This window comes from Pseudopodoces humilis, chromosome 14 (assembly GCF_049639895.1).
Source record: "Pseudopodoces humilis isolate 2021_Gansu_Grassland_sample_001 chromosome 14, ASM4963989v1, whole genome shotgun sequence".
NCBI classification, from domain to species: domain Eukaryota; kingdom Metazoa; phylum Chordata; class Aves; order Passeriformes; family Paridae; genus Pseudopodoces; species Pseudopodoces humilis.
In genome coordinates this window covers 2,246,186-2,381,210 of record NC_142213.1, presented here as the reverse complement: position 1 = coordinate 2,381,210, position 135,025 = coordinate 2,246,186, and the positions used below count along the sequence as shown (strand labels likewise).

At 59.6% G+C, this 135,025-nt stretch overlaps 3 protein-coding genes and 1 long non-coding RNA gene across 6 annotated transcripts; 3 read left to right on the top strand and 1 right to left on the bottom strand.

The window, feature by feature from the left end:
• The first annotated feature begins 986 nt into the window (after positions 1–986).
• EMC8 (ER membrane protein complex subunit 8) lies at positions 987–7,935 on the top strand. Its single transcript, XM_005528157.3, has 5 exons — positions 987–1,268; positions 5,014–5,090; positions 6,505–6,574; positions 7,041–7,135; positions 7,257–7,935. The coding sequence occupies exons 1-5, from the start codon at positions 1,071–1,073 to the stop codon at positions 7,414–7,416; spliced, it is 600 nt and encodes a 199-aa protein (XP_005528214.1). The 5' UTR covers positions 987–1,070; the 3' UTR covers positions 7,417–7,935.
• Positions 7,936–14,463: 6,528 nt separating this feature from the next.
• Positions 14,464–17,906, top strand: LOC148183120 (uncharacterized). 2 transcript variants are annotated; one of them, XR_015773782.1, is made up of 3 exons: positions 14,464–14,752; positions 16,124–16,212; positions 17,532–17,906. It is a non-coding gene; the product is annotated as an uncharacterized LOC148183120 (long non-coding RNA). The 2 variants fall into 2 exon arrangements; XR_015773781.1 differs by lacking the exon at positions 14,464–14,752 and having other exon boundaries at positions 15,858–16,212.
• Positions 17,907–20,252: 2,346 nt separating this feature from the next.
• GINS2 (GINS complex subunit 2) lies at positions 20,253–24,294 on the top strand. Its single transcript, XM_005528156.3, has 5 exons — positions 20,253–20,474; positions 21,220–21,334; positions 22,006–22,105; positions 23,173–23,299; positions 23,728–24,294. The coding sequence occupies exons 1-5, from the start codon at positions 20,385–20,387 to the stop codon at positions 23,851–23,853; spliced, it is 558 nt and encodes a 185-aa protein (XP_005528213.1). The 5' UTR covers positions 20,253–20,384; the 3' UTR covers positions 23,854–24,294.
• A 2,712-nt stretch (positions 24,295–27,006) lies between these two features.
• Positions 27,007–125,427, bottom strand: GSE1 (Gse1 coiled-coil protein). 2 transcript variants are annotated; one of them, XM_014257157.2, is made up of 17 exons: positions 123,478–125,427; positions 90,349–90,511; positions 41,431–41,649; positions 38,049–38,248; positions 36,539–36,720; positions 36,206–36,403; positions 35,825–36,016; positions 35,242–35,552; positions 34,572–34,896; positions 32,393–32,973; positions 31,744–31,856; positions 30,994–31,264; positions 30,768–30,890; positions 30,293–30,661; positions 29,082–29,357; positions 28,606–28,709; positions 27,007–27,987 (listed from the first exon to the last, which is right to left on the bottom strand). In XM_014257157.2, the coding sequence occupies exons 1-17, from the start codon at positions 125,425–125,427 to the stop codon at positions 27,853–27,855; spliced, it is 5,712 nt and encodes a 1,903-aa protein (XP_014112632.2). In that variant the 3' UTR covers positions 27,007–27,852. The 2 variants fall into 2 exon arrangements, with proteins under 2 accessions (XP_014112632.2, XP_014112634.1); XM_014257159.2 differs by having other exon boundaries at positions 30,768–30,875; positions 123,478–124,579.
• Positions 125,428–135,025: the final 9,598 nt, after the last annotated feature.

Here is a 135,025-nt window from a genome sequence, read left to right as displayed (position 1 = left end):
TCCTTTTCTCCAGGCTGAGCCCCTTTTCCAGCTCCCTCAGGAATTCTCCAGCCCCTTCCCAGCTCCCTCAGGAATTCTCCAGCCCCTTCCCAGCTCCATTCCCTTCCCTGGACGTGCTCCAGCCTCCCAAGGTGTTGTTGTGAGGAGCCCAGACACAGGGTTCAAGGCTTGGAGCCCAGGACCAGCCAAAAACCAGGATGGAAAAAGCATCAAGAGCTTCCAGGTGTTTGGACAGGGCAGGGATCGGTGTGACAGCTGGGGCCAAATGTGCCTGAGGCATCACTGAAGTAATTCGGGCTGTTACCTTTTATATCGAAACCCTCTTTCCTTTATTATTTGGGATGGAGCATCCCTGGAAGTGCCCAAGGCCTGGCTGGACGGGGCTTGGAGCAACCTGGGAGAGGGGAAGATGTCAGGGTTGGAAATGAATGATCTTTAAAACCATTCCATCGCAAACCATCCTGCGATTCACCACGACATGGAGGCGATCGGTCACAGGCCGGATGATCCCAGAGGTTTTTCCCAGCCCGATGATCCCAGAGGTTTTTCCCAACCCGAGGATCCCAGAGGTTTTTCCCAACCCGATGATCCCAGAGGTTTTTCCCAGCCCGATGATCCCAGAGGTTTTTCCCAGCCCGATGATCCCAGAGGTTTTTCCCAGCCCGATGATCCCAGAGGTTTTTCCCAACCCGATGATCCCAGAGGTTTTTCGCAACCCGAGGATCCCAGAGGTTTTTCCCAACCCGATGATCCCAGAGCTTTTTCCCCACCTCACCCACCCTGCCGTTCCGTGATTCCACAGCACCGCCATCACCTCAGGCACCCACCCCGCCCCGCTCGGTGCTCACCCTCACACCCCTGACCCTTCACCCTCCATCCCAGGGATTTTTGGGATCCTCCCCTCCCTCCCCTCACCCCAAACCCACCCCAAACCGCTGTCGCAAAGCCGGCCGCGCTTGGCGGCGCTTGCCGACGGGCGGCGGCGTTTGGCGGCGGGCGGGGAGCGGCGTGAGGCGGCGCTGGGGCCGCAGCGGGCCGGGCCGGGCCGAAGCGGGCCGGGGCACGGCACCATGAAGCTGACCACCCAGGCTTACTGCAAGATGGTCCTGCACGGCGCCAAGTACCCGCACTGCGCCGTTAACGGGCTGCTGGTGGCCGAGCGCCCGCCGGCCCCGCGGCCGCCGCAGCCCGCGCTGTTCGTGGATTGCATCCCGCTCTTCCACGGGACGCTGGCGCTCGCTCCCATGCTGGAGGTGGCCCTGAGCCTGGTGAGGTGTTCCCGCAGGGATGCGGGACCTGGGGAAGGGTCGTGGCACAGATTGGGGGGTGGAGGGAGGTGCTGGAGCTCCCGTGGAGCTGCTCCAGAGGCTGGGAGAACTCGGCTGGGAGAGCTGGGTGTGCTCACCTGGAGAAGAGAAGGATCCAGGGAGAGCTCAGAGCCCCTTCCAGGGCCTAAAGGGGCTCCAGGAGAGCTGGAGAGGGACTGAGAGGAGAGACAGGACACAGGGAACGGCTCCCACTGCCAGGGAGTGGATTTAGATGGGATATAGGAATATATGAATATTTCCCTGTGAGGATGGGGAGCTCCTGGCACAGGTGCCCAGTGCAGCTCTGGCTGCCCCTGGATCCCTGGAAATGCCCAAGGCCAGGTTGGACAGGGCTTGGAGCAGCCTGGGATGATGGAAGGTGGAATGGGATGGGCTTTAAGGTTCCCTTCCAACCCAAACCACTCCGTGATTCCATGATTATATGATTGTGAGCAAAAGAAGATCCATCGCTTTTTGACACCATTAAAAATTACGGTTTTCTGGTTCCTCCAGACTCAGCTTTAATGTTTCTCCCAGTCTTTTTCATCCCAATAAAGATTTTATTTGGAAACAGATTCCAGTTACTTGTAAATAAATTCCAGTTTTCTTCAGCTGAGATGATGCCATGAGAATGTTGACATCTTTGTGAAGCCTGGAAATGATGAAATGCAGCCAGAGGCACGGGACAGGAACTGAGCCTGAGCCCTGAGCAGTTAGTTTTACCACAAAACACACAAAATTTATCATTTTAAATGTATTTACAGCAGTGTAGGAGTAGCAGAGCGCTGTGTGTTTTCATTAAATCAGAATTAAATGTCTTTCCACAGGGTTTGTGGCAGTGAATTTTGGTAAACTTTAGGCTTTCAGTTTAGCTTTTCAGTGTAGATCTTGCAGCAGGATCCGATTATTAAGAGATAAATCCCATTTCTTGCAACATCTACAGGAAAAAAATTATCCCAGAGCCAAAGCAATAGCAGTATTTTACTAATTTACTCTCAGTTTTTGGTGCAAAAAGGTAAAGGTTGGAAACTCTTGGTGTTTCCCACAATAATTAGGATTTGCTATAGCTCTGTGTGGTTCACAGCCATTCTAAACCACAGAATTTTACAAGAGCCCGGGGCCTTTTGCTGCTGTTCTGGGTTTAAACAAAGGCAAAGGTGTCAGTAAATCCTGTCAGAGCAGCTGTGAAAATTGGATTTGTTCATGGAAAAGGTGGAAAGGAGGTGATTCCACATGTTCTGTACAACCTGGCGTGTGGATCCAGAATAAATCAGGGAGATCAGGGCACTTAAATTCATTTCTTTTAACAAAGCAGCTTCAATTCTGAAGGATTTCACAGCTGTGGCAGGATTTAATGGGATCTGGTTCTTTCCAAGTTCGGTTCTTGCTGATTCGTGGTTGAGGGTGGCCCTGTGGGAGGGTTTTTAGAACCAGCCCCACAAGTTTCACCTCCTCTTCCCTGCCCTGAGTCATCCCCGAATGGAATGGGAGCAAAAATCTCCAGATTTAATCTGGAAATAGAGGAGGCACTTCCAAACTTGAAGGCTTTGCCTCCTAAAACTTTCAGGGGGTACAAGGAATGAAAAAACCCCAAACAAACACCTCCAGAGGGTGGTGGGGCACTGAATTCCCCAGGGAGTGTTCACATTCCCAGGGTTTCCAGAGCTCCAGGAGCGTTTGGACAGCACTTCCAGGCACAGGGAGGGATTTGGGGGTGTCTGTGCAGGGCCAGGAGCTGGATTGATGATCCTTGAGGATCCCTCCCAGCTTAGGATATTCCAGGATTCTCTGATTTCCCAAGATTCGTAGCTCCGGAGGGCAGAGCAGAAGCTCCCGTGTTTAATTTGCACTTTGCAATCAATCCTTTTCCATGCCAGAGTCATTAAGAAAAAGTGAATTAAGTTGCACTCGAGCCTCTGAATTTCTCAGCTAATTGACGTGGTTTTACAACCACAGCTCCAAAAAGGAGAAGCCAAGGAGCACTTCCCTCTCCTGGAACAGCGCTCAGCTCCTCCTCCTCCTCCTCCTTTTCCTCCTCCTCCTCCTCCTCCTCATCCTCCTCCTCCTTCCAGGGTTTTCCAGCCCTGGTGGCTGCAGCAAAGCAAAGCCACTTCGGATTTTTACTTGGCAGGGCTGGACATGACTAAAAATATTTCTAATATTAAAAATATTTCTGATAGGAGCTAATTGCTGTAGGATACCTGAGGGGACAGTGCTGGGCTTGGAAATTGCAGCTGGAAAAAGCTGTCATTCAAAAATGAGATTTTTTTTCACTCCTTTGTTTTATGCAGAAGCAATTTTTAATTACCAGTTAGGAAAGTGAGAACTCAAAATCATTCTTTTCTTTATTTTCAAGACAATTTTTGGTAGGGAACAAAAACGGATTTAGGACTGCAGTTTTTAATTTTTTAAATGGATAGAGTTGGGTTTTTTTTAATTATTATTATTGTTATTATTATTATTATTATTATTAATTTTACTGTCGTAATGCCAAGCTTTCAAACCACTAACAATTAAAACCAGAGTCCTAAGCCCTCAAAATGGGTTTGGAATTGAAACAGCAGCTCTTGCAGGGCTGCACAGCTTTTTTATTGTATCACTTAAATCCGTGTCATCCCTTGGATTATTCACATGGCTGTTTTGTTTGGTTGGTTCTGCAGTCTAATACAATAATTATTGCTGAAAATGAGATTGATTTGACTCCCAGGATGCGACAGGTCAGCACCAGATGTATTTTTGGAGTCCTTTTTAATAGAGCTGGGGAGGGTTTTTTGAGGCCATGCTCTCTAGGGACTGCAAAGGAAAATTTGAGCTGCTTCCTCCTCTTCTGTCTTTGTATTTTGCTGACTTGATACCCTCAATTCTAATGAAAAACATCATACATATATATAGATATCATATATATAGATAGACAGATATTTTCAAAGCCAGACTCAGCAGGAGGAATTCAGCTCCAGTTTAAAGCAGCAAGAACAGCAGCGTTTAAACTCATTTAATTAAAAAGCAACAACCAACAAAACTACCTCGGTTTTGTACTTGTGTAAATCAAAACTTGTGTAAATTATATGAAAAAATAACATCTGTTGAAGCATTTACATAGAGATGTTAAATAAGGAAGAACTCTCAAAGGAAAAGAATTTTATCTCAGTTGAAAAGCTGCTAAATGGGACACACTTGCCTTTCACCTCAAGCTTTTATTTTCTAATGAGGGCCCCAAATGGTTGCATTTTCCCCTAGAAATGGGACATTAGAAATAAAACCTTTCTGCAAGGACAGGGCAGCATTCTCTAAAGTCTCTTGGCAGGTGAGCACTGACAGAAAATTCTCCCAGCCATTGGTGGGTGAGACCCAAACCCTCTCCAGGCAGAGTTTAATTGTCCTGTCACTTGGATTTAGGCCAGGCTTTGACTGAGACAACTCCTTGCTCTTTTGCTCCATTTGGTTAATGCTTCCCATCATTCTCCAAATGCTCTGTTGGGTTTCTCCATCCCAGCTCAATCAACCCAACTGTGAGCACACCCAGAACCAGACAGAAATATGGATTTATTTCAAGAACCCCGTGGCAGAGATGGAGCAACACTGCTTTATTTACAGGACAGCCATGAGATTTCCTTCATCCTGGGTTGTTTGTTGGTTTGGGTTTTTTTTTTTTTAATTCTTTTTGGGGTTTTTTTCCTAGGATTTATCGTTCCCATTGCTTTTCCAGATTGATTCCTGGTGCAAGGAGAACAGCTACGTGATAGCTGGATATTACCAGGCGAACGAACGCGTGAAAGATGCCAGGTGTGTTGGGCCAATATTTCCTTCTGTTTGCTCTTTTAGCTCGTACCTTGGACTCTGCCAGCAGCAATCATCCCCATAAATCAGGCGTGTGTGATTCACTCTGACAACTGTCAGCTGCTTCCACATTGTCTCTGTGGGGCTGCGGGATGTGGCCTTTGGTCAGGTGCAGAAAGTCCAGGCTTTGCAGAATCCCTGCTCTCCTCCCGTGGCTGCTATAAAAGGCCACTCTTTGAACCAGTGCCAGCTTCTTCAATTGCAGTTGTCAGGGAAAAAGCCAAAATCTGCAGAGTGTTTGCTCGTGCAGTATGGATCTTGGAAAGTCTGACAACTCCCAGGATCTTATGGAGAGTCAGGAGTGACCTGATTCTTTCTAAATTTCTTAATCACCGCTGAGTTTTTTTTCAAAGCAGTTTTTTTATGTGGTAGAGAGGTGGAGGATGATGCCAGCCAGGCAGTGATAGCTCTTATTTATCACTTCTTTTCCTCAGGATTAGTCATTTTTCTCCCTGCAGGCTGACTCAGATTACTCACTAAACAATAAGGGACCTTCCTGTGGAGCCACAGCTTAATTTTAGATCTGTGTATTCCGTGTTTTCCCCTCTTATCTATTGGACAAATCCAGGATTAGGACTAATTAGAATAAGAGCAACTTGTTTGAAGTATTGTGCTCCATCCCTGGAAGTGTCCATGGCTGGATGGGGCTTGGAGCAACCTGGGATAGTAAAAGGTGTCCCACCCATGGCAGAGGATGGAATCAGAGGATCTTGAAGGTCTCTCCCATCCCAAACCATTCCATCATGATCAGATTCCAGTTATTTGTTAATGTATATTTAGAGCCAATTATGTTATTTAAGGAACACTTGTGACTTCTAAGGTATCTAACAGGGATAAAAGCATGATTTGTCTTTTCCTTATAAATCTGCTGGACAGGTTTTTAAGGAGAAGTTACAGTTTGTTCTCTTTGAGGTTTGAAAGAATATCACAGGCTTGATGGTTTTTTAAAACTTCAGTTTGATTTCTGGAGATAACTGGCACCACACAGAGATTGTCACCTTTGAAATGTGGTAAAGGTTTTCAAAGGTTATCTGATTTTGGACAAGTTTTCAGTGCAGACTGGGGAGAAAACTCAGTTTCTTTTTTAAATGCCTGCCAGGGCAAAGTCTTTGGTCTGAGGGAAGAAGATAGAAGGCCACAAAATGTTGGTTCCCTGTCATTCCAAAGCCATTCCTAAACCCAGCTGAGCTCCAGTTCGGGTGCTGCAGGGCCTTCTATCAGCTGTGGCATCAGCTCCTTCATCTTGTTCCTGTTTGCAAGCACCCAGAGCCACCCTCACATCTCTCTGAGCTCATTTCCTGCTGCTTTCAGCTGAAACTCCTGGCTCCCATCACTCAGTTCCTTTTCCCTTCTGCTCCAGCCCAAACCAGGTTGCAGAGAAGGTGGCCTCCCGGATTGCTGAGGGATTCACGGACACTGCGCTCATCATGGTAAAGAACTTCCTTCCCCTCGCCCCCCTGTGTGTTCTGGCCCTCCTGCTGGACCAGGGGAATGCTGTTCTCTGGCTCATTTTGCAAGGAATTCAGTTTCTCTTCCCCTCCAAAATGCTCTGGGGAGGAGATGAAACGAGCAGTGAAGTACAAAGTAAATCCAGAGAGACTGTGGTGAGCTCTCTGCCACCTCAGAGGAACTGGAGGCTTTCTCTGTATGTTCAGGCAGCAATTTCTGGCTCCAGCCCTCCTCATGCAACTTAAATTTTTATATTTAATGTCACCAACAGGTCTTTGCCTCCTCACTGCTGTGACAAAGGACATTGACAGCTTAAATTTGGCAGTTTGAGGATAAAACAGTGGATGGGTGTACAATGTCCTGTTTTTACAAACTGATTTCGGGTTTATTTCATCTCCTGGGATGCCGAGGAGGAGACTGAGGTGGTGTTTCCATGTCCCACCCCAGGTTGACAACACCAAGTTCACCATGGAGTGTGTGGAGCCTGCCATCCACGTGTACGAGCTGCACGAGAACAAGTGGAGGTGCAAGGACCCACACGTGTGAGTGAGCTGGGACTTTCCTGGCCTGTGGGGCTGTGGGGAGGGCGCTGCAGCGTGCCTTCATTCCCCAGAGGTTTTTTTGTGGTGATTCCTGTTGATGCCTGGTTCTTTTCCATCCTAGTGACTTCTGTGAAGATTGGACCGAAGCCCAGCGAATCGCTGCATCCCTCCTGGACAGCAAATCCTACGAGACGCTGGTGGATTTTGATAATCACCTGGATGACATCCGCAACGACTGGACAAACCCGGAGATCAACAAAGCTGTGCTGCACCTGTGCTAGGAGGGATCCTCCTGACTAACCCATGGGCATTCCCACTCTGTACTGAAGAGAGAAAAACGCTATTTTTGAATGTAAATAGAATTAATATTCAGTACCTTGTGTGGAAAGCTGACTGATTAAAGAGGAGTGGCCTATCCCGTGGCGCGGTGCTGTGTCCATAAAGCCACGGAATGTTGGTGGTGACATTCCCTGGAAGAGCTGCCAGCTGTCACTTGCAGCTGTCCTCGTGGACACCATCCCACTTGTAGTGAATGTTGCTATTCCTTGGAAACCAGAACTGCTTCTGCTTGGCTCCCACTGTTCCTATTCCAAGGTTTTGACTTCAGCTTTTCTAATCTTTAGAGAGGTTACTTTTTAACGATTTCTGGAAATACCTTTCCAAAAAAAAAAAAAAAATCAATCCTGTCCTCAGATGAGAGATTGTAAGGGCAAATAGATCAAATGGGAGGTGAATGGTTTCTTCTGGCCTGGGTTGGAATTGTAACTCTCTTGGCACAGTAAAATGCAAACTGCTGAGGATGTTCCATGCTCACGTGTCACCTGTTCTGCAGTGCTTTAGCATGACAGAGAGTTTTAAAGCAGTATTCCCAAATAGTCTGGTGATTCCTGCTCTCCCTGGGCTTGGCAAGCACAGTTCCTGCTTGAATGTGTTAAACCCAAAGTAAATGATTTACAAAAAGGACTGGAAGCACACTGCTGAGTTTGAATCTGCAGTTGGAGTGTACAGTAGTGAAATACTTTATTAATTTTGTGCATTTGCTGGGGGTGGTTAATCAGCAAGTCTCATTTTCCACATGATCCAAGTAGATGGAATCAGGGAGCCTGGATACAGCCTAGTCCAGCTTGCCTTGTCTTTCCCATTAATATTTATTTCCAAGGAGAAGTTTCCTGGACAATGCAGCTTTATACCAGCCTAGAAGAGCTCTTTGTTGCCTCACTCCTCGTGGTTGTTTGCCCAACTGTAGTTAAGCACAACCTCAATCTGCAACAATTCCTCCAGATTTCCTTCTCTTCCTGCCCAGAAATGTTGTTACAAGGAAAATCCAAATATCTGCAAAATGTCTGCCTGTCTCCAGTCTTAGTATTAAAATCACAGCAGAGTTTGGGTTGGAAGGGCCTTAAAGATTATCTCAGGGACACCTTCCCCATGACCAGGTTGCTCCAAGCCCCATCCAGCCTGGGCTTATTTCAAAATGGAACTGTCAGAACCTCTTGATTTTGAGTCAATAAGCCAAAGTTTTACTCCTGGTCTTGCTGAGGGATGGGACAAGGCTAAAACCCCATTTGCAGCAGGGAATAGACCTTGGATGCCCCCAGGCTGTGCAGTTCCCTGCAGGTGAGGTTCCACAGGGCCCGTGAGGTGAGGTGGAGGGAGGAGAGGAAGCTTTGGACACTTTGATTTTTATCTCCCTGCTGTGCATGGGTGAGCTGTGATTACCAACGAGATTGGCACCCAGTCAAGAACCTTCCCGAGGCTGAGTCAGGCTTGCAGGAGAGGGAAATGTTTTCACTTGTTGACTGAAAACTTGTATTTAGCTCCCAAAACCAGTGATTTAGCACATTCCAGTGGCTGCTCCACTCCTCACCTGTAGGAAAAGAGATCCTGGGAGCAGAGTGCAAAGCACCCATGCTGCAGGAAGAGGACTTGGTGCAAACTCCCAGTGAAATCCAAGGCATTGTCCCAGAGGCAGAGCTTTATCTTAGCCAGATTCCTCATCTGGGGTTGTCAGAACGAGCTGTTGTGTCTCCTGAGCCGCGGGAAATGTGTTTCTCATTCTTTGTAACAGCATCTCCTAATCAAGCTTTGATCATAAATATGCAAATTCAGGCTAATCCTGCTCTCCCTGTTAGGCAGTTTGTCTCCTCGGTGTGTAATCTGCTGGAATATTCCCTGTGTCTAACCTGGGACACGGTGCTGGCAGAGGAGCAGCTTTCAGTGCTTTGTCTTCCCCTTTTTTTAATCTTCCCTTTGCTTTCAAATGAGGATTTTTTGCCACCAGCAGAAGCCCAGGCTGGCTTTAAGCAAAGAGGACAAGCCTGCAGATCTTATCTCCCCTGGCCTATTTGCATTGAAGGCTGGACAAAAGCAGCAATTCCATAAATCCAGGGAGCCACCGTGGCTCTCCTGAAAGAATGAGGAAGCTGCAGGGCTCAGGGAAGGCTCTGTTCCCCTTTCCTGCTGATGTGCCCTGAGCAAATGCTGCTTTCCTGGCTGCTTGATCCGCTGGATTCAGTGCAGAAATTCAAGGTAATTCCTTTTAAAACTTCAGGGGGAGGAAACCTTGGGGAAGTCATCTCTTGCTGGGAAGGCAGCACTGGGAATGTGTGTCCAACTCCTTTTTGGTTTGTTAGCGGTTAATGACATTAAGAATTGACTCATTTTTTTTTTCTCCCTATCCACCAGGCATTTGCCTGCCCAGATGTTTTAACTCCCAACTTTTTACCTCATCCACACGACCTGAAGCACTTGGAAAAAAGAATCCCTGAATGGTTTGGGTGGGAAGGGATCTTAAAATCATCCCATTCCACCCCCTGCCATGGGCAGGGACACCTTCCCCTATCCCAGGCTGCTCCAAGCCCTGTCCAGCCTGGCCTTGGGCACTTCCAGGGATCCAGGGACAGCCAGAGCTGCTCTGGGCACCTGTGCCAGGGCCTGCCCACCCTCACAGGGAACAACTCCCTCCCAATAGCCCATCTGCCCCTGTCCTCTGGCAGTGGGAGCCATTCCCTGTGTCCTGTCCCTCCTCCCAGTCCCTCTCCAGCTCTCCTGGAGCCCCTTTAGGCCCTGGAAGGGGCTCTGAGCTCTCCCTGGATCCTTCTCTTCCCCAGGTGAGCACACCCAGCTCTCCCAGCCTGTGGGATTCTCCTTTCCCCACTCAATCCAATTTTTCAGAACAGTGACAAAACATCCCCACAAGCAGATGGGTGACAGGAGCCACGGAATCCCTGATCAGCTGTTCCTGGGACACTCACAAGTGAGGTCCCTGTTCCCAGGGAGTGCCAGGTCCCACATTCTCCCTGAGCACATCACTCTGTGTGTGCATATGATTTTTGGGAAAGTTTTTTTTTCCCCATCCAGCAAGTGGAGCAGCCTGCTGCTGGCATTTTCCCTCTTCCCATCTGCTCCTGGGATGTTCCTTCCCCGAGGAAAGCGAGCAGAGTTGTAACAGCTCCAGCTCCGGGAGCTGATGTGGATGCGGGAGCAGGTGAGCGGTTCAGAGATCACCTGGCACAGCTGGAGCCAGCAGCAGACAGATGTGCAGAGCCCATCCCAGCCGTGAGGGGCGGCCTCCTGCCCCCAAGAATTCCTTCTGCGAGAAGGAGAGGTGACAGTGACAGATGCGGGAAGCGATGCCGGGTCCCTCTGCTCCCTGGCTGCGGGCCTAATCGCTGCACTCCGCGATCTGGGAAGCGTCTGGAGATGCCGGGGGAGGAGGGCAGTGCCAGGGAGAGCCGGGATAATGCTAATGGAGGAGGCTGGTAGTGGGGTGGGCTTGCGGCTGAGTGCAGCCTGGGAAATGGCCTCGAGGGGAAATGTGCTCGGTTTGTGAGCTCTGCTTCTCCTTTGGGTGGAATTCATCTACTGCAGCCCAGCCGGGGCACCCACACGAGCTGGTCCCTGTTGGGCTGCTCCCCTCCCATCCTGCCCAGCCTCTGCCATTCCCAGCTGGATTTAAACACCTCCACTCATCCCAGTCTTGTACCATAACCCCCACCTTGCTTCCCCCAGCGCCCTGACCCAGCCCTCCTGCAGCCGGCAGCGCTGTGTGCCCAAGGATCCGCTGAGGACTTTATCGATTTCCCTTGGTTTTTTTTCCCACTGTCGCTTTTAGACCACATTTTCACCCAGCCTTCTCCTCTGAAAGTACACCCCAGCTGCATCCCTTCCTTTTGCTTTCCCGTGGAAGGCGGCAGAGGCAGATTCGGAGAGGACGGAGACGGGGGGCTGGCAGGGGGGACAGCGCTCCTGCGTGTGGCACTTCCATCCTGCCAGAGCTGGGATGAGGGAAGCAGGGAATTCTGCTCTTAAAAATACCCGGTAGGTGGGCTGGGGGTGAGGGGTCACTCTGTGAGTGCTCCAGGCAGCGCCGCTCCGGCTGCAGCACTTTAGCGGGATGCGGGCAGGATCCGTGCCAGGCACGGCCCGCTCTGCGCACAGCCGAGCCCCAGGGAAACGCCGCAGCCCTTCCTAGAAATGCACCCTGGAGCTTAAAAGATGGACCTAATTGAAAAACTCTATCGAGGTTTTAGCAGCAGGGGATAAAAGGGAAAGCTGGGCCCAGATTAAGCCGGAGCTGTGCGAGCCGGGAAGCGCGGCGGCCGTGGCCAGGTCCCTAAGCCAATTCCCGGCCGTGGCCTCCCGGCTGAATCCATGCCTGGAGAGAGGAGCTTTGTTCTGGATGCAGGAGGTCTGTGCCTCAGGTACGTGCTCGCTCCCCGCTTCGCTCCCGACCCCCTTCAGCAGCTCCCGTCTCATCCCTGGATTTTCTCCCGGGGTGCTTCCAGCCCACGCGGTTCCTGCCGGTTGCTCACTCTGCCGGTCCTGCCAAGAGCCCGTGCCTGGGGAATGCTGGAGCTGCTCCAGTTTCCCCGGAGCCTGCATCTTCAGCTGCCTCCTCGTGACATCCTCCTCCCTCCCCACGCCTGGCATCCCCTCCGGGTACGGCTCGCCAGCCCTGGATGACTCTGGATCTCCGGGAGGGAGTTTCTTCTCCGCTCCCAGTTGCTCCCGGTTGCCACTTCCAGCTCTGGCAGAGCAGAACCCTGCAGCCCCTTTCTGGGGCAGCTCCCGAGCCAGGCTGGGAGCAGCCCTTTTCCCCCTTTTCCCCCTCCCGGGCCAGAAGGGACGGGGGCAGGAGGGGACAGGTGGCCCGGTTGCTCCGTTAGCACGGAGCCAGGGTGACGTGTCACCTGCGTTAGCAGACCCTGGCACTCTGTGACCCAGAAAGCTGCTTCCTCCCCCTCCCTGCTGAAAGGGGAGCCCAGCTGGTGTTTGCAGGAGCAGCTCCTGAAGGGAGCCAGCAGAGCCGCTCCGGGCTCTCCAGCCAAAGCTTTTCTTGTGGCCAGTGTTTGCACAACACGTCCCTTGTCCCTGCGGTTCCTCTGGCGCCTGGGAAGAATCAGCTCTCCCTGCCCTTCCCCCAGAGGGAATTTGGGAGGCTGTCCTCCATCCTCACCCCCCACCAGGGCTTCAGTGCCGGGGCAGGATGGAGCAGGAGGGTTGGGAAGCATCGGGAGAGGAGCAGCCCTGCTACCAAAGGGACACAGCCAGGCCTGGAAAGCAGCCAGTGACCACCTCAGGGGACAGCCAGTGCTGGCCAGCTCTGGAAGGACAATCTTCCCCCAGGGAGAGAAGGTGGCTCCATACCCCCCCACCCCCTGAGCCCATCCTCTTCCTCCCCTGGCCAGCTCTTGGTGAGTTTTGGCCACTTGCCCTGACGTGATGCTTAGCAAGGCACAGCTCAGAGCCTTGTGACAGGAATCAGGAACTCCTGGAAGGGATGTGACCCTGGAAAGGGGGTGCTGAGCCCACTGGGCTGCTCCTGTTCCTGGCACTCCCTAACCCTGCTCACCCAGCAGTGACCAGAGGGGCTCCAGGACATTCCCAGTCACCTCAAGATGGGCAAGCCCGCCTTTCTAAATCTTAACAAAGGTTTTTCTTCGCTTGCCAGCCCTGGGGAGGACAGGAAGGGGTGTTTGACGCTGTGTTTGTGCCTATCAGGTGTCAGCAGAGCAGCTGGAGCAGTGCTGCACCCGCAGAACTAACCACAGGTATTTTAGCAGCCTGGTGTTTATGTTTCCCACCCCTTGCTGCAGCAAGACAATCACTTTCTGTCACTGTTGTAGCAACAACTGCTGCTCCAGGCCAGGCCAATTCCAGCCCTAGTGGGTTTGGGGCTGTTTGTTCTCACCCAGCAGCAGCACACAGGTAGTTTTGAAGACAGGCAGTAAAATAGCTCAAGGTGGAGGCAGGATTTGTGCTGCTCTGACTGGATTTGTGCTGCCAGGGAGCAATCCTTGGCTCCGTGGGATGCTGCGAGCTCTGGGTTTGGGATGGGATCTTGAAAGATCAAGTTTGCCAGGCTCTGTTTCAGGGCTCGTCTCTAACTCTTAGACTTTACAGCTGAACAGGGAAAAAAGTCCACATAAACCAATTAATTTGTCTGTTTTCCGGGGGGGAAAAAGGAGCTGTGGGTTGCAGCCTCTGCCCTGGACTGTGCCTGCAGCTGGAGCTGCAGCCTTGCCCCTGTGCCCCCCTCCCTGCTCCTGGAGCTCCGCAATAACTCAGTTGTTTGACAAATCGGAGGAGTCAGATCGGGAAGGAAATCAGCTCTCCCCAGATTTCTGATTTTCATCAGACATGGCAGGACCAAACCAGCAGAAAGCGGAGCACAACCACCCGTTTCCTCTCCCTGCCGCCCCTCGTGCCCAGCCCAGCCAGGCTTGGTGGGGCTCTGATCCCATCGGAGACCTCCCAAACTCCTGGGATCGCTTCTCTCCCGATGCCTGGCTGAAGTTCCAAGTTTTCCTCCCCTCCCCTGCCTCCCGCAGCCCGGGGGTGTTTAATGTGCGGCCGGCGTTCCCCGCGGGCCGGCGCCCTGCATTGGAACCGCCTGAAAAGGAGCCTCTTAATTGCGGAGGAGGGGGAACATGGAAAAGCCTCTGGCTGCTGCTAATGCAGGCGAAGGCGGCTGCTCCGGAGGCTCAGCCTTCTCTCGGGCATCCTCCCAGCGGGGTGGGACCCGACCCGGAGCGCTCATCCTGGGAATGGTGAGGAACCCGCTGCCTCCTGCTGCTCTTCCCGCTGCCAGGCTGGGTTTGGGGCTGGGAAGGGGAAAAGATCCTCCCTGGAAGCTGCCCAAGGTGGAGCTGCTCCCAGAGGTTGATGTCTCTTGACATCAGGACCTCAGGGATGCCGATGGGTATTGCCAGAGCTGGGTGTGCACACTCGCTGGCCCTCGCAGGGCACTTGGTAGCCCTCAGGCTGCTTGTAGGGATGTTGGATGCCCGAGGGCTTTGCCTCCAGCTCAGGGCACTCCTTCCTCTCTCTCTGTCGGCTCTGGACTGGCTTGTGCAGCGGGGTGAGAGGAAAGCAGCGTTTCCTCATCACCCAAGAGCTCTGCCGGGCACGGCTGGGCTCGGAGGTTGGCTGGGAGGAGCCGGGGCTCCGCTAACCTCATTAGCCAGGTTCCCAGCCGAGCTCGCCAAACCCAAAGCCGGCCGGCTGGCACCTCCTGCAGCCCTGCTGCTGAGGGCATCCCCGCTGCCAGCCTCCGGCATCCAGGAGCGCTGCGAGGTGGGATGCGACCGCGGGCATCGCCCCTCCGCGCACCGGGTAAGTGCCACCCCTCGGAGCCCCGGCTTGGTCCCTTTTTCCTCTTCCCAGCGCACCCTGTGAGTGTCCCCCGTGCCCCGGCGGCTCGGTCCCCGCTCCAGTGACGCCTGCCATGAGCGTCTGGGGGTTTTTGGAGCGTGAACTCGTCGGGATGCAAACATTTCTTTGGCCTGGTGCTGGCACACGGCAGCGAAGTTGGAGCAGCGAGCACCGGGAATCCCGCTGGAATGCTCACAGGGGGGAATTCTCTGCCCAAATTCTGGAGCTGGAATCTGGCCCTCAGCCGTGAGGAGGGGGCTGCTGTGTCCTGCAAGGGTTTGGCTACAGGGGGTGATCCCAGAGGATCAGATCCCAGAGGATCAGACCCCCCGTGCACGGAGCTGGGTGTCCCTAGAGTGACTCTCCTCTCTCCCTGAGTGGTGTGAGCCACCAGCAGGTGCCAAAACCCACAGGATTTCCCTCAAAACAGATTTCTTTATATTTGGGCAGCCTCCAGGAGAGCTGCAAAGAGAGTGCCTGGGGAGGACTCCACTCTCCAGCCCTGAGGAGGTGGTCACAGCTCAGGCTGCCCCTGGAGAACTGATAAAAATACAGAATTAAAAGCAGAGAGAGCAAATTTTCACTTCCCCTTGCTGGCTGCTGCCGAGCCGCCTCAGGGCTTCTTGGAAATGCAGAGGTCAGGCAGGGGGAGCAGAGGCTTTCCTTGGCTCTTTGTGTGGCCCAGAGCTTGGAAGAGCCAAAATGAGTCACTGACCCTCATCCCAATAAGCTTTTCCCAGCAGCTGTGGGAGGAGGAGTGAAGATTTCCCAATAAAGGAACTTCTTTCGCAGAAAAAAATTCCAGCATCTTGAAAAAACGATGTCCCACAGTGGGAATCATCCATCCAAAAGCTCTCGAGACATCAGGGATGTCCAAGAGGAGCAGGGTGATGTGAATTCCAGCAGTGCATCCCGTCTCAGCCCGAGGGAGGCAGTGCTGGGAACATCCCTCTGTTTCCCTTGTGTGGACTAGGGATTTTCTCTGCAAGAACCAACCTAAAACCAACCCAATTCCTCCTGCTCACAACCTTCTCATCCCAAAATATTTTCAGCCTGGACTCCAGGAGTGGAGAAGCTGGGATGGGACCCCCTCAGCCAGCACCAGGCTCCTTCTCCACCCCCCCTAAAAAGTTCTTCCTGAACCTCATCGGAGCAGATTGAGTCACTGGAGTGCCGTGACATCACTCGTGGTTTTGCGAGCGAGCAGCTGCGTTTCCTGTGGTGCCCGGGCTCCTGTAGACACAGACATGCATGGAGAGATGTGAGCTTTTAGCTCCTGCTCCTTCCTCCCTCCCAGCATCGCTTCCCTCAACCCTCACCTCTCTTTCCCAGCGCCAGCGGCGAGGGCCGGCGGCGGAGCTGGAGAGCTGGATCCCGCTGAGAGGATGAAAACATGGGGCTCAAGTTATCCTGCCTGAAAGGTGAGTTTGGGGTGGGGGTTTGGGGTGCAGCTGCTCTCTGAAGGCATCTGAGGGATGGTTGTACCTGGAGCAGATTTAGGTGTGGGCGGGATCGGTGGAGTTTGGGAATGCGGTGGAATTTCTGAAGGCCCACGGGTGACCTGTTGCACCTGGATCATCCCAAAGAGGATTTTCCCAGCCTTATTTTCCCAGTCCTGTGCTTGTCCTACACCCTTTCCACTGGAGAATCCATGGGCAGCCCTCATGAAATCAGGTGGGTTTCCCTGGAGGCAGGAAGGCGCTGCTCAGGGACAGGTGGATGGGATGGAGGGGTCAGCTCAGAGCTCAGCTCCCGGCCTCCAGGCTGACCCCAAGCATCCCTCACTGCTCCACTCTCCCCAGGGATGCTCCAACCAGGAGCTTCTTCCCCAACTTTAATTTTCTTAATGGATTTAGGCTGGGAATGGCGTCAGGGATGTCTGCACAGAGGCAAAGTGGGAGCTTTTAATGCTGCTGGGCTCGCAGGGCGAAGGCTGGATATCGCATCTCCCATTAGCTCTGCATCCCTCTGACTCCTGGTAATCGCCCTTGGGGTCGTTAGGGATGGGGCTTAATGAGGATCCCTCTCTAGGGTGCAGGGCTGCCTCTTCCCTGGCTTTTCCCAAGCCCAGATTCTGTGGGATTCTGGTTGTGATGGGCACAGATGCATCACCCAAAAATGAGCTTTGCCTCCTCTCCGCATCAGGGATGTTGGGAGGGAGTGGTCGGGTGGGTTTGGGGTCTCACAATCCCCCCCATCCAACAGGGGATAACTGAAGAGGGGAAGCAAGCAGCCAGGGCATCCCAATCCTGCCCCAAATCCAGGACAGAGCCCCAAAATATTCCTCCATGCTTCCAGACCCCTCTGACGATCTTGGAGTCTGGAATAAAAGAAAAGACCCTCCCCCTTTTCCAGCTCCCTTACATAAGGCAGGGCTTTATCCTTAATTAAAAAGAGATTAAAAATATCAGTGTCTGTCCCCTCCGGGCATTTTCCTGCTTGGGAAGAGCTGAAACCTCCCTGGATGCTGCCTGTGCTGCACGGGGCTTTTCTCCTGATTAAAAAAGCAGATTAAAGCGATCTGCTCCCCTCAGGGGGGCTGGGCAGGGCAGGTGGGAGTGAGAGGGAGGGATCCACCTGTGAACCCCCCCAAAATCCAAGGTGGATCTAAGGGAGGGGATGTGAGGACGCTGTGGATTCTCCGGTGGCTCGTAAAGAGCCGATGCCAAGGAGGGCGGGGAGCTGGGCGATGCTGTAGCCCGGTGCCTGAATCTCCTTTCATCCCCCCAAATTTCCCCAGGCTTGAAGATGTGTGTGAGCAGCGGGAACGGCAGCGACGGCGCCCCGAGAGCATCCTCGGGACAGAAGCACCTACACGTGCCCTCCATCATCGTCACACCTCCCACGCCCACGGGCACGGCGCTGTCCCGCGAGGGGCGGCGCGGGGAGGGCCCGGCACCCTTCAGCCAGTGCTGAGAGGGGACACGGGGGGACAGCCAGGCCGCCAGGACCTGGCCCCGCTCCGTCGGGATGGAGCCACAGCCTCCAGGGTGCGGCTGCCGCTCCCAGGGACACACGGGGGGTTTGGACGCCAGGGACTGGGGTTTGTCGCTTTTCCTAACAGCGCCGGGGAGGGGGATCCCCCCACGATGAATAAAACCCCTTCGGCTCCGCACCCCCCGTTCGGCTGTGTCAGCGCATGGGGTGTGGGTTGTGCCCCACAAAACACCCCAGCACACCCCCCCGGAGCCGCTCTCCGGCCCGTGGGTGGCCGAAAGTGCGGCCCCCACCTCCCCAGCAGGGATTGAAGAATCCATTTCAGCAAACAGCACCGGGAAAATGAACTCGGCGGCGTCACCTGCATCCCGCCGGATCGGCCGCATCCCGGGAGGGAGCCGGGGGCGACGCTTCCCGGAGAGCGGCGGCACCCGGAGCCGGCGGGAGAGGCGGGAGTGTGAAAGCAGATGGAAATTTAATTTTTTAATGACAGCAGCAGATGGCAAAAGACACGCGAGGGGAGGCGTAGCGTGAGGGAGACGCTCCTGGAGCACCCAGCACGTGCCGGCGGCACCGGGGACTGCTCCGGGAACGGGGGCTTGAGGACCCTCCTCGTGGTGGGGGTGGGTTGGGGGTCCCCAAGGCTTGGCTCCCACCCCAGGCTGGGGGAAACGCTCATCCCAAGGGTCGAGGTTGCTCCGTGAGTGGTCCCAGGGCTGAGCCCGAGGTGGTTTGGAAGAGGGACTGGGGAGAGGTGGATTTGTCTGGCGGGGGGGGGGGGGGGAGGGGGTGTGTGGAAATCCATGGGGACTTGTAAATGGGATGCAGCCCCCCCAAATCATCCAGAAACCACTTGGCTGAGCGGGGTGTGGGGAGGGGGACGGATGGATGGATGGATGATGGATGGATGGATGATGTAACCATGGATGGATGGATGATGGATGGATGATGGATGATGGATGGATGGATGGATGGATGATGGATGGATGGATGGATGGATGGATGGATGGATGGATGGATGATGGATGGATGATGGATGGATGATGGATGGATGGATGGATGATGGATGGATGGATGATGGATGGATGATGGATGGATGATGGATGGATGATGGATGGATGATGGATGGATGATGGATGGATGGATGATGGATGGATGGATGATGGATGATGGATGGATGATGGATGGATGATGGATGGATGGATGATGGATGGATGGATGATGGATGATGGATGGATGATGGATGGATGGATGGATGATGGATGGATGGATGATGGATGGATGATGGATGGATGGATGGATGGATGGATGATGGATGGATGATGGATGGATGATGGATGGATGATGGATGATGGATGGATGGATGGATGGATGGATGGATGGATGGATGGATGGATGGATGGATGGATGGATGGATGGATGATGGATGGATGGATGGATGGATGGATGATGGATGGATGATGGATGGATGGATGGATGGATGATGGATGGATGGATGGATGGATGGATGGATGGATGGATGGATGATGGATGGATGGATGGATGATGGATGGATGATGGATGGATGGATGATGGATGGATGGATGGATGGATGATGGATGATGGATGATGGATGGATGGATGGATGATGGATGGATGGATGGATGGATGATGGATGGATGATGGATGGATGGATGGATGGATGGATGGATGGATGGATGGATGGATGGATGGATGGATGGATGGATGGATGGATGATGGATGGATGGATGGATGGATGGATGGAAGGGACAGGTGGGTGTGTCAGGTGTCTGAGCATGAGTGCCTGCACAGGGGCCACTGAACAGACAGAGAGATGGATGCTGCTGCTAGTCCGTGCACAGGATGGCGGCTTCTGGGGCCTGGGCACAGCCCAGGGTCACCGTCCCACATCCCGTGTCCCCCAGCACAGCCCCGGCGGTCGCGGGGACCCGCGGGGCGCTGCCGCTCCCGGCCGCCAGGGGACGGCAGCGCGGGCTCCGCCACTCCCGCGGCGCCCCGGCAACAAGTGCCGAGCGCTGATTGGCCGAGCGCTCGCGGGGAGCGCCGCGATTGGTCCCCGTGCTCCATCCGGGCCTGCCCCCGCGGGGCCGGGGCCGGAGCGCGCCGCGCGCAGAACAGCCAATCAGAGAGGCATGCGCCACGGCAGCAGTAGGGGAAAGCCAATCAGCGCGCGCCGCGCCGAGACAGGCCCCGCCTCCTCACGGAGACCGCGAAAACGCGGCGGGAGCGGGGAGAGGCGGGCGGGAGCGGGGAGAGGCGGGCGGGGCCTGGGGGCTGCTCAGCCAATAGGGAGCGAGGGCGCGCGGCGTGCTCGGCCCCGCCCGGTCCCGGTGCGATCCCGGTCCGGTCCCGGTCTGATCCCGGTCCGATCCCGGTACGATCCCGGTGCAGTCCCGGTGCGATCCTGGTCCGGTCCCGGTCTGATCCCGGTGCGATCCCGGTCCGGTCCCGGTCTGATCCCGGTCCGGTCCCGGTCCGATCCCGGTCCGATCCCGGTGCGATCCCGGTGCAATCCTGGTGCGATCCTGGTCCGGTCCCGGTCTGATCTCAGTCCGATCCCGGTCTGATCCCGGTCCGGTCCCGGTCTGATCCCGGTGCGATCCCGGTGCGATCCCGGTTCGGCTCCCGCGGGCCCATGGAACCGGCCGAGGTGGAGTTCCTGGCCGAGAAGGAGCTGGTGACGATCGTGCCCAACTTCAGCCTCGACCGGATTCACCTGATCGGGGTCGGCGGGCCCGGCCTGGGCTGGGGGCTCCGGAGGGCTGGGCAGGGACAGGGACTGGAACCCCAAAGCACCGCTTGGGGTGACCGAGAACCATCTGGGGGGGCTTATGGGACAGGGGAGGGGCTGGGTGGGTCTTGGGGGCAGGAACGGGGGATTAGGTCTGGGAATTGGGTTTAAGGGATTGGGATTGAGGTGCGGGAGTTGGGGGGGATCAGGGAAAGGAGCTGGGGAAGGGTCGGGATGGATTTGGGATGGAGGGATGAAGGGAATGGGGAACGACAGGCACGGGGGGGAACCGGGTTGGGAGAAGAGGCAGTGCAGCCCCCCAGGAGGATTGGGAGGGGGCTGTGCTGTCCCCCACGTTTTTTGGGGTTTGTGCAGCCCCTGAGTCCTGGCTGGGAGTGTCCGGCAGTCCTGGTGCTGGCCAGAACCCGGGGAGCCCTCAGGGTGACCCCAGAGACTGCGTGTCCAGGGAGATGGAATGTGTGGCTGTAACTCCTGTGAAACACCTTGAAATAGCAAATGCACTGGAAACTGGAAAAAGGAATTGGTTATTCCTTCTCGAGGGAGATAAGGGAAAGTCTGAAAGCAAGAATTCTGGGATGTGAGAGGAGGAAATGCAGGATCAAGTGTTTGAGTCAGGCTTTTCCAAATCCTCTGGAAACTCTCACCACATTAGCTGACAAGTTCTGTGCAGTCCAAGCTCTGGTTGTTGCCTGCCTCTCATCCTTAATTTGTTTTCCAGGGAGATCTGGGCCCCTTCAATCCTGGTTTGCCAGTGGAGGTGCCTGTGTGGTTGGCCATTAATCTGAAGCAGAGGCAGAAGTGTCGGCTCATTCCCCCAGAATGGATGGATGTTGGTGAGGATGGAGGCTCTGACTTCAGCTCTGGCCTTCAGTGGGTGCAGTGGAAACATGAAATTCAAAATAATCAGTTTTTCACCATTGGTGGGGAGCTTAATTCAAAAACACAAAAGAACTGAGAGAGAAGGATCTCACCTTCCACCACAGGAATCCTTTATTTACTCTGAGGGTGGTGAGGCTTGGTCAGAAAAAGCTTTAGGGACTTTGGATCACAGAATGCCAGAATTTTTAGGTTGGAAAAGACCTCCAACCTTATCAAGTCCAACTTGTGCCCAGAGCACTGAGTGCCACATCCAGCCATTGCTTGGGCACCTCCAGGGATGGGGAGCCCAAACCTCCCTGGGCTGCCCCTTCCAGTGTTTAATCACCCTTCCAGTCCAGGAATTCCTTCTGATGTCCAAGCTGAACCTCCCCTGGCAAAACTCAAGGCTGTTTCCTCTCATCCTGTCACAAATTCCCTGGGAAAATCTCTGTGAGGAGGGAGACTTTGGAGGTGTCCGTGTCCCCTGTGCCTCCTCACAGGAGCCTTTTCATGCCCTCACATCTTTGGAGGCTTGGACACTGAGCTGATCCTACAGAAACAACGTGGCTTTTCCTGGGGAGGGGGAAAACCACGGCTGGAGCACTGGAGGCCAGGCAAAACCTGAGCATCCCTGGTTGTATTTTAGGGAAACTGGAGGAAATCCGGGATCAGGAGCGGAAAGAGGACACCTTCACTCCGATGCCCAGTCCCTACTACATGGAACTCACCAAGCTGCTGCTGAACTAGTGAGTAGGAGCTGAGCCGGGCCATTTTCCACCCCACTTCGTGCGAGCACGGACGATTTTTCAAGCTTTGCTTGGCAGCAGCCCCGGAGGGCGGTGGGGAAAGGGAGAGTTGAGGGAGCTTTATCCCTCAGCCTGCCAAGATTTCGCGGCAGCGCTTCCCTCATGGTAACTCTGCCTCTCAGGAACTTGGGGATCGTTTGTTCCGTGGCCTCGTAATTGGGGCTGTGCCGCTTTATTGAGCAGCAGCTCAGCGTGGAGGCCTGGAGGATCCGCAACACGTTCCACGGCTGCAATCTGTTCAGCAGCCTCAAGCCTCCAGGCTTCTTCCTTGGCTCTCCTTCAGGAGGAAAGCTCCTCTCCCCTCAGCCTGGGAAGCAGGAGGCCGGGGATATTCCGAGCCTGAGCTCCTGCCTGCTGAGGCATTTCACTTGTAAAATGTGCTGGCTGGTATTTGTCTCAGCGAGGGCTCTGCTGACTTTTTAAGCCCTCGATTAAGCAGGGTGGGCATTCCAGCTCTGGCTTTTCCTCTGGAGAGGAGGCTCCTGGCGTGCTGCTCCTTCCCAGCACGCTCCAGCAGCCCCGACAGCTCTGTCTGTGCGCATCCATCGCGTCTCCCAGCTCCTTCTGGCAGCTCTGAATGGCCTTAATGGGGTGATGTGGCACATCCCATCCAGCCTTTCCAGCTTAATTCTCCCTGATGGAGCCCCAAGCCGGGGATTTCATCGTGCCTGAGCCCTTGGATTCCCCGGCTGGCCGTGACTTTGGCCAGATTTGGAGCCCTCTGTGCACCTCGTACCAGCTGGGCAATTAAAGAGCAGAAGGATTCTAGTGACAACCAGCTGCTGCATTGAAGCCAGGCATTCCTGGAGAAAGAAACCATCCCAGAAATCCCAGCAGGACGAGGAGCAGAGAGGATTTTCATATGAAGTCACAGGTTTTTAGCAAACCGCCCTGCAAGCACCTCGGGGAGGGGTGAGATGGTGACAGCAGCAGTCAGTGACATAAACCACTCGATGGTGACATAACCACACACCCCTCTGAGCCTGCCTTTCCTTCCCCTGTCCCAGTGCCTCTGACAACATCCCCAGAGCGGACGAGATCCGGACGCTGGTGAAGGACACGTGGGACACGCGCATGGCCAAGCTGCGCCTGTCCGCCGACAGCTTCGTGCGGCAGCAGGAGGCTCATGCCAAGGTGTGCCAGGACCTCATCCCAGCAGGGATCCAGCTGCCCCGGGGTGCTGAGGGATGAGGGATGAGCTGCTGGGAAAAGGCTGGCTTGGGGCATGCTCGTCCTGGGTTGTGGGAGCTGGAGCTGTGTGTGTGTTGAACCTCGTGGGGCAGGGACAGCTCCTTGCGGGAAGCAGTCGTGGAATGGTTTGGGTTGGCTCCTAAAGGTCTCATTCCACACCTTCTACTAGAGCAGGCAGCTCCAGGCCTCATCCAGCCTGTCCTTGAACACTTCCAGGAATGGGGAATGCTCTTGAGGAGGTGCTGGGGTGCTTCTCTTGACCAGGGCTGGCAGCTGGGTCAGTCCCTTGGGGTGTCACCAAAGGGAGCTGTGGGCTGTGAGCTGCTTCCCGACTACCTTGTCTTCCCAGATCCTGTTCTCTCCCCTTTTAGCTGGATAACTTAACCCTGATGGAGATCAACAGCACCGGGACTTTCCTTACCCAAGCCTTGGATCACATGTACAAGCTCCGGACTAACCTCCAGCCTGGCGAGAGCTCCCACTCCCAGGATTTCTGACAGGGAGCTGGGAAAGAGCTGCTTCATCTGGCCAGCTCCCACCTCCCTGCAGGGACCTCCCGGCCCCACATTCCCCTCGGGGCCGGCTGGGAATCGCTCCGGAGCTGCCGGAGCATCCCTTGGTGCGGGCGGTGACTCGCTGGGCGGATCTCTCGGGTTGTACTTCAGCGAGGGAACTTCTGAGGGCAGCACAGGCCACACGCTGCCTTGAAAGCCATAAATTTCGAGGCGGTGCTTCCGTGGATTTTCTTAGAGCCTTGGGGGAAAAAAAAAAAAAAAAAAGGAAAAAAAAAAAAGGGAAGATGTGCTGGCAATGAGGTGTCTGCTGGGGAGATCAGCTGGGAAGCAGATCCATCTGCTCTTTGGAGAAGGACAAAAGAAAATGGTTTTCCCTCTCAGATACCAGGCTGTGGGGAAATAGCAGAATGTCATCCATCTTTGTTTTTGTAATATTTGGGGTTTTAATCTGAAACTGTCTGTAAAAAAAAAAAAAATAAAGATAATAAAAAAAAAAAATAATTGCAGCTGAAGAACGGCATCAAATTAATCCTGGGCTGTGTCACAAACAATGCTTGGAAAATCCTGCAGCTCCCTCCTTTGGCTCTGGCCCTGTTTCCCTGCGGCAGAGCGACAGGAAAGGGCGGGAGCCAGGCTGGATCAAGGCAGAATCCAGGCAGGATTGAGGTGGGATCAAGGCAGGATCTAGGCAGGATCCAGGCTGAATCCAGGGCAGGATCAAGGCTGGATCTAGCTGGGATCAAGGCAGGATCCAGGCTGAATCCGGGGCAGGATCAAGGCTGGATCTAGCTGGGATCAAGGCAGGATCCAGGCATGATTCAGGCTGGATCTAGGCAGGATCTAGGGCAGAATTTGGACAGGATCCAGGCATGATCCAGGGCAGGATCCAGCCAGGATCAAGGCAGGATCCAGGACAGGATCAAGGCTGGATCTAGGCAGGATCCAGGCTGAATCCAGGGCAGGATCAAGGCTGGATCTAGCTGGGATCAAGGCAGGATCTAGGGCAGAATTTGGACAGGATCCAGGCAGGATCCAGCTGGGATCCAGGCAGGATCCAGGCATGAATCAGGCAGGATCCAGGACAGGATCCAGCTGGGATCAAGGCAGGATCCAGGACAGGATCCAGGCATGAATCAGGCTGGATCCAGGGCAGGATCAAGGCAGGATCCAAGGCAGGATCAAGGCAGGATCTAGATGGGATCAAGGCAAGATCCAGGACAGGATCCAGGCATGATTCAGGCTGGATCCAGAGCAGGATCAAGGCAGGATCTAGATGGGATCAAGGCAGGATCCAGGCTGGATCCAGGCACGATCCAGGGCTGGATCCAGCCGGAGCAGGGCTGTGCTGATGGCAGCTGTAATTATTCCCGGTGCCCGAGGGTGCCAGGCTGGCAGTGCTGCCCTTCCCTGAGCATCTGGGCCGGGCTCCCGCTGCCATCTGTGCCCTGCCAGCCTGGGCTGTGCCCCAAGGGATGGCACAGCGGGAAGGATGGCAGGAATGACGGCAGGAGCTGCCGGGAATGCTCGGAGCAGGGCTGGGGATGCGCTCCCCACGGAGAAAGGATTCCTTGCTGTCGTTGTGGAAGAGTTTATTTTGGGTTTTTTTTTTGGGAATGTTTTGAGGATTTACAGCAATATATTCATAAATACCTAATTACTACATTCAACAAATAATATATTACATTACAATTAATTCCAACATAGTACACTTTGAACATGTTTAGGGTTGGGTTTTTCTCCTTTTTTGGGGTTTTTTTTTGTTTTCTTTCACAGCATCCAGCCTGCCCCCAGCAGGTTTTGCTTTCCTCTCCTTCCTCCCAGCCCTCCCAGGCTCTGGCACAGCTGTCCAGCAATTCTGCACAGACACAAATGCTCGCCACAACCCTGGGGCAGGGGGAAAATTAGCCCAAAACCCCTGAATCCAGGCTGGTGAGGAGGGAAAGTCAGCACAGGAGCTGCTACAAAGCCAGGCTGCATCCCAGCCAGGCTCCTCAGCACGGCGAGGGATAAATTGCCAATGGTTTTCCATCCCTGCCTTCTTCCCCCTCCCTCTGCCAGGGCACACAGGAAGGGAAAGGAGCAGAGCAAGGAGCGAATTTTGCCGTGTTAAAATTCCCTTCGAAGCCTGGAGTTGGCAGCGGCGAGGCCAGAGGCTGGCGAGGCAATTGGGGATTTAAAAAAGATTAAACTAATTTCTGTCACAAGGGCATTTTGCTTTTTAATCTTGCCCAGCGTTTTTTATTTGGTGAAGCCAATGAGAGAGCAGGGAGCAGGGGGGCTGTAGGGGGGGGTTAATGCTTTCCTTTGCCAGTGCAACCAGGGAATTTAAAGCAGGAAGCAGAGGTCACCTTTTCCCGGAGATGTGAGCTGGTCTCGTGGCGAATTAAAAACAATTTCTAATAAATAATTTAAAAATAACAATCAAATAAAAAGGTTTCCCCGGAGGAGGGGAAGAGGGGCACGCGCTGCTTTTTAGCAATGGCTCAAAAATGGCACCGAGCCTGACCCTGGTGGCACCAGGACATCCCTGCCCGCCTGCGGGCACAGCCCCCCATGGATTGTCCCCAAAGTGCCACCAAGAGATCCCACAGGACCCCCTCTCCCCGTGCCCAAACTGCCTTAGAGCCGCTCTGATTGTCTTGGTATTTTTTTGGGGTGGACAAGGACACCCCAGTGCCACCCACCCCTCAACCCTCCGCCCTCTCAGCGCAATTCCTTGGGATTTTTCCTTTGGCAGACGGAGCCTGGGCAAAGCTCAGACACCACCCGGCACCGTGACACCCACGACGACCCAGCTGGAGCAGAAAAAGCCCCAGAAAGCAAAGAAAAAGGGTAAAAATTTAAAAAAAACACCCCACACAGGAGGGTGGAAGGGCTCAGCTTCCCGAGGGACTGGTGGTGGGACAGGACCTGTCCCAGTGGAAAAGGGGATTTATTTTTCCTGGGTTTCAATTCTTTTTTAAAACATTTCAGTATCTTTTCTGGCCTGACCAGCAGCAGTACAAACACTAAAAGCGAGTTAATCCTTTTGGCAAAAGGAAAAAAAAAAAACAAACAAACTAGAAAGAACATAAAAATGGGAGGGGGAAGGAGCGGTGGGGGGGAAAAAAAAGGAAAAAAAAAAGCAGAAACATCTTAAAAAAAAAGGCAAGCTTTTTATAACAATAATTAAAGCAATAAAAACATACAAAACTTTGTTGTTTTTTAATATATATACACAGTACAAGGCTGAAGCACCTTTTTTTTTTTTTTTCTTTTCCTTTTCTTTACTTTTCCGCCTGTTCAATCCCAAAGCCGGGGTGACAAAGTGACCCCACGCGTGTCCCTGCCCCTTCCCCGCCAACCAGGAACAAAAAGGGACCTTCAACCAGTTTATTGACTTTATTTTTTGATAGCGAAGTGCATTTCCAGGGGGAACCCCGGGCTGGGGGTGCCGTGCTGGGAGCGGGGTCCGGCAGCACCCGGCCCCCGGGGCCCCGCCGGGTTTAGTGTTGTCGGTGGAGTCTTTCATTGTCTTTTTTTTCTCTCTTTTTTTTTTTTTTTTTTTAGAAAAAACCCCAAAGAACCAACAAAAATGAGCGTTATAAAGTGTGGGTGGAGTGGGGAGGGCTTCAGAGCTGTGGCCCCCGGAGGAGGGGACAGGAGGGGACAAGCCGGGGGCTGCTGGCCGTGGGATGGGCTCCCAGCTCCTCCCGGCTCCCGTTTGCTTCATGCATGGCACATTCTCCATTTATTTCTCTATTTTTATTATTTATTTTTTTTTTCCTCTTTTCTTCCTTTTATTATTAATGATTTTCTCGTCGTGGTTCATTTTTTCCTGTGTGTTTTGTTTGGTTTTTTTTTTGGTTGTTTTTTTTTTTTTTAATTTTATTATTTTTTTTTTTTTTAGCTTCAAACCTCCCAGTGAAAAATATTAAATATTCAAGGTAATAAAATAGATTATTATTTCTAGACTATATGTTCGGCCTGGCCCAAGGAGCGTCACCTGGGATACCCCTTGAAATAACCCCTAGACCACTGCATTGCAGGCAAGGCAAGGCACTTCCGCAGGTGATCCAGCTCCGCTTGCAGGCGCTCCCGCTCCGACACCATCTTCTGCTTCTGGCTCCTCAGCTCCTGTGGGGAATGGAATGCTCAGCAGGCACCTCCCGGGGCAGGGAAGGGCTGGGGAACGGGCTGGGAATGGGATACAGCAGGGAATGGGCAGTGCGTGGATGGGGCACTGCAAGAATGGACACGGAGTTTGGGCACTGCAGGGAACAGGCATTGAGAGTTTGGGCATTGAGAGTTTGGGCATTGAGAGTTTGGGCATTGAGAGTTTGGGGACTGTAGGAATGGACACTGAGAGTTTGGGCACTGCAGGAAATGGGCATTGAGAGTTTGGGCATTGAGAGTTTGGGCATTGAGAGTTTGGGAATTGAGAGTTTGGGCACTGCAGGAAATGGGCATTGAGAGTTTGGGCACTGAGAATTTGGGGACTGTGGGAAATGGGCACCGAGAGTTTGGGCATTGAGAGTTTGGGCACTGCAGGGATGGAGACAGAGTTTGGGCACTTCAGGAATGGACACTGAGAGTTTGGAGGGCTGGGTGCCCAGGAAGGCTGGGCGTACAGGGGATGGGTGCCCACAGAGCCTGGTGCCCAGATGATGGGGTCCCAGGGGATGAGTGTGGGTACCCAGGGGATGAGTGTCCAGGGGCTGGGTGCCCAGGGGATGTGTGCCCATGCCCACTCACCGCCATGCTGTGTGACAGCTGCTCGGCTGTCAGGCTCAGGGTGTAGTGCTGCGCCTCCAGCCGCCGGCACTGCGTCTGCAGCACCTGGCGCTCCAGGTTTTGTTCTGCAACATCCAAAGGACAAGGGCTGAGCACCAGCTCCTCTGGCTCCATGCACCACCCACAGAGGGGGCCAGCCCTGCTCTGACTGCCCCCAGCATCCCAGAGCATTCCCAACCCTGGCACTGCCTGTGGGGAACCTTTAGGTCCCACTGGGAGGACATTGGGCAGCTGTGAATATCTCTATTTTTCATGCATACATCACATTTTGCAAAAAAAGCAACACTGCCTGTTGCTTTCATGCTGCTCCTGCATTGCTGGAGATCCCCCAGTGCTTCCCCAGCCCAGCCCAGCAGGAATCAGTGACACCTCCCAGGGGAAACCAAACCAGAAATTAGCATTTCACCCTCCCTGCCCAACACCCTGCACCCCCTTACCTTCTATATGTTCCTGGTAAGCTTCAAAAATTGCCTCGATCCCTTGCCACTTGGGCCTGGGGTAATCTTCCTCTTCTTCCTCCTCTTCCTCCTCCTCCTCCTCGTCCTCGGAGGCGGAGTCCCGGGCCAGGGGGGGCAGTGGCCGGAGCGGCCCCTCGGCCGTGCCGTTGTGCGGGGGCCCGGCCAGGCGGGTGGACGCCTGCAGCTCCGGGATGTTGTAGTGGATGGAGGTGTCCAGTTTGTGGTTCTGCTCCGCCGTCAGCGCCGCCGTCCCCCCTGTGGGCAGCCACAGTCAGCCCCTGCCCACTCCCCACGGACCCTTCAAGGCATTCATTTCACCCTTTCCCTGACTTTTCGCGGGCTTACAGCATCTTCTGGGGGTTTTTATCACTCCTTGTATTCTTTATTTATTTATTCAATCACTCAGCTGAGTGAGTTTGGAGGCTTTGCAGCTGTATGATCCCTGACTTTTAGCTTCAGCAATGAGCTCATGGGATGTTCCAGCAATGAGGTTGCCAGTGCCAAACCCCTGTGGGGGGACAAGGGGGTGATATCCCAGTACCCAACCAGGTCCCTGCATCCCTGCTGCTTTTTATGGACATCAGGGAGAATTTCTCGATTGGCAGGGCTGTCAAACACTGGGAGGAGCTGCCCTGAGAGCTGGTGGAGTCCCCACCCATGGAGGGGTTCAAGAAGGGCTCAGTGTGGCACTCGGTGCAAAATCTCACTTTCCTGGATTCTTAAGCACTTTAGATTTGTAAGTGAGGCCTGTAAGGAAGTTATTGCAGTGTGGTATAGTAAATTCCATATGAATCCCTAGCTAAATTGTTTAAATTATCAATTAAGTTTAAATGCTGTTAAGTTAAATGCTGTTGGGCCTTTAAACATAACCTGTTGATCAAGTCCAGGCTCAGTTTAGCACAGGGGTCTGCTCTGAACTTGTGACTCGAGGGTGTCCCCCTTCTTTCTGTCCTTACCCTTTCCCCCTCCTCCAGCTTCCACACAAATTATTTGGGGGTTTATTTATTGACTTTGGATTTTTGTTTGCTTTTCCTCACAGTGCTTTAACCATCTAATAAACAGGAGAGTGAACCTTGCCAAAGAACTTTGTTGTGATAATCCTGGTTTTACCTGGTTTTACCCTAAACCTGGTTCCGCTGGCGATTCTTTAAGTGGTTTTAAAACAGCGATTCCCAACAACTTCCCGTTACCTTTGTGCTTCTGCAGCGCCTTCTGCGTGGACTGCAGCACCGACTCATGGAACTGGTGGGCAAATTCCTCGGCTATGAAGGGTTCCCAGGGCTTGCTCTTGCCGTTCATGCTGTGGGACAGCGGCACCGGGATGTCCTTGGGGAGGGGACCCCTGACGTAGCTGAGGATGCTCAGAGCCTTCTTCCCGGGGTGCCCGTCGCTCAGCCGGGGCTTCTCCGGCGCCGTGCCCGCCTCCTTGGGCCTGGCTGGCTCCTGGGGTCTCAGCTGCTCTAACCTGGAGGCTTCCGCCGCCTTCGGCACCTCGGGCACGGAGACGGCGATGCCCACGGGTTTATCCAGGTCCAGCAGGAGCGGCGGCACCGGAGGCTCTTTGGGAAGAGGAGGAGCAGTTGGCTGCAGCTGGAGTCCGTGCCCCCCTCGAGGCAAAGCCATGCCCCACAGCCCAACACCCAGGGAAGGACTCGGGGCGCTTACCAGTGCTGGGGGCGCCGGGGCTGTCCCGCGGGGAGCTCTTCACCACCACGGCGGCCGGCGTGGTCTTCTGCTTCATGGCCTGGAGCATCTCCACCAGCTTCTCCTTGTCTGCGGCATGGGAAGCTGAGGTTTAGTGTAGCCTCTGCTCAGCAGAGCAAGGTCAGGGACCCAGGCAGGTCCCCCAGGGCACCCCCAAACCCGAGCGTGCGCGGGCCATGGCTGTTACCTTTCCTCTTCTCGGCGCTGATGTGCGTGAGGTTGAAGATGGTGAGGAAGCGCTTCTTCTCCTCGAAGTTGGGGCTGTTGTTCATCTCGTCGGGGCTGTAGCGGGTGGAGAGCGGGAGGCGCGGGGAGGGCGTGCGGCGCTTGTTCTGCACCATGGGCGGAGAGGGGCTCCGCTCCCGCAGCATCCGCCGGCGCTTGCGCCGCTTCTGGCTCAGCAGTTCCTCCTTCTGCTGCTGCGTGGTGAGGCCGAAGAGCTGCAGGAACTCCAGCTTCTGGGTGATCGGGGGGAGAGCAGAGCAGGGTCATCCCCCGTCCTTGTCTTCATCCCCATGCCCATTGGCAATTCCCATCCTCATGCCCACCCTCATCCCTGTTGCAATCCCCATCTCTATTCCCATCCCCATTCTCATCCCCATTCCCCCAATCCTCATTTTCATTCCTGTTCCCATCTCCATTCCCATTCCCATCCCCATCCCCATCCCTAATCTCATCCCCATTCCTCTCATCCTCATTTTCATTCCTGTTCCCATCCCCATACTCATCCCACCTCCATTCCCGTTCCAATGCCCATCCTTCCCTCCATCCCCATTTCCATCCCCATCCTCATCGCCCCCATCTCTAAGCCCCTGGTGCCTCTGCAGACACGCGGGGATGGTGGCTGGATTGGGCACTGGGAACTGGTGTAATGGAGGGGCTGCTCCCCCAGGGGACAGGGAGGGGACAGGGAGGGGACAGGGGGTGCCACCAGTACCTCAGAGGACGTGTCCAGCTTCAGCGGGGGCTGCTCAGCCACGCAGCGGAGATGGGCCCGCACCTCCTCCTCGTCACTGTCATCACAGGAGTCATCCAGGTCATAGTAGTACCCTGGGGGTGGGGAGAGCCTGGCATGAGGCTGGGGACACCTTGGGGACCTGCTGGGACCCCAGGGAATCTTCTGGGGAACTCCACTGGGGAGGGGGGTGCAGCAGGGCGGGATGTCAGAGAAGAGTGACGGGGCCCAGCAGGGTGAGGGGAGCCCTGATCCCTCTCCAGCAGCTTTGGGACCTCGGAGGGCATCGCCCATCCCTGCAAATCCTCCTGGCATCGCTGTGGGATGGGTGGCAGGGGCTCAATGGGGCACAGGCTGGGGAGGCTGTGGCTGAGCCCCCATCCCACTGGAGTGGGGACAGCAATTCCAGCCCCTCCCAGCTCTCCGTCTCCTCCTCACCGCTGTTCTCATCCCCACTCCAGCAGCCCCATCAATATTTAAAACCCTCTTATTAGCTCCAGTTCATCATTTATTCATCAGGCATGTCTGGAGCGCAGGGTTCACCGAACCGCTCGGATGCGGGAACGTCGGCATCCCTGGGAGACCCCCGGCCATGTCCCGGTGCCAGGAGGGGACATCCCCGGTCCCTCACCTTTCTCACGGGCCTCCCGCCGCCGGCGCTCCTCCAGGTCCAGTTTGCTGACCAGCCTGCGGTGCTGCTGCACGAACTCGTCGTAGATGTACATGGGGTCCTGGGCGCGGGGCTGGGGGGGCCGGTAGGGCGAGCTGGGCTTGGTGGCCTCAGGGAACGGGGTGGCCGGGGCTCTCTGCTGGCTCAGGATGCTCTGAGTGGATTTTTCCAGCTCAGCTAGGAAGGGGGTGTGGGTGAAGGCCCCGTGCTCCGGGGCACCGGGCTCCCGTCCCGGGGGGTATTTCTCCAGAGCATCCCTCTTCCTCGGGCCCTCCTCCAGCTTCTCCGGGCAGAAGACCCTCTCCACCTTGACCAGCGGGATGCCCTGGCGGCTGGGCTCGAAGGGCGCTGGGTGGCTGTGGAGGGCGTGGGGCTCGGGGAGGCGCCGGGGAGGGTCGGGGGGGCTCTCCATCAGCGAGACGGGGTTCCAGAGGGAGGTGGTGACGGGGTGGTGCTGAGGTTTGGGGGAGATGAGGGGTGGGGGCCCACCGAAGTGCTGCCCTGGCTCCCGGCTGCTCGGCTCGTGGCGGCTCGATCCCAACCTGCAGGGACAGGAGAGAACCGGGGAGGTGAGGAGCTGGCACTGCTACCGGAGAGCTGGCAGCGCTCCAGCCCCGGGGGATTTTGGGGAGAAACGCGCCTGTCAGGAACACCCAGAGGAGTTTGTGCATGTGGGGCTGCCACGCTTGTCCCCTCCATGCCACAATCCTGAGGGATGGGGGCAGAGTTAGGGCTGTGCACGGGCAGGATGAGCGGGGATGCAGCTGCATCCCAGGAGCGCTGGGCTGGAGACCCCAGCGCTGACCCCTGTGTGGGGACAAGCGAGCCACCAGTCCTGGCAGAGCCCAGTGGCGAGGGCAGCACCCCAGTGCAGCCCTCCTCTGACAGCCAGAGCCGGAGCCAGCCCGTTTGTGGGATAAATATTTCATGTGCCCAAGCTGTGCATTTAACACTTTTCCGCTCCAGTGCCCCGGAGCTCTGCACGCGGAGCAGCGGGTTCAGCTCAGCCATGGAGTCACCAGCGGTGGGGAGCACCGCCTGCCCCCCGGGATCCACCCCTCTCCCGCCCCGCTGGATGTGGGAAAAGGATGGGGATGGAATATCCCCGGCTGCAGGTGTTTGGGGGTGACCTTGCTGTCTCCTCTCTGGTTTGGGGTGGGAGGAGAGGATGGGGAAGGGAGCCTGCGGCGGGCGCTTGCCTTTGTGCCGCCCCGTGATCCGCTCCTTATTATCCTCGATGAGCCGCGCTAATCCCCTGGATACCCAAAAATAACAAAGGGAGCAGGCGGCAGAGCTGGCTGGATGAGCCTGCACTGCTTAAGTGCTCAGCCACGGGGGCGAGCAAGGCCCTGTCAATTAATCCGGGGGTGTGCGCACGCTCCGCTGCCCCCCAAACTGCCCAGGCTCGGCGCAGGTGCCCCCCAAACGAGGCATCCACAGCCCGGCCCCACTGCCCACGAGGGGGGAGCTGCAATTAGTGGTGCTGGTGGCTGGGCAGCACCTGGCCACTCTCCGCTGGCCCCCGGCCACCTCCCGGGCTCGGTGCCTGGCGCCGCGCAGATGTCGGGCACCGGGAACGCCTGGCGCTGCCAACACAGCCGGCCTGGCTGGCACCGTGTGGCAGGAACCTGCTGGCACCGTGGCTTTGGCTCAGGGGATGTGTGAGGGGCACGGCCGTGGGGTGGTGGATGCCTGATGGGAGGCAGAGCTGGGTAACAAGGTGGGTACAGCCACAGGTTGGGGGTAGAACCCTACAAATCATCACATCACGGCATCACGGAATGGTGTGGGGCAATGGGACCTTAAAGATCATCCTATTCCACCCCCTGCCATGGGCAGGGACACGTCAAACCTGGCCTTGGGCACTTCCAGGGATCCAGGGGCAGCCAGAGCTACTCTGGGCACCTGTGCCAGGGCCTCAGCTCCCTCACAGGGAACAATTCCTTCCCAATATCCCATTAAATCCTGCTCTCTTTCTATATAAAGGCATTCCCCCGCCCTATTGCTCCTTTCCCTTGCCCAAAGTGCCTCTCCAGCTTAAGATCCGGATATTCCAGCAAGGAGAGCTGCAACACGGGAAAACTCAGCTCAGTTTTGGCGGAAAGCTCCATCCCAGGAGCGGGGCTGGCAGCATCCCTACCTGGGGTGCTCGGGCCGGTGCTCGGGCTCGGCTTGGCTCGGGGCACGCCCTATGTCCAGGTGCTGCTCCAGCACCTGCTGCCGGAACTCCGAGACTTGGGATTGCCGATCCTCCTTCTCCTGGCGCAGCCGGCGCTGCCGGGCCAGCCACTTCTCCTCCTCGTTGGTGCGGTGGATGAGCAGCGCCGTGGCCGCGCTGCTCCCGGGCAGAGGGAACACGCTGTGGTTGGGGATGAGGCTGGGCACGGGGTGGTGGGAGCCCGGTGGCGGGTGCAGAGGGTGCTGGATGGGCTTTGGTGTGGGCAGCACCGAGTCCTTGAGTTTGTCTGCGGTGGAAAAGGGGTGATGGAGAGTCAGGGTGTGGATGAGGGGGGCGTATTTTGGGGTGAGCATCCCGGTGGGAGGGAGGGAGCTGTGGGGCAGCCACCGGTCAGAGCTCGGCACAGGGGGCTTGCTGCCAGCCCAGCTGCCTGGCACGCAGCGGGCACGGTGCCAGCCTGGCCCGAGTCAGATGGCACAGGCACCGCGCCGCCGCAGCTGGGCTCCTGGCAAAGCGATCTGGCAGCCGGGACAGCCCATCCCCGTCCCCAGCCGCCTCCCGGGGCCACCAACCCCCTCGGTTTGGCCATCTGGAGGGCAGAGGGGACCGAGGCGAGCTCTGGCAGCGTTACCTGCTCTGCTGGGTGCCAGCGGCTCCACCGGCTTGCCCCGTTCCTCGGCCGGGTGCCCCCGCAGCCCGTGCAGCTCCGCCACGGGGAGGAAGGGTCCCTCCATGGCTTTCACCATGCTCAGCTCCTTCTCCCGGGCACGCTCCCGCTGCCTCTCCAGCTCCCGTTCCCGCTCCTTTTCCCGCTCCCGCTCCAGCTCCTTCTCACGCTCCCGTTCCCGTTCCCGCTCCTTCTCCCGCTCCCGGTCGGCTTCTCGCTCCCGCTCCTTCTCCCGCTCCCGCTCCCTTTGCCGCAGCTCCTCGTCCATTTGCAGCCTGCAGAGAAAAATCAAAAAGAAAAGCACCAACCCCAAACATCCCCCCTTGGAGCACCCCTAAAATTAACCCTGGATATCCGTCAGCATCCCCAGGAACACCCTTGAACCTCCAGAGCACCCCCAAACAATTCCTGGGCACCTGCCAGCATCCTCTGCAGCACTCCCAAACCCCTAGTCATCTGTCAGCATTCCTAGAGCACCCCAAAACCACCCCTGGCCCCCTGTCAGCGTCCTCTGGAGCGCCCCATCCATCCCCCCACCCTCCTGTACCTCTCGGCGGCGAGGCTGGAGATGCGCTCGGACTGCAGGGCGGAGAGGGAGGAGTGGGAGAGCTCGGGGGGGTACCGGACCCCCGAGAGGTGCAGGTGCATGGCCGAGGGGTGCAGGGGGGGCAGCGAGCCCGGCGCTGGCAGCGGGTAGAAGGGGGACCTCAGTGCCGACAGGCAGTACGACTCATCCATCCTGGGGAGACAGGGATGCTCAGAGGGGCAAAGAACCCCCCAGTTCCTCTCCCAGGAGCCAGATGGGGGCTGCCTTCTACTGGGAGAAAGGGATGCAGAGCCCCAGAATGCCCTCAGTGGATCATGCTCCCACCTCACAGTACCCCAGAGCTCATCCAGTGGTATCCCCCAGGGATCCCAAGGTGCCCACCTGAAGGCAGGATGAGGGAAGGGGTGATGTGTCAGGTAGCTGGGGTGGTAGTAGGCGGCGGCAGTGGCCGGGTCGAGGCCGAGGGGCGGCAGGGAGGACATGCGGAGATCCTCGGCCGTGTGGTAGGGACGGAAGCTCCGCAGGTAATCCTCGGTCACCGCGCTGGGAGGCACCACGTGGTGGACCGGCCTCTGCAGGCTGGGGGGATGCAAGGAGATGGTCATCATCGCTCCCTGTCCCCCTGGGGAGATGTCACCTCCCCCAGGAGGCAGCGGAGCTCGCAGGGGACAGCCACATCCTGCAACCGCTCCCGTCCATTCTGAGCAGACTCACTTGAGAGGAGGGAAGCGGGAATCCTGGACCACGGAGCTGGGGGGCAGCCCGAAGGAGTAGGGGGTCCCCAGGAGGTGGGAGGGGACAGTGGGACCCCCCGCTTTCTCCTGCGTCAGGGGGGGCTCCGAGATGAGGCGCTCGCGGCCGGCGCTGCTGCTGCTGCCTCGAGACCCTGCTTCCTGCTGGAAGGCAAAAGGGCAGGAACGCCGAGATGAGCATCAGGGGACAGCAGGGGATGGGGAATCCTTCCTGTGTCCCCACCCCCAGGACGCTCAGGAGGTCCCCGGTGTGCCCTGGCTGGCACCAGTACCCAGGGAAGGGTTCGTGCTCTAAGGCATCTCCAGCATCCAGGCTTTGGAAGGGCAGCTGGAGGGGTGGGAGGGTCTGGGAGGTTAAACCGGGGGGGCCCCAGTGGGAAAGGAGGTGCTGAAGCCGGGGCAGAGCTGAGGGCAAGACACCCATTACCTGCCTGCAGATTTATGGCTGCTTTGTTCTCCTGAGCTATTAATCATCCGGGGAGGAGTGACACGGCCGGGGGAAATCCAGCCGGCCTTTGATAAGGGCCATAACCCAGGGGTCAGCCCACAGTCCCCCCGGCACCCCCGGCACCAGCACCCTCCCACAGGGCCTCATCATCAGAGCCGCTTTCCATCAGCTTCCACCCCCGGTGTCAGGATGAAGGTCACTCCCTCCAGCTGGGGAGGGACCCCTAGCAAAGGGGAACAATTTGGGGTGACAAGAGACCCCACAGCACCTGACAATTAGTGGGGCGACCCCCCAGCAAGGCAAGTTTTGGTTTAAAAATTATCATTATTATTTTTCCTTGCACCTTCTCCATTTAGCAGCTCAGCAGGAGGAGGATGGCGGCACCCGCAGCATCCCCCACCCCGTGCCTCCCACCCCAGCCCATCGTGCCCCAGAGCCCCTCCAGGGCAAGGTCACCACAAAGGGTGCGGTGTTCCCCCGGCTCATTGTGCGTGCCAGGCTCTGCTCTAATTACCTCCCGTCTGGGCTCCCGGCTGCCAGCAGCTCTGCCAGACAATCACCGCGCTCGGTTAACCCCCACAGCGGGGGGGACCCGGGGCTGGGGAGCACCCGGACACCCCACGCACCCCTCCGAGCTCCCGGGGATCACGCTTCCATTTATTTCCCCCCGCCGCCCCCCGGCGTTTCTCATCCCCTACCCTCGCCTCTCCGCTTTGTGGTTTAATTAGTCTTTCCAAGTGGCATAATCCCCCCGGGAATCTGCTTGTAGCATGCGGAGGAGAGGAGAACCACTAACGATGCTTCTTAATTAGCTGCTCTCCCCCCCCCCCCCCGCCCCCCTTCCTCCTCCTCCTTCCTCGCACTCCCCTCCGGATGGCAGCCCGGGGATGATGGCAGCAGGGGGACGACGGCAGCCCCGGTGACAACGCCAGCTCGGGGCCACAGCAGGGAGGGGAAGGGACCAGCGATTCCCTGGGAGCCGCGCACGGTATCCCACACCCTCCATCCCCAAACGCAGCCCTACCTGTCTGCCCTCGCTCCTCCACACCCCGTTGACCGTCTTGGTGGGGGCGATGGTGACGACGGGCGGCGTGCTGGGCACGCTGTGTCCCCCCGGGGGCACGATGATGGGGCCCATGGGGCCACGCTTGGGCGTGCTGGCGGGGGAGCTGTGGTTGGTGGCCGGCGAGGACACCGGGGACGACTCGCTGCTCAGTGAGGAGCCTGGGATTCAATCAGAAACTGAAATAAGTTAGGGGAACGGCAGTTAGCTGAATGGAACCACCCTCTGCAGGAGCTGGAGCCATTCCCGATGGGATGCCTCACTGCAGGGAGCAGGGGTGGGGCACTGGGATGCACTCAGGGTGTTCAGCAGACTCCCAGACTGGACCCCCACCTTCCCATCCCGGAAATTCCCGGTGGTGCTGAAGGCTCCACCCAGCACGGTGGGATGGGGTGGCCTCCTGCTCCCACCTAACAGGGACTGCCAAACCCCCAGCCCCACAAAGCCCCTTGGCACAAGTGACACGGATGTGATGCTGGCCCCAGACGGCCACATCTTCCCAAGGCAAACCCAGAGACTCCTTAATCCAGCTGCAGAAGTTGTCACGGACAAGCCAGGGCCTCTGGAGACACCGGGATGAAGGAGTGACTCCCTGAAACCCTTGGGCAAGGCTTTGGTTTCATTTGCATAATACATCTGTACTTTAACTTATCCCCACCCGAGGGATGCTGGCCGTATTTCCAAAGGAAAAATAAAAATGGAGTGAGAGTGGAGAAGAGGAAAAGCAGAGAAATACAAATTCCACATTAACCGGGGCACAGGGAGCCTCGTGTCTGCTCCACGGAATACCTCCCATTCCTCAAACCCAGCTGGGCAGCCTGGGGGGCTCTGAACCCCCAAACTCTGCTCCCTCCATCCCAGAGTGTGGGTCACAGGGAGAATCCAACAGGCCAGCAGGGATCAGCTGTTGGAGAGTGAGGAGTGGGCTGTGCTCACAGGATGAGGTGACAGCGGTGTTCCCAGGCAGTGAGCAGGGCACAGAGAGAGAGGCCTTGGCTCCCCTGAGTGTGCTGGGTGTCTCCTCACCCTCCTGGTGTGCAAGGCCACTCCCCTGGGTGTGCCTTGTCCTGTGGGCACAGCAGCCAGCTCCTCACCCAGCACCCCCACCTCCGTCCCCTTGCCCTCTCCTCACGCCACACAACACCAGGAGGGAGCCAGGAGGCTGCGAATGCCAGGAAAGCAGGGGGAGGGATGCTGGGTGGGAAGGATGCTCCAGAAGGACGCTCTGTGGGAAGGATGCTCAGCGGAGCAGAGGCCAAGCGGAGCATCCCGCTGCCGGCCGCCCTCCCTGATTAATTATTCCCGAGTCGCTCCGAATCGCTTTCATTTGAAGAGCAGCGAGGCTGGGGGAAGGAAAAAGGCTGTCCCCAACAAAGGAGGCCGATTTGACACCCACTGAAGTCTATCTTGTCAGCGCAAGGCCAACAACAATTAGCAGCCTAATCCCCTCTGAGCTGGGAAGCCATTACTCACCACGCGATAGCGTTAACAATCAATACCATCACAATGAGCCCGGCAATTAATGAAGCTAAAGTCTTACTTCAGAACCTTAATTCTCGCTGTGTGGCTTTAAACGGGAGGGTTTGTGATCGTTATAATTAACTGGTGGTATTCAGCCAGGAGTTAGTCAATGAAACTAATCTGGATTGGAGATGACAAGAGGCACAGTGTGATGGTGTCACCTTTGTTTTCTGACCTCCCGCTTCCCGCTCGGCGATAGCAGATTAGCAGCCCGGGCTGACAGGCAAATGTAATTAACAGCTGAGACCCTGACAGAGAACTGGGAAAAAAGAAGGGAAGGAGGGGTGGAATCAAACCCACCCTGCGGACAGCCCCGGGCGGGACAAGAGGCAGCAGCCCCCGGGCAGGCGGCAGCTTTGTGGGGATTTGCTGGGAAGGGGTCAGTCGGGATGAGCCTTGACAGTTTGGGATGCTGTGGAGCAGCAGGGATGTGCCAGCACACCTGTGAGCCCATAAGGCTGGAAAAAACACAGTGATCCTGCGTGGATCCGGCATCTGCCACAGCGGAGCATCTCCCAGGGCGGGAAGGGAAGTGGGAGTGAGCATCTCCCCTGGTGGGAAGTGGGTGAGGATTTGAGGGGAAAGCAATTCACTTCCTGGTGCTAAAAACCGCAGCAAGGAGAAAAACCCCCTTCCCAGCACACACCCAAACGCACACGGATCAAAAACCTCTGGGATGGGCCACTTGAGGCACCCAAATGGGCAAGAGAGGGGTTTTTGCAAACAAGCTGCACAGATGTTAAGGGGAAATTCAAAGGGAATGTGGCTGCTTCTCTCCAGTGCCACAAAATCCATGCCCAAACCTGCTGGTGTCCCTTGGGATAGGCTGAGCAGCACAGGGAGGGCAAAAGCTGTGGTAGTGCGAGGGGAAAAGACAGCAAAATAATTCCCCAAACTCAATCAATCGCTCCAAAGGAAGCAGATGGGCTCCAGAGGAAGCAGCTGGGAAAAACCAGGAGCTTCCAGTGAGGATGAAGCATCACCAAGACCTGATTCCCTCGGAGTTACAGGGACCTGGTATCTCCACGCGTTTCCTTGGGAGCAGCCAATGCTTCAGGTCATGGCTGTGCCAGAGATTTTTGGGCTGCAAGGAGGGTCCTGTAGATGGTGCTTCCAAAAGGGATTTTCCAAAAAGAGCCTTGCAAAAGGGGTCTTGGGAAAAGGATAGTGCCAAAAGGGCTTTTGAAACAGGGTCTTCCAAAAAGACTTTGCAAAAACTGTCTTGCAAAGGGGGTGGGTGTCTTTTCCAGGGATCAAAGTGCCCAGGAAGCGTGCAGTGATCCAAGGGGAGCACCCACCGATGCAAACAGCAGGGATAAAGACTATTTAATCCCAAATTGGTGATAACAGCAGTCTCCTGAAACACTTCCCAGCTTGGAGACTGTCTGACATCTGAGTGTGGGAGCCCCAGTGATTCCCATGGGATAAGCTCCATGTGGCAAGGGGGACCTCGGGGTGCTCCAGAAGCAGCATCCCTCATCCAAACAGAGGGAGGAGGTGTGATGGAGGATGTGGCTGACAAGAGCTGGGCACCCCCTCCTGGGGCTGTTTAGTTGGGAAATTTGACCCGGGAAGTAGCAAATTTGGGGAACCTCTGGGAAAAGCAGCATGGTGGGAAGGAGCAGGGCTGGTCCCTGCCGTACTGCGCTCTCCCAGGGTACAGCGAGTGACACAGCACTCAGATTACTCCGGTAGAACCGAATTCCCAAACTTCCCCCTCAAGACACAACGCCAGGAAAAGGCATTAGCTGGGAAACAGCAGGAAAACACCGGCTCCAGCTGCTGGGAAAGGCACCAGCGTTTGTCACCTCCCTGTCCCCACCTCTGGGCTCCTCGGCTTGCTTGGCGAGCTTGCGGAGAGCGGCGGCGAAGCTGGAGGAAGGTGCTGCCTGGACGGACAAAGTGCTGCTGGCGGCGGGGCTGCCATTGGGAACGATGGAGCCGTTCAGGGGGGACGGGGTCAGGGGGCTGACGGTGGCGGTGGTGCGGGTGGCCGTGGAGAGCATTCCTAGGGACGGCGACTTCGGCTCATGGCTCATGCCTGACAAGGAGAGAGACCCGGTTAGACGACACGTGGAGACGGGATCCTCCATTTCCCCCAGAAGCTGGGGGGCTTTCTTCTAGCTCACCATCCCACCCCAAAATGCACCCCGAGTTCAGGCAACGGAGGGGGAAGCGTGTCCCACATCCCCACTGAAGCCCTGGATAATGGAGCAGGAGGGCTCAGCAGAGCTCTGCAGGAATGGACGGGGTTTTTTGGTGGACACAGGGACTTCAGCACCCTGATGCAGGTGATGGGGAGAGGCGCAATCCCCTGACTCGCATGGTGCTGCCAAGACCCAAAGCACCGCTGCTGCACCCCTAATTGCCACAGCTGCACCCCCAAATCCCAGCCACTGCACACTCAAATCCCTGCCATTGTACCCCTAAATCCCCAGCACAGCATCCCTGGATTCCCAGCACTGCACCCCCAAATTCCCACTGCTGCACCCATGGACTAACAGTATTTCATCCCTGGGTCTTCAGCATTGCATCCTCAAATCCCCAGTAACACATCCCGGGATCCCCAGAACTGCACCCTTAAATCCCCACCACTGCACCCCCAAAACCCCAATATTTGATCTCTGGATCTCCATCACTGCACCCCCAAAACCCCAATATTGAATCTCTGGATCTCCATCACTGCGCCCCCAAAACCCCAATATTGAATCTCTGGATCCCCAGCACTGCACCCCCAAAACCCCAATATTGCATCTCTGGATCCCCAGCACTGCACCCCCAAAACCCCAATATTGCATCTCTGGATCCCCAGCACTGCACCCCCAAAACTCCAATATTGCATCTCTGGATCCTCAGCACTGCACCCCCAAAACCCCAGCACAGCACCCCCTGCTCCCCCATCGCACCTTCAAATTCTCACACCCCAAATCCCCAGCATTGCACCCCAAAGCACCGAGGTGCTGCAGGGCACAATGACCCCAAAAGTGAGGTTCAGGTGCTGAGCAGCAGGGTGCAGCCCTCCCCGAGCCCCCCCCAGCTGTCACACCAATTGCTCCAGGGCTCTCCACCTCCCAAAACAGCAACTGCTGATGTCAGGGCCCTTAAAATAGACTTCACCCAGCAGCTTCATTAACACCAGCCTAAAATTAGCCCGGCTCCCAGGTGGGCAGGAGGACATGGGGGGGGTCGTGGGGCAGCCCCCAACTCCCAGCAGGCCTGGAGGCAGCTCGAGGCACTGAACACCTGGAGCATCCACTGCAGAGGGTGGATGGAGCATCCCCGGAGCATCCCACGGCAGCGGATGGCCAGGGCGGGCGGCGGGCGCCGCGGGAGCCGGGGGGGGGGGGGGGGGCACGGGGGGCACTCAGCGTTGATTAATCTTTGCCCCCCGGCCCCAGGAGAGGCGGCCGTGGCGGCGGCGCGCTCCCCTCTGCCCTCATTATACAAGCATTTATTAACTCCGGTGCTCTCAGCCATTGACTGCCGCCTTGTCGACACGCTCGGCTCATGTAAATTCATTACCAGAACAGCTGGGAAGCCAACCCGCCACGCCAGCCTGGCCCCGGCACCCCCGGGCTCTGCGCTGGCACCCCCGGGCTCTGCGCTGGCACCCCCGGGCTCTGCTCCAGCCCCGGCTGAGGGCTCGCCGCTCCCCCGAGAGCGGGCACCGGGATCTGCCTGCAGCACCGGCACCCACGCACCATCCAAAGGGGACACGGCACTCCAGGCACAGCCTGCAGCTCCTGTGTACCCCCTGAGCATTGCCCCACATCCACCAGGCACTGCCTGGCATCCCCTTGGCACAGCCGTGCATGCTCCCAGCACTGCCCCACATCTCCCAGGCACTGCCCCACATCTACCAGGCACAATCCTGCATCCCCAGGCACTGCCCCACATCTACCAGGCACAATCCTGCATCCCCAGGCACTGCCCCACATCTACCAGGCACAATCCTGCATCCCCAGGCACTGCCCCACATCTACCAGGCACAATCCTGCATCCCCAGGCACTTCCTGGCATGCCCTTGGCACAGCCCTGCATCCTCCCAGCACTGCCCCACAGCCTCCAGGCACTGCCCCAAACACTTCTCAGTACTCCCCCAGTTCCTCTCCACCTATTAACCCCAAGATAACCCCCCCATCCAGCCCCGATCCAGGTCTGGAGACGATTTTCCAACCATTTGGTGGGATCGGCAGGCTGGCACACGGGGCTGGCGGCAGGGCATCACCCGTGTGATGCTCAGCTGATCCTCGCGGCCCCAAACGCCTCCCGGCCAACTCTTGATCCCGATGGGATTTGCCAGGGCAGCCGGGAGCGGGCGGATGGCCGGGCAGCGTGCGGGGAGCTCGCGTGGCCCCCGGGCTGAGCTGAGCCGCTGCCCCAGCCGCGCTCCAAACCAGTTCTGCCGCTCCCTCCCGGTGATAAAATCGGCGCCTCCGCCCCGGCTGGGGCCCGAGCAGCGCCGCTCACCCGCCGTGCCCCGCCGGCGCTGGCGTCCGTCTGTCCGCGCGTCCCTGGGCTGCTCCGCGGGACAGCTGCCAGCTGGGGAAACTGAGGCACGGAGAGCTGGCTGGACGGGAGCATCCACACAGGGGAGGGGATGGGACGGGATGGGATGTGGGGCTGCCGTGCTGCGTCCCCCCATCCCTCCGGCATTCCCGTTGCCGGCACGGCGTGGGTGCCACTCACCCCTGCGGGTGGCTGGGGACGCCGTGACGCCCCACGGTGAGGTGGGGCCCCCCCAGCTCTGCCCCTCCCTGGCTGCTTCTCTCAGCAGGCAGATCCGTGCGGAAAAACAGGTCAAGTTTGGTGCCTGGAGCAGCCCGGGGTCATGGCAGCGGTTGCCTCACCAGGGCGGGGAGATGAACCCCAAAACGGGACAGGCTGTCCCTGTACTGTCCCCAGCCCTGTGTGGGTACAGGGTTGGCACTCCCATGTACCCCTCCCTGGGAAAGCGATGCCTGTACCCCACACCCACCAAGGCAGGGGGACTGTGGGGGCCACAGGACACCTGGGTCCCCCGCTGAGGCCACCAGGCGGGTTGTGGAGCGGGGAGCAAGCGATGTGTCACCCTGTCCCCGTCCCTCCCACAGCATGCGCCCGGGCACAGCAGTACAGGGAGTGTCTGGCATTCCCGGTGCCCGCTGGCTGCCTGCCCGCGGGAGCAGGCAGAGGAGGAGGAGCGGGGATGGCAGGGTCACTGCCACGCTCCCCTCGCCCTTCCCTGCGCCGGTCCTTCCCGCAGCGCCACACATGGCACCCGCCGGGGGCTCGGCATCTCCGATGGCACAGGACCCCTGAGCCCTGACTCCTGGAGCGGCGCTCCCGCCCCCCCGAACCCCCGCATCCCCGGCTCAGGGCTGGGAGCCGGGAGCTGGGAGCGTGCCATGTTCTCTCCATCTGCTCCTGATGATGCTGGCGGGTTTTTTGGCAGCGGGAGCCTCCTCCGGCAGCGAGAGCAGAACCAGTCTGGCTGCCTGGTGGGGCTGGAGACAAATAAAACCCCTTGGCAGCCGCTGCGGGCAGGCAGGAGCGGGCAGCGAGGGGCAGGGATGGGCTCCCAGCGCCCTGAAATCCCTGGGCGCGGGATGCCGCTGTCGGGAAAGGGGAAATGGGCAGGTTTAGCACCCTGGCTCCCGATTGCCCCCTTCCCAGCACCTTGAAAGGCCTCTAATGAGCGTGGAGTGCCCTTGGGAGCAGATTGCCATTGAACTCGACCTGCACCAGCCGCCCGCTCTTACAGCAGCTATTTTGAGCTGCCGGGCTCCCAAGTGCTGGAACTAATAATTTATTACCAAATACGATCAGGCAGCAGCTCCAGCCCCTGGCAAATGGAGCGGAAAAAAACCCAGTGCGGCGGGAGGCCGAGGGAGTGGGGAGAGACGAGTATCCCGCATCCTCCTCCCCCAGGATGGATCCGCACCCACTCCGCAGCCCCGCGGCTGGAACCGAGCCCACTTGGCCAAGGCCTCTGGGAGGCTCCAGCACGCTCACTGCTGATGGTTCCCCGAGGGATTTGGGGTGATGAGGTCCCCCCTCAGCCTTTCCCCCCTCTCTCAGCGCCCCTGCTCCCGCTCCGGAGCCGAATCCAGCTGCACGCTCCAAGCAGGAACAGCTGCTCTGCATGGATTTTCAATGCTAATGGCCTCGCATTGTCAGCCCCCCTTCCCTCTCTGCCTGAATGCAGCGGGCAGAGCCCCAGGAAGGAGGGCAGGGGGCCAGGGCCAGCGCGTGGCCACCGTCCTCCCATCACACACCCTGTCACCCCCTCGGGCAGGGGACAGGCCGGGGACAGGCAGCAGGGACCAGCTCCTCTCCCGGTGATGCCCTGCCGAGCCACCGCACGTTTCCCACCCCTCATTAGAGCAGCTCTGCCGCCGCACCTCCAACATGCTCCATTAATTAATTAATTGATCGATCGGAGCCCGCACTCCTGCCCTCCCTCCCCACTTCCCAGCACACGGCTGAAATGAGGGGAGGTGGCCGGACTTGGTGTCCCCAGGTGTTCCCAGGCGCAGAGAGATGGAGGCACAGCCTCTGTCCAATTTCAGGGTGCTCAGGGTAGAGCTCACGGCCCACCCTGGGAACATCCCCCATTCCCTCGGAGGGGCCTGGATGGGTTCCCCGTGGTGAGGAGCACCTTGGCAGGAAAGGGTGGGATTTGGGGCTCCCCACGGAGCCTGGCACGAGCATCCAGCACTATTATCCGCCTGAGCCTCCATCGATCACTCCTCCATGGACCATTGATCTGGCAAACGACAACAAGCAAACTAATAAGAGCTCGTTTGGAGGGCGCAGCGCCGGGGATGGAGCGATGCCGGGTGGTTTCCCTCCCTTCCCGGCCTTCCCCTGCCCAGCCAAACAGCCCTGGGAGCCTTTTCAGCCCTCAGGAAATCGAGCCAGGGAAAGATTCACTTCAAAGCAACTTTCTATCCTGTTTCTGCCCTGTTTTGAAGCTGGGAGCTTGGAAAACCAAGCCCCTGTGCCCCAAGGGTGCTGCTGGGCCCTAAACTCCCCCCTGCAGCTTCGAGGTTGGGTTGGCAGCTCCTCTTGGCTCGTGATGCCCAGATCCAAGTGCCAGCTGTCTCCTGAGGATCTCTGCTTTGGGGGAAGTGGGGAACAGCCCTCACCCCTTCGCACTGGTGTCTTCTGGGGCTCAGTGGCTTTATGGGACACTGGGCACTCCATGGGGCTGCCAGGCAGCCTGGGAGAGTCTTGGCATTGCACTGGGATGCTGGGAATTGACTGGGAGAGACTTGGCATTGCACTGGGATGCTGGGAATTGACTGGGAGAGACTTGACATTGCACTGGGATGCTGGGAATTGACTGGGAGAGACTTGGGAATTGCCCTGGGATGCTGGGAATTGACTGGGAGAGACTTGGCATTGCACTGGGATGCTGGGAATTGCCTGTGGGAGATTTGGGAATTGCACTGGGACGCTGGGTATGGTCTGAGAGAGAGCTGGGCACTGCACTGGTGGGCATTTAGTGGCACTGCCAGGCACTGTTTGGTGTTGCCAGGCGCTGCACAGCGGCACTGGGCACTCCCCAGCACTGCTGGCCATGCCATGGAGGCGGCACTGGGCATTCCCAGATGCCGCAGGGCACTGCACGGCAGCACCGGGCATTCCACGGAGCCCTTGGGCAACGCCTGGGCGGGAGCCAGGCACCAGGAGGTGGTGCCAAGCCTTGCACGGCACTACCAGCCACGAGAGAGGGCAGTGCCTGGCGCACCCAGGCTGCCCTCCCGTGCCCACATGCCCGTGCCCCACGTCCCCGGGCTGGCGCAGGCGTGCAGCAGCAGCAGCGCATTGTTTTGGGCGCAGGATCCCTTGCCCAGCAGATGGCAGGTATAACAAAGCAGCTTGCTGCGGCCAAGCCAATTATTTATCTAATTATGATTTACCACTTAACCACATGATCTTTCTGCAGAGTTGTAGGCAATTAAAACCAGGGTGATTATGTGGATTATGCAAATCGGCTGGAGCCGAGCGAATAAAATTGGAGATTAGAGTTTCAAGCAGGCTGGATCTTGCATGGGGCAGGTCCTGGATGGGCAGGGGGCTGCAGGCAGGGCAGGGGCAGGGGGAGGCAGGGCCAGGGGGCTGCAGAAAGAGCTGGGGCAGGGGGAGGCAGGGCCAGGGGGCTGCAGAAAGAGCTGGGGCAGGGGGAGGCAGGGCCAGGGGGCTGCAGGAAGGACGGGGAGCCAGGACTCAGCCAAGGGAAGGGGCTGCAAGACACAGCTGGGAAGTGCCAGGACAAGGAGAGCAGATGCCTCGTGCCACCCCCCTGCAGCACTGAGGTCACAGCCTCCATCGTGGGGTGGGTGCCCACAGGGGACCCCCACTGCTGGTGGGTGACTCTGCCAGGGACCCCCCAGCATCCACCCCAGCTGCACCCCAAAAAGCAGAGAGGGGTTCCACAGTGCAGCCCCCATCCCTTACCCCGTCCATGGGGCAGCCCATGCCAGGCTTCAGGGGCAATTAATAACAGGTACTAATAACAGGTATTAATAACAAGTCCTAATAACGGGCATTAATAAGGAGCATTAATAAGGAGCATTAATAACGCCGCCTGGCAGATTACGCCGCCCGCCCGGCTCGATATGAGATTTATGGATGGCGTGAAGTCCGGAAATACAGGAGTATTAATGGTAATTCCCCGTGTCCTAGCAAAGGTCACAGGCAATCTCCATCAATCCCGCTGCAGAGCCGGGGGTCTGGGCAGGATGGGGGGTCAGGGCAGGATGGAGGGGTCCAGGCAGGATGGTGGGGGGTCCCTCTTTAACCCCCAGGACCCCCCAGCAGTTTCTGGTGGTGCAGATGGCCCAGCACGGGCCAGAGCGAAGGTTTTACCTTGGGATAAGAAATTATCCCTGGCAAACTGAGAATTTGCTGTGTGGATTTTCATTTTCCCAATGCCAGCACCATCTGCTCCCGATCGGTGCCCCACGTCCCCGGCTTCGAGCTATGAGATGTTGTGGAGGTCTTGGGAAGACCTTGGATTTCTCCAAGCCTGGGAGCACCTGCAGTGTGTCACCAGGGCCGCCTTGATGGGTGTTTCCCTTTTCATGGAGCCCCACAAAAAAATGAGGAAGCCTTGAAGGAGCAGAGATGTCCCCGGAGCCAGACTCTGCTGGGGATGTGGACACGCTGCCAGCACTTGTGGGACAGATCCAGCATTTCGTCATTGCAAGGAAGATCAACCAAAACCCCAGGAAGGGGAGCAGACCCCTCTTCTCTTCCCACGCCAGGATTTAGGGTGATTAATACCAGTGATCCCATGTGCTGGTGCTGGGAAGGCCAGCCCGTGCCCCCATGAGCAGCATCTTCCCTTTTCGCCTACAGTAATCCTCAGCCTTTCGAGCAAATTATTAAAATTCACTTATATTTAATCTGCCTGCTGGAATTAATTGAATTTTTACGCTTGGCAAATGTCAGTGGGTGCACGCTGCCTCCCAACGGGGACCCGGCTGCAGGTGCAGCGGGCGCAGCCCGTGGCTCTCACCACTCTCCAGGGATAAATCCCACCCTGGAGCAGGGGACAGGGTGCCCACGGGCCCCACTGGCAAAGGCAGTGCCAGGATGCCAGCAGCCTCCCAGCTCCGCAGGAATGCTCAGCGACACCTCCCCGAGGAGAGAGGCTCCCCAAATCCCACGGGATTCCCACTGTGGTGGCTTTGGAGGGGACACGGGGAGCCTCTCTCTCCCCCGCCTCCTACACCCGTGCCGGAGATGCCAGCGCCCTGCCTGGCATTGTGGTCGCCCTCCGGGTGATGAGAGCCTTCCTCCCCTCCCCATCGTCCTCCTCGCAAATTGCCAAAGCATCTAATTTTCCCGCTGGGAAGGCCGAGGGACAAGAGGCTCTATTTTGCCGGTAATAAGCCCTCCAGACAAAGGCGGGATGAGCCATTCAGCGCCGGGAAGGGGGAAGGGTCCGGCCCCACGCCGGAGCGGTGCCAGGGGAAGAGAGAGGTTCCCTCCTCATCGCTGGAGCCGATGGGACATACACACACACACACACACACACAGGATGGGACACTCACCCCAGGATGACCCCGGGATGATGCCGAGCTCCTGGATGGGCGGTGAGATGGGACACACCAGCCACGGAGCTGGGGACACCCCGGCCCTGCAAAACGACACCAAATCCCAAACGCACGTGGGCTCAGCCCCCGGGAACAGCCCCGATCCCTGCTCGGGGATGCTCCTCTCCCCACCCACCGGGATGGAGAAGTTCACGGTCGGCGGGAGCCACGGGGGCCCCGGCGGGCAACTTCCAAACTTGACTGGCGCTTGCCCCCCTCCACCGCCCGCCCGGGATTATCATAAATTAAGACATAATTACTCCATGGAAATTTACAGCACAAAGCTGCGGCGCTAACAAGTGTGTTTGGCGGCACCGGGGGGAGATACAAAGCGCTATTGTCTGGCAGGCGCCAAAAAAGCTGCTCTGCCCCCAAAGCCACACATCCCGGGGACAGGAATGAGGGTGGGGATGGCGATGGAGCGACACCACGGGAAGCACGTTTGGGCGACGCGGAGCTCCAAGAGGAGGCTCCCAGCAGGGAGGGCTGGATAAAAGCTGCCCAGGCTGGTGGGTGCCCTCCAAGCAGGTGCCACGGCTCTGCTCCCCGACAAAGACATCCCTCAAATAACTCTCAGCTCCCAACCAGGGGCGCTGCACCCAGCAGAACACCCCCTCTAACCCGTTTTCCCCAACTCCAGCACACACGGGGTTAAAACTAAACCCCCTGGGGACCTGGAAAAGGGAGGGGGGACACACACATGGGGAGCAGTGCCAGCGCTGGCGTGTGTGTCCCCCCCTCCCGGTGCTGCCACATTCCCCCAGCTGTCACACGCATTAAAAAATAATAATCATCAACGTGGCAAGAAAAAAAAAAAAAGCCAAACCCAAAAACCAACCAACAACCGAACGCAACAAAACAGTGCGAAAAAATTCAGGCGGCTAAAACAAATCCAGCAATAAAGGAGCTGGGATCCTCGGAAAGCTGGCTGTGCAATTAAGCAGTTTTCTGCTGTACGCCGATAATCACCTAATTATACTATTAATGACAGTTCAACCTGCTCGGAAATAAAAGGACATTCTTCCATAACAGGATGCCAGCTGTTTGTTACAGATGTCAAACATCTTTAAAGCATTATTATTAAAAGAAGGGGGGAAGGAGGAAGCTTGGGGATGCTGAAGCACAGCCGTCTTTCCCCCTCGAAGCATCTTGCAAGGGATGAAAGGGGGAGGTTTGGAGCGTCACCCCCACTTTAAATCCGGGAAAATAATCTGTCAGAGGGGTTTTTTTCATCGGGGGTCGATGTTTGGAGTCATAAATCCCCCACGTCGAGCTGGCGGGCGAGAGGCGCCTGGGTTTAATTAAGCGCAGCGTTTGGGAAATAAAAGTTAAAAATCAAGTCATAAAATTAGAGTGGGGGGGATGCTCCTGCTGCCAGGCTCGGGGCAGGGCTGGCCCGGCTCCCCCCCCCCCCCGGTTGCCACCGCCGGTGCCTCGAGCGCGGCTGCCGCCGGCGGTGCCCGCGCACGTGCCGCGGTGCCGTGCCAAGGAGCATCCCGGCAGGTGCCGACAGCCGCTGCCAAGGCGAGGGAAAAGGGGGGGACACGCCACAGAGAAAGGCAGCACCTGCTCCCCCTCCAAACCCCGCGGTGCGTTTGGAGGTTTGGAGGTGAGCGCTGCAGCCCCGGGGATTGGGGTGCGGCAGTGCCAGGAGGGGAGCTGGAGGGGGGATGTGGAAGGGGTGCCCCAAATCGTCAGCCAAATTCCCGCTGGGGTGATTCCATCTCTGTCCCGGCAGCTCTGTGGCTTCGTGCTGGTTCCTGGGGGGCAGCCGGGTGCCCACCCGCCGTGGGGCGATGCCAACGCCGCCGTTACCCACCCACCCACCCAGACACCTGGCTTTGCACCATGTCCTATATAGCAAATCTGCCTGTAAAACCATCAGGAACCAGGTTTAGACCGGGAATAAAGAGATTACGGGGTGGGGGGGGGTGAGAAAGGAAAGAAGAAGGAAAAAGGGGGTGTCTGGGAATAATTCAGCCCCCTCCCGGCTGTGCGGCTACCGACATACCGGCTGCCCGCAGGGCCATGGCATGAGAAGGATGGCTGCAGAAAGGCACCGGATTTTGGGGGTGCCCACCCACTCAGAGCTGGGGGGGCTGTGATGGAGCCCCCTTCCCCAGGCCAGGATCCCCTGGACCCCTTGGCAGGCGCTGGGCTGGCACTGGCCCCACTTGCCAGACAGGATCCAGCAGGAAAAAACCATCTGGGAAGCGTCCCCCCGAGCTCCGAGCGATGCCCCTAGTCCCCCCCTTCCCCTGGCTTCCCTCTTTCCCCCCTCCCCTCCTCAAACCATCACGGGGAAGCTGGAAAGTGGTTGACATGGTTGCCATGGCGACCGAATTTAGGACTGGCGAGAGGAGGAGGAGGAGGAGGAGGAGGATGGGGTGGGCAAGGGAGGAAGGCAGGAGGACTTCCCGGCACCCCAACACGGCTTGGAACCCCCCCGGCATCACCCAGCCCCCTCTCAGCACCCCACCAACACCTCCTCGTGCACCCCCGCACCCCACACCCGGCGAGGATGGGGACGGGTATCCCCAAAGCCCAGACCCAGCCGGGGGGATGCCAAGAGCGGGGCTCAGCCCCGAGCACCCCAAAGCCAGCCTGGGGGCGACTGTGCCCGCCCAGCGCTGCCGAGAGCCGCCGGTGACTCACACCTCGCGCCAGCGGCACCCGCCGAGCGGGTGTTTACGCGGCATCACCCAGCTTCTTCCATCTGCTTTGATCCAGGGGCTAAATATTCCCGGCCCCGGCATAAAAATAGGAACCATTTGGGAAGGTCCTGAGTCAGCAGCATCCGCTGCCGGCACCCACCGCCATCCTCCCCGGCACGCCGGGCACTCGCCGGGGAGCCCCAGGGCCCCTCCGGCACCTGGGGGATTTGCCGGATTTGGGGACACTCACGGGGAGGAGGAGCCCCCAAAAAGCTGTGTGTGTCCAGGTGCCACCGTTGTGCCTGCTGGAGCAAACAGGGCTCAGGGGATGCTCTGTGTCCCCGAAGGGTGCCGCTGTCCCCAAAGGAGGGTGGTGTCCCTGACACCGGCCTTAGGGTGACAACTGCACCCACGTTATCTCAGGGAAGATCAGCCTAAGCGTGGCTGCCCTATGGACCAGCGGGGAGTGGGGTCCCTTCCCTGTCCCCCGGCTCTCAGCGACGCCTGATGGCAGGTCCCCGCAGCGCCCGGTGTCCCCCTGCAGCCGGCTGAGCCCCGCGGCACAAATCCAGCCTCACGACCAGAGGCATCCAGGGCACAGAGGCATCGCTGAGCACAGGGATAACGAGGGGACAGAAGCGTCAGTGAGCAGAGAGACAGAGGTGACAACATCATTGGTGAGGTGACCAGAGGGATAAAAGGGGACAGCAGCATTGGTGACAACAGGGAGAGAAGCTCCAGTGACCAAAGAGATACAGGGGACAGGAGGATTGGTGACCAGAGGGATCCAGGAAACAGGAGCATCAGTGACAAGAGGGGACAGGAGCACTGGTGACTAGAGGGACCGAGGGGACACAGAGAAGCCGGCTGCATCCCGGGGCCAGCCAAGCTCGGGGAACAAGCCATGGAGGAGCGTGTGACACGGGCCACGGCCAGGCAGTTCCTGAGGCGGTGACAGTCCCCAGCAGGACTCGCGCCGCTGAGTCACCGCCACCAGCCCCGCGCTGATGAAACCCCCAGGGCGGGGGGAAGGTTCCCGTCTCCATCTGCTCCCACCCGACCTGGCCCACCGGCATCTCCCATCGCCCGGCAGCTGCCGCCAGCGTTCCCGCTGCGTGCCAGCGCCTCCAGCATCATTCCCCCTAATTGCTTTAAACCTCGCAGCCTGACACTTCCATGTTCCTCTCCGTCTTGCTTTTCTCCTCCGATTTTATTATTCCCCCTCCTCCGAGGCGGTTGGGGAGCCGGCCGGAGCAGGGTTTTCCAGGGCTCAGGAATTAGTGCATCAGCCACAACGGCAAAACCAGAAGTTTCACGCAACAGGAGCTGCCGCCGGGAACCCCGGCTCGACCGGCGCGTGCTAAATATGGAATTTAAGGGGGGAAAAAAGCCAACCCCAAACCCGTCTCCCTGCACCTGCAGCCCTCGGAGGAGTCCCCACCGCAAGGCACGGCTCCGAGGCCAGTCAGGAATCGCCCAGAGCTGCTGCAGGCAGTGGAGAAGAGCGAGGAGCAGGCGAGGTGGCGGTGTTTGGGGGGGACACGGGGAGCGGGACCCCCAGAGCCGGCTCGGAGGAGGGAGCAGGGTGGGAGCACTCAGGGTGTCACAGGAAAGCAGGTCACCCGTGTCCCCACCGTGGCACAGCGCTGGCGGGGGATGTCACAGCACAACCCTTCCCAGAGCAGGGGGACCCCCAGTTGAACCCCGGTGCCCCTCGGGCGCCCTTCCCGTCTCGGCTTCGTGCGCTTCAGGAGCCGCTCGCCCCGGTAAGAGCGGCCACATGTCAAAGCCATTTCCTGACACAAACGACCACCGGCGGGGGAACGGCCACGCGTGGGCACCGAGCCCCGGAGAGGGCCCTGCCACTGCTCCCCAACTTTGGGAGAGCGCCCTGAGCCTGCGCCCCGAAAGCGCCTCGAGTTCACGGCCGGGCCTCCCAGCCCGAGGCTGCACCCCAAGCGTGAACCCCGAGATCACACCCCGAGCTCACAGCCCGAGTGTGCCGAGCCTACACCCCCCAGTGCGCACCCCGAACTCCTGCAGCCCCAGTTCCCACCCTTCAGCACCCCAAAGCCCCCTCAAACCACTCACCCTGAGCACACACCCTGCACGCATCCCCTGAGCACGCACCCCAAGCCCCCCAAGCTCCCCAAACCCCCCTCCCGGGGGGATCCCCCTCCCTCGCCGGCCGCCGCGGGGGCCGGAGTTGCCGGCTGGGGTGGCACAGCAAACTTTGGTGCCCCAAATCCCCGTGGCCTCGCAGTGACGAGGCTGGCACCCCAAAACACTGCGCATCCCGCATTTCTCCCCTCCCCACCTCGGTCAGAACGCCCCCGGCTCCTGGGGGAGAGGGAGAAACCCCCAGGGTGAGGGAGGGGCAGCAGGAGAAGAGAGGGGGATCCAAGCACCCTAAAACACCGCAGTGCCGTGCCGGGGCTCTCTGCTCCCCCCTCTCCCCGACCCCAAAACCTCTTATAAGGTGCTGGAAGAAAGTAAGTTCACCCCCAAATCGCCCTTGGCTGCCGCTGGCAGGGGCGGACAAAGGGGAGTCCCCGGGCTGGGGGGACCCCGAGGGGAGCCCCCCGGGGTGGGGGGGAGAGGGAGTGCGGAGGGCTGGCGGCAGCATCGCTCGGTGCCTTACCTGGTAAGTAATAGAGAGGTGGTTTCAACCCAAACATGATTTATGTTACAGTTCCATTGCAGCCAGGGAAAAAAAAAAATAATTAAAAAATAAAAATAAAAGAGCCAACGTGAGGAGGATGTGTCAGGAAGCAAGGAAAAAAAAATACGGAAAAAAAAAAAAAGAAAAAAACCCAAAAATTAGCACCAAGCCACACGGAGGGGGTTGGAAAAATAAACCAGAGGCGAAAAAATACGGTGGAGCGGGGAGGAGGAGAAGAAGGAGGAGGAGGAGGAGGAGGAGGAGGAGCGGGGGGAATCAAGTGCGTGGGGGGAGGAGGAAAAATAAAAATTGAAATAGCAGCGAGCCCAGGGCGCCGGCGGAGGGTGGCGGTGGCGGCTGTCACCGGCGGGGCCAGGGCAGGAGCCTGGCTGCCACGCGTGACGCCTTCCCGGGGGTTTTCCTGCCGCTGAGCCCCCAGCTGCCAACCGCAGGCACACAAAAAGCCGGCGACGACGAGGAGGAGGAGAAGGATGAAGAGGCGGTGGGACCCTCGGCGGCGGGGAACGCACCCCCTGAGCAGTGCAGTGGGGTTCCCCCCACGCTGGGGAGGGTGCTGGGGGGCGTGGGGCGGGTGACCCAGGCGGGGGTTGCGAGACGCTGTCCGTCCGTCCGTCCGTCCGTGCGGCCGGAAAGCCCCGTCCCCGCGGGCTGCGCCAAGGCGGGCGGGCGAGAGGCGGCAGACTTGCCCCTCGATCAATTTTCATGCAAGAATCATTATCGGTAAATTGGAAATCTGGCTCCTTGACAGCAGATTTGTCTCCCCTAATGACGGGGAGCGGGCAGGAGGGCGGCCGGCAGCTGCTCGCCCCAGCACCCTCCGCCCACCGCCCGCGTCCCCCGGGCTCCAGCCTTTGGCCCCGGCGGTTTCGGGGGAGGGGGTGAACCCCCGGGGTGCCCCGGGGAGCAGCCTCCTTCCCCCTCACCCCCCCGCTCCTCCTCCTCGCCTACAGACGGAATAATTTTAAATTTTTCTTTCTTGCCTTTTTCTGTTTTCAAACAGCTGCCGATGCGGCGGGCGGAGGGGGGGGGGAAGAGGAGAGAGATATATATGTAAAATCAAAATAAGAATCCAAGCCCCCCCTCCTCGCTCTCCCCCCCCCCCCCAGTCGCTTCAGGAGGGAAAATTAGGAAATAAAACAATAAATAACCCAACTTTCCTGCCTGCCGGGAGATGCCTGCTGCTTCACAAAAGGCAGGCGAGCAAAGCCGCCTGCCCCAACCCCGGCGCGGGGGGCTGGGGGTGAGCTCCTGCCCCCGCCCCGGTCCCCAAAATCCCCTCTGAGCCCCTCAAACCCCCCTTGTCGGCCTCGCTGGGCGCCGGGGGCTGTAATGAGCCGCCCGATAGGATCTCCCCCATCCCCTCTCCGCTGATGCATTAGCAGATCCGGGAAGACATGCTTGCAGGCAAATAGGGCTAATAAATGCTATTACGGGAGCGCGAGGGAGGCTGGAGATCCTGGCTGCACCATAGTAACGAGGGCCCGGCTTAATTTGCTTTAAGCAAACGATCAGCCAAGGCAGGGTGGAGAAAGGAGGGGACGGGGTGGAGAAGGGAAGGGAAGGGGGGGGGAGCGTCGCTGGCTCCAGGCACGCACGGGCGCGCCTCCGCGGGCACGCGCTTCCAGCGGGAGCGCGCTGCTCACGGGAGCGCGCCCCTGGGTGTTCCATGTGCTTCTGACCCCCCCCCGCTCGCCTCCCAGCGCGCCCCCGCCCAGCTCCGTCCTTCTCTTCCCAAACTGGTTTTAACACCAAAGTTCACGAGGGCGACGTGTGATATCTCGCCCCTGCAAGAGAAGCCACATCCTGTATGATAATGACCAGCCCTTCAAACAGCTTAAAGATACAGAGGCCATTCCCAGGCGCCCGCTGCTTGCCCCTGCCTGCACCGGAGCGTGGGGACAGGGGGCACGGAGGTCACCGTGTCACCCCAAACCCATCCATCCTTTCCCAGGTGGCCCCCGCCTGCTCCAGAGCGCGGGGAGAGAGGGGCATGGGGGTCACGGTGTCACCCCAAACCCATCCAGCCATTCCCAGGAGGCCACTGCCTGCACTGGGTGTGGGGATGGGGGGCACGGGGGTCCCAGTGTCACCCCAAAGCTATCCAGCCCCACGGCTGGGCACGGATGGTTGGAGGGGTTTTTTGAGAGGTCCTCTGGCTACAAATGCACGTGTGCACACTCGCACGCACATAGGTATCCCTGCACGCCCACCCTGCCAGCCGCGCTCCCCAAAAATCCCACTCGGCAGAGACAGAGCCTGTGCAAACCTGCACCCTCCTCCTCCTCCCCCCCTCCCCCGTTAAATATTGCTTTCCTGATTCCAGGTCGGGGGATTATTATTATGTCTTCTCTTCCTTCCTAACCTACATCTGTCAAGATCGGCGCTGGGAGTATTTCTGGCCCATCCCCTGAGTCATCGTCGCTCGCGTCCCGCTCCCTCCCAGGCAGCTCCCCTGTGTCACCGGGCCCTGTGGGGTGCTGCTCCCCCGTGTGCCTCCACCCGGGACAAACCCCACACCTCACTGGTGCGCAATGTCACCGATGGGGTGACACACCTGGGGGTGCCCCAAACCCTATGCCCCCCCCCCCCACCACGTGTGGGTGCAATGGGGACCCCCCCACCCCACGCCGGGAAAGCTTTGGAGTCACCACGTCACCCAATTCCCACCTCGCTTGCAGAGGGGGTTGGATTTGCTGGGTTCAGGCAAGCACCGGGGGACCCCTCCCCTCCCCCCCCCCCCCCCCCCACGGCAGGAGCCGTAAAAATTAATTTGCAAACATGTCATTACACAATAGCTGTGCAGGCAATAAACCTGTAATTACAGGCGGCTAGGGGAGCGGGCAGGCAGGGAGGGGAGGGAGGGCAGACCTGCCTGCCAGCTCCGGTTTTGGGGTTTCGCCCCCCTTCCCCTTCCCCCCGCCCCTCCACTGCCTTTATTCATTATGCAAACGAGAATTGCTTCACTCCTGGAAGTTGGGCTCCACTTCAAAGGGGCGCCCTGCGTGCCCTGCCTGCGCTCCCCGCCCTGCCTCCCAAAACCCCAACACCCCAAACCAGGAGCGCCCGTTGCTTGGCAGGCATGGGGAAACCGAGGCACAGCGGCTGGGACAGCCCCGTTGGGAAACCCCGAGCCTTTGCGACATCGTCCCCAACCGAATTATCCGCCACCCTCCCGGGCTGCCCCCGCTCTGCGGAAGACCACCCTGCCTCGGTTTACCCACTTACCACCCCGCGGGAGCCGGGACTCCGGGCACCGGCCGGGACACCCGCCCGGCCACCCAGCAGCCGGCTGGGCCACGCCGCGCCTCACCCCTCGTTAGCCGGAGAGCCTGGCGAGCCTGACCCACTTCCCCGAGCGCCGGGAGGATTAATTGGTTCCTTTGCTCGCGCGAAGCCGCCGGGAGCTGGGGCAGGTGCCAGGCGGGATTAGCCAAGCATGAGAGCGCAGCTCGCGGGGCCAGCCCTGCCCACGCCGCCACCACCGCCGGGCCACGCCGCACGGCCATCCTGGACCGCCACACCCTTCCCTCGGGATGCTCGGCCTCTCCCCACGGGTCTCCCCAAGGAAAGGGATGCGGCCGTGCCGGGGACATCCAGCCCCTGGCCCCCAGTGAGCCCAAGCCCAAGGGATGCTCGCTCTAGGGAAACTGAGGCACGGGCTCCACCGCATTCCCTGCGGCCCGGCACGCTGGAAGCATCCAGCAGTGGGGACGCAGGATCAAGAGGAGCGAGCGGTCGCCTCCCATCGTAAATAAGCAGCTCAGCGATGATTTCCTGCTCTTGTTGACCTTTGACTATGCAGAATAAAGACATAAATCCATATTTTAAACCCATCTGAGCGCCAGCCAGGCCCACAAAGCCATTTACAGCCTGCGATTTGGACGGGGCAGTGAGCAGGAAAGCGATGGTTTCTCGAGGTGACATTCCCCAGGAGGGAAATGAAGTGTTTTATTTGCAGATATATAGGGCACGGTCGTTCCTCCGCTTCCCTTTCCCTCCGCCCTCGGCTCATAAATAAAACATACGGCCGTGTAACCGGCTAATTACGGGAGGATGGCAAAACCCCGCCGGTCGCTGGGAAAAGAAATCAGCTTTTTAATCAGCCCACTTTCCTGCCCATCTAACTTAAGGAGAAACGGGCATTTCGGGTGCCGGGATGGAGCCCAGACTCTCCGGCGGCTCCTAGGCTCCCTCTGGGGCTGTGCACCCCGATCCCTCGGGACAGGTTTGGGGCTGCTTTGGATTGGGAGGGGTTCAAGCTGCTTCTGGTGTTTTGGTTTTTTTTCCCCTGGCTGGGAAAAGGATGTCTTTGAAAAGTCTAATTGTTCCTTACACATTAGATACATTAATGAGGTCTCTGATCAAGCGGCTGGCTCTCCGGCAAGGAGGCTTCAAGTAGCAATTTTCCATTTGTGTTTCAAATTTTAATGAATGTTCCTGTCTCCGGCTGCGATGCGCGGTGATAATCCGTACGGCTCGGGTCAGCGCCGGAGCAGGGGCTGCCGCACGGGAGGGTTTGTACAAGGGTTTGATTTCTTTGGGGAATAGTTCATACAAAAAATGGTAATGGCAGAAGACAGTCTTCCTTCCCCCTCGGTTGCCAGAGCCCAAGAGCTACAAATCAGAGGGTTATTATTTCTTTCCGATGTCCCTAAAGTATCCTATATCTTTAGCGGGAGAGTAAAGTTCAGCCCTGATAAGATTGCGGCGCTGGGTGAGACGCGCTTTGCCTTTCCTCCTGCCTTGTTTTTTCTTCCCTCCATCTCCCTCTCCCTCTATCCCTGAGGAGGCCAGCGAGGTGTCCCCAGGGCCACCAGCCCACCCCAGGGCCCCCTCCCCCAGTGCCCCACATCCAAGGGCCGGATCCGGAACCCACCCCGCCAGGACAAGATTTGTATAACCTTGTTTTGGCATGCCTGCCATTAACTTAATTTAACATCCATATTGCCGCTACTTAATTAAATAGATGAACTCATTTTACATTTGCAAGTCTTAATTCATCCTGAACAAAATTGGCCATGTTTCGTTCTTTCTACGCTACAAGCTCCCCGGAACAAATGACTGCCTTTTGTAGTTAACTGCTAGTACAGGTTAAAAGCTAATTAGCAGCCCGGGTTGGGTGTTAACTTCCTTATTTATCACCCGGCGCCACTCGGTGAGCGAGGGGGCGCGGGCTGGCACTTCCAGCTTCCTGCGTGGGCCCCGCTCCCGCAGGGTCAGGGCAGCGGCGCTGGATGCAGCGTGCGGGATGCAGTGGTGCTGGATGCAGCAGTGCGGGATGCAGTGGTGCTGGATGCAGCAGTGCGGGATGCAGCGGTGCTGAATGCAGTGTGTGGGATGCACTGTATGGGATGCAGAGGTGCTGGATGTGTGCAGGATGCACTGTACAGGATGCAGCGTGCAGGATGCAGCAGCGCTGGATGCACTGTACAGGATGAAGCGTGCGGAATGCAGCGTGTGGGATGCACTGTATGAGATGCACTGTATGGGATGCAGAGGTGCTGGATGCATGTGGGATGCAGCATGCGGGATGCAGCGTGCGGGCACGTGGGGCTCTGGGCACGGTGCCTGACCGTGGTGCTCCCAATGCACAGGATCAGTGCAGGGGGCCTGGCACATCCTCCAGGTGTGCAGGGTCCGTGTGGTGTACAGGGGTCGGCGCGTGGTGCTCAGCACACGTCTGATGCACCCGGACCCTCGAGGCGCAGCGCGTGGTCACGCGTGGGGTTCAGCACGCCGTGCCCACAAGGGACGCGGCACACGAGACACGACGCACGACACGTGGATCGTCACGGGTGATGCACAGGGCTTGACACACAATGCACAAGGGCCTTGACACACGTGGCCCCTGTCACAGCGGTGCTCAGTGCATCACACAGCGCCCAACCATCGCCCAAGCACCCAAACACCTCCCTGGAGAGCACCCAAACACCTCCCTGGAGAGCACCCCTTCACCTCCCCACCCCGCCAAGTCGCCATGAGCTCTGCCATACACAGCACAATCTCCCTGGAGGTAGCTGGGGAGAGGCCCCATAGCAAGCACCATCCCAGTTTTCCAAGCAGGCTGCTCCGGGGGTGCCCACACCAAGCCTGGAGGCTGCCGAGCCTCACCACATCCCACCGAGTGGCGCTGGCTGCAGCAGGGGGCACGGCAGGGCCGGGGGACACAGGGGACCCCGCCAGCAGGGCGGCCAGGCCGCGCTGAGCCTGGCAGGAAGCCGCTCCAGGAAGGCTCATCTGGTTTGACTAACAAATCGCTAACTGCTTCCCCCGAGGCAGGTGGAAGGAAACAAGCTCCGTGGCTGTAAACAACCCCCCCCGGCCCCCCGCTTCCCACCCACGGCCCCCCACAGCCCTCCCCAAGCACTGGCCAGGGGCAGGTTGAGACAGAAAACGCTTGTGCAACACCCCCTTCATGCTCTGATGCAAGCCCTGCCAGGGGGACAGGGCCCCCCCAGCCCCTGCCCAGCACCCAGGGATGCTGGCACCCCGGGCAGGGCGTGGGGTGACGCAGAGCTTGTGCCAGCCCAGGCTGGCCCTGCAGGACAACACCTCGCTGGCGCCTGCCATGACGTCCCAGCTGCCAGTGTGACTCAAGGGGACGAGCCGAGGTGGTGGCGCGGGGCAGCCAGGGGCAAAGCCCACCATGCTGGTGACACTGCGGTCCCTCTGCCAGCACCAGCCAGTGCAGGGAACCCCAAAGGGCAGCGTGCCCAGGAGAGGAGACCATTGGTGGTGATGTCCAGCCCTGCTAACGGGGACGTGGCGGAGGTGGAGTGGGGACAAAGTGGCGGGAGGGGACTGATAGGCATCTCCCTGGCCTTGTAAACCGATCTGCCCCCACCTGCTGAAATAACAGCGAGGGGAGGCAGCTCTGGTTACCGGCAGTGCCGGGGCCCGGCTGGGTGCCAGCAACCTTGGCCGAGGGCCAGGCAGCTCCGCGGGCACCGAGCGGGGACCCCCGTCCTCCCCCCTTGCCGCAGGCACCGCACGGAGCTGCCCGGCCCGCTCCCCGGCGTCACCGGCCCGCCTGCTCCCTCCCCACCCGGTATTTCAGGTCTGGCACCCAAGCCGGCGCCTTCGGGAGCCAGCGGTCCCGCAGGGACATCACCCCTGCCCGGGGCCACCGCTGTGGGGATGACACCAGCCACGCCGCGTAGGAGCAGGAATAATTCTCCAGGTTATCCCGAGCGGTTTTGGCTGCATCCTCCTTGGCACAGAGAGGGTCAGAGCCTGGCAGCAGCAGGATGAGGAGCCACCGTGGCCAGAAAAGCAAAGCCTGGTGGCTGGATGCAGCTCCTCTGGGAGGAGGGATAAGCGCTCCCAGGTCCCCTCGCTCCCCCCAGGCCCCACCAGGACCCCATCCCAAATCCCTGCCATCAGCAGAAGCGAAGGAGCGGGGCCGTACGGAGCGAGGGTGATAGATAACAGCCCTCTGTGCCGGCGAGATAAATAGCCCCAGCAGCGCCAAGCTGTACTCGCCCAGAAGCTAATAGGGGCTGTCAGGGCGGTTTAGAGGAGCAGAGCATCGTTTCAGGGCCCGGCTGGGAGGACGCCGAGGGGAAGTGACAAGGAAGCTGAGCAGAAAGCGACAGGCAGTACACAAAGAGCATGTCCTCTGTAAGTGGTGATAAACCTTGGAAAAAAAAAGAAAAGCTAAATCAGTTGTTTAGCCGATGTACCACATGCTGACAGGGCAAATGTGAAGGCTTTTATGGCCACATGGGTTTTCATTTGCAGTTATTCATAGCGGAGCCGGGCGCTTTATCTCACTTTACATTATGTGCAACCACAATGCAGACACTTGCACCGCAACGCATTGCCTCCCTGGAAAATATTAATATGTAAATGTCAGGCTCAGAGGGCAGCGAGGGAACGGCAGGCAGGGAGCAGGCCGGGAGATAAAACCTGCCCTGGAAGGGAGGGGAGCGAGCAGGACCCCCAGCCCGCACCCTCGGGTGTGCAGGAGGGGGGAGGCACAGCTGGGATGGAGCGTGCAGAGAGGAGCTCGGTGTGCATTTGTGTGTGGGGCACACGTGTGTGCACCCTGCACAGCCTCAGCTGAGAGGGATGTGTGTGTGTGTGAGCACAAACACGTGTGCACAGCATCCCTCAGCAGAGAGGGAGGAATTTCTGTGTGTGCACTCACCTCCTTCGCGGCGCAGGCTGCGCACGTGCGTCACCTCTGCAGGAGGACAGCCAGCCTCGGTGACCTGCCCTGTGCCACAGTCCATGGACGGCCCCCACAGCTCCACACCACGCACACCTTAGCACCCCCATGCACCCACGACAGTCCCGGGGAGCCGTGCCCATCCCGTGTGTGGCGAGGCCCTGGGCCACCACGCCGGGCCGGGAGGCAGCCCCGGCCGGGCAGAGCGCGCCGGCGCGGCGTGCCAGCGCCTGCACAGCCCCGGCGGGCAGCGCTCCAGCCATGCCTGCTGTTCCCGGGCTCCGTTCCTCTCCAAGAGCCTCCAGCCCCGGGGTAGTGCCAGACTGACAGCCTGGAGGCTATTTATTCGCAGGCAGAGGCAGCGGGAGCTGCTGGCGGATGCAGCCGCCTTTGTCCTACAGGGAAGTTTGCTCCCTGCCTCCTGCCTGCCCTCCATCTCCCCTGGTTTTCCACCTCCACACCCCCAAGCACCATCCAAATGCAGGGAGGCATTCGGGGGAGTTCCCAGCCCGAGATTCCTAGCCCTGATGCCCGCTGTGTCATGGCAGGACCCGCCACAAGGCCCTGGCACACGGGGAAACCAAGCAGCTGCCACGCTCCCCCTGCCCCAGCAGCCCTCAGCATCAGCCAGTCAGGCCAAGGCACTGTGGAGGTGGCACCCCAAAGGTGTTTGGGTTAGGAGGAGGGTGGGCACGCACCTACCCAGCCAGCCCTGGCCTTTGCTCCTTGGCACGGTGCCTGTCGGGGTGGGGGGCACCTCTGAAATGCAGCCCCCTCAGCCGTTACCAGGAGAATGGCTGGCAGCCGGCGTTGGCACGGGGACAAGCCAGGGAGGGAGGTGGCCCCCCAGCACCTCGGGGAAGGGAACAATCCCTGGGCATTTCTTTCTTGGCAGGACCCGGGTGCCCCCCCTCTGCACACCCCGTCCTCCTCCCGCGCTCGGGCGCGGGGACACAATTAAATCAGTGTTCTGCTAACAATCTGCCGGCTAATAAGACATTTTCCTCCCTCTCCTTCCTCCCCCCCACTCCACCCCAATCCGTGTGTGATGGGAGCGCTTTGATATGAGAGTGGACTCTAATGGGTTCGGTGTAAGGGAGCCTTAATTTATTACGTGCCTGTAATTGATGTTTGTATAAAGTAGCTCTTACAGCTCCTCAGAGCGGGAGATGAAAAGCAATCAGTCAGCCATTTGCCTCCAAAGGAAGGAGAGAGGAGAAGACAGACAGCGAGAAAGAACCAGACATACTCATCAAGCCTGGAGAAAAACCCAGAAAACGAGGGAACAAACAAAATCACCCCTGCGCAGCCTCACCAGCGGCTCTGGCACCGCTGGGTATCACCGCCAGCATCCCTGAGTACCAGCACCAGCATCTCTGGATATCACTGCCAGCATCCCTGGGTAACAGCATCAACATCCCTGGGTAGTGCTGCCAGCATCCCTGAGTACCACTGCCAGCACCCTTGGGTATTACTGCAAGGATCCCTGGGTACCACCAGCAGCATCCCTGGGCACTGCTGGCAGTCCCTGACTACCACCAGCAGCATCCCTGGGTACCACTCTGGGTACCAGCTGCCACGATCCTGGGCACCTCAGCACCCCACCATTCCCAGGGCTGGATCCTTGTGGGAATGCCAGGGGCAGGAGCCTCGTGGAGCAGTGGCAGGGCAGGATGAGGCCCCTCCTGCGCTGGCCAGGGCTGATTAGGCTGCAGCAGCCGGTGCTGAGCTGCTCTAATGACGGCGGGCACTGGGGAGTCACGTGTGGCCCAGCGCCGGCTGGGGAGCCGTACGTCACCAGCCCCGGCAAAAAATCGGTGCTAAATTGAATCAATCCATCTTGGAAATGGCTCTTGTCAGCCGGTGTCAGGGAGAGCGTCTGCAGGAGAGGGATCAGGCGGGGGCAGGCCGGCGAGGGCCAGGCGGGCGGCACCGCTGCCGCGGCACTGCTGGGTATCTCCTGACCCCCCCATATGTTGGATATGGGGGGTCCTCCTGCTGTCGGGGGGGGCAGAGGAGGATGGGATCCTCATCCATCCAGCAAGGCAAGCAGAGCCTGGAGTAGAACGTGTGCCTCAGTTTCCCCACACTCCGTGCCCCTCTATTTGGCGAAAGAAGGCAGCTCCACATCAGGTAAAACCCCAGCAGGGTTGGAGACCCCCGCCCCAGTGCCCACGTGCGCCCCAACACTGTGCCCAGGGCAGAGTGTGCCAAGCTGGGAAGGACGATTCCACACCAGGGAGACAAAGACACCGGCACTTGACACAAATATAGATGGATCCTCGGAGTACGGACCCCGCAGCCTGGCAAATTAAAACGTAGCGCGAAAGGGGGGACGGAAACAGCCCCGGTGATTGATTTTCCATCCAGACATTCAAACCAACCGAATATGTCACCCAGACAAGCCCTCGGAAAGCGGCGGCAAGCCCAGATTTATCCTCTGCTTGGACCAGAGACCATCAATCCCTATCCAACCCTGGGAAATGGCTTCACGCCCCTGCCTTCCCATCACGGTGCCCATCCCATCGCTGGGCCAGCAGGTGGGACGGGCACCACGATGGGAAGATGGGGCACAGGAGCTGTCACCTCGCCAGGAAAGAGGATCCAGGCACAGGGACACATACCCAGGCTGCTAACGAAGGCAATTAGAGGGGAAAGCATCCCTCGCACCGCTTCTCCTAATTAAGAACCATCCAATTCCCCAACCCGCCTGTTCCCCGGCTCCGGTACAGCCTGTTATTTACCTGCAGCTAATAGGTTGGGCGCAGCTAATGATAGTCTTGTATCAAATGGCTGGATCTTGGCTTCTGACAGCTTTAAAGACCCGTCTCGGGGACACGAGGGTTTCTAATTACGGGGTTCGTCACGGGAAGGCTGGGTTCAACGCCAGTCACTCTCCCCGGGTGACATTTCTGCCCGGATTGGAAATCTAAACACAGCCCAGCCAGTTAAGGTTAAAAATACGGCGCTTGACAAGACAAGGGATCATAATTTGGGTCACCGCCGGGTTTAATTAATTGGAATGGAGCAATCAAAGCACAGCGTGCGGTAATTACAGCCCCGGTTGGGGCAGGGCTGGGGGAGGCGGGTGAAGGGATCGGGGGGATGCTCCCCACCGTGGGGACGGGCAGGGAGGCATCGCCCTCGCCCTGGGGTGCAGGCAGCCATCGCGTGCAAGGAGCAGGCAGGGCAGGCAGGGAGACGTGAAGGAAGAGAGCTGGGAGCTTCCAAGCACGCCATTCCCAGCGGATCACACGCCAGCCCCACAGGAATCCCGGCCAGGCGAAGCGGGTTCCATCCCCAGTGCCCCCCATCCCCACAGTGCCACAGCCCAGGCTCCCAGACACCACCGCGGCTCTGCGAGTGATTTATTTTCACCAATTACCAGGGCACTTTTCCCTTCGCCAGGACCACGCTTAATTGATTGGAACCTATTGAAAACAAATTAACCGGCACCAGGGAGCAGGGACCTGTTTATGGCTCCTCCGTGGGGCAGCGGGGAGGACACGTGAGTGGCTCTGACACGTGGGTGATGCACAGTGGGATCGGGGGAGGAAGGTGGGAAAACCCAAATATCCCCCTAAATATCCCCAGCGCTGCTCGCTGGCTCCTCTGCGATGGTCAATGCTGATGAGCAAGGGGAAACTGAGGCACGGAGCAGCATGGAGCTCACATCCTGGCATTTCCTTGCTGGAAAAGCTCACCGTGGCATGGAGAGGACCGAAATGTTCCTCCCCACCCCAGTGCCCCGGAGGAGGGATGCTCACAACGGTGACCCCATTAAGCAAACCCAGCTAGCATTAATTTGACCCCATCCGCCGCGCGCTAATCAGCTGTAACCGTGGCACCCAGCTCAATCCAAATTGATTTACCGAGGCTGGAAATGGATACAAATGTGATTAAAGGCTTTTTATTTTCCATAGGTCCTCTCTAAAATGATTTAAATCAATTGCTACGTGCAGGGTCCTCTTCCTCCTCTCCGGCCGACCCCGCGGCGCCGCGCTGTCGGCCGGGACTGGGGGGTGGGGGTGGAATAACACCCCACTTTCCACACCTGCCCCACAAAACCCACCCAGAGGGGAGCAGCACCCCAATTTCCCCCACTGACCCACCCACACCCCTGGCTGGACCCCTCACATCCTTCATGGGCGGGATGCCGGCGCGCCGGGCGGCCCTGGCGAGCGATCAAAGCCCATTAGGCTGAGCGCCGATGCGCGCCCGTTGTTCGTCAATTATTCAAACAATAATTGCACCCTTATTTAAAGTCTAGTCTTGCGTGCGCGGCACTGCAGGCTGCCAAGGCCCACGTTAGATTTACACCCCCGGCGCGCTCCCGCCGCCAATTAATTAAGCAAACACATTCCTCCGCACGCTCTCAGGTGTGCAACCTGCCCGGTTCAGGTTCAGCCCGGCAGCACTGACACATCCCCACCGGGGCGAGGGGTCACAGCCCCTGGGGGGCCCTATTAGGGCTCCCTGTTTTTAGGATTTCCTGAAGGGTGGCTGCTCTCACCCTGCTCCAAAGCTGATTACAGATTAAGCAGTCCCCTCATCCTGCTTCCCCACAGATTTTCCCAAATTTGGGAAGAAACAGCAAGGAGGAGGGGGTTGACACCAGCATCCATTGTTAGGGGCCCCCCTCGTCCCCAGCAGTCCCTAACGAGGGGGGAGGCTGGGAGTGACAGTCACCAAGAGGTCAATTCATTCATCTGGCCATGTTATTACAAGTCCAAATTTATTGTCACCGGGCCACATTAGCGCTGGCACGGAGGACGCGAGGTTGCACCCCTACTGAATAAGCAGATAAATGAAAGACATCTGGAGAGCAGAATGAAGGGGCAGATTATTAATGCTGAAATTTAGAAGCCAAGGTCTAAGCCACGAATCCATCAGCACAACCAGTTATGTCCAATAAATTAGGAGAGATAAGGATTGAAGGATGGTATATTAAAGGCAACATTCATTTCTGAACTGGCACGAGGGCTTGCAGGCATCCTGCCTCTGCAGGGTTAACCCTTGGTGGGCAGGGATGTGGAATGTGGGATGTGACAGAGCTGTGGGCCCTGCACAGAGCCCACTCTGCCACCATCTGCCTGATTTGGGGCTGTCCCCAGTGCTCAGACGGGGGGTGTGGAGGAGGGTACACCGCAACGGAATGGGCATGGAGGTGCAAGGTGACAATGGAGAGGCTGGCACAGGAGCACAGGGCATCCCATAACCACTGGGCAGGGAGCACAGGGGTCCCCAGCCTTTCCTGCAGCCCATCCATCCTCCCCAGTCAAGGGAGGCCTGGGGGTCTGCGTGGCTCCTCGCAGCATCTGCGACCTCTGTCCCTGGGCTGGGGTTCAGCTGGCCCTGATGGTTTTTTGGGGACTCACTGCCACAGGTGACAGGTAAGGACTGAGGGGACAGAGCCTGCCTGGCCAACCAAGCCCCAGGCTGGACAGCTGTCACTGGGAATCATCCCCCTATTCCTCCTCCTTTGGCTGCCTCCCACCCACAGCCCCCATCCCACCCCACACCACAGGTCCCAGCACACCAGCACCTCCTGGTTGTGCCTGCCTCAGTTTCCCTAATGGCATCACAATGGGATGGCAGGATCTGGCTACCTGAGAACAATTTGTTCCCTATCCTGCTGATGTGAGGCTGGCACCTCCAGGACACGTTTTTCCCTGGGGAAAGCAAGAGGACGCAGCAGGCCAGGGACCCATGATCTCCTCAGTGGCACAGCCCTGGGGACCTGAGCACCTCCATGTCCTGATGCCTGGACAGGGAAAAATCAGGGGTTTTGCTCCCAAGCATGCAGTTTGGCTGGGTGACTGCTCATCAGTGAGGCCACCCACCTGTGTCTCCCCTTGGCACCCCACAAATGGCATTTTGGAGGAGAGATGTGCAAGATGGGGCGATGATGGTGAAACAGGGGGTTCTGTGATGCTAGTCCCTCCTGGCCCAGCAGCAAAGGGATGTTGGGCAGGAAGGCACACAGGGCCCCCCAACACTGACCTGCCCCCCACAACACTGACTGAGCCCCCTGCCCAGTCCCAAGCCTTCCCAGCACCCACACAGCCCCAGCCTCCCCAGTGCTCCCAGCGCTTTCAGCCTTCCCAGTGCTCCCGCCAGTTTCAGCATCTCTCCCCCTCCCCACAGCGGCTCCCGAGCAAATTTCAACCAGCCTCATCTGGCATCTGAGGGATTTGGGATTTGTTTAAGCTCTTTTCACCCGCCCGACTTTAATCGGCGCGTTTGCCTGACCTCCAGCCCCGGTGCAACCCCGGCTGTGCCGGCGGTGCCGCCTGAGGGTCCCGGCTCGAGGCGATTCCCAGCGCCAAAGCCCGGGGCTGCCCCCAGGATAGCTGGGATTAGCTATCAAATAACTTTGCATTTAAACCCTTTTTAACAGGGCTGGAGGTCGGGAGGGTAAGGGTAGAGGTTAAGCCTGGCCACGGCCGGGCGCTGACCCCGCGGCCGGGGACGCCGGAGAGGGGACGGGGCGGCACGCGGGGCCGGGGGGTGCGGGACCCTCGCCCCGGCCATGCCACCCACCCTCTTCCCCTTGCACGGTGGGGCCGGGGAGGGGGCGGCTTGTGGGGATCTCGCAGTGGGGTGTCCCCACAGGAGGGGATGTCCCCACAGGAGGGGTGTCCCCACAGCCCCCAGCCTCGCCACCCCTGTCACTTACTGAGGCTCTGCAGCAAAGACGACCAGCTCTTCATCTCCAGCATGATGGGGGTCCCGTGCCCCCCTCCCCGGGCCGGTGCTCAGGCTGCTGGGGGGGCCCAGGCCCGGTCCCACACCCCGGCAGAGGGAGGCACAGCCCCGGCGCTGAGCCGCCGGCGGGTGACAGCGACCATTTTATTCCCTTTTAACTCTGCCTGCGTGGCTCCGGCGCGCTCATCCTCCCCCTCCCCACCGCCCAGGCTGGTCCTGAGCTTGGGAGCTTTGCTTTTCCCTCCCTTCCCTCCTCCTCCCTCCTTGCACTTGATAGCAGCCTTGTCAAGACCGCCGAGCTGTGCTGACCCCTGCCCTGGCGCTGCTAATTAAGGCGGCACAGTGACAGCCCCAGTGCCTCGCCAGCGCGCCGCGGCACCGCTGCTCCTAATTGGAGACGCTTTTGAGTTCTCAAAAACCACCCAGTTGGGGCTGGGGGTCCTGGGGGGGTCCTGCACCCATGCCAGGGGGTGGTGCTGCAGGGGGATGCAGCGCCCAGCCTGCACCCATCAGCATCCTGGATACTGACATCCCAGAAATTATTGAGAAGCCGATGCAAAATTGGATAAAAAGACCCTGAAGTCAGGAGGAAAGTGGGACAGGGATGGATGAAGGTAAGCAATTCCCTCGGGAACATCCCCTGCATGAGGGGCACCTCGTGCTGGGGCCTCCCGAGGTATTTTTGGATGGTGAGGAGTGAGGGCAGCGGGCATGGCAGGGAGCCAGGACACGGGGCTGTATCTCCCTGCGGCAGAGCAGGGGTTGGCAGGGGTACCAGCCGGGACACCTGGCTCCTGTCCCTGTCCCTACCCCTCTGCTGAGACCCCCAACACACTGGGGAGCCCCAGCACGGCTGGGGGAGCCCGCAGGGGCACACCAGCACCCACCCAGCCCCGGGGCCGTGTCCCCTGGGCCATGCCAGCAGCCTGACGGATCTATTGTGTCGTGACAGACGAGCTGTTTTATCGCGGCCAGGGAGCCAGCGCCAGCCGTCAGACTGACCCCGCCAGCGGGCTGAGGAGAAACAGAAGAGGGCTTGTATCATCCCGGGGGTCAGAGGGCACGGAGGCAGACGCCCCTCCCCGCGCTCCCAAATTCTTGGCATGCACGCCCAGGCAGGCAGCTGCGTGCGGCCCCTGAGCCGCAGGTGGGGGGCTGGCAGGGTGTGGGGACAGACGCCCCCCCCTTCAGCACCCCCAGTCCCTGTGCTGCCAGTCCAGCCTCCCCTTGTCATCCCTGTAACGTGGGGACTGTGCCCTGAAACAGTGTCCCCAAGCTGTGGTGTCCTGTCCCATCCCTGAACTGGTGTCCTCAGTCTGTCCTGTCCCATCCCTGAAATGGTGTCCCCAACTGCCCCATCCCACTGTGGGGTGACAGAAGCTGCCACCACAAGGGGACACAGATGGACAAGGACACTCACAACCACCCCAGTGTCTCCCAAGCCAAACCAGCGAGCAGAGGGTCACTGCTTCTCCCACGCCACCCCAAAATCCAGTGTCACCTCCACGTCAGGGCTCTAGTGGGATGGGCAGGGTGGGATGGCGACTGCAGCCATGACTCACATGGAATTAATTGGAAATCTCATCCCCAAGGCCAGAGCAATGTCCCAGCACAGTGAGATGGGGATGTTTGATAGGACCCCACTCCCTGCTCCCAGCAGCAGGAGTTTTGGGTGACGACCAAGCAATGCTGCTCCCCCCAAAACCGTCCCCAAGACTCACATCCCTCTGGGATCAATCCCACTGGGCTGACACCCCTGGCACCAGGCATGGCCAAGCTGTGGTGACCCATGCGTGTGACCGATGGTGCCAACCACATGGGTCAGAGCCTGTCTCTGCCCCCTCACCTTGCCACTGGGGGTCTTGTGTGGGCCAGTGGGGAGTAAGTCCCCCCCTGGAACCTCTCTGAGCTCCCCATCCCTTCCTCCCCCTCCCTTCCAGCAGCCTTTGTGCCGCCGCCGAGCCGGCACCTCCGGGGTGGACGCATTAAGGCAGCACAAAGCAGAGCCGAGAGGCATTTCGGGTGCAATTTTCCCTGCTCCATTATTGACAAACAAGCTGCTCCGTGCAGGTGATGCCGAGGCCAGCGCGGCAGCTGGGACACCGTGCCACGCCGTGCCAGCTGGACAGCCCCACTCCTGCCCCACAGCCAGCCGCGCTGCCCTCCCATCCACCACGTCCCAGGTCACCCAGATCCGTGTCACTCCTGAAAACCACGAGGGGAAAAGGGCAGGGGGAGCGCTCTGGGCTGAGCAGCGGTGCCCAGGCGGGAGCTGGCGTCACCGCCGGGCAGCCCCTTTCCCCCGGCCGGGGCGGCTGGGCACAGCGTGCGGCGAGTCTGTCGTTAGCGCCGTGCCAAACCCAAAGTGGCTGCTTCGGAACGGCAATCCAATAAAAGTGCTACTTGTCTATTTATCATCCTCAGGGCTTTTTATCACAGTGCAGATGGCTGCTACCTTCGCAAGGCACAGCAGTGTGCTGGCACGCGCCCGCCGCACAGAAGCTCGGGCGCCGCGGAGTCTGTGCGTACACCTGCGAGGAGCCGGCGGCCGCCTGCTCCAGAGAAGCCGGCCGGGAGCCGGGCAGCGCCGCCTGCCAGCACCACAGCACCCCAGGACACGCCAGGTCCCCGCCTGAGTGGTGTTTGCACCGGCCATTGGCACCAGGGATGGGCATTGGGCATTGGAATGGGGCACTCACGCTGGGGATGCCCATGGATTCGCACTGATTATTTGCACAAGGTGTTTGCACGGCGAATTTGCATCAGGGATGGACACTGGGCATTGGCACTGGGCTTTCCTCATCCCTGGAAGTGCTCAAGGCCAGGTTGAACAGGGCTTGGAGCAACATGGTCTAGCGTAAGGTGTCCCTGCCCATAGCAGGGCGTTGAAACGAGGAGATCTTTAAGGTCTCTTCCAACCCAAATCATGCCAGAATTCCATGATTTGCATCATGAGGGTGCTGGCACGGGGCTGTTGCAGTGGGTACGTTCACTGGGCACTTGCAGGGGGGGTTTGCCTGCACCGGGCACCTGCAGCGGGCATTTGCACCGGGGGTTATTAGCGGGCGTTCCACCGGGCACCCGCAGCCTGTCATTACCCGGCTGGGCGGGCCGTGGGCAGCAGCAGCGGCGGCAGCAGCGGGCACAGGGCGGTGGGTGGGAGCCGCTGGAGCAGGTGATTAAAGCTGTATTAAGTGTCTGTCTGCACGCGGGAGAAAACACACCTAATTATCCACCGGAGTCGGCCGGGAGGGAGGAGCGGCCCCGATCGCAATCGCGTAATGAAGTGGAACGCAGGGCCAGGCCTGGCGCGGGCGGTAATTAAAAGGCAGCAAAGCCAGAATTGCAACGGTGGCGGGCAGCGGGCAGGGTCCCAAACCCGGAGCCTCCGACTTCCATGGGAATCCCTCCTCAGGGAGCCCACTCACATCCCCACTCCAGCGTGTACCGTGGCCTCAAGTCCCGCCTGCTCGCACCAAATCCCCCCCGTCTGGCACAACAGCGGCGCACTCCAGCAAAGCCACCCGGGTGCCAGGACGCGGTGCCAGCATCCCGCCCTGCCCGCGGGCGCCGGGCAGGCACCACCGTGGCACCGTTGCATGGGCGTCGAGCGCGGCCCGCTGCGCAGAGGCGATGCCGGGACACGGAGGACCGGCGCCGCTGGAACAGGCGGCGGCGAGGCGGCAGGGGAGGCCAGCCCCACCTCTTGCAGCCGAGCCAAAGCCGCCAACCCACGCCGCCGCTCCCCGAGCGGGTCCGGCGGGTCAGGAGCGCCCCGGGGAGACGGCGTGTCGCCCTGCCTGTGCCCGGCGTCCGCAGCACCGCTGCAGGGACCCCACGCCCGCGCCACCCCCCCCCCCGGTCCGGCTGCCCCAGCCGGTTGGGAAGTGGCCGGGCTTGCCCGGGAATGCCGCTTGCATCAGCCCCGGCCTGGCTGGCACCGCTGGCAGGCGGGGACGTGCAGTGCCGGCGGGCAGCACGCTGGGGTCAGGCCCTGGAGAGAAGCGGCGGGGTAAGGGCGTCCCTGGCAACACCACAGTGACCCCCTCATCCTTCGGGGTGGTGGCACAGGGGACACTCAAAGGGGCAGCGGCCACCCATCCCATCTCCCTGTCATTCCAACTGCAGCACGCCGCGGTGCCAGCACTCACAGCCTCATCCATGGCACGGTGACAATCTCCACTACAACGTGTGGCACGGTGGCAGGCGGTGAGGACACAGGAGGATGTCCCCTCCTTCTCCTCTCCCTGTCTTTTTCTCCTTCTAATGGTTTTTTCCTCCAAGCTCTCTAGAACAAAGTACACACTCTACCTCTTCAAACCCACCACCATCTGTCCGTCCGTCTGAGCGCCGCAGCCCCGCCACTCTGAGCGGCCGCCTCCGAGCAGATGGTGACAGGGGAAGGACAAGCCGCTGCCACACAGGGCCTCGACGGCAGCAGGTCACGGTGGCTCCATCGGCCCTGACCTCCCCATCCTCCCCGGCACGGTAATTACCCAGCACGCCGAGCAAACAGCCTGCGCCGGGTCATTGTGCCGGACACCAACAAAGGGCGGCCGACGGCGGGACCTCCCGACCCCTGCCGGCCCCCGCCACCCTTGCCCTCCACCAAAAGAGCAATAAATCAAAGAGATGGGACGGGGACAGGCTGGCAGGCGGGGATGGGGACTCCCTCCCCACCAGCACGTGGGTGCACCCCCAGCACCCGGGCGATGAGCCCCCCTGGATTAGTGAGGCCCTGCAAAGCATGGGGGGCATCCCCCGCCCCGGCAGAGGGGACGAGTCCCTGCTGCCCTCGGCGACAGACACAGGCTGTGTGTGCTCCCAGGCTGAGCGCAGAGGAGTGAGGGATGCTTCCTCCCCCTCCACCCTCCGGTCACAGCCAGTTAATGGGGAATTTCATGGGTGCGGCACAGCGGAGCGGCCGGGAACATGCCGGAGCCATCTGCTCGCAGGACCTGGGGCTGTCGAGCCGCCCTGACCTCGGCAAGGCAAACAATTTGCAGGAGCAGATGTCGTACCCTCCTTTCCCCCCGGGGCTGTGGCTGTGTCACCCCCAGGGCTCGGCACCTCCACAAACCCCCGGCTCCTCGGGGTGGTCCCTTGCACCGAGCTGGGGGCACAACCAGAGAGCAAAGACACATTGCAGAGACCTGTGAATCTCACCGCAGGAGTGACACCCCCCAAAATGCGGGGCCTTGGGGAATCTGGGCATGGCACAGCGGCGCAGAGGATCCCCGGGCACCACGGTCAGGTGCCACCTCACAGGCTGCCATCCCCCTGCGCCCGCTGGCAAGGATTTGGAGAGCCGGCTGTGCCCACAGAGCTCATGAACGCCCCTGCCATGGCAGCAGCGCACAAAGGTGCCTGGCTCTGTCACCACCCGCACGTGGCACGGCATGGCACGGGAGCAAAGGTGCAGGAACGGCTGCTTCGACAGCAGATCCCAGCTGGATCCAGGCTGGTTTCCCGCAGGTCCCTGGGAATGGCTAGCACCGGTGTCTTTCGGACTGATTAAAATTCATTCTGCATGATTTAGGACCTAATCTCGGTGAAACTCCACAGTGCTTTATTAATAGCGCATTAGTGGATAATTCATGCGTTCGGATGAAAAATCAGCCCGTGTTATTCTCCGGGAGGGGGGGACACGCTGGGAGGGGGGACACTGGCACGGGGAGGGGGGCACCCCACTCACCCAGCCTCCCGCACCTCCCCGCCGCCACCGCCGCATCCCGGCGAGGCAGCAGCCCTTCCTTCTGACAACTGCCACCACTCATTAATCTTGACGAGTTTTCTGCTGAATATTCTTCCACAGGCTTTCAAACCGTTCACTAATTGCAATTAATCACTTACCGAAACAGATGTCAGGAACAATGGAATTGGGAAGTCTGGAGGCTTGATAAAGCTGTCAGAGGAGCGCGCTCGTGTGGCAGCGGGTGCCAAAAGGCGCTGGCAACACCTTCCCCTAGCCATGTGCTGGGGGGACCCGGTGACCCCGTCCTGCCCGCGCGGCATCTGTCCACCCCGGAGAGGGAAAACGCACGGAGAGGGGGCACAGGGGGGCTCTGTGTCCCCACCAGCCACCAGCGCACGGGATGGGGACGTGGGAACTGGTTTTTGGTGGTGGGAGTGGCACACCTGCAGGGAATACCACGGATCCCATCAGCACGGCTTCACCCTGACACGGGGGCAGCTCGGGCTCTGCTCTCCATCAGGAAAGCTGCACGGAGCCCCAGCGGGGCGTCACGTCCGCCGTGCCTCGCGCAGGCGACGGCACGTTCCCCGTCCCTGCCAGACGCCGCTTTAGCACCAGCAGGGATCCAACAGCCTTCCCCGGCAGGCGCGCCACGCTGTTTACCCATCACACATGAAAGGTGCCGAGCTGACAGCTCCAGAGATGGGAGAGAGCTCACGGAGACACTGACGGGGCCAAGGTGCCCGCACGCCTTCGCCTCCTGTTCTTGGGAGACCCCAAAGGCCACCCCACAGGTGACCCCAGCAAGGGGCAGCCCCCAGGCTTCTGCTGCCTTGCAGCTTTACCAGCTGCAGCTCCCCCACACCTCAGCTGCTCCCCCAGCTTGAAGGCATCCTTCGGGAACAAGGTGGGTACAGGCTGGGAGAGGGAGCACTCTCCCAGTCCCCCACGAGGCAGAGGATGCTGCACAGCCTGAGGCCACCAAGCGCAATTAGCCCCGAGTCCCCCAGTCACAGTGGGGACACCACGGTGGGGACACCCACACCTCCCCAGACCCCGGGGGATTGGAGCATCCTTCCGGGGCTGGCGCAGCGTGAGCCCAGCCCGGAGCTCGTGACCGGCGCGGCCTCGACACATGTTACAATAAATATTCCGCACAGACACCGTTCCATATGTATGATCCGGTGGGGTGATGATTTTTCTACTGATCACTGGAAGTGACAGCTGTGCGGAGAGCAGGAGAAACAAAGGCACCGACTGCTCTCCCCGTTACACTCTGCTAGCGACATGATGGTGTGACACGGAGCGGCAGCATCTGGTGGCACCGGGACTGGCAACCGGGACGGGACGCCTGTTAGCACCCACCACAAAGGGGTGGCCACGGGGTGGGGACAGGGATGGGGTGGAAATAAGGATGGGGTGGCCATGGGGATGGGGTGGAAATAAAGATGGGGTGTCAATGGGGACAAGGTGACAATAAGGGTAGGGTGGCAACAGGGTCATGGGATTGGGGTGACCTTAGGACAAGAGTGGAAATAAGGATGAAGTGGCAATGGGGAAGGGGTGGCCATGGAGATGGAGTGGAAATATGGATGGGGTAGCAATGGGGACAGGGTGGCATGGGGACAGGAATGGACACAGGATAGCAGTGGGCGCTGGGTAGCAGTGAAGATGGGGGGGGCATGGGATGGCAGTGAGTATGAGATGAAAAGAAGGATGGGGTGGCAAAATGGTGGGAATAGGGTAGCAGAGGGTGACAATGGGGATAGGGTGGCCATGGCAATAGGATGGAAATAAGGATGGGGTGGTGATGGCAACAGGGTGGCAATGGGGACAGGATGGCGATGGGAATTGAGTGGAAATATGGAAAGGCTTCAGTGTGGATGGGATGTCAATGGGAACAGGGCAGAAATAAGGATGGGGTGGCCATGGGGATGGCTCCCATCAGCCCTCTCATGTCCCACAGTAGCACCTAGCCCCTCCATCGTGCCCTCCTGCCCCTGCAGCAGCCGTGGGATGGGTACCGAGAGCACCTGGCCACCGCAGCGCCCGGCCCAGGCAGGGTCAATATTTGCATTGGATTTGCAAGCGTTTCCTCCCCCCAGATAACGGCAGGGCTGCTGCACGTACAGGAGGGAGATTGGTGGGTTGGGTTAATTATTAGTGAACATGCAAATTCCCCCTCCACGAGATAACAATAAACACCGTGATTTCAGCGAGATAAACAGGGCTTTAAATTTCCAGCAGCCTTTACTGGTGTAAAAATAAGCGTCCCTTATTTATTTTGCTCCTTTGAGAAACCACATCAGTCCCAAAACACAGTCTTTTACTGTCAAGCTACAGTAGAAGCCTTTATAGGCGGCGAAGATCCTGACAGCTACCCCTAGCACAACCATCTTTTATTCATGCTCATAATATAAACTGTATTGCCTCAGAAACAAAAGGATTTAACTCGCTGCTGGCCGGGTGGCAGCGGCCGAGCCGAGGTCCCTGCTGGGGGCACGTGGTTGGGATGGCTTTGCTCTGACATCCCACATCTCTTCATCCCTCAGGATGCCTCCTCCCAGGGACTGTGCTGAGACAGACCTGATGCTCTGATGCATCAGCACATCCACAGATAAAATAAGCCAAAATAACACCCCCCCCTACCCAGGCTGGAGCCATTAGGCAAAGCCTCCGTGCTCTGCGGTTCCGAATCCCACCCTGCCTGCACAGACGCAGGAAGAGCAGCGGTTACAAGAGTGGTTCGTATTTAATAATGCAATTTATATTCCACTCTCAACATAAACTATTGTAAAGGCACACTAATGTAAAAATACATCTGGCTTGTCAATAGTTTATCTTCTGGATCTGCATCTAAATCCCTGGGCATTCTTGACTTATGGCTGCACCAGTGTCTAATGAATAAAAAGGTGCAAATTATAGGCCTTGCTTTAATGCTCATCATAAAATTAGATGATAGTTGCAAAAGCTGCATTCTCCTGCCCACAGTGCAGCAATGGTAAGCTATAAATAAAGTGTATTTAATGTATCCCAGCGCTGCGCAGAGCCAGGAAACAGTATGTTACTGCACAGCCTTCAATGGATCCGCCACCAGTTCAATGAAGTGATAACTGATCCATCATGTGAATTTATGTTAACTGTCTGCTCGCAAAGTCACGGCCCCAGCACTGTAAATAGCCCACAATCCTTCCAGCCCGGCCTGCCTGCCAATAAACCTGTCACCGGCAGCCTGGGAGCAGCCACCTTAGGACACCGCAGACAAACCATTACAGCTTGGGTTTCCTCCTGGTTTTTCCATTGCTGCCGTGCCTTGGTTTACCCGCAGCCCAGCACCCCCCTCCTCAGGGCTTCCCAACCCCGTGCGATGCTTTTCCACCTCCCTGGAGCTGTCACATCAGGGATGCGGGAAGCCCAGATGGGATCCGGGGGGCTGGCGGGTGCGTGGGCGGGATGGCTCCCGTTCCGGAGCAGGCAAATGATGGGAACGGGGGGGACAGGCTGGAAGTGACATCAAAAAGAGCCCCTCCGGTTCCTGCAGCAGGGTGGGATGCAGAGCCAGGAGGGATGGTGGGAACAACTCACTGGATGGGAACAGAAATGTAACTGAATCGTGACTGGAAATGATCCTCCCCTGGCAGAGATGTGTGTCCCAGGGCTCGCACCTGGGAAGGAGACATCCCTGGGAAGAAGTTCCTGGGAAGATGTTGTCACCATGAAGATGTTCCTAAAGATGTGGTGCCCAGGGAGGAGACATTCTCAAGATGATGTTCCCAAGAAGCAGATGTCTTTGGAAAGGAGATGTCCTTGGGAAGATGTCATCCCCTGGAAGGAAACATCTACAGCAAGGATGTCCCTGGTAAGGTGTCCCTGGGAAGATGATGTCCTAGGGAAGGACACACCGCCAGGGAGAGGATGACCCTGAGAAAATGTGGTCCCTGGGAAGGAGATGTACCCGGAAAGGAGATGTACTCAGGAAGGAGATGTGCTCAGGAAGAAGACATCCTTGGAAGAAGATGTCCCCAGCAAGGGGACATCACTGGGAAGGTGTCATCCACAGGGAGATGACATGGGAAGAAGATGTCTTTGGGAAGATATCATCTCCTGGAAGGAGACATCCCCCGCAAGGATGTCCCTGGGAAGGTGTTATCCACAGGGAGATGTTTCTGGAAAAGTGTCAGGAAGAGGATGTCCCTGGGAAGTTGTGATAATCAGGAAGGAAATGTGTCTGAGAAGATGGCTCCAGGAAGACACAGTCCTGGGGAAGGTGTTCCCAGGAAGCAGACGTATTTGGGAAGGAGATGTTCCTGGGAAGGAGACATCCCTGGGAAGGTGTCATCCCCTGGAAAGTGACCTGGATGCCCTGCGGCAGGCATCACCTGCAGGGATGTGCCACTGGGAAGAAGATGTCCCAGGGAAGAAGACATCCCTTAGGAAGGAGATATCCCCCTCCAAACAGCCCAAAGCCCATGGAGCCCCAGCAGGGCGAGACAGGAGACACAGTGATCCTTGGGGACCAAGGTGGCACATGAAGGACACGGGGGACACCGCACCCACAGGAAGCAGCATTCGCCATCACCCTGCTCTCATTAACGTGGTGCTGAGCAGCCCCTAATAATAGCAACAGTAAATTCTCCTACCCAATTCGGGTCCATTTCTATAAATAATGTAGAATCTTTTTATTTACTGACAGGTTGTAAAAGTATCAGTGAGAATAATGTGAAATCAGGCGCTGCTGAATAATTCATGGCAGCAGCTCCGCTCTCCCCGTCCCCGCGCTCCCCTGGCCCCGGCGTTTACACGACAGCACCTTGCGCCCGGGTTTATCTCATAAAAACCAGGACTAACGACCTGGCACTAATTCTTTATCAACAGGGACTTTTACAGCGAGGGGAGGAGGAAGGAAATAGAAAGAAATAAAAATAACCCCGGGTGCACCCTATAAAAAATGCATGGGCCCATGTCCTCGCCTCCGCACAGAGTCGGCCATCCCCAGCTCCTCCCATCTGCAGCTCCCCACAGACCCCACAGCCTCTCCAAAAATTAATATTAATTAGCAGCACCCACAGTCCCACACAGGCATCTTGGGGTAATGAGTGCAGCAAGAGTGGCACAACACTGCTGGGACATGGGGACACTGGCATGACCCATGGGAACACCAGAAGGACTGATGGAGAGACTGGCAGGACCCATGGGGACAATGGCAGGACACGTGGGGATGATGACAGGACCTGTGAGGATGATGACAGGACCTGTGGGGATGATGACAGGATCCCAGGGGACACCAGTAAGACCCATGGGGATGGTGACAGGACCCCTGGGAATACTGGCAGGGCCCACATGGATGGGCAGAATCCATGGGGACAATGGCAGGATGTTCCCTGTCCCCATACCACCCTCAAGGACGCCCATCTGGGGCAGCAAACCCCTGCTGGGGGCAGATGGGTTAAATTTGGGCAGAAAAAGCTGATCACTGGGGCAACTAATCCCTGTAACAACCTGATCTGGTGTCCCCCATCCCTCCTACCACCGCTGAGGGTGATGGGGACAGTGGGGACCCCCCTGCAGCCGCCCCCATCCCCTCCCCAGAACAATACCTACCCGCTGCTGTTTTGATGTGCGGCACAAAGCCGGGAGAGCTTTCCATGTAACATGATAAAAGCAAGTCCCCAGCCAGCACAATTATTTGATAATTCTCCCTTAACACCCATCAAATTAAAGCAATGTCCAAGGGCTGCCTGAAGTGGCACTGATAGGTATTAAACTTTAATGAGATTTAATGGCACTGCCCTACTTTTTAAGCGCTCGGGCCTACATTTATGAACATTTAATTTCCCAGGCCCTGACCTCTTTTTTTTTCCCCCTTTTCCCCGTGGCCCCCCCTGCCTGCCCACCAACACAGCTGGATTCTGTTAGTGCTGGCAGCCACCCCAACCCGGGATGCTCGGGATGCTCGGCCAGCCCTGAGCCCATGGAAATCTCCAGGCACTGAGATCGTGACTCCTGCAGGGAGCTGAGCGAGGAGGGGGAGCCCAGGGGAAAGCCAGGGGGGAAGGGGGGTGCAGATGTGATTCACCAGCAGCAAATGCAGCCAAATATATGGAATGACTTAATTAATTTGCTCTTGGGATAAAATGACACTGCGGGTCCGAGTGCTTGGAGTGCCCTCATCCTGCTGCAATGGTTTTGTTTAAGCACCTCTGAAAAATAAGTGTGTCCCCCACTGCAAACTCACTGTGCCAGGGCAAATTTGGGGGCTCAGACCCCTCAACGCCCCCAGGGACAGAGCACAGCCCACTGATCCAGTTTATTGCTGCCCTCTAGTGTGTGTGGGACAGCCCAGGCTGCTGTCACTTGTCCCCCTCCCCACTCGGCCACCTAAGATGCTGCATCTCAAGTGGAGACAGCTGCTGACAGACAGGGTCCTCACCCCCCAAAACCCCACTAATGCAGCTGCAATATGGGCACCATGGCACAGACTGGCACCAGTGACACCGGGCATCACCTCCTGCCCCACGGCATGGCAGGGACAGCTTTGAGGGAGCTTGGAGCAAACTGGACTAGTGGAAGGTGTCCCTGCCCATGGCAGGGGGTTGGAATGAGAGGAGCTTTGAGGTCACTTCCAACTGAAACTACCCTGTGATTCTGTGGTGGGATACAGGATGCAGCATTTCCCAGAACTGAGAGTACGAACCATGAAGAGGGGCTGCTGGCATGGGTGACCACTCGTGGCATGAGGGTTAGAGAAACTGAGGCACACACCACGGCAGCCAGGCTTCTGCGCTGGAAATGTCCCTCTCCCGCCTTCCCAGCACCCACCTCAACTGCAGGGAGCCCAGCAGCAGGAATGCAAAGGCAGGGCAATAAAAGGGAGCGTTATCAAGCACCAGCAGAGCTGACAGCTCAGGGAGGAGAGCAGGGAGGGAGGGAAAGGAACAGAAAGGAAAAAAACAAAAAAAAAACCCCACCCTTAACCCCGAGATCACTTATCATTCAGGCTGCATCACGCATCTAGAAAGTGCAGACACAAAAATGTAATGTCATAACATTCGCAGTTCAATAACCTTTGCTTCACAAGACGGCTTGAACTGTCAGAGGAGCTGGAAGGTAAATATTTCAGCGCCCAGGCACTGAATGCAAAGGCGTGGGGAGGGGGTCGGCCTCGGCTTCCCCGGCTCGCCTCGACACGTTCAAATATCCCCCGCCGTAAATCCCGGCCGGCGCTGGGGAAAGGCCGTGGCGCGGATAAAATACGAGCAGATATAAAGCCAGACACCTTTATTGTTCGGCAAAGTCTTCCAACAAGTTATGAACCCGCAGCTTGACCCTAACCCATCATCTTGTTATACAGCGGAAACAAAGGCAGCGCCGGGAGCCGGGGCTGGAGCGGGGCAGGATGCGGGTGGGAAGGAGGAAAACCCAGCCTGCCTCCTCCACGGGGGATATTTGGGTGTAATTCACCCCTAAACCCCACCTCTACCACGCTCCAGGCTGTCTGTGGGGAGCTGATCCCGTGCTGGCCCTTTGCAAGGAGCCTCCCTGCCAGTTTCAAGGGTACAGAATTCCCTCGGCCGGGGTTAACAGGAGCAGGACGCAGCAAACACGGGTTAACCGGGACCGCTCATGTGCCATGCGGGCAGGAGGAAGGAGATTGCACAGCCAAAGAACAACGGCTGCCAGGGGTGGCAAACCAGCGAGGGAATCAAAGGGGAGCAGAGGGATTTCCCAACGAGGAAAATTCCCCCATTGGGAAGGTGCTGGCACCGGGGCCGCTCCTGCAAAGGGACAACCATGGCACAGCGGGCAGCGGGCTGGTGTCCGAGCAGGGTACGGCAAGGTGAGCAACAGCAACGCCACGCAGCTCGCACAGCCCCAGTGTGGCACACACCACACGGCACAGCTGGGGACAACCCGAGCCACCTGCCTGCAGCTGGGCTGCCTCTGCCACGGCGCGCCCCAAGGCTCGCAGGCCAGAGGGACACCCCAGTGCCAAGCGGCGAGGGCGTCCAAGGGGGCACGGCCGCGGTGAGGAACAGTTAAACGGCCTCCACCCGCACGGGGCGTGCGGCAACAGGCACCATCACACCCTGCCCAAACACCTGCTACCGCCGCGCTGGCACGGGGCGAGCGCCCGGGGCGGGCACGGCAGCGGCAGCGGCAGCGGCGGCGGGGAGCACGCCAGGGCCCGCAGCGAGAAGCGGCATGTCTGCGCTTGGCAGCACAACAGAGAGCAGGTGACAAGCGCGCCGGCGGTCGCTTTATTACAGGAAGCGAGCACGCAAGCATCTGACACCGCGCTGCCCGGGGAGAAAATAAAACACCCCCCTCTCCCCTGCCATTAACAATCCCTCCGCGGGCGCAGGAGAAGGGCCCCCGGATGCGGGGGGTGGGCGCCCTGCTGCAAAATGATGGCCCGGTGGCATCACAGCTCGGCCTCTCCTCCTGCATCGCTCCCAAGGCCAAGTAAATCCCAAGGGAGTAAAATTATGTGTGTGTGCACAAACATTTTTCCTCGGCAAACACTCCCCGAGACAACAAAATCAGCCGCCCCTGCACCCGTTCCCGCGCCGTCCCGCTTCTCTGACCCAGCAATTAGAAGCAGGCATTAATATTTAAATATTGCCAGCTCGGGAGAAGGGAAATCAAATAAAACACGGTAGTGTGCCGGCAGCACATCCAGCTCCTGCTCCATCTGCCTCAAAGAGGGTGCACGGCAGCAGGGGGGGGTGCTGTGACACACTGCTGGGGACACCGGGGTATTGATGTCACAAGGGGAACCCCTTTTTTGGGCCAAATCAGGGTGAGCAAGGAGGCAGTGAGCAAATGGTGGGCAAGCAGCAGTGATGCTCTCGCCTGCTCAGACGGGGGGGTTTCAAAGGAACCCCAACCCCTGTTTTGGGGTCCCTCCCAGCCACAAAGCACCCACCTGCAGGGTGCTGGGGACACACACATTCAGGCTGTACCCCCCCGGGAGTCACCCCCCGGTCCCGCGGGTGCTCGGAGGCGGCGCTAGCCCAGCAAAGAGGATTTACTGCTCAGCGCAAGGGGCTTTAGAGGCAATAACTTTCCCTCCTCTTGACTTAAATGGATTTGAAACTTCAAAAAGGATCGAGGGGGCAGGCTGCCAAGCGGCCGCCCCCAAGGGCTGACCCCGCAGGGGCTGGGGGGACCAAGGGGGGGCTGCGAGCCCAGCCAGGGCCAACGGCCGTGGCAGATAAGGGCTGGGGGGGCCCAGAAGGCCCCGAGATAAGGCGGCCGCCGTTACGGGCGCGGGAGCTCTGGGGCTCTTCCTCCCGCCCCACGGTGCAACCGCGGGCGGGCAGTGGGGTGCCGGGGCGGGGGGACAGGGGGAGGACGTGGGGCAGCCGGGGCACGAAGCACGAGGAATGGCAAGGGCCAGTTCAAGGGCAATCCCCCTGGCAGCTTGCCCAGAAAGCTGCTGCAGGCCAAGCTCTGTCCCGGCTGCCCCTTCTCGGGGCTCGGTGGGGCCGCCCCACAGCACCTCACAGGTGGGAGATGCACCCCAGCATCGCCAGCACACGGTCCGGGTGTCCCCACTGGGCTGTGAGGCCAGAGACCATCTGCTGCTGCCCACAATAAGGCCAGGCCTTACACCCGGAGCTGGCGGCAGTGCCAGGGCTCCGGGATGGAGGTGTGACCCATGGCACCGTGCCCTGATGTGGGGGAGAGCACCAGCACCTCCCACACGGCTGGCACAGGCACAAACCCCCCCAGGAACAGCCCCTCCAGGCCTCAATCTCCCACGGGCCAGAGAGCAGGGTGAGGGACAGGGCTGGGAGGCCAGAGGAACAAACAGAGGAGCAGCGATTAAAACTAACAGCCCCTCCTGAAACCGCTCCCCAACCTGTACCCCTGTCCCAGTCGCTGGTGTGCCAGGAAGGAATAAACTGTCCCGCGTCCTTCGGCACCCCCCCTGCACCCCCCGGCAGCCTGGCCCCCCGCCAAAGCCACACCATCTCCTCGCTGCAGCTCCCTGCCCTGCAGCCAACACGCTCACCCCCCTCCACCGGCCAGGACAGGCCCCGTGTGTGCGCACAGCAGCACAGCCCCAGCGGGACGTGCACGCACACGCACCCCGTGTGCCCCCAGAGAGGGGTCAGCAGCGCTCGACACCCCGGCCTTGTGCAACACTCGCTCACACAGGTGTGCTACAGCCAGCACCCCCTGCTCAGCCAGCCCCCAGCCCTGTGGGACCCGCTGGCCTTGGCTGGCCAGCCCTGCCGGGCGGCCGTGCCCGTCACCCTCGGTGGCAGGTTACACAAACAGGCTGGCGGGCGCACACGCTCGCCTCGCTCACACCCACAAACCACACGGGCTCACCCCGCTGCTCGCTGGCGCACGCGCGCCCTTGCAGGAAGAGGCGCTGGCTTCCCGCTGCCTTTTCCCTCCATTAACTCCCTCCCTGGAGCTGGATCCCGCTCCTGGCCCAGCGGGCACCCACCCCACAGCTCCGTGCCCTCAGCCGCGGGAGGAGGATGGGAATGAGGATGAGGATGTGGAGGATGGGGCACTCGCCCCTGCTGCTCCAAGGGCTGGCAGCGGGCATTTGCCCAGGGTTTGGGGACAGATGCTACCCATGGGGCACTCGATTGACAGATGCCACCCACTGGGGACTGGTGTCACCATGCAAAGCAGAGGATGCTGGCAGGGCACGGTGAGCCGGCGGCCCCGGGGCAAAGGGCACGGCAGGCAGCACAGGCAGGGCTGGAAGAGCCAGGATGGAGCAGGGCAATAAAGGTGGAGGCAGGCAAGACGCCGGGGCCACGGCATCACCCTGGCACAGGGTGCGGTGCCCGGGCTCCTCGCGTCCGGCTCAATCAGCAACACGGGTCCCTGCCCAGCTCCAGCGGTCCTGGGTGTCCAGAAATATGGATATACAGCAGTGGTGAGTGGGTAAACTGAGGCACGGCCCCATGGTGCACCCTGTGTGCCTGCATCGAGAGAGGGACAGGCAGCAAGGCAAGAAGGGTCAAGGTCAGGGTGACTGCATGTCCTGCCAGGCATGGGAAATGACCCCAAGGATCTCTCTGGAATGTGGGTCATGGGGACTGAGCACCTCAGCTGGTCCCAGACCCTGAGGCCACAGAATCCAGAGGGTCTCATCTCCCCACAACATTCCCCAGCTGGATCCCCAACTCCAAGACAACCTCCATTTTCCACACCGTGGGGTTCCCCAAGGCTGGGGTGACCTCTGTCCACAACACCACAGGGCATCTGAAGCTCGGGGTGACCTCTGTCCCCGCCATGATGGGGTACCCCTCTACTCCTCACACAATAGGTGCCTCCAAGCCAAAGGCAGCATCCATCCTCCAGGCCCCAGGGTCCCCCTGCCTCAGGGTGACCTCCATCCCCCAAACAACAGTGTCCCCCAAAGCTCAGGGAGACCACCACCCTCTATGTCATGGGGTCCCCCAACTCCGGGGTGACATCAGCCCACACACAATGAGGACCCCCAACTCCAAGGTGACCTCCATCCCCACATCACATGGACCCCCAACTCCAGGGCAACCATGGGGTCTCTCAACTCCAGGGTGACCTTGGTCTCCCAAAACATGGGTTCCTCCAGACCCAGGGTGACCTCTGTTCCCCTTAAAACGGGGTTCCCCAATCCAGGGTGACTTCCATCCCCTGTACCATGGGCTCCCCTCAACACAAGGCGACCTCTGCTCCTTAGACTATGAGGTTCCCCCAACTCCAGGGTGACCTCCACTCACCGAACAACAACACTCCCAAATCCCAGGGCGACCTCCACCCCCTAAATCATGGGGTCCCCCAACCCCAGGGTGACCTCCACCCTCCACACCACAGTCCCAGCCCCGGGGTGACTTCTGTCCCCCACACCACAGGGACCCCCGGGTGACCTCCAGACCCCCCAGCAGAGGGGCTGGAGAGGGATCTCGAGCGGCGGGATCACAGCAGCCCCATCCCAGCCCTCCAAGCACAACTCCCATCCGGGGTGGGGGGGACCCCGCTGCCCCCTCCCCACGGCGCTGCTGGGGGGGGGGGGGTGATGGGGGGGGGTCACTCACCCGCGGGCCGCGCCGTCCAACGGGGGCTGCGCTCCTCCATGGGCAGCGCCGGAGGGAGCGGAGCCGAGCCGAGCCGAGCTGAGCCGTGCCGAGCCTTCCCCCGCCGCTTCCTGCTTCCCTCGGCGCCCGCCCGCCGCCCCGGGAGCCGCACGGCTGGAGCGTGACTCACCGGGGGCCGGGCCGGGCAGGGCAGGGCAGGGCGGCGGGGGCGGGGGCGGCGGGCACCGGCAGCGAGGCACGCGGAGATCCGAAACAGGGATGCTGGGCAGAGGGTGGAACCAACCCCCCCCCCCCACACCCGGGACCACCGGGAATTCACCGGGAATGGGGGGGTCCCCCAGCGCGGGGGGTCCCGCGGGGTCTCCGTCCCTCCGCAGAGTGCCAGGGATTAGGGTGATGGGGGGGTGTCACTCCTGACACCCCCTTCCCCAAAGGTAGAGATGGGGGGATGGCACTGATAGGGGTTGGGGTGGGATCCAGGCCTTTTACCCACACCCTAAAACTGCTCCAAGATACCCTGGGGCTCAGGGGTGCCAGCGTGGTCCAGCACAGTGAGCAGCCAGGGTGGTCCTGAGCCCAGACCCTGCGGAAATAAGGGGTGTTCCCAGGGCAGTCCCCTCAGGGCCCCCCAATGCCCCAGGCACCCCCTACAGCAGGCGTGGGAGAGGGAACATCCCAGGCGGGGTCACTCCTGTGCCATCCCACCGTCACCTGGGTTTGGGGACACCAGTGACATGAGTGGGGTGGGGCTCAGCCCACTCGCCCAGGAGGAAGTTGCCCATCATTCACCGGCCATAGCAATCAGCTCCATGTGCCAGACAGGCTCGGCTGGCTGGGACAGGCCAGACCCCCACCTCCCTCGGGCAGGAAGGAATCTCATCCTGGCACTGCCAGAGACTGGCATCTCTGCAGGAGGAGACACAGGGACACCCAGCCGTCCCCAAACAAACTGCCACACCACATCACACGCACACACACTCTCAAATCGCTTCCCAGCTCACCCTCGCCTCTGCATCCCCTGTATCCTCTCCTCCTCTTCTTCCAACAGGCCCCAGTGCCTGCCACGCCGGTGCTGCCGCGGTGCCGCTGCTGCTCGCCACCCCCCAGCCCTCCTCGTGCTTCCTCCCCCCCCCAAAACTCCCTTTTCCCGTTCTATTTTAAATTTTTATTGCATTCTTTTTAAAGAATACAGAGGAACAAATGCCCTTATCAGCAATTCTCACAAGGTATAAAGAGCTGCTTTTATCTCCTGCCTTTACTAATCTAGAGCGAACCAATGCCTGTTAATTTTTTAATTTTCCTGGTGAATGCATTTGTGGTTCCGTCAGCATCCATCCGGACACGCACGCAGGATCCCCTCGGCATCCCAGCCCAGCCACCCTGCCATGGGATTGACACCGTGCTGGCAGAGCTGCGGCTCATGGCTTGGCAACCACAAAGAGGTTTTGTGCACTGGGAAGTCCTGTGTGTCACACGAGGCTCAGCAGGACACCCCGGGATTTGTCACCACCACCACCAAGATATGGAGGTGCTCCCACAGATGCCAGCCTTGCTCTGCCTGGCCACAGGGAGCGCTGACAGTGCGGGTCTCCATGCTCAGCACAGGGACAGATCCCGTGCCAAGCTGTCCAGCTGTCGTTGTCACCCTATGTGGCCGAGGTCCCCGCAGGGGCAAAGGGGGGGTCACCCCTGTGTCCCCCCCAGGAAGGGACGCAGCGCAGGCTGCCCGCACAGCAGGGCTGGGAGTGCAGCAGCCGGACGCGGCGCGCAGATGAGATGTGGCAGGCGTGTAACAAGCCATTAGTCACTGTCACCTTTGCCCGGCAGCCACTGGCAGGGTAATAAATCCCGGGCTGACTCCAGCAGGCCCGTTCCAGGCCACGGCTCCCAGCTTGCCTCCCCGCCACTGCCGGCTGGGCTGTGAGCAGCTTGTAAATGCATCCCGGCCCCCCCGGGGGACACAGCGCCTTGAGGGGTCCCCAAAGCACAGCCAAATCCCTGTGGGGCTGATCGATGGGTGACACGGGCCACGGCATTCCTGAGAAGTATCCTCCTCCGGGAATGTGGGGGGTCACAAATCCGCACCACCGAGCAGCCCCCTGGCCCTGCAGGCCGCCCCCCTGGCTCTCCCCGCCTGCCCCAGCGTCCTGCCCGCTGCACCTTGCGGTTCCTGACTCTTCCCAGCTCAACGCCAGGAACCGGCACCGGCAGTTGTCACCGGATCAAAGGAGCCTGGCATGGCCCAGCACAACACGGCCCGGCGCGCCCGCCGGGAAGGGCTGGCAAACAAGCCGGTCCAGGGAGGCGGCAGGCGGAAAGCACGCATGATACCTCTCCTAAAAATGCTGCTGCTCCTGACGGACGGGGTGGCTGAGTCCCTGGAGCCGCGGTCCATCCCAGCCCCGGGGGGGGGCCCGGCTCCCCAGCACAGCCAGCCCAACACCGCGGCTCTCCCCAGCGCCCACGGCCTGACTCACGGCCCCGGGGATGGCGGGCAGGGACCGCGCTGCTGTCGGGGTCACCTTCCCAGTGGGGCTGCGGGTGCTGGATCCCGACCCCAAGCCGCTGGGCGTGAGCCTCCCCCGGGAGTCCCAAGCAGCACATCGGGCTGATGGTCACCCCACAGTGGGACAGGGGACATCCCTTGGGAACGGCAGCCTTGTACCCTCAGGTATCCCCCCGCATCACCTACTTGTGGCTCCAGCGTCCGCACCCTCCGCATCCAAAGGCGTCCGCTGGCCGATGTCCGGGACGGTGCTGCCCGTCCCCGGGCTCTCCCCAGCGCTGGCCACCCGGTGCCGGGACTCACCGGCCGCAGGCTTGGTGGCGACTGTCTCCAGGGACGAAGATGATGCCTGGAAGAGAAGCAGGACAGAGACTCAGCGCCGTTGCCTCTCCCGGTGGGAGCAGCGCCAGCACGGGTGGGGGGCAGGGGGGGGTTCGGGGCACACAGACACAAGATGCTTTTGTTTTCCTGGCGGCCGGTGCACGTGGCCAGCGCGGGAGCTGCACGCCAGCCCGCGCCGCGGGGCTACAGCTGGATCCGGCCGATGGCTCCCAGCACAGCCAGACAAGAAAGGCTGCAGGGGGGGTGAGGACATGAATCAAAGCGGCGTCCCCTCGCCCGCCGGCGGCAGCTGGCCGGTTAGGCAGCTCCCGATTACTCAACCGGGCAGTGTTTACTCGAGATCAACAACCCCCCGTCGCCTTCCCTGCCAGGCGGGCGAGGGAAACGTGCTGCTGGGAAAGGGATGGCATTCCCGCTGTGCCTTGTTTGGGGACGGTGCCCCTCCTCGACACCCAGGTGCTGCTGTGGCCTGGGGTTTGTTGTAGCTGTCACCCTCCTGCCCCGACACACAGCTTGGGCTGTCACTGCTCCTGTTTAGCTTTAATAAAGCAACAGCCAGTGACACCACGCTCATCCCAGTACTGCTGTGCCACCCTGGGGAAGACACACGGACAACCCAGGTTCACAGCATGCTGCGCCCACCCCAGGCATGGTGGGATGCAGGTGACCTCCCCCTGTCCATAGGCGACACCGTGTGCCTGATTTGGGGACATTAGGGCCACGGTGAGGATTTTATGTTGATCCCATTTTTCTCGAGATTACTCCTATAAACATGGAGATGGATGGTCGGTGGATGCTTTGCTGGGAAGCCCTTAGACTCAATGAGCCACGCACACGAGGGGACGTATAAATTTACCATTCACTTCCTGGAAAGGTTTAATTTATGGAATCCATATGGCAGCACCACACAACCGCAAGCACTTGGCACATCCCGTGAGTCCTCGAGTGCCACCACGTCCCAGCTCCAACTGGTGGGGTGCCACCGGCTGCCCCGGTGATGGCAGGATGCTCTTCTCTTTCCCAGCGATTAACAGAAGGTGACTTTCACAGCGGGCAGGGGACAAGCCCAGGGATCAGTCCCCATCCCTGGCAGCTTGGTGTGGGATCACTGGAGGTGGTAGGGATGCTCAGGGAGGGAGGCCGTGCCACTGCTCCTCCTCCCAGGGCAATGCCACTGGCAGCAGCAAGCAGCAATCCCCTACCTGTGGGCACGGGAAAAGGCTGGGGCGCACTTTGATACCCAGAGCAACTAATCATTAATTAGCATTAATCACTCCCCATCATGTGTCACAGCAGCATTGGGCAAGATGCACTTGGGAAGTGCCAGACCAGGGTTTTGGTGGGGAAAGTGGATTTTGACAGCTGGGCCTAGGCTGGCACCCTCCTGCTCCCCAGGGAGCCCCCCAGACCCCAACCCACACCCCAAGCCACCCATCAGCCCCACAGCACCGGCAGCCCCCACCCCATCTATTCTCCTGCCAGGGGATGCTGAGATGCAAAGGCACCAGAGATGGGTCCCACCTGCCCAAGGGCAGCCAGGATCCCACCCCCCCTCACCACCCGTGTCCCCTGGGACCCCCAGGCTCCGTACGGAGCACCGGCCGCCTCCTTGCTTTAACTTCACCCAGCACTATCTGTCAGCAAATCATCCCCGGTTACACAGATAAGGAATAATTGATGCAAAGGAGCCATCTGTTTGCGAACACAGAATATCTGCTCAATTAGGAGGGATCTGTCCACCCAGATAAAGCATGGCGGCAGCCCCCCGGAGTGGGGGCCTTCCGCCCCAGCCACGTCCTCAAAGACTCACCCCCAATTAGAGGTGAGCAGATTGATTTGGGTGCTAATTCGCTAAGCAGCGCCCTGAGGTGCTTGGCAAGAGGCTGGGAGGGAAGGGTGCTCTGAAATTTGAGGGGAGAGCTGGCAGATCCCTCATGTCCCACTGTGATGAAGCTCAGCTGCTCCTGGCTCTGGGAGATGCTTATCCCACATCTTTCCAGGGATGGAGAGAAGGGACCAGGATCTGTCCCTCCTGAATGGTGCTGAGCTGAGGCCAGCCCACCTGTGACACACAGAGAGACAAGCCTGAAACAGGTCCCAGGACATCCACAACAGGGATCAGGGACACAGGGCACAGCCTCAGGCGCATCCAGGTCAGGGATAGGTGTGCAGTGAGGTGACAGCAATGTGACATCATTACATGATGTTATTAACACAGGAAGAATGGAGCTGGCATGCAGGCCAGCTCCACAAGTGACAAAACCACGGGCAAAAGGCTCCAACCAGTGCTGGCAGGGATGGCTCCATGACACTCCTCAAATCCGCCCCCTTGGTGGCATCTGTCCCCATCTACCCAGCAGGCTGTTGGTATGAAGGACATGGAGAACTCGAGTGGGGTCAAAACACAGCTGGTGGTCTCCAGGGACAGGCACAGAGAGGCAGTGCCAGACCCCACGTCAGCCGTGTCACCTGTGCCCCACACCACCAGCATGGGTGTGGTGCCTAGGGCAGGCAGTGTGGCAGTCTGGGGACAGAATGGCACCGAGGGCACGGGAGAGTGTCCCCATGTCCAGTGTTCCCACTGTCCCCAGCGTGTCCCTCCCCGCCAAGGGCACATTCCCTCCGCTCCCATCACTGGACACCTGCCGCAGCTCCCAGCTTTGGGATGGCAGTGGTGGAGTGGGAAAGCAAAGGGCAGGAGGCCACAGCAGCGCACTTCCTGTGCCTTCGGGACACCCAAAAACGTGTCTTCCCCATTCCGCCTCCCCTGCGCCTCGCCCGCTGCTGGGACGGGCCGCAGCGTGCGCAGCGCCGATGCCGCCCGCGGGGATGCCGCCCACGGGAATGCCGCCCACGGGAATGCCGCGGGCACGGCAAAGCCCCCACCGCATCACCCCAACCTCCACCCTCCCGGGTGGCAGCACCCCGGAAAATCCCCGCGCTGCCAGCAGCCAGGGCACCGGGGGTGGATGCAATCTTTGGCTCTCGGCTGGCATCACCCCGGCAAGGCGGCGGGCACGGAGCCCGGCAAGCACCAGCACAGCTGCACCGGCAACGGGGCTTGGCACAGCGTCGATGCCAGCTCCTGTGAGCGAGCAAGGGATGAGGTGAGGAGAATGCCCAGCACGGAGGGGCCGCATCCTGCACTTCCCACGGGATGCAGAGAGTGCTGGCTGTAAGGCCTGGGGGACACAAACCCTCGCTGTCCCCACGCTCCCCCCAGGCCTGGGAGGCGGTGCTCGGGATAAAAGGTGTTTTTGGAGCGTTGAGGGCTGCAGGAGCAGGCTCCCCCCAGTTCCCTTTGTCGCTGAGGCCCTCAAGCCCCCCGGCTCCTGCTGGGGCTTTATCACAGTGCAGCCCCTGCCGTGTGTTCCCCCAGACGGTTCCAGCTGCTCTTCCCTCCAGGAAGCCTCTGCTCTTCTCATCCTTGTCCCAGCAGCCTGAAAACAGAGGGTTTTCCCACAAGAGCAGGCTGGGGTGCCCCTGGGGAGCTGGGGTCCCGGCTGGTGGCATGGCTTGGCCCTGATGGGTGCCCACAAGAGGGGTGGTGGCTGGGTCCATGCATCTCCACCGTATTTAAAGTTTCTCAGCTGTGTTTGCTGTCGGAAAGTTGGAACCTACAATTACAGCTGTGCTAACTCCTCATTAAAGAGGGGAAGGGGAAAAAAAAAAATAAAAAAAAAAAAGGGAAAGAAACAAAAGGCTCCAGACTGAGACACGGCGCTGTTAACCCTTCCCAAGATGGGGATGTGGCCCCCCAGGAAATTCATACAGCTGGAGGGAGGGGCCACAGTGGTGGCAGGTGACGCCGTGCACCGAGGGTCTGCCCACGAGCATCAGTGCCCACCCGGATCCCCACTCCATGTCCCGGCGCAGCGGCGGTGCCGGCTGTGCCGCGGCGCCCGCGTGGGCACGGCTGCGGCTGTGCCGGAGCCGTTTGTCACGGCAGGGCTGCGGTTCCCGCTCGCTCTCCAGCAGCGACACCGTGACGCCTGCTCCAGGAGCCCACACAATATGTTCACACTCATCTCGCAGCTGCCCCCAGACAGCCCGAGGTGCCGCGCTCCTCGCCGGCGCGGGGGCCGGTGTGTGCCGGAGAGCCCAGGCGGGAGCTGGCACGGAGGGAAGGGGCTGGAGACTGTGGTCAGGCTGGATGCCACGAGGGCAGACGAAGCTGGAAACACTACTGGCATGGGCAAAGGATGCACCGGTGCCCCCCCCATGCCCCAGCACACTCACCCAGGCTGTGCCACGAGCCCTGGGAACAGGGGGCAGGGGGACAGGCCTGGCTGTGACCCCCGTGTGTCGCTGCAGCCACCCCGCACCATAGGGAGCAGAAGCTGGTGCAACACATGGAGCGAAGCACATCCCCCCAGGACCCCATCCCCAGCGAGGGTCTGACCCTGTGGCCACCCCAGCATGACCAGAGCCCCCCTCGTGCCCCATCCCCGGGGAGCAGCGGGTCCCTGCGGCACTCTCCAGCCCTCCCCCGGCGACACCACCTCAGCACCGCGGCCACAGCGGCTCTGACAGCAGCTAACGAGCTGCAGGCAGCAATTTGGGTTATATATAGCCCCAAAGTGACTGCATCTAATTGCTCCAGCGCGCACCGGCCCCGCCGCGGGGTCCGGGTGCTGGGCGCAAGGGGACAGGGTGAGCGGCACGTGCTCAGCCCCCCTGCCCCGGCTGTCACCCCGTGTGACCCCCCGGGCACCCTGAGGCTGGCGGGGCACAAGCATCACCCCATCCACGCCAGCCCCGAGGAGCTGGGCCGTTCCCAGCGGCTTTGTGCCGGGCCATAAGCGGCTTTGGCTAAAGCCGACGTCCCAGCCCGTCCCAGCCGGGGACCCTAAGGAGCTTTTGTCCCTTCTCATTAAGGGGTTTCGGCCAGGGGGCCACGGGGCGCAGCACCCAGCACCCCCTCTCCAAAACCTGCGGGCTCCGGCCAGCTGCTCTGGCAGCCCCAGGAGGGAGGCACGGCCGGAGGGAGGGAAGTTCTGCCTTTGTGGCAGCCCCCGAACCCTCGCAGCAGCTGCCAGGCGAGGCGGCGGGCGCGCAGATGCGGCCGGGGGAGGTGCTGGGGGTGTGTGTAGGGGGGTCCCCCGCAGCGGCTCCCCACGCCGGCGGGGCAAGCGGCGGCCCCCGCGTGCAGCCGCCGGCGGGGAGGGGGAGCCGGAGCCGAAATTGTTTGCCAGCTTCCTCGAGACGGCACAATGGAGGGCGCGCAGGCGGATCCGGGGTCAGGGGTGAGAGCAGCAATAAGTGGTTTATGCCTTTTGTGAAGAGGCTGAACTGACAGCTCGCTGGATTAACAAAGACGTCCTCTGTTCCCGGGCAGGTCATGTGGAAAGCGCTGCGCCGACCCCTGTCACTTCTTTTTTTTGCAAGAACAGACATTTGTTCGCCAGCGAACAGGGAGGTGATGGAGGGGGAGGCGGGGGGCAAGCAGCCGCCCGCTCCCGGCTTTTCCTCGAGCTCCTCTAGGGCTCTGCCCGTGGGGATCGGAGGCTGCTCGCTGCTCCGGCAGCCCTGGCCACGCCGTGTCACCTCCCGTGCCTCAGTTTCTCCAGGTTGTGGAGAGAGCCGTGGCTGGTGGGGATGTCAGCACCTCCACCCCATGCCCGGGCAGTACTGCGTTCCACAGCGCTCCACATGCACACGAAATTCCCCCTGTGCTCATCCTTCCATCACTCCGGCACCAGGCTGGCTGGGCAGGATGGGACCCGCATCCCGCTCCGTCCCTGTCCCACCGTGGGGACACACATTTCTGGCTCGTGTTTGCCAGTCCCTGCCAGGCTGGACAATGTTCCCTCCAGCCTTCTTTCAAGGCAGGGAAACTGAGGCAGAGGAGGATGTGAGCATCCCGTCCATGCACGGACAGCAGGGCTGGCAGCAGCACTGCCACTCCAGGTCCCGGCCCTGCAGGGAACAATCAGCCTTTTCAAATCCGCAAGGATTTCCTCAAGGTTGTGCGGCACAGAGCCTTCGCTGTCATCATTAGGCTCCAGAGTTAACAGCTGCAATGCTGCCATTCCACACTGAGACAAACTGCCCTGCCTGGGGCAGTCACTCCCTGGCCTCAGATGTCCCTGCAGCTCCCACCTCCCTCTGTCACCACACCCCAGCCCCGGCTCCAGGCCCCCCCTGAGGCCACCGGGCCCAAAGCTGGGGTGGGAGGGATGCAGCTTGGTGTCTGCCACCCAAATCCTGCTGAGATCCCACAGGACATGCAGCTGGCTCAGCCCCAGCCCCTGCTCCCCATTCCCATCTCAGGGACGCCACAACCCAGCACAGCTCACCCACCTCCAGCTCCAGAGCTGCCGGGCAGTCCGTGACCAGTGTCCCCTCCCCGCCACCCTAAATACCTGTCATGGGAACCGGAGGCTGCCACTAGGGGCTTTTCACTCCGGAAAACACCACCCACCCCACAGCAGCTCATGTTTTCGGGACATTCCCGCACGTGCCAATTCCCCGTGTGCTCAGGGGTAAACTGAGGCGGGGAGGAGCAGCCAGGCTCTGTTGGGGAGGGGGCACATCACGGCAATCCCAGCGAGGGCCACGCTCGGCTGGGCGATCAGGCCCGGCGGCATTACAGCCTCAATCCGTGTCCCTCGATCCGCCGTGTCCCCCTTCTCCATCCCGCGGGCAGCTCAGCGCCCGTTCCCGGCTCCCGCCTGCCATCTAAAGACGGACTTACCGCCAGGTCCGGCGCTGCCTTAAGCCGCAGATTAAACCTGAACCATCTGCGAAAGGAAACTTTAATGCAGGATAAAACCTGCCGCACACACCCCGCCGTGTCACCGCAGAGCCCCGCCGTGGCACCGAGTCCCTGAGCGGCACCACGTCCCCTCCACGGGGATCTCGAGGCTCTGCACATGATGTTCCCATCCTCATGGATGTCCCCATCGTCCTTGCTGTCCCCTCCTGGCACAGCCCCGTGAGGATGCACGGCTGGGAGCTGCACGCCCAGCCAGCTCCCACCTCACCAGCCCGTGTCCCCCCCAAGGCAGCCACCCCAGGCAGGGGACACCCAGGCGCGTGGGGGGGTCCAGCCAATGCCCCACCTGGTTAATTACTTTAAGTGATTAATGTCTCTTCATCAGGGCAGCAGATTAGACCCTGCAGCTGGGAGCTGCTTTCCCTCGCAATCTCTTCCCCCAGGGGACAACAATGGGGGTCCTGCACTGCCCCCATTTTTAGCAGCAAATCCCACCTCCCCAGCCCCAAAAAGGTGGCCCAGGTGTCCTGTCATGAAGCCCCCAGGAATGCCCAGACCAGCAGCATCACCCGGAGTGCAGCGGGGACATGGGGTCACCCAGGCTGTGGGGACAAAGCTGGGCTGAGCATCACACAGCCAGGAATGACCCCTGCAGGGAGGAGGGATTCCTGGGGGACACTGAACCCCAAAGCTGCCTGGGGGAGGATGAGATACCTCCTGCCAGCTCAGCACCCCAATGAATTACACAGGATCACAAGTCCCCGCTCAGGTCAGCAGGGAAAGGAGCCAGGGAGGTTTTCCACCGCCCAGCCCACTCCTGATGGAGAATTTACAGCCAGGATCCACCATGGGCTCAGTAATTAGTGCTGGGATGCTGAATTAGCACCTGGCCATCAGCACTGAAGGGACGGAGCTGGGGGGCTCTGGGACCGATGGTGACCCCCCAGGAGGGATACAGGGAGCACTGGGGTGACCCAGCAGTGCCTGACAGCGGAGGGGGCCATCCCTACATCTGGGAACACTGGAGGAAAGCTGGTAGCCCAGCATCCCATCCCAGTCTGCTGCTCCAGGACCAGCTCCAGCCCAGGATCCCTCAGGTGTCACTTTGGGAATGCCCCAGGATGGACAGAACCCCCCTTGTCCTGTTCACCTAAAGACAAAAACCCCTCTGGCCCTCCCTTCACAGCCTGGATGCTGCATCCCAGGATGCTCAAGCCCTGGGATGCCCGAGCATCCGCCCAGCTGTGCCCGGGCAACCCTCTGGCCTTGACGGCTGCCATCAATTTCCCGGGGTCGGGAACGGCAGGGCCGGCAGATCCAGCCTCTGCTCCGTGGCTGATTACAGCCATTTCCCTGCCCGTGCCCCCTCCCTGCTGTCTGCCTCCTGCCTCCGTCTGCTGCCTGGTTTTATGAGGGCCATTTCCAAGAGGTCGCTGGAAATAGATTTTTATCACCTCGTGATAAATATCGTTTATGGTGACATTACTGCTCCGAGCAGCCGTGCAGGGGAGGGAGGAGAGGCAGGAGGATGCCCGCTCCCAACCCCAGCTCCACGGGGCACCTCCTGGTCCCCGTCCTCATTCCCGGAGGTTCGGGCAGCGCCATCCGACACCACCCATCCACCCATCCACCCATCCACCCATCCATCCAGGCGGCAGGAACAGAGGGAGCTGCATCATTAGCCCCGCGCGCCATTAAGCACTTAAAAAGCCATAGGAATAAGCCGCGCCATTAGCTGGCAAGCGAGCTGGGAGGGGAGGGATGCACGGAACCAGGCACGGACCAGGGAATGTCACCACCCCGAGGGCTCCGGTGTGCCCAGCAGGCGGGGGCAGAACCGCCCCCTCCCGCTCGCAGCTCCAAGGTGGAAAACCAGGGGCTTTCAGAGCTGACACCTGGCTTCTACGAGGAGTGACGCCACTGGGCGCCTCTCCACAGGGACTTTTTGGCACGCTGGGGAGCCAAAAAGTTCCTTGCTCCTCTGCTTTAGGGATGGAGCCGGCACAGAAACGCGGCAGAAAAAGCCACGGCTGGGCTGAGAACTGCAAACTCACGACAGCGGTGGCCCGGCGTGTTGCAACCCTGCACGGAGGTGACCCGGCAGCCCAGAGGAGCAGGGTCCTGCCCCGGCCGAGCTCGCAGCAGGGACAGCTGCCAAGCCGTGCCCACAGGCAGCTGCCTCTGGAAAAGGGCACGGCAGCGGGCAGGGGGCCAAGGCCGAGCTGCTCTCCGTGCCAGCCCCGCCACACACAGCGCCGGGCACCGGCCATCCCCGGGGGGAACAACTGCCCCGTTCACCGGCGCCAAGGTCAGGGGGTGTCACCCGTGGGGACAGATGCACAGTCCCCAGGGAGCCAGAGCTGGGGTGCAAAGCAGCAGCAGAACTGCACACCCAGCAAAGAGCAACCCTCGCCCGCAGGCAGAGCGCGGCACGGCCCGTGCCACGAAACCTGTTTGCTCTGCCCAGCCCTGGCACTGGGTCCCTTGGACAAGCTGCCTCCTGCCCCACTGCCTCAGTTTCCCCAGCTGGCAGGGATGGTGGGGCACGGGCAGAGGGTGGGCTGCCATCGGGGACCCCAGCTCTGTGTTGTGGCTCCTTGTGACACCGGCGAACCGGCCGTGACACAGCTGCGGTGACTTGCTTGGGAAGGGACCTCCGGTGTGGGGCCAGGAGTTTGTACGGGGGACAAGCATGGCCAGACGGCAGCACTGGCCACCTGGCATGGTGGCATGACCCCTCCTCAGCTCCCCACACCTGGTGGGCAGGAAACACCACCGAAAAGGGCCAGTCCGGTCACTCTGATGGCACGCGGGGCTGCATGGGGACAGCCGGCCCCACATGCAAGGATGAGGAGTGCTGGTGGTTGGTGTCCACTGTTTCCCTCTGTGATGCCAGGACAGGTGCCTTGATCATCCAGGGCCACCCCCATGTCATCGCCCACTCCAGCAGCTGGCACTGTCCCCTGTTGCCACATCCCACCTTTAGGACATGGGTTCCTTATCCACTGCATCCCCCTGGGTACAATGAGTCCCTTGTCCAGCAGAGCCCCCGGAACGCCTGGCAGCAGGATGCCTGCAGATCCAGCTGCCTCCTGTGCCCATGAAAGGAGATTCGTTCACCTGGTGAGTGGCTCGGTGACCCCAGGTCCAGCTCCTGCCACCACCTCGTGGCTCCTGGCACGCAGGAGCCAGCACGGCCTGGCAGGGCCACCTCGCTGGCGGTCACGGTGACCTTACAGCGCTGCTGGTGCGCTCCAAGCCCAGCTCTTGGCCCGGCACACAGATCCTCTGGCCAAGGCAGGCTGGCTTGGCACCCACCCTGCCACGGCATGGCCAGCCACCCTCCTCACCCTGGGCTGGCAGGGAGCGGGCAGCAGCAGCTGCAGGAGGTGCGGACAGACAGACAGACAGACAGCCGGAGCACAGCCCCCTGTGCATTGCCCCGAGCTCTGGGGTGCGGGTTTGGGCATTCCCTGCCCAAACAGGGACTGGCAAAACCCACGTGGGCCACCCCACGGGCCACCAGCATCTCTCACTGGGGGACAAATCCCACCTCAGCACCCCAGCAGAACACCAGGGGGTGCCCCCATCACCCACGGACCGAGCCTCATGCTGCCGGTGGCCAACTGCCCCAAACCTTTTGCCTACTGCCCCCCGGGAGCCAGATCTGAACGCCCCAGGGTTGGGCAGTCCCCGGGTTGGGGTGTCCCCCCCATGCACCCCATTAGAGCTGTGTATGGGCCTGCTGGGGTGCAGAAAAAACGTTTTACTACTTTTAAAAAAAACAAACCGCAGGAAAAACGGGAAGTGCAGAGGGCACCTGGCAGCACCACACAAAGTTTGCAGCAAGTTCCACAAAGGCCTCCCCAACAAGCACCCACCGCAGGTCAGGGGGACACAGGGGTCCCCCCACTGTGTCCTCACACCCAGCCACAGCAGGCTCCCCAAACACACCCAGCAAAATTGGGGAGGGACACGTAACAAGTCGGGAGGGTGCAGGGTTTATCCCCCCAACAATGCTGGTGGGGTGCCCAGCTCACGGCTGGACAGGGGGTGCAAGGGGGGCTACGGGGAAGGGGCACGGGGGGGGTAAGGGCAGGTGGGGGGGTACAGGAGCACAGAGGGGTGGGAGCACACAGAAGGGAGTGGGGGCGTTTAGGATGGGGATGGAGGGCTACAAATATGAGGGAGATACAGGCAGAGATGAGGGAGGTGCAGAGCAGGGGTAGGGGGTACAGAGGTGGGCGGTACAGGGACGGGACGGGACGGGACGGGACGGGACGGGACGGGACGGGATGGGATGGGATGGGATGGGATGGGATGGGATGGGATGGGATGGGATGGGATGGGATGGGATGGGATGGGAGCTACATCCAGGGTGTGTGGGGGGTACAGGTAAGGCGGGGGACAGTCCGGGTGCCTGCCCTGCACGTACCTGCGGCGCGGGGCGCGGTGCGGGGTGCGCGGTGACCCCGGCGGCGGCAGCGGGAGGAGGCAGCACCGCGCACACGCGCGATCACATCCCGAGCCGGCGGCGAGAGGCGGGGGACACACACACACACACACACACACACACACACACACGCACACACTGCCGGGGGGGTGGGGGCTCTGCCGAGCTGGGGGGGTCAGGGAAATTAATAACCGAGAAAAAGGCACTTACCCCCTCCGCGGGGCTCGCCACCGTGCCGCGGGGGTGGCTGGAGGGTGGCGCTGGGAGGGGAGGGGGGGATCAAAGGCTGGGGGGGGGGTCTCGCCAGCCCCCGCTGCCTGCCACAACAAAGAGCCAGACACAACAAAAGCAGCATATGGCCAGAGCCGCGCGGGGCTGTAAATTAAACATAAAGGGAAGATTAGATAATTAATGAGCGCTCCCGGGCCGGCCCCGGGGGAAGGGGAAGGGGGGGCTGCCTGCTGCGGGGAGCCCCGAGCCCCCCGCCCAGCCCCGGCGGGGAGGGGGCCGGGGGGCACCTGTTGGGAGGGAGGATGGGCAGCGGCCGGGCCAGCCTCGCCAGCTGCTCCGGGGCGCAGCCTAAGAGGATTAGCGGGGGCATCCCGCCCCCAGCAAAAGCGCTTGAAGCTGCAGGGCTGGGGGTGGGGGTCCCTTGAACCCCCCCACGTGCGGTGTCGCCTCTGCCCCAGCCTCGGGCAGCATCTCAGGGCGGGGGGTGGGCTCGAATCCTGCATCCCTCCCTAAGCAGCATCCCAGGGGTGTGGGCTCGAATCCTGCATCCCTCCCCAGGGCAGCATCCCGGGGGGTGGGCTCCAATCCTGCATCCCTTTATCCCTGCATCCCTGCATCTCTCCCCGAGCAGCATCCCACAGGGGTGGGCTGGAATCCTGCATCCCTCTGCCTCGAAGACCGGGACTCACAGCCACACAGGGATTCAGGCACAGCTCAGTGTGTTCCCCCTGCCCGTGTTCCCACTCCCACGCAGGGAAGTTGGCTCCTCCCTTGCCAGGAGCACAGAGCCCTTTGGAATGCCCCAAATCCACCCTGCTAGGCAGGAGGGGAAACTGAGTCAGAGGGACACAGAGGAAACGAGAGGGGAAACTGAGGCAGGAGAGGGTGAATCCATGCCGGTGGCTCAGATCTGCGTGAAGGCAATTTGGGGCTGTCCCCAGGCAGCCCTGGAAGCCCAGCACCGGCATGTCCTGGCGGGCTGGCTGCCCCCGGCGGGCGGGAGGAGGGGGTACCCCGCAAAGGGGGTGCCAGAAAGAGCGTCAGGCTCGGCCCAGCCAGGGGAAGGAGTTAATCCCATTATTGGCAGGCTCACAGATGGCGGCTGCACTATTCCCCTGCTTAGCAGATTGAACAGATCAGGCAGGAGGGAGGGAAGGAGGTGGGGGGATCTCCCCCTCAAACAGGCACAGAACAGGGGTGTGAGGGGTTGTGAACATCCCCCCTCCACCCCAGGAGAGCACCCAGGGGTGCTGCCCTGCTCCCCTCTGCACCCCTTGCCAACATAAATCCACCCACCCTGCCCTGGACGAGGGGTGGCTGACACAGCAGGGGACTTGGGGACACTCCTGCTGTCCCCACGCCAAACCTGCCACCCCCCCAGATTCCCCGGGAGGTCAAGGGCCAGGTCCCGTTGCCCTGGCTCGGGGAGATTTAAAGCAGCTGCTCCCAGGGCATCAGCAGCCAGGGCTGGAGCTCGGGATTAGGGAGTGTGGGAAAGGGCTGGAGGGAAGCCAGGGACAGAGAGGCTGGAACGTCCTGAGCAGGGAGGACAGCCGAAAAGGGATGGAGGGAGGGAGGGAGGGACACGGGGAAGGATGGAGGGATGACAGGAGGGCGGGAACGATGAGGGAAGGAGGCAGGGAGGGAAGAACAGAAGCCAACAGCTCCTCACCCCCACGACACCAGCGTGGAACCACGGGACTCCAGCCCAGCGCCTCCATCCCTGCCACGAGCTCGCCAGGGCTCAGCAACCTCCGCCCCACAGCCTTTCCCCACCGCAGCCCCCCTGGAGACCCCACACAACCGGGTCCTGCTGGCTCCCAGCCCAGTCCCGGCGGGCAGGACGAGGCCACCTCCAAAGCAAAGCTGCCCACTTGCCTTTTGGAAAGCAGCTGGAAAACACCACACCTTTGATTCTGCGGGGTGAACAGCACTGCCCAGCCTGACACCCCACAAAATAACCCCCCCCGGCCACCCCCACATCCCTCTCATCCCCCCTGGAGGGCCCCCCCAGCATGGGGAGGGCACACGGTGAGACATCCCCCTGCAGAAGGCACTGAGCCACCCTGCTGGGGGTTACCAAGGCAATGCAGAGTGGGAATCCGGCTGGAAAAGGTTGGGGATGCAATCCCACAGGGCTGGAGGTCCCTCCAGCACACCAGTATGCAATGGGAGGTGGGTTGGGGGACCATGGCACCCCACAACTTCCACCCCTGGCAGGGAGTTGGGATGTACCCACTCCCTGGCCCCACTGCTCAGCATTGGTGTCCCCATGCCAGCCCCTACCCTCTCCTTTGGGGGTCTCTGAAGGTTTGGGGCTGCAGGAACATGAGCACTGAAGTGAGCACGGCCCCAGCATCCCAAAACAGCTCAGCTGAGGGAATCCTGGCCAGAGACTGACCCCCAGCAGGAGGGGACAGCCCCGGAGCCCTGGGGACACCAGGGGTACCCAGGGAAGTGGGACAGCCCTGGTGGCACCCTGTCCACATTACAGCACAGGATGGAGCCCAGGGCATGACCCCATAGGGTGAGAGCTGGCAGGAGGGTGGGCAGGCTGCTCCTCAGCCCTTCATGCCTCAGTTTCCCCAGCCGTGCCTCAGTTTCCCCCGGCATTCCAGCCTTATGGCTGCCAGCAGGATCACCAAGGGCAGTTTCACCAGTCCCTGCCCAGCCCCACGGCTCACCCAGCCCAGTGGGAGCACGGTGACAGCGCTGCTTCCAAACCTGCCCTTCCAGGAGCACAGCTCCCAGGGACCCACCCCAGGGACTGGCACAGGGCAGAGCATCCCCTCAGCCAGCTCAGGAACGTGTTTGTGCCTCAAGAGCCAGGTCAAAGCCCAGGTAAACTCACTCTGGGACATCCCCAGCTCCTGCCTCTTCCCCAGCACAGGGCTCCCCAAACCTCAGAATCTCCTTCTGGAAGCTCAGCCCACCCCTGCTGCTCCCACAGACCAGCTGGGTGCCGAGCTCTGGGGATGCTCAGCCATACCCAGCTTTTTGTGGGGTGGGGGGATCCCCCCCAGTTCCCAGTGGGCAGATTCCCATCCATTCGAGATCTGAGGATCCATCAGCTGGGAGCAGACAGGTTGAGGCTGGGAGCTGCCTCCCGTGCCAGCCCAGACAGGCTCCCAGGGGACTAATACCGGCATGTAAATATTAGATACTTCTGTCTCCTCTGAGGCCAATTACACAAATCGTGGCAGCTCCCGCAGGACTCTCCGCTCCTACTTACTGTATCATCATTAACAGCTTATTAGAGAACAGCTGCTCCAAGAGGGGGAAACAAAAAAGGAGAAGCCAGCAGGAGAGGCGGGAAGGAGACAGGCACGTAGGAGGATGAGGAAGCGTGACCTCCACCCTGCCCCAGCACTCAGGGACACCAGGAACATCATCCCCATGGGTGGCACCAGCGTGCTCAGCCCTCTCTGCAAACCCAGCAGCAAAACAGACCAAAAATCATGGTGGGATCTGCTGTGGGATTCCCAGAAGGTGCTGGGAAGGGGACAGAGGGATGGGCCTTGCTGGTGTTGGACTGGGAGGTGGCAAGGGACAGGGAAAGCAAGAGTTGGAGTCACCAAAGCAGCCTGGCACCCCTCAACCACTTGGGGCATTTTGGGGCTGGGAGGTCCCTTCATGCCCAGAGGGAGGATATTGCTCAGCCTCTGGGTGCTGGGATGGGAGGACAGGAGGTTTAGGATCAGCTCCCCAGCACAACCCAGCCTCCCTGAGGGGGGACACACATTCCCTAAACCAACTACAGCATCATTAAAAAGTGCAGCTAATTGGGAGCCAGACGCTCCTTGCCCTCCTCCCGGTCCCCCAGGGGTGACAGCAGCCAGCCCCCGATGGCAGGGGCGTTTTTTGGGGTGCCACACCTCTCCACACCCCTCCGAGTACCCCAGCCCTGACACCCATGCACATCCCCTGAGGCCACCAAGGCCAGCCGGGGTCCAATGCACATCCCCTGAGGCCCAAGGCCGGGGGGTGGCCGCGGGTGCCTCCAGGGTCAGGGCGGGGTGGCCGGGGCAGGTGGCCCTGCTGGGAGCCCGTGTCCCCGGGAGGATGTCACGACATGCTTCTGGTGCGCTCTAGCGTCAGGCAGCATTAATGCATTGCTGGCAGCAGGCACGAGCTGCACAGCTGGACACGGATCTGCATGGGGATGGACACCTGGACATGGATCAGTGTGGGGACAGACACCTGGACATGGATCAGTGTGGGGATGGACACCTGGACACGGATCAGTGTGGGGATGGACACCTGGACATGGATCAGTGTGGGGACAGACACCTGGACATGGATCAGTGTGGGGATGGACACCTGGACATGGATCAGTGTGGGGATGGACACCTGGACATGGATCAGTGTGGGGACAGACACCTGGACACGGATCAGTGTGGGGACAGACACCTGGACATGGATCAGTGTGGGGATGGACACCTGGACACGGATCAGTGTGGGGATGGACACCTGGACACGGATCCGTGTGGGGATGGACACCTGGACATGGATCAGTGTGGGGATGGACACCTGGACATGGATCAGTGTGGGGATGGACACCTGGACACGGATCAGTGTGGGGATGGACACCTGGACATGGATCAGTGTGGGGACAGACCCCTGGACATGGATCAGTGTGGGGATGGACACCTGGACATGGATCAGTGTGGGGATGGACACCTGGACATGGATCAGTGTGGGGACGGACACCTGGACATGGATCAGTGTGGGGACAGACACCTGGACACGGATCAGTGTGGGGATGGACACCTGGACATGGATCAGTGTGGGGACGGACACCTGGACACACACAGGGAGGGACACCAGCACAGCCATCAGACCCCCTCAGGCAGGGGACATGGCCACCAGCTGCACCTCACCCAGCTTGGGGGGCTTTGCTGGGCCAGTGTCCCATACTGGGGGGACTGGGGGGCAGCTGTCCCTTGTTGGGGGACAAACCACCCCCGGCAGGGGCAGATGCTCTGTGGAGGGGAGCGGGGCTCCCCAGGGCTTTCGGGGGCCGGGGAGGCAGCAGCTTCCCGTCTGATTGCTAATTATCCTCGTTATTCTGTGTCAGACACTTTATGAAGCACCGGAGTGATTTGCTCTTTCCCTGTAATTAGGCACGTCGCAATTATCATCTAATTCAAGTTCCAAGCTCCGTGTCCTCACGACCTTCCCGGCCTCAACACGATGTCCCTGCCTGTCTCCCCCGAGCCCCCTGGTGTCACCTCTGCCCCGTGTCTGGTTCTCCAGAGAGGAGAGGGGCACCGAGGGGCTCGGGGAGGACAAGGCACGCAGCCACCTCCCCCATCCAAAAATCCTATATGTGACACCAAAAACCCCAAGCCAGCTTTGGGGCCCCCCTCCAGGAGAGTGAAAGTCCCCAGCAAAATGTTCCTGAACATCCTTGAGCCCCAGGGATTTTGGGGTGCACACAGCCAGGCTCTGCCCACACACAGCTCCCAGCCAGCTGCCACTTTGTCCTCTGAAGTGTGGTTTTAGATTCCACAGGACACATTTAACACATCCCCGTCACACCCTCGGTTCCCATTCCCACAGGGACAACAGCACAGAAATAAAAAAAAAAATAAATTAAAAAGCAATAAAAAAAACCTACAAGGCTTTTTTTGGGGGGAAAAAATGGAATCTAGAGTGCAGGAATCTGGGTGATTGATCAGCAGCCCTTGTACCTTGCCAGTGTGGCACTGGGATTCCCTCTCCCCACCTGGCTCACGGCATTTGCTCCAGGAAGATCCACATCTCCTCCTGGAGCATCCCAAAGTGCCGCGGGCGCTGTGCCGTGCCAGGCTCCGGTGGCACCGCAGAAAGATGTCCCCCCCCTCTCCTCCCAGCAGCTAATTAATCCTTGTGCTCAGGCAGAGCTCATTAGTGCTGGTGCAGCGTGGGGCTGCTCCGGCCACCCGGCACAGCCGCCCTTCCCAGCAGAGAGCAAGGTCAGTGCCAGGGGCCAGCGGGCACCGCCTGTGCCACGCTTGCCCCGGGCTCTGCTCCCTGGCCCCCTCGCTGGCCTTCCCTGCAGGCTTGGTGGTGTTTTTTCCAAGCTTACGGCATAGGAAAAAAACATAAATAAAAATGATGATTTTAAAAAAAGGGGTGGAAAAGAAAAAAGAGGGGTGAGGAGGTGGAGAAAAGCCCCCCCAGCCCGAGCGTGAGCGGGAGGGAGCAGCGGCCAAGGAAAGCAGAGGAGTCAGCCAAGTGCCTCTCTCCGTGGCGGCAGGGCGCGAGTGGGCCGCCCTGCAAATGTTTTGAATTTCCAAAACAGAAGGGAGAAGCCAAGAGCTGCCGAGTTCCCCCAGACGCCAAGAAGGACAAAGGGCATCCCTGTGAGGTGGAGGGGAGGGAGGGAGCCCAGCAGCCCCTGGGATGTGGCACAGGGGTGCCTCCAGCTTGGCTCTGGGTGTATCCACGGAGGGGAAATGGGCAGTTCTGGGTGAGGGTGGCCACTGGTACGGGGCTGGTCCCACACGGGGATGATGGGATGTGCACCCACAGGGATTCAACAGCAGCAAAAAGCCCCCAGCTCCCTGTCCTGACACAGCAGGAGCATCCCAGCTCCCATCCTCCTGGGAAGCCACCCGCTTCAAGAGCCAAACGTGCTGGAAAAGCCCCGAGGGCCACATGCTGGAGGCTCCCCTTGCTGCAGGAGATGCCGACACTGATCCAGAAGGAAATCCCAGTGCCCACCCCGGCTGCTGGCAGGGATGTGAGGATGCTGCATGGGTGGTCCAGCCCCTCTGAGTGATCCCATCCTGAAGGGCGATGCTGTGCCCCAAAAAGCAGAGCCTGCCCCATAAATAGGATGGGAGATGGGGCAGCACCCACGGGAACACCGGCAGCACAGGCCCCACGCCAGCGGGGCACCCCACACCCCTCCCTCCCCTGCAGATTATAACCTCACACAGATTATAATCTTAAATTATTAATCCCCCAACAAATCCAAACCCCATCTGCCTAATCCTGCCCCCCCTTCCATGGGGACGGGGGCAGTGGGGCTGCCTGGATGCCAGTCCCGCTACTGGGAGGGGTGGGAGCAGCCACGGGGGGAGCCCCCCCAGCCACGCTGGGAGCAGGCAGGGAGACAATATCGGGCCTATGCGGCCCCCTCGCCGCCAGATGTGTGTTAATAAGGCAGCTGCCCCCTAAGCTAATAAGGTCACTTACTGGCTCCAGCAAGACGAGAAAACAAGCAGGGGCTTGGCTGCGGTACAGCCTGACTTGGCACTCGCCGCACGCCGGCTTCCTGAATTCTTGCCGCTTCCAGAACAGCGCAACGGGGTGGAAAAAGCAGAGAGAAACCTCCCTCGCCCCCCCAGAAAGCACCCCCGCGGCCCACCCGCCTCCAGCATCCCCTCAGTGCCCGGGTGCTGCTGCCTGTGCCCTGCTGGCCTCGCCCCACCGAGGGGCTCATTCCTTAGGGAAAACCTCCTGGAAAGGCTGGGGTGGGGGGGGGATTCCTGCAGACTTTCCCAGCCCCCCCCTCCCCGCTCCCCCCCTCGCCTGCCCCCGATCATGGCGCCTACAACTCCCTTTGTTTTAATATTCTAAAGCGAGCCAGATGCCGGCTTTAATCCCCTCAGCTGGGGAGGATTTGCAAACACATTAGGGGAGGCAGAGCCGGCCCCAGCCCCACGGCGGCACTGCGCCCCATCTGCCGCCTCGGGAAGGGGATCCCGGCCCCTAATTGCCTTCTCATGTCGGGATCAGGAGCTGACAAGGTGTCCCACAACGGGGACACGAGCATCCCTCGCCACTTGTGGCTGGGGCGCACAGGGAGGGCCCTTGGGTTCGCTCCGTGGGGTTTGGGGGTTTCGCCCTGGTGCCGCGGTGCCAGGGGCGTGGGAATGGCGTGGATGGGTCCTGCAGGGTGCTGGGTGCTCAGGAGAGGGGCAGAGGCTGGACTGCAGCTCTCCTGAAGGTGGGATGGTGGATGGTGTGTCTGTCCCACTGGTGCAACCCCACAGCTGCCGGACCGGAGCGTGACCGGCTCTCCCTCGTGGACATTGGGATACTTTGGGCAAAGCTCTGGGGGTCCTTCCTACAGCATGAACAGGGGAAGGGATTTCCATCCCGACCTCCAGCGCTGCCAGCTCCTGCTCTGCCGCTGCCTCCTTCCCCTGGGATTCAGCAAACGAGGCTGAGATTAAACAGGGAGCAGCAGCAGGAGCGAGAGGAGTCAGATCCCGCAGGAGCAGCTCCAGGTGTGCATCCCATTTGTCCCACAGCATCCCGGCCAGCTCCTCTGCATCACAGTCCTCTGTCCCAGCACAGAGGGGCCCTTTCCACGGTCAGGAGGGGGCAGTGGCCTCTCCAGAGTGGGGGGAGGCAGCAGCAGAGCCCCAGGAGCTGGAGGGTGATGGGAATGTGACGCTGGAGTGATGTCCCAACCCCACAACATCCCAAAATGGGGAAACAGCTGCCACACGAGATGCCCCATAAACCCCCTCCTCACCCAAGAGTCAGCTCACAGCACACCCTCATCACAGCTTCCCAAATGCTGGGGGTTCCCCCAGGCCCCCCAGTCCAGGCTGGACTTTGTGGGGGACCCCAAACAGCTCAGAACCCTGCGGGGACCAGGTACCCCCACAAGGATCTCCACATCCTCCCCTGCTCATCCCAGTGCCCACAGGAGGTTCCTGCTCCAGAACACTGAGCTATCCCAGACCCCATATTCACACTGCAAAAGCAGCAGGCGGGTTTTTTTTTGTTTTTTTTTTTTTTGAGGGTGTTGGATTTTTGGGGTTTCTTTTTTGGTGTGTTGTTTTTTTTTTTCAAGACCAGGATCTCCTCCTTAGCAGCCAGGAGTTCCGAGGGAGCACAGCTCAGTGCTTCAGAACGATGCCTCATTTGCCAAGAAATAATCCCAAGGAGAAAAAAAAAACCAAAAAAAAACCAACAAAAACCACCAACTCAAAAAACACCCAAAAAACCCAGACTCAGAAGATAATTAACTCCACAAAGCAGCGACCCTGAGCAGCTCAAATCTTCCCTGTAACTCCCCAGCCTCTTCTCCAAGGAATTATTTCTTCCTGTCTCCAACACAACAGCACCAGCACTTGGAGGCCTGGGGGTTTTATTGGGGTTGTGTGTGTCCCCCAAACCCTGTGGGTGGATTTGCCCCCAGCCAGGCAATGTGGGGGGTCCAGCCCCACATGAGACCCCACATCTCTGGGCAGGGTTGCAGTGGGATCACTCCCCATTCCTGTGGAGGGCTGGAATAGGGGCATTGAGGATGTGGGGCTCCACTCTTGGGGGGACGGGGAGGGGGGAAATGTGTGCTGCTGTCCCCCAACACCCACCAGCACCCCCTGGCAGGGGAGGAGCCACTCTTCAGGTTCCTCCCTGCAGACAAACAGCAGGAAAGGCAGGACAGACATCCTGGGGGTGCATTTTAGCCCCCCATTCCCTCTCCCACCTTTAAGTCTGGCAGAAGGGATGCTCCACCAGCAGCTGGCCCGAGTGACCCCGGCACCACCACCCCCCCTGGCAGCATCACCCCCTGCCCCTTCCTGCTCCTCGCCAGGGAAGGGAATGGAAGAGAGAAGAGCTGAGAAAAAGCAGTGCAGAGCCAGCCCTTCCCGCTGCTGCTCCCCCCAGCATCCCCCTTCCCCTCCTGACCGCAGAAAGCCAACATCTCCCCGCGCCCCTCCAGCCAGGGGATGGGAATGTGGAAGCAATTGCACTTGGCAAGGCAGCAACAGTGAGTCAAAAACAGTTGTTTGGCTTGTCAGCCACCCAGGCCCTGCAGCACTCTTGTTTTCCTTTGCCTGCCTTAACCCCTTCCAGCCCCACACGCTGCTCCCAGCAGGACCCCCAGCCCCGCCGGGGGAGGAGAGGGGAGCTGGAGAAGCCTCATCTCACAGCCAGCCTGTCCTGCCCCCAGAAATGGGAGAATGGGCAATTCTCTGGCAGGAAAGAGTGCAGGGAGAGGGTGCACTGAACCTGCCGTGGTGCTGGGACCTGGCGTGGGGCACTGGGATATCCCAAGGCCACCGAGGATGGTCCTGGAGCATCCCGGCCGCTGGCCCCAGGGGGTGCAGAGACCTCCTCGTCCCTGCCACGGAGAGCGTCCCAGATGCTGGCATGAGGCTGAGGGGACACGGCCACACGTGCTGGGGAGCCTGTGCCACCCCGGGGTGGTCAGACCCCCGGGGCAGTGCCAGCCTGGTGGCACTGGGTGATTTAAAGCCCTGAGCACAGCGGGCCCCATCCCATTTACAGCAGTTTAGCACATCCCGGGCTGCTTCCCACCGGCTGCTCCAGCCCCTTCCCTGCCAGCCATATGGCAGCGGGGCCAGGAGCACATCCAGAGCCACCACGGGCTGCAGCAGCCGCTCTGCTCCATGCCCAGGTCACCCCTCACACCCCAAGATCGGGGTCCCCCACTGCTGGGACCCCAGCTCATCCAGGCTGCCGCCGCTTTGGGGCAGGATCCATCCACCCCCTCCCTGAACAGCCACGGGGGTCAGGGTATGGGTCAGGGTATGGGTCAGGGTATGGGTCAGGGTATGGGTCAGGGTATCCCTCTGGGCACCCAGCCAGGTCCCACAGCTCTCCATTCCCCCCAGACCGGTCCCAGAGAAGACAGACCCGAGGAGAGAGGCCAGGGATGGGGGCCCTCCCTCTCTCCACTGGGGACAACCCCCACTGCACCCCTCCAGCACCAGGCAAGCAGGGCGAGGGGGTGGCTGGGGAAGGGTTAAACCCTCTGGAGCGCACGGAAGGGGAGGAAAAGCGGAGGGCAAGGCTGCGCCCGCCGGGAGAGACAAAGCGAGATGCAGGAGCCAAGAGATGAAGGCGAGGATGCGATAAGAGGGGGAGCGGGGTGTGTGCGCTGGAGCGAGGGAAGGGGAGGAGGAGGAGGAGAGGTGGGTGATGACCAAAGTCATTGAACATTTTTTGGCACGCCTACCCCCGAGTATCCTGGCCGTTGGCCCAGCTCGGAGCTGAACTTAAACAAACTCCTGTTGCAGCCATCTGCTTGATTTTAAAATAAATCAAACAATCTGTTGAGCCGTGGGTGATCAAATTTCCATCTGTGCGGACGCCTGCTCGCCTCCTCGGAGCCTCCGCTTGCCTCTACCAGCCAAACACTCCTGGCAGCATGTGGCCTCCCTAATTCCTCCAGGAAAGGGAGAAACCGGACCTCCCCCTGCACCCCGGCCCCCTCCCGGCCCTTCCCCGCCACCCTCCTAACTCAAACCAAGTGCTATTTTTACAGCCGCCCACCAGACTGAGACACGTCCCGGGTTTAAACGGGAGGAAAACGGGGCCGGAGGGAAGATCCCAAGAGGGATTGAGATTGAGCTGCTGCCCACGCCGGGGGGATTCCTCATCCTGTCTCCATCCATCCCACGGCTCTGAGGGAACGGGAAGGGAAAGGGCAGCAGCTGCTGGCCCCAGAGGTGGTGACTGAGGTGCAGAGGCCACGGGGCTGGCCAGAAGCAGCGGCTGTGAGGCCAGTGCTGTGTGGCTGTCCCCAGCATGGGGACACCGGGCACACGTCACCTCCAGGTGCCTGAGGGTGCCAAGCTTGCAGCCATCCTGCCCAGCCACCCCCCCCAGGCAGCCTGCTGGCCCTCAAGCCCACCCAAAATCATCTCATGCTGACTGTTCACCCCCTCCTCTGGGAGCAGGGAACCCAAGGGGGGGCAGCACCATTTGCATTTTGTCCCAAGGTGCCCAGAGTGCTGAAAGAGAGGTGGCACCTCCCGCCTCCGCTGTCTCTCTGCGTCCTGCAGGACCCCTGCTCGCCTGGGGCAACAGCACCCATGATCCCCGTGGCCCCAAGGCCCCTCTGAGGGGTCAGTCCCTTTCCCAAGCCAAGGACACACCCCTGCTGGCATCACCCCGACTTTGCCATCCTTCCCTGGAGCCCTTCCTTCCGCTCCGAGCAGAGGGCACCGGGCACAGCGCCAGCACAGCCAGAACTAGGGCAGCAAGGGGTGGGGAAAAACACAGCAAAAAGGACTAAAAGATGAGCAAAGAGGGAGGAAATCGTTGTGAATGAAGGAGAAGGAGCAGGGATGGATAAAGGATGGAGCCCAATTCGGGCTCACCAGACCCCAGCAGCTCTGGCGGGGAAGGTCAGGGTGAGAGCACAGACTGTGCGTGGGAAAGGGAGGAAGGACACAACAGCAGGATTTATTCCTCCTCCAGGGCTTCAGTGATCGGGGTGACGCTTCCTGAGGGTCCCCATGGCACGGTGGAAGCAGCAGCAAGGAAAAGGAGGTGCCCAGCACACACCAGAGCCCTGCCAGGAGCCCGAGCCAGCGGCTGCGGAACAAACCTCACCCGTGTGGGATCTTGCCAAGCCAAGAGCTGTCCTGGCCAGCCCAGGGCCAGCCTGGCCAAGCCACTCACTGCTGGAAGGAGCAGGGAGCAGGGTGGCCCCCACCCTGCTGCAGCCTCAGATGCTTCCCAGTGCCAGCTTTTGGGAGGGGTTGTCCAGCCCCAAGCACACAGCACCTCATGATCAGCACGAGAACGGGGAGATCAGCGAGGGGAAAAAGCCTGGAATGAGTGACACAGCAGCCTGGGTGATCCCAGTGCCACAAGGGAACAGCCCCACAGGAAAATCTGATCCTGGGGATCCACGTCCCTGAGCTCAGGCGGTGGCTGAGATGGGGAGGTCCCTCCAAATGCTCCCTACGGTGTAAAATCCAAGCAGAGCCCTGACAGGATGCACAGCAGGGAGCAGGTTACACAGCAATAGCGGGAAGGGGAGAAAAAAAAAACCCACCAAACCCCTTTTTGGAAAAGGAAAGGGCTGACAGGACCTGGCTGAGAAGCAGGAGAAAGCCCAGATTTCCCAGTTACTGTGCAGATGTTCTGGACTGAAAACAGAAGACGGCAGGAGCGAATTCATCTCCCCCTCCAGAGACGCCGCAGCCAGAGCATCTGGACTCTGTCTGCAGGCAGCAGAGCCGGCTCCCCCCGTTCCCCGTGCACTGGGGAGGGCAGGACACCCCCGGGGTGCCCACCCGGGACACCCCAGCCCTGTCCCCACACCAGGCTGACCTTGGCACCACTGCCTCCAGGGAAAACTGGAAGGCCTGGTTTTTGTAGTGTTTTCACTCTGGGATAACTCCTGCTGCCTGCTCCGAGAGCTGGGGAGAGGAAAATGCGGCTGGTTTAGGAGTGGGGACAGTGGTTTAGCAGTGAGGACAAGGATGGGGACAAGAATATGTAAATATACATATATATATATATGTATATAAATTTACACTTATTCCTGGCCAGGATAATAACTGTGATCATCAGCACTTGATCATCACTCGATGTAAAGCTTCACAGCCATCCCCTTTCCAGAAACATGCTGGAAGCAGCTGGAACGTGATGGTGGCAGTTTGCTGTGTGTCTCACACCCTGTCTGTGTGTCCCTCCCTCCCGGGCCCGTCTGTCTCACCACGGCTGCAAAATACTGAGCCAGAGCCCAATGTCCTGGCTGTCACCAAAATGTTCCCAGCTCCAAGGTCTCTCCCTGGTGTTCCCAGGGACAGAGGTGGCTGCTGGTGGCCCCTCAGATCCATCAGATGACGCACTTCCCATTTCCAAGGAGGGGTAAAGCTGGGGAGGACAATTAAAACCATTTTACAGGGTCAGCTGGGAAATCTCCCCCTGCACGGAGCTGTGGCAGAGCCTGGGCTGTGCCACGGGATCCTGCAGGGATGGGCAGGAGCTGGGGACACACCGGGTGACAGCAAGCCAGGACACAGCCTGGAGGGGTCACAGAGGGGCTGTCCAGGCTCCTGCCCTTTGGCCAGGGAAGGCAGCTGTCCATCCCCAACCAAGGGGGGGGATGCTCCTGGCTGTGGGGTGGCCACCACCCCTCTCCCATCAGCACCTTCTCTCTCATCCCAGCTGTGTCTCAGCCTTGTTTCAGCTCTAAAGTGGAAGACAAAAATTCACTGGGAGAAAGCAAACCGGTCCCTGCAAGCCCTCCTGCCCTCTTCATATCCCTCATGGGGACTGCCAGGACCTTCCCCTGGTCAAAGCCAGCCCCAAACCCCAGCTGCTCACCCCTGCCAGGACACCAGGGCAGGCAGTGCCGGCTCTGCTGGAAGCCGGTGGGAAGAGGCAGCACCGGGGCAGACAGCGATTTCCTGAGTTTGTGTTCCAGGGGTTACAGAATAACCCTCAGTAAATCCTGCAGCAGGTCCCTGTGCCACCAGGAACGGCCCATCCAGCACCGCTGCTTGGATCTGGCCACCAAAACACAGCGTCTTGGGGGTTCTCCAGATGGAGGATGCTCCTACACCTGCACCACCACAGCATGGACACCCCAGCCCTGGGATGGGATGGGATGGGATGGGATGGGATGGGATGGGATGGGATGGGATGGGATGGGATGGGATGGGATGGGATGGGATGGGATGGGATGGGATGGGATGGGATGGGATAGGAGGCAGCCCCAGGGCTCGCTCTGCCCCAGTGCAGGTGATGGCATGCTCAGCACAGACACCTCTCTTGCAGGTTGGAGAGGGAAAGCTGGGGCAGCTGCTGCTCCGAGTGCGCCAGCTCTGTGGGTAAACAGATGACTTCAGTCTCCTGAGAGCTACGAAAGCCCAGCAGCACTTGTGCTAACGTGGAAAGGGGGAGGAAAAGAAGGAAACCGAAGAGGGAGAAGCAGCGTCATACCCACGCCAGGCTGCAAAGCGCACCCAGGTAACGCCACCCTTCTCCCAGCCCAGCCAAAAGTCTACCCTGGAGCCATCCCCTTCATCCCTGCCCTGCTACCGAAGATCCAGCCCAGACAAGGAGTCACACAGCAGCCAGAGCAGCTGCACGAGGCCGTTTATCCAGCCACGGCACGGCTCGGCTCGCATGTGCCGGGGAGATGCCGCAGCAGCTGCTCACCCGGCACCGGGAGCAAACCACGACCTGCCCGCAGCAGCCTGGGCTGGCACCAGGGTCTGGCACCCTCCACACGGCCCAGGGAGGGCACCCAGGCTGGGCTGGCCGGGAGCGATGCCTTTGGCACAGGAGCAGCCCCGCGGTCCCCGCAGCGCGGCCGGCGCACGACACCGGCGCCGCCAGGAGCCAAGGCACGCCCGGGCCACCGCTGCCACCCGCCTTGGCCGGGGGGATCCGGGGCTGTCTCAGCCCTGGGACGGGGCCCGGGGGAATCGTGCTGCTGGAAAGGCTCCCGCCGCCAGCTGCTCCCGGCGGAACAGAGCCCGGCACGGCTGGGAGGCTGCCACCGCCAGCCCGGCTCCTGCCCCAGCTCCCAGGGATGCTCCTGCCTCATCATCCCCCTGGATTTGCCCCCAAATGCCCACCCTGGCAGTCCCCAAGGAGGGCAGTGTCCCCCTGACACACCAGAGGGACGTTTCCATGCCATCTCTTCCAGGCCAGGATGGCAGCACGCGGCACAGGCCTCTTGCTGCAAGGAGGAACATCTGGCCAGATGCTGCCCAGCAGCACAGGACCGTCTCCAAAAAAGGAGCCAAAGGTGCCATCAGGGAGCAAACAGAGCCCTCCCCGCCCCAAAAAACAGCCTGGGAGCAGATCCAGGGCACCTACTGCAGCCAGAGGGGTGTAAACAGGCTCCTGGCAACCCAGCTGTGCCCCGTGCCCCAAAACATCGTGGGTCCCCAGAACCTGCTCAGGAGATGGAGACAGCTCCTTGCCACTCAAGGACGGTGGCAGGGGTGTCAGGACAGGACCCAAATGGTATCTTGGGGGTGAAAAGCCAACTCCTGCCATTCCTGATGTACTTGGAAAACCAAGCACCCATGCTGCTGTGCAGGGAAGTCCCTCCTCGCTGGGAAGCAGCCAAAGAGCATCCCAGGCTGCCCCCTGCGAGCGAGCTTCCCGCACGGCTGGGAAAGGCCAAGTGTCTGGACAAAACATCTGTCCAGCTGCAGCAGCCAGCGCCGGCCAGCCGGCCCTTTACCCCATCTCCCGACTTGGCTGTGACTTCAGAGGATGCTCTGGTGGTTGCAAAAGCATTTTCACTGCATGGGGTGAGAGTGGAGCCGACCCCTCTCCCCGTGGTGCCCGCAGGGGGGATTTCGGGGGGTGCAGCACAGCGTCAGACCAGCGCTTTTGGCAGGTGCCTGCTCGAGCTGCCAGTCCTGCAGTGCTGCTGCTTTTGGGAAAGGCGAGGAGAAAGCAAAAAGCAGGGAGGGCAGGGTGAAAAATAAAAATATAGCAGCCAGCTGGTGAGCTGTGGAGTCAGCACGAGGTCTGCAGGACACGGCGCTGGCAGCGGCGCGGGAGCCCTGGAATTTCGGACAGCTGGTCCAGCAAGGTCAGCCCGGCCAAAGCACAGACCCCTGTGCCGCTCCCCACAGCGTGGCTCAAGGACAAACACCCCCAGCTGGAAACCCCACGGGGACAAGCCACCAGCCCAGGGGGTGACTCTGACACGGGCGGGTGAGGATGAGGAGGGACAGCCAGGTGCGAGTTCCCACAGAGCACAGCAGCCCTGACCTCGGTGGCAGGAGAAAGCCCGGGGCACATTTTCCCCGTGTTGTTTCTTTGTTTGCCATCTGGGAACACGATCCCGAGGGAGGCCGTGCCCCGAGACATGAAGTCATGTCATGATTATATTGCCACCTCCGTGCTGGGATTGAGATCTCATCCGAAAATGCCAGCCCGGCTCGGGGCTGGCTGCAGCGGCCGCTTTGCTGAAAGGCAACGTAGGCCTCACTAAAAACAACTTCACATGCTGCAAGCTGAACAGGTTTATCCCAGTGAAGTTGGCTTAAATTGGCCTGATTTTGCTCTGAATCTGCTGGAATTCGTGATGGCAAAAACTGCCAAAAGCACAGGCAGAACCACCAAAACCGACCCAAGCTGGAGGCCCAAAGATTGGGATGAGCAAAACCAGCTCTGCTCCTTATTTAATGGGTGAGGAGAAGCCAAATGCAGGCTGTGCCACCCCCCTGGAGCCCACACATGATGCCTGGGGTGGGGACACAGAGGTGCCATCAGCTCGGCCAACAAAGCAGCACCACCCAAAACACTGCCAGTGGCCAGAAGGGGTTTGATTTCCTTCAAAATCCATAAAAGATGCAAAGAAGGCAGAGGTGCCTGGGGCTCTTCCTACACAGAATTCTCTTAATCCTCATGCTGCAGTGCACCCAAATATCCCATAATTTGTCCTGGTGCAATGCAGGAGGGCTCAGGCATCACTCCTCACCTTCTGGGTTTGCTTTTCTGGCATCCAGGAGCTTTGGCTGCTGCTCAGCATCAGTGGGACAAGGTTTAGTGGAGAACACAAGAACTCTTTGATTTTTGCCCAAAACCCTTTTTTGAAAGCCAAAAGGAAAGTGCCCACCAACAGCTGTCAGCTCGACGCAGTGATTTGGAAACGCAGCCATGACCTTTGGAGCTGGGAACCTGCAGAAGGGGCCAAATCCCCAGCTGAGCCAACAGCACTGCTGGCAATTAGTAAATACAGTGAACTCAGCCCCTGGGGCCTGACTGTGCCCTGTCAGCCCCACAGAACCAGCCCCAGGTGTGCTCTGAAAAGTGGGAATGGGGCATGGAAAACACCGTGTGATTCCCAGAAACCGGCCTGAGCACAAGGCTGGGAGAGGCAGCGAAATCCAGCTGCTCCCGAGGAGCACGATGCCAACACCCCGCTGCACCACAGGAAACTGAACACAGAACCACAGGTTTGTTTAGGTTGGAAAAACCCTCCAAGATCATCGAGTCCAACCGTTCCCCCAGCACTGCCAAGGCCACCAGTGACCATGTCCCCAAGAGCCACACCTTTTAAATCCCCCAAGGAATGGCAACTCCATGACTGCCCTGGGCAGCTGGGCCAGAGCTTGATGACCCTTTCAGTGGAGAAATTTTCCTTAATATCCACCCTGAGCCTCCCCTGGCCCAGCCTGAGGCCGTTCCCTCTCCTCCTGTCCCTGTTCCCCCCGGCTGTCCCCTCCTGGCAGGGAGCTGTGCAGAGCCAGAAATTCCCCCTGAGCCTCCTTTTCTCCAGGCTGAGCCCCTTTCCCGCTCCTTCAGGAATTCTCCAGCCCCTTCCCAGCTCCCTCAGGAATTCTCCAGCCCCTTCCCAGCTCCCTCAGGAACTCTCCAGCCCCTTTCCCGCTCCTTCAGGAATTCTCCAGCCCCTTCCCAGCTCTGCTGCCCTGGGGACACCACTGGTGACCGGCCACCAACTGGATGTGTCTCCATGCCCTGCCACTCCCCAGGCCCAGCATCCAGACAGATTTTTACCCAAGGAACAGCAACCCATCCAAGCCATGAGCAGCCAGCTCCTCCAGGGAAATGCTGTGGGAAACGTTGCCAAAACCTTTACTGAAGTCCACACAAACAACATCCAGAGCCTTCCCTCACCCACTGAGTTTGTCACAGGACATCAGGTGACAAGGACCTGCCATTTATCAACTCCTGTGGGCTGGACCTGTTCACTTGGTTGTCCTGAACAGCTGTGCTCGAGTTATGGTAGGATTTGAGAGCTTTCCAGACACCTGGAAGTATTTCCAAAAAGTTGTATTTAAGGGAAAAAACCCAGAAAGCCTCGAGAAGAGTCACTTTCACAGGTACTTAAGTGCCGAGAGAGCTGTTGAAGGCAAAGATGAGAATAGCTGGAAGACAGGGGAAGCTTTTCCTGGTGAACACGGGACACTGAGAATGCCTGACAGCTGAGGACAAGCAGCCCTTGAGCTGGGAATGCATCACTTCACCCCTGTGGAGAGGGCTGGAGAGCCTGGGGGTGACATGAGGAGGCACAGCCAGCTAGGAACAGGTCACTGTCACCTCTGGGAATCAACCAAACCTGAGCATTTTGTGGTTTATTCAAAGCCATCGCCCCCAACAGCAGCTGCTGGAGGAACCAGCTCCTCCTGGGATGGATCCACATCCCAGTGGGATGCACAGGCAATTTATGCAGATCAGCAGGAGGAGAGATCCCACCTGGATATCCCAAACTCAGAGCCCTACACCAAAAAAATGCATCAATCTACACAGCTTCCCCTTTCAAGGGGCACAGCTGGAAAGAAAATCCATTTTCTCAGTGCACATCAGGGAGTCAAGGGTGACAAGCCAAAGGATGCCTAAGCCAGATACTCTTCCTACACCCAGCACTGACATTTTTTCTTGGAGGGGAGAACCCAAACCCGCCCCAGAGGTGCCAACCACAGCAGGGTTCTGCAGAGCTCACCTCCTGGAGATCCTCCTGCAGCAGGGAGAGCTTCAGGCACCACCACAGCTCCACAGAGCATCACTTGCTCCACTGCTCCCCACCACCAAACCAGCAGCAGAGGCACCAGCCATCCAAAATATCGGTGGCTCCTCCCTCCTGACAAGCCTGAGATGTGGGGGCCCCTCCTCAGCACCTCCACACTGTCACAGAGAGGACCTTAGTCCCCCATCCTGCTCTTGCTGCCCCGCTAAAAGAGGGAGATGTGGGGGTGCCTGCTGGCTTTTGGGGTATTGACCTCAAGCTTTGAGCCATTTGTGTCAACCAGACACAGGCAGGACAGCAGCAAACCACAGCTGTGTGCAGGGGGTGTGAAAAAGCAAGTGCAGTCCAAAAATGAAGTTGCAGAGCTGATAGGAGAACTGGGGAGATGATTTTAAATGCTCAGGCTGGTCCCACCAGAACTGGGTGTCACACGAGACTGAAAGGCTCATCTGGGGTGACTTTCAGCAGCAAGCGTGGCTGAACAAGGGTACAGCTAAATTAACCAAGTGCCCTACCCAAGCATTAAGCCGTGTTTTAAATAACCTTGACATCTGTGAGGTCTCAGCCTGCTGGAAAGCATGTGGAGACAGGGAGGGAAACTGCGCCAGGACCTTCTGGCCAGCCAGAGTCCCCACCAGGACACGGCAGAGCCCGGCCACGACATCCCCAGGCAGCTCTGCTGTGCCTCCTGCCCCTCAGCCTCTTGCAGCAGCCCCTTAATTTGCTCATTAGCAAAGCCAGGAACAAGAGGAGGAACTCAACAGTGTCCCTTCCCAGGGACACACTCTGTGTCCTTGTGGGAGATGGGGATTGGGGACAGTGGGGACGAGGACTGGCGTGCTCCCTGAAAATTGCTGGGATGTGGGGAGCCCACGGGAAGCACCCAGAGCACCCATGCTGGAACAGAATTGCTGTTCATAATGTCCCCATGAGGTGGCCTGGGGACACCGAGGGGGCAGAGGGCTGAGAAACCACCTGGGGACAGGCAGATGATGTCCCTCTCATCTCACCCAGCTGGGCTCTGCTGGGGCACTCCAGCATCACCCCTGGATCAGCACCACGGATTGCTCGCCTGACTCCCGTGTCCTCCGTGCAAATGCCACCAGACCTGTGACCACATGGGCATCACAGCCCACCCATGAAAATAAACCTCCTGCATCCACAAATGACCCAAAATTATGTCAGGACCATCCAGCTCAGGCTGGCAGACCCTGGGGGAAGCCCCCCAAAAGCAACAGCTTCCAGAGGATTCCCAGCGCCGGTGCCAACCCAGCCTCCCATGCCATCCTGGCACTCTCCAGGTGAATGCAGCTCCTGCCTGGTGGCTTTCCAAGCAGTGTCCCCCCCAGTTCAGGAGCCAGCACAGCTGAATGGGAAATCATATTTGGAAGCAGCCGAGGGAGAGCGACGGGAGAGAAAAGGAGCGCTGTCTTGGAAGGACTGGTTTACATTTCTAAAGAAAATGCCAGTGCCTCAGAGAGCTGCAGGGTTCTGGCTATGGATGGAGCAGAAAGGCTTTGAAAATGACCTCGGGGATTTGGGGTGTTGGCATTTGACACAGCCCAGCCTGGGGCCTGGTTTGGTGATACAGAGCGGTGGCTCTGGAGAGCTCCCACAAGCTGGAAATTTGGGGGTAAAAGCTTTTATTTCCCCATCCCACGAGAAAGACAAGCCTGGGAGGAATATACATTTGCTCTGCCATGTGCTTTTGAGGTGATGCCCCCAAAACAACCTGTGTAACCCCAGGGGGAGCCACAGAAAAGAGCAACTGAGGGATCTGGCAGCACCTGGCTGATGACACCCATGACACCCTTCAGGGCTGCAGGGTTTTGGAGGAGTCCTCACTGCAGGATAACCAGAGCAGCATGGGTGGGGTACCCAGCCCTGTGCTCAGCCATCAGCTGTGGGAAGAACCGGGGCTTCTCCGAGGCAAATCCCTTCATTAAGGCACCTTGTAAAACTGGGGATAAGTTGGGAAGTTTCCTACAGCGCCCATGAGCTCCTTCCAGCTTCCCAAGGATGCTCCCATGGAGGGCAGGCCAGGCGTCCCTCCCACCCCTCTGGCACCTCCGAGCACCCCTGATGGCAAGCGGGACAGGATTGGCATTTCCTCTGTCCTGGCTCCCACCTCCCTCATGCGAAGCTGCCAACACAGACACCTCTGGAACAGGCCAGGTCTTGGTTCTTCCCACCTCCTGGAAGGATTTTTATGTGTTCCTTCGCAGCTTGACAGCTCCAAAAGTTCATTGCTAAAGGCACCCCATCCATTCACCCCCAGGAACCAGACCCAAAAGAACAGCATCCATCTACGTCACCGCTCCAACTCCTTCTGGATTCCAGCGGTGGGAAGCGCTGGGAAAGGAGGGATGAGGTCTGGGCCATCTGCCTTACCTTGGGGAGGAGAGACGGGGCTGCCACTGCCAGCAGCTCCGGTGGGGTCACGCTCTTGCCAGCCAGGACCACGGCCCCGCACTCGGCACAGGCACCGATGGTCAGCTGCTTGCCATCGTCCACCAGCAGGCTGTTGGCCACGCGCAGGGTGTAGAGGAAGACGGGAAGTCTGGCCACTTGAACCGCTTTTAATCCAAGGCATCGCTTCTTCTCCTGCCGGCAGAAGAAGCAGACGAAGGTCTCCACTTTGTACTGCCGGGACCAGGCGCTGCTGGGGTGGTGGGAGTTCCTGCCCTCGTGCTGCAGCCACTGTCCCAGCAGGTCGTGGTAGCACAGGATGCAGGTGGCCACCAGCCCGGTGGAGTCGGCCGGTCTGGCCCGTGGGGCAGGCGGGTAGACGGTCAAGAAGGGGAAAAAGGGCTCCTTCTCCCCAAATCGCCCCGGAGGGTTGACGTTGAGCTGGAACTCTTTGCCGGCTCCCAGCTCGGCCCCGCAGATGTAGCAGACAGAAGTGGGACCGGGCTTGATGACAGCGGGGTGGCCGGCGAGGTCACCGGCGGAGAAGACCTGGTGGTACCTCCCCAGGAAACTCTGCACGGAGGAGATGAGCTCCTCGTTGTGACAGGCCCTGTACATGGCCCACAAGTCCTGCAGCACCCCGAAGCACTTGCGGCAGCTGCTGACCTCCCAGTGCTTGTTCAGCCCCTTGGCGCCGGGCGGGCAGGGCAGGAGGCTGAGGAAGGGGAAATGCATGGTGCTCTTCGCGTTGCCGTTGGTGATTTTGGCCGCCACCGGCCTCGCCTCCTTGCCGCACTCCTCCCCGCAGAGGTAGCAAGCCTCGGGCACCGGCGGGATGCCCGTCCCGTCCTCCTTCAGCCCCCGGCGGCCCTTGGCGGGCATGGCCCCGGCGCCCAGGGGCACCACGTACAGCCGCTGCAGCACGGGCACGTTGGCCAGCTCGAAGCTCTGCCACTGCTGCATGAGGGAGGCGAAGCAGCAGGGACACACCAGGGTGCTGCCGGTGGGGGACAGCGGCTGGGCGCCCGGCGGGGGGCTGTGCAGCCACAGGAACGGGAAGAAAGGTCCCGGAGAGGTTTTCTCCTGCTTCTGCACGTGGACGCGGTGCTGGGCGCCGGGTGCCAAGGCGCTGCCGCAGATGTAGCAGGCGGTGCCCGGTGCCCAAGCGGGCCGCCCGCTGCCTTCCTCCTCCTCCTCCTCCTCCTCGCTGGTGATGTTGATCTCGCTGTCCGAGGAGCAGCAGGGGGGTCCCCGCTCGCTCCCCGCCGCCGGGGGGGCCCGCGCTGCGCCGCCCGCCCCCTCGGGCTCCGAGAGGGGCTCGGCCTCGGAGAGCTCGGAGAGCTCGGAGCCGGCTGCCGGCCCTTCCTCCTCCTCCTCTTCTTCCTCCTCCTCCTCCTCTTCCTCCTCCTCCGGGTGGCCGGCGGCGCGGCGCGGCGGCGCGGCGGGGTCCCAGCCCGTGGCCCCCCGGCGCAGCCCGGCTCCCCCCGCCGCCGCTGCCGCCTCGCACTGATGGGGCCGCTTGAGCCAGTACATGCGCTTCTCCACCGGCGTGCGGCTGCGCTCGAAGGAGTCCCACTGCTCGCCCAGGAAACAGCGGCAGACAGCGCAGACCAGGGCGCAGCCCCCCGCCGAGACGGCGCGGGCGCCGGGCGCCGGCTCCTGGTGCTGCAGGAAGGGGAAGAAGGGCCGGTGGTCGCGGGGGGGTCGCACTTGAAGCTTGAGCTCTTTGCCGCGGCTGATGCCGCCGCCGCAGAGGAAGCAGCAGAGCGGGGGCGCCGGGGGTTGCGCTGCCCCGGGGCCGCCTCCCCCCGCCGCCGCTGCCGCCGCCGCCGCCTCGCCGGCCGCCCGCGCGGCCATCACCCCCTGCTTGCGGGGGGGCGGCGCCGCCGCTGCCCCCGGCCCCGCCGCCGCCCCCGGCCCCGCCGCGCTCATCGCCGCCCCCGGCTCATCCCGCGGCTCCGCCGGACACGCAGGCTCGGGGGGCGGGTTTGCGGAGCGCTCCCCCCCCACCCCTCCGCCCGCCTCCTCCCGCCGGGGGAAGGCAGCGAGAAAGGAAAGGGAAAAAAAAAATTATTATAAAACAACGGCAACAACAAAAAAAAAGCTCCCAACGGCAACGAAATATCCACGAACGGCAACAAAAATAAACCCGGGATAAAAGTTCGGTGCGAAAGTTTGGGTCCCGGCGGCGGCGCGGAGGAAGGGCGGCTGCCGGCCGCCTCCCGGCCCCGGCGCCCCCGGCCCGGCTCCTCCCCGGCCCCCCCGCCACGACCTGCCCGCCCGGGGGGGCCCGGAGGGAGGAACGAGCCGCTGCCACCCCCCGCCCGCCGCCAGCCCGGCGCGGAGCGCAGCGCAGGGACCCCACGGGGGAGGGACGTGGGGATTTACGAGACCACCCCCCGAGGGGGCTGATGACCGGCCCCGGGCGGGGATCCCCGCACCGGCCTCGTTCGCGCTGTCCCCTCCGCTCCCGTCACCAGAGTCCCAGCCGCCACCCCCTGACCGCACCACGGCGCTTTGTGCGGCTCCCACTCCCCAAAGGCACCGTGTCCTGCCTCACGCCGGTAGGATGGATCCCACCGAAAGCACCGGCCCTTTCCTGCCCTTTCCAGCCATTAACTCGGTGTCCCGACCACCCCCGGTAATTTATTTCCCATTTCAAAACTACTGCCGCTGTTCCAGTTCAATACCAGATTCTATTTCCCGCTCGGTCCTAAAATGCTGCATCGCTTTGCCACTCACTGGTAAATAGCTGATGTGTTCCCAGCCGGAGCTGGCGGCGTTTCAGCGGCGCATGCAATAATCCCGGTATATCCTTACCTGCCTCGCAGCCTGCGATAAGATTTAATGCTTGGAAAGCACTTTGCTGTCCTTGGACAATAGGCACCGCGGAAGCGCAAACTGTACCCAGGGCCAGCCTCAATTAAACCTGACTGATTAACCACCCGAGCGGCTCGTCAGCATGCCCACCGGCTCGGCACGGCTCTCCTGATTAAATAAATATATTAGGAGATTGAAGGGGGATTTTTTTCAAGCAGTCATTTTAAGAGGAAGCCCGCTCCCGGCAGTGCTGTGGAGTTTGAGTTCGTGGCAAGTCACTGCAATTATCCCAGGTGCTGTCCTTGCAAATCTCCCTGAGCTTGGAGGGTGCAGAATGAAACCCAAAGAGGCAAGGTCAGTGGTTGGATAGGACACAGGGACAGAGGGACAGCAGGATGAACGGCCACGTGCCAGCACACGCAGATGATGCACAGAAGCCACATTGTCCCTTGCTCCTCATCACTCCTCGGGGCACCCTGCCTGGGTCCCCCTTGGGCTGACCAACCCTCCGTGTCACCTCCCACCCGGATTGCGGGTGACAGCGTCCGGTGCTCCCCAGCAACTGGCCCTGAGATCAAGCAGATTGTGTGACATCAGCTGGAGCTCGGGCAGGGGCAGGAGGGCTCTTCAGGGACCCGGATCCAGTTTCCACGCAGATGGCTCCGGTAGTAAAGAAGCAGGGGGTGGGAGGCAACACACAAAGCGGGAATACGATACCTTGGGAGAACTGGCTCCACGGGGCTTTTTCAGGGGTTTCCAGAAGACAGCAGGGCCTCGTTATATTTTATTTATTTATAGGGCTGATGTGGTGGCTGCTCTATGCAGCGAGGGCAGCGGGAACGCCGCGCGTCGGGGTGGACATGACTCAGATGGCTCTTTAAAGAGGCACACGGGCTCTCGGTGTCACCCCTTTTCCCGGATGGAAAGGGGCCACTGGGCCGGATGGGATCCCTGACCCCGGGCGGCAGCACCGGATCTGGGAATGCTCCCCCGGGAGCTGCGGCCACCAGCTCAGCCCACCCTTCGAGCGCAGCCGACAGATGCTCTCCCGCCTGCTCCGCAGATGGGCGAGAGAACAACACTGCCGCATTCAAAGTCCGGAGCTCAGCAGGGCCAAACCCCCCTCCCCACCCTACCCTGAAACACCAACTCTCCGTCCCCCTCTCCGGAGGCACCACGAGCTCCCCCGTTCCCCTCGCACCCCACTGGGACGCGGCCTCGGAGCAGCTTCCCGGGCCTCGGCTGCGCCCGGACGGAGCAGCTCATTTATCATCCTGAGCCGCCCCGGCCCTGCGGTTGCTGTTTGCAACAGAGAGAAGCTGGGAGGGAGAGAAAATTTCTCAAGTCGGCCTCGGCAAGAACTGAAAACATATGCCCTGGCGGCAAACGCGTCCCCCGGGGCGCGCGGGGATCAAGGCGAGCCTAGCGCAGGATTTTCCACCGCGGCTCCTGCCGGCGCACGGCTCTCCTGCCAGAGCTGGCGTTCCACAGCCACCCCAGGGCTGCGGGAGGTGACAGCCAGGTCTGCTCCTCCGAGCCCGCCGCTGGGAGCGTGGGGCATGCAGGACAGGCTGGCTCCTCGCTCGCTATGGATGGCCAATATCCCACTGAACCTTTGCTGACTGCGGTGCAGAGCTGTCCCCTTCCTCAAAGACAAGCCCTGGGGACAGATGTCCCTTACAAGGGAGGGGACAGGCCCTGTCTCTCATCAGGACTCGGCACCAGTTGTGCAAGGTGCTGTACAAACAGCTGTGGTGGGCCCTGGGGGGCAGGGGGGCTCCCCTGGCTTGTATAGGGCAGGGATTCAGCATGGGGGATTCACCCTGAGCAGCCCACAGGGTGCTGGCTCCATCCCTATCCCCATCCTTGTCCCCATTCCTGTCCCCATCCTCATTTTCATCCCCATTCCAGCCTCAATTCCTCCGTCCATCCCCACTTCCAGCCCCAACCTTATCTTTATTCTCATTGCCATCCCCATTCCTGCTTCCATTCCTGTGCCTGTCCCTGTTGCTATCCTTGTCCTTATACCCCTTTCTTTTTCCATTTCTGTTCCATCTCATCCTCATCTTCATCTTTGTTCCCATCCTCATCTGCATCCTCATCCCCATTTCTATCCCTATCTCTCTCCCCATCCCTATCCTCATCCTCATCCTCGTCCTCGTTCTCGTCCTCGTCCTCGTCTTCGTTCCCATTCCCATTCCCATTCCCATTCCCATTCCCATTCCCATTCCCATTCCCATTCCCATTCCCATCTCAGTCTCCATTCCCATCCCAGTCCCTTTTGCCCTTGGGGCCTGCGGGGCAGTGCCCAGCAGCACCCATTCCCTGGCACCCCGAGGAGCAGGCACGTGCTGCGGATCCCACATCCCTGGGACCGGGAGGTTAATATGGAAATTACCAACTGCTTATTCCTTCCAGCTGTTGCTGTGAGTCACCAAGTGCCTTAAAGAGCATTTCAAACAACACAGTGCCTTCGAGACAGCGTGACTGCTGCCCCAGCCACCCCCCTCTGGATAATCCTCGGCAGGGTCTGGTGTTTGAAAAGGGAATATTTCTCCAAGGAGGCAATTCCCAATCCTGCTGGGGAGGCGGAACAGCCGCTGCCTCCACGGCGCCTGTCCGGGCTCCCACCTCGGCCCGTGGGCTCCTGGCATCCTGCCAGAGAGCAAAGCCAGGCAGGAAAGGCCGCTGGGAAGGGCAGCCCAGCCCTGTCATCATCCCTGCTCAAAATCCAGCAAGGACATGGAAATGCCACCACGTGCCAGCATGGGTGACGATCCCTGCTGTGCCACCTGGGGAAACTGAGGCACGGGCCAGCCAGTCTGAGCTCCACAGTGTCACCTGCCCGGGGTGAAGGTGGCAGAGTGGCTGCCACAGGACGCTGAAACACTGGCCTGGGGTTCAGCAACCTTGAACTCTGCACTCAACAGCTGTATTTGTCTCGGCAAGCTTTTATTTCCTTTTTTTTTTAAAAAAAGGCTGATCTCTGCACTCAGTTGGTGCTGATTTTTCAGATGGGAGAGATAGGGCTGGTTCATGGAAATAATCGGGATATATCCCTTATCTGCTGCTTCAACCTTTCTTTGAACTTCTGGACTGACTTCATTGATTTTTTCGCTGTTCCTTTCGCTGGAAAAGCCCAGGCAGTTTTTCTCCTGCTTGCAAACTGTTTTCCCCCAGTCCTTCGCGTGGCTGTGCAGGTGAGTCAGGGATGCTCCCAGCCAAGATCCCAGCTGGTGCAAGCAGGAACATCTGCCTCTGCACAGCGGGGAGCCTGGAATCAAGAAACAATGACCCAAGGAGGGCTGTGCACAGGTGCCAGGGAGCTGTGACACGGCTGGAGGGGAAGGGGACACGGCCATCCCGCGCTGGAATCACAGCTGTGAACTGAGCGAGGATGAGGGAGAAGGAGGGAAGGATGCTGCTGGGATGGTCCCCACCAAGCAGCAAGGAGGAAGGTGACTCTGGGGAGAGGAGGGGGCCACTGACTGCCACCACATCCCTGTGGGGACACTTCGAGCCTCACTGCTCAGCCGGGCGCTTCTGGAGAGTCTGCAGCAAAGAAACTGCTGCTCCTGTGACAGCCACAGGACAAAGCCATGTGGGGACACATTCAGTGCCTGGCACGGTGGCCACAATGGCTGAGTCCAACCAGGGTTCCCAGGAGCACCCTGTGAGTCCATAAATATAAGTGGATGATCCAGCACCCTCGGTCCATGCCCCAAATCCCTCTGTGGGCACCCCCAGCATTGACCTCGTGCTGCTCCTCCTGCTCACCCCCACTCAGGTCCCCCCACTCAGGCCCCAGCTCCCCCCATGTCCTGTGAGGCAGGAGGGAGCCACGTCCCTGCAGGGCACAAGGGCCCAGTTGCTGGTTGTGGGGTTTTTTCATAACTTGTTTTTTTTAAAGAGGTTTTTTTTTTCTTTTCCTTTCCAGGGCGAGCAGCTCCGCAAATGCCAAGTGCTGATGCCAAAGGGCCGTGTCAACAAAGAAGAATGAGTGTGGCTGTTAGAGGCTGCTATTAAAAAAGGGTGGAGAGGGAGAGGGGGGGTGAAAAAAAGAAGAAAAGGTTTGTCACTGCAAATAATAACAGTTTGCAAAGCAGTAAAAATCCGGGAGCAGCAGCCGAGCCCCTGCAGTGCCCCTGGGTGCCGGCAGCAAGCAGGGACTCCGCACCCCGTGTCTTTCCAGAGCACGAACCCATCCCAGCAACTTGGCATCCCCTGTGGGCAGCACAAAGTGGTTTTCAAGCTCCAAGGGTTTTCCAAGCCTGCTGTGTTCCTGCTTGGCCTCCAGGCCCTGCTGCAGGGAGCCGTGCGTGGCATCGGCTCCCTGGGACGGGACGGGACGGGTTGAGGTGCTGCCCCGTGAGTGCCAGCAGCTATTTCTAGGCAAGCCCCGGCTGCTGCCGAGTGGGATGGGAGGGAAGGAACCTCTCACATGATTCCGAAGATGCAACGGGAAGACGCGGTCTCCGGTTTCAGCTTTCTATTCCCAGCCCGTTATTCAGCAGTCAAAGATGGATCTGCCCCGCAGGGCATCCACGGGAGCTGGGGCTGGATCCGGGGCTGGAGTCAAACACCCTGAGCCCCGTGGGAGGCAGGTGGAGCTTACAGCTCCTGCCCAGCTGAAAATCCCCCTTGGCAATGCCTCTCCCTCCTGCCCGGATGTCAAACCCGAGGGGATGCTCAAGTAACGCCACTTGGGAAAAGACAGAGCAACAGAGGAAGAGATAGATGAGCCCAAATCTTGCTCCAAAATCCAGAGTGGAAGTACTTTTCAGGATAACCCACCAGTTCACTTCGTTTTGACTTTTTCAAAGAATATTCTTGCTCACTGTTTTTGAAGGGTACCATGGTCTGTCCTTAGCCATGGTTTTATTCCCACATCACTTTTCATTCCCACCTTTCCCATGCCACAACCATCCTCTGTTCTCATCTCAAAAGCAATGGAAGAAGGCAAACCTCTGGAAAAGCCTGGTTTTCGAGTATTCTCCCTCCCCCCCAAAAATAAAACAAAAAAAAAGAAAAAAAAAAGAGAAAGCTTTGGTCAAAATGGAGATGTTCCCACAGAAATTGGTGTTTCCCGATGGAAAAACATTCCATCAGCAAAACGCTGACCTGCTCCGGTTACAGCCTGGTCATGGCGATGAGGCAAAGCAGCTGGGAAAGGAATTAGAAGGGAGCTGGGGAGCTGCGCGGCCCCAGCGCATCCTCGGATCCCGCTCCTCCCGAGCCAAGCTGCCAGCACAGCACCCAGCCAGGGCACCCTGAGGTGCCAGGGTGTCCCCAGCCCTGTGGCACCCCGGGGTGGCTGTGCAGGCTGTGACCACCCACGCTCGCTGCTGCCCCAAAGCCAGCTGGAGCTGGGATGAGCCAACGGTCCCAGGTGTTCCCAAGGATGGAGCTCTGCAAACAGCCCCTCTCTGTGCTCCTTCCCGGGAATATCTCACTGGATTTAGCGAGCTGGGGGAGGAGATCAGAGCAACAAGGGCTGGGAGCTCAGCAGGTTCACCCCCAAAGCTGGAGATCAAGGGTTGCCTGCAGTGTCTTCCCTCTAAGAGTTGGTGGAAGAGCTTGTTTGGGAGGTTCTCCTGTGCCTTGGGGTGGCCAAGCAATGGATGGGGTTTGGTTTTGCTCTTTTCTGAAGGCAGGCTGGTACAGGCAGGTTGGGACGGATCAGGAATCAATGGAACAGATCAGGAATCAGTGTCCCCTTGTTTAGCCAAAGGGGGAGAAGAGAAATTCCAGTGCTGGAAATACTTTTGTTGGCAATAACGGGACAGAAATCTGTGGCCATTCAGCAGCCCGTGAAGGGTCCAGTCTCCCCCAGAAAGGTGCCAGCATCCAGGTGAAACAGGCACTCACTCCCCTGTGCCACTGTGGGCTCACCCACATGGCACTGGAACCCTGTCACACCTGGGGAAACTGAGGCATGGAATCTGCAGGAATGTGAGCCCAGACCTTCCAAATTCCCGTAACCAGCAGCTCATGGCTTCGCTGTTCCAAGCCCTGCTCCCCACGTGCTTGTTGAGAGGCACCACCAGCCCCCAGAGCCCTCCCTCATCCTGGAGATTCCATGTGGGCCAAGCATCTCCTCCTGTGCCGCCTCCTGTCCAGTCTGTCCAGCTGAGGCACGTCCCTGTGCCCTGCTAATCGCTTTCCTGACCAAACCTGGCTGTCCAACTGGGATTTTCCCCTTCCAGACTCTCTCAGTGCCCAGCAGTCCCCCCCACACCTCCCACACTGTGGGACACAGGAGCACTGGTCATGATGGGGACACTGGACCTCTTGACCTGTGGCCAGGTTGTCTCCTGGGCAAACAACATCCCCTTCCTGGGAGGAATTGTGCCTGTGTCTCTGTCTGACCTCTGCCAAACACATCCATCCCAAGGGATGAGCGGGCCGCGCTGGAGGCAGCGGGAGATGAAGCCTGATCCCACCAGGAAAATAAATGTACCTCCATCCAAGGGATTCCATGCACCCCCAACCTCACACTAGGGCACACCCCATTCCTCCCCATTCCTGCTCCTGCCTTAAATCAACACCAGCAGCATGACCCAAAAGCAAATTTATCTTAAAGACTTTAAAATGCATATAAAAAAAACACAGCTTCATCAGAGAGGTTTTTTTTTTTTCTTTTCTTTTCCTTTTTTTTTTTTTGGTGGGGGGGGAAGGTTTATGCCTCCTTGGAGACCTCTTCAATAAAACGCATTCTGGCTCTCCGAGAGTCTGACTGCAAATCAGGTTCCAGCCGTTCCCTTCCTGTGCCGACCTGCTGGAGTCGGCTGTTATTCTTGGCAGGGTGCCCCGAAGGAAGAAAAAAAATTCCCCCCCCAAGCTCCCAGCGGCTGGGAAATGCTGATGACATGACACCTTCCAGCATTCTTCAAGGTCAAGAGGGGAGGGAGGGAAATGAAAGGGGAGAGGGGTTTTTTTTTCTGTTGTTAGCATGGGTTATTGCTTCGCTCAGGCATTTCCCTTTGATGCTCGCTCCTTGTTACACAAGATGTTGCAGGCTCCCCGTGCCCCGGGTGCGAGTTCACCCCCTTCCCTGCTTCCCAACAGCAGGGATCTGCATCCTGAGGGCATTTTGGGACCAACACTGCATGGGCTCAGCTTAAACCCCAGCTGATTTTAACCTGCACATCTCAAGGAGCGTCCGCCTCGCGCTGCCCCACAGAGCTCCATCCTCCAGCACACGCCATGCCGTCCAGGAGCCTGTGGTTATTCCAAACCAAAATCTGTCTCCCTGGCACTGTTCCCCCCACAGAAATCCCCGATCCCCCTCAGCCAGCCCTGGGTGCTGCATGCAGCTGACACGCAGCATCCTCGGGGGTCCCCTGCCCGCAGGACTCCTGCTCTGACAAATGAAACTTGGCACCTCTTTCCTTGAGATCCAACAAATCTCTGCTAATCCCCCTGCTCCCGGCTGCCAAATCCTCCTCCTCCTCCACCCAGCCGAGGTGCAGAGCTCTTGGAGACAAGCTGCATGCAACCATTAAACCTTGCAGCGAGGAATCACCATCATCAGGACACAGAGGATGAGTGGCAGTGCTGATGTCCCTCGTGGCAGTGACAGGGAGGCTGCTGCACTCCTTGGAGAGGTTTTGGTTGATGTCCCAGCTCAGGGCTGATGTGCTGCTGGAGCACACAACAGCTGCTCTGTCCCTGTGGATGGATCCCTTGCTCTCCCGCTTTCCCAGACCACATTGGAAGGAAGATCCAAAATGATCCAAGCGCTGTGACCAAGGGAAGCAAAGCAGATGCCTGCAGGGGTGTTCAGGGACAAGAGAACAAGGCAGGGTCAGTCTCACTGCGTGTGCAGGCAGGTTTGGGATGGGGTGACATCCCTGGACCCCTGGGAGCCCAGGGACATTGCTCACATCCTCACAAGCCGCATCACCACACCTGCGGTTCAGGATCTCCCTCAGGGGACTGTGCTCCTCCTGCTCTGTGTTCAGCTGAGTTCTCACTGCCACATCATTCCATGAGACTGCCAAGGATCATCTTTGAGCTAACCCACCTGCACTGGGATCATTGCTTTCTTCACACACTTTTTTGGGGGCAGGGTGGTGAACGGGCCTGTTGGGTGAGCTGGATCAGTTCAGGGCTAACTGGGGCTCTCATGTCCTTGCTGCCTTCCCAAAATCCAGTCCTGGGATTACCGGGACCGCAACACCTGGGCTTGCCCTGGGGCTGGCTTGGAAAGGAGCTGTGCCGCGTCTCCGGGACACCCCAGCATCCCTGCAGGTTCCCCTGGAAGCTGGTGCGCGGCCGCATCCTGCCCCAAGGGCTGCAGGAGGAAATCCTGGAAGGCCATCTTACAATGCAGCCCTTCCTGTCCCCGAAGGACCGCCGAGCACGGAAAAGGCACCGCGGGCTCAGGCACCGGCCAGCCCCGGGGGGACGTGGGCCTGCCCCCCGGCACCTTGTCCAGCCCACCTGGGGCCACTTCCCTCCGGGCTCCGGGCCAGCAGCGCTGCTTTGTCTTCAAAATCCAGAAACACAATGGGAGCAGCGGGGGGATTGCCCAGAGGCCGCTGGGGCAGAGACACGGGCGCATCACGGGGGGAGATGTCACTGCAGATGCTCCTTCGCGCATCCCAGCCTCGGGATGCCGATCCCGATCCCTCCGCTCCCCGCCCTGCCACCCCACGGACACGGCGAAGAGAAATGTCTCATTAACGTCCCCAAGCTGCCCTCCTGC

Excerpts from the sequence above, each read along its gene's own strand:
- EMC8 (XM_005528157.3), top strand. The coding sequence starts at position 1,071 with ATGAAGCTGACCACCCAGGCTTACTGCAAGATGGTCCTGCACGGCGCC. Across the intron at positions 6,575-7,040 it reads CGGACACTGCGCTCATCATG|GTTGACAACACCAAGTTCAC; the intron begins GTAAAGAACTTC and ends GTCCCACCCCAG. Across the intron at positions 7,136-7,256 it reads AGGTGCAAGGACCCACACGT|TGACTTCTGTGAAGATTGGA; the intron begins GTGAGTGAGCTG and ends TTTCCATCCTAG.
- GINS2 (XM_005528156.3), top strand. The coding sequence starts at position 20,385 with ATGGAACCGGCCGAGGTGGAGTTCCTGGCCGAGAAGGAGCTGGTGACG. Across the intron at positions 22,106-23,172 it reads ACCAAGCTGCTGCTGAACTA|TGCCTCTGACAACATCCCCA; the intron begins GTGAGTAGGAGC and ends CCCCTGTCCCAG. Across the intron at positions 23,300-23,727 it reads AGCAGGAGGCTCATGCCAAG|CTGGATAACTTAACCCTGAT; the intron begins GTGTGCCAGGAC and ends CTCCCCTTTTAG.
- GSE1 (XM_014257157.2), bottom strand. The coding sequence starts at position 125,427 with ATGAGCGCGGCGGGGCCGGGGGCGGCGGCGGGGCCGGGGGCAGCGGCG. Across the intron at positions 36,017-36,205 it reads TTCCCTCATCCTGCCTTCAG|GATGGATGAGTCGTACTGCC; the intron begins GTGGGCACCTTG and ends CTGTCTCCCCAG. Across the intron at positions 31,265-31,743 it reads AGCTGGACACGTCCTCTGAG|AAGCTGGAGTTCCTGCAGCT; the intron begins GTACTGGTGGCA and ends CCGATCACCCAG.